Consider the following 144,179-nt stretch of genomic DNA (forward strand, 5'->3'; position numbering starts at 1 on the left):
CTTGGTTGATGCTTTCTGAATCCCCCTTCTGCTTTGGCATTTAAAGAAAACTTCTATAAAAGGGCTAAAAGTGCTCACCCTGAAGCAAAATCACCTAATTCATTCAGCTCTAAAGTGCTTTGTTCTAAACCGATTTGACCATTATGACTCATTATTCCAGAATAATAGCTGGATGTAGGAGAGCCAGACCTTTCAAAGGAGCAATAAATCTCCCTACTTAAAGGAAAATGCAGTTAGAAAAAGTAGATGGTGGCGAGGTTCACGTGGGAATGAATGCCATTCAGACGTGACATTTGGCTTGTTTTCGCTCCCTGTATGAGCATTTATTTTACAGCTTTATTTCCACTGAGATCCTCATTAGCTGTTGCCTCAGTGACCACTGTTCCTGCCATGAAGGATAAGAAACAGCTCTTTTCTATTATGTTTGCCAAACTATATCTGCATTTTCATTAGAGTTGCACTATCCAAATGTGTAAAACATTGTAATGAATCTGCAGTTATCCTTGGAAATGTGCTCGGATAATGAAATCCTATTTAATCCCTAATTTGATTGGAGCTATTGGGCAGTTTATCTTCTAAAAAGGCCTTGACAAAGATTTAAAGAAAGGCTTACCTTGAATATATATATATAGTAAAGAAAATGTAAACAATGGAGGCGTTTCAGGCAGGGAGGAGAGGAATTTTAGCCTTTGTAGTCCATTTACATGCACTAAAACCTATAGAACACACTACAGGAGAGGGAAAACCCCCCAAAACTTGCATAGCCTCTTTGACATTACCTTTCAATTTCATATTTTAGCTACACTTCTATCTGCACTGCCTTTGCTGTAACAATTTCATGGCGGTGAGACAAATAAAAATCCCCTTTATCAGATTTACTGACATTATGCCAGAGCCTTCAGACATTGAGCTCATTCTTATTTCTTCTCCAAAAGGTCTCCGCTCCGCCCTTTAATCAACAAATTATGTTTTAAGCCCCAGCGCACCGAGGGGAAGATGTTCATCAACAGCTTGAGTCAGGATTAGTGAAGCCCTCTCCGTCGAGCCCCGGATCACGACGAGATCTTCAAACCAGGTGAGAATCTCATTACATCAGCAGGTCGTAATCCTGAGGCTAAACCTGGTGTCGGCTGATTCATAACTTACATTGTGAAGGGAGGCTGCACATGTTCACTCTATGGAGCTGCTCCAAACACAACCCAGTGTGGAGAGAAGATGGATCAATAGCCTCAGCCGAGCATAATGAAAAGAAGGATGTATTTAATCAATCCTGCAAAGAAATCATTAACCAGAGAGTTCATGAGTTTTGATTAGAAGCTTATTAGGTTACACCTGAAATTGATTACCAGGCAGCAGATCTTGTATGAGGCGCTGACATGGAAAGATTGTAGAGAATCTGAGCTGAAATATGACATTTTAATTTGGTTAAAATATATTAACGGTGTGTGCATTGTGTGAAAATAGATGGAAAATGAAAAGGTTTTGCTGTTCAAATAATCAGAAATGTTCAGTTAAGAGTAAACGGTACATAGTTAGTGTCACATAATCCATTCACAATTAATAATAAGACTAATTGATTATTTTGCTAGCTATCAGAAAATGGTACGAAGTTGTTAGGTCAGTTAAAAGAAACAATGGGTAAGGTTATAAGTGATTGCTCCTAATTGACTAATGGTTAAATGGATGACAAAAGTAAGATATAGTTAGTCAAACAATGATGTCCTACAGCTAGCTAAGAGCTATGGTCTGAATGTTCAATCAAAGATAAATGAGAAAGTTTTCAAATTGATAGGAAAGAAGCAGAGAAATGGTTGAAATTGCTAACAGTCGATAAAGTGAGATCAAAAGTGTAAGGTAAAGAAGCTAGCGGTCGATTTAGTTCGCTAAAAATGGTTAGAATTGATGAAGAAAGTAACAGTGAAATAAATAGCTGACAGATGACGAGGTTAGGCAACAAAAAATGATGTATACATAATAAAAACTGCTAACACTTTGGGTTAAAAAAGCTAAAGATAATGGATAAATCGTTCAAATTAAAAGCTAGGTAGCTCAAAGTTGAAGTAGCTAATATTTGATGAAGTTAGAACAAAAATAACGTGTTATGGTTCAAATCGTTGAATAAAAGTAGAACATATGGTTAAAATAGAGTATACAGTCAAACAAGTTAGCTAAACTAGTGGTTTAATGGTTAAATTAGGTACATAGTTACATAGATAGCCAACAGCTAACCAGATTAGCAAAAGGATTACACATAAATCATGTTGGCTAAAAACGAGGTTCGAAATCATTTCTGCTAATCCAAGTACATTTTAATTTGACCAGCCAAACTAAACATGATGTTACAGTAGTACATCTTCAGATGAACACACTAACAATGAGACAGGATTCAAACCCGCTGGAGTAAAGACATGGCTAAGGATCCTTTAATACCCATACACTTCTTCTTAATCTTGTCTGGACACTCTTTTGGCTGCAGGACAGTCTCAGGCTCCAGAGGACAGAGGCTTGAAACATGTTGTGAACATAATCGCACGTTCAGCGGCTCGTTATTCACAGCCCAGTCACTTCAGAGGGAGGGAGGAAGAGGGGGAGCCGAGATGATGAAGTCAAAGTTTATTATTCACCCACATGGCTGATGCAGCATATTCGGAGCAAGGTAATTCATCACTGTCAGGCGCTTTGTGGAGTGTGGTAAATTGCAGAACTCATAGTTACTTATCTCTCAGACTGTAAACACATTGTGCTGAGGTTTTTTCCGTCGCCCCAGAGTACATAAGCTTTTAATATAATGGATGGAAACGTAAAATAGCTCCCTGACTCTGGATGTTTAAATTAAATATGATATTACACAACCACAAACTTGCATATTTATTTCATCAAGTGGCAGAAAACACCTTGAATAACACGGATTGGAGCGGGAGAAGTCCGGAGTTTCGCTCATGAAGGAGGTAAAACAAGGACGGCTGTAGTAACGTCTGTAATGCAGAATGATGTGCCGGGGAGAATCGTTTACCTTGATGTAATCTATAATGAACTGCAGAAACTAAAGTCTGAGATAAGCAAGAACAGAAAAAGGACTTTCCGAGTTCATAACTCCTCGAGGGGACGTCTGAAGGGTTTCTCTTTTTGGCTGACTGTGTCACTTTCCCAAACTCCATTAAAATGTCCTATTAACTCTCCCCAAATTTAAGCGATCTCTTACTGTCTAATCTTTATGGTGTTTTTCTCCCTGTAGAGTCATTTCGTTGGGGTTATTTGGATTAAAGCAAGGACATGTTCTGCTTACTCGCAGGTATACGGTGCACGTTTGTTCCTTCTTAGATGCATTCAAGGTCAAGACTAAGGGTCAAAGAAAAGTCCCCAACAAAGAATAACTGTGATTACTGATTTTATAGCTTTGCATTCTTAAGCTATTTAAATGTATTCATATTGCTTTCTATGTTCTGTTCATAAAGATCCCGCTCATAACACATTTACCTACTAAATAAATGTTCTCCATAGCAACGGTCTGTTCTCCATAGCAACGGTCTGTTCTCCTTAGCAACGGAGAACTAACAGCATTTGGAATGTCAAAATTGACCAATCAGAATCGAGTATTAGACTTAGCCGTGTAATAATTACATATAACTCATTCTTCCTCCTATGGATGTATAGTTGAACAACTTGAAAACAGATTTGCTGATTGAAATTCACAAGTTTTGCTGCTAGGCTCTCTCGGTTTGGTTTGGCCATCAGTGTAAGCCTATATGTTAACAAACTTTGGATATTGATAAAGATAAAGTTGCTTATTTTAAGCTAAAACCGAGATCATAAACTTAACTTAACCGAGTGGTTCTGTTGCCTAAACATCACCGTATGTTTTGTTTTAATTAACGTTCACCACATGTGTAAAACTGCTGCTATAATCAGAGGGAAGAGGTTTCCCATGAAATGCTTTTGGGAACACACTTACTTCATTACAGTAAATGTGTTCCATAGAGGTCAGGCTGGGAGTTTGGTGGATTGAATGAAGATATCCACAAAATGAATGTTACTTTAAGAGTGATTGAAAGTGTTTCTTCATTGTGTATTTGAACAGATTCTGTCTGAAAGAAGCCGTCAACACTAGTTTTCTACACAGAAAAATCCTCTTTTTTACAGAAAGGTCAGAAGACAAGCAGCACAGAACTGAGAGTGTTTTGCTCAAAGACTCTTCAGTATGACGAACGGTAATTTAACACTGTGTCATGCGGTTGACAGGTTATTTTGTACAAGCAACACACTGTCACTAAAAGAACCACATGTCCTTCGTTCTATTATGAAAAATGTTCCTTTTTCAAATCTGGCCTGAATCATTCTCTATGTCACCACACACAGCTTTCACCCTGAGCTGTTGGCGGGCGTTTAGCAAACCGTTTAGATATCCTGCAAATGGACAAGCATAGTGCCATCACCACTGTTTACTTTGGCATCAATCAGACTCCCGCAATTATTGCCTCTCTGCTGTCTCTCATTTCAAACACGCTCAGGTCAGCTGACGTCGTGTTGACAGAGCGGGCTGCAATTAAAGAGTTGGAGAGACAGGCTTTCAGCTGCAGAGCCACACCTACTGTATCTGAACCTCTGTAAACAGGAGGCCACAGTGTGAACGTTATTTACACTCTGCATGACCCAAAGTACTTCATCGTTCTTACAGTTATCTTTTCTGTTTGGGAATATGGGAGAACTTTGGTTATTTTGCCTCCTTAACAAATACTTTTTGTTCCCAATGTTGGATTAATAAAGCATGCAACACAAATTCTGTTAAACACCGTTGTATTTGACTTTATACTGAACTACAATATAATAATCCATATATATAATCCAATGTCATCATAACATTCTTTCAGACTAGAGGAAAGAAAAGAAATCACTTTCAACTCTGATTGTGTCTGCAGAGTTCTGCTAAATCCACCAATAATGTGCATTATGTAATATGCACACATTTTCAAAAACAGAAATCCACTGGATAAGTTTCATGTTGACATCTATTACTTTAAGATGTTTGCATCGATTAATATTCATATTTTCTCATACTCTAAGCTTCAGATATACAACACTTTCTAGATTAATTTCATCTTTTTCTATTTGGTGACTCGATAGGGACAGTGCAACTTGAGTCAAAGCCCTCTTATTGACATTTCTTATCACTTATATATTTGCATTGCGTTTGATATAAAGGCACACACACACACACACACACACACACACACACACACACACACACACACACACACACACACACACACACACACACACACACACACACACACGACACACACACACGGACACAAGGACACACACTCCCCTTGACGAAGGAGCAGTCGCGGTTTCAGACACGCAGTTTGGCGGAGCGAGACGCACCGAGGAGCGCGCGCACTGTTTCCGAACTCACCTGAAGAGAGAGAGAGAGAGAGCGGAGTGACCACCATCCAGCTGGAACCTGCTCTGACACACACACATACACACACACACACACACACACACACACACACACACACACACACACACACACACACACACACACACACACACACACACACACACACAGCGCTCAGCTACATCTGCCACGTCGCCTCTCATGGAGAGCAGTCTACCGGAGTGAGGATGTGGAGAAACATGTCTCCCTGTTTGGCTTCTCCTGTGGATCAAATCCTTCCTCTTCTTGCTCACATTTCATCCGTTTGAACTGCGACTTTAAGGACCCTTTCAAAAACTCCGTAAATCCAGCTTTACTTCTACTACAATGTCCCAAAACAGATGCGTGGAAAACTTGGAGGCATGCTGCAGGTTGAAGGCGGTGAAAGTGCGAGACAGCTGAACCAGATGGACACAAGCCTGACAGCACACTGGGTAAGGACCCCATTACTGCTTATTCTACCGCTAAGAAAGCCATGCATACTGTCTAATACGGTAACCCAGGACACATTAGAGTAATACATAAATCGAACACAGGTGTTTCCTTTATTATAGGAGACTTAATTCAAACTTATTCCCTGTAATATCCCAATGGTTTACTATAGAGGGTAGTAAAGCGTTAATAGAGCCATTCATATTGTCTGACACTTTAAGCCAGGACACATTTTAGCAATTCCATATTGGTCTTTATTATAACAGCAGCCGTGTCATTTCAGTTTATGTGACAAACTTATTCCCTGTAATATCCCAATGGTGCACTATAGAGGGTAGTAAAGGGGCTGCAGAGGCTAATGGTTCTTAATTAATGCTTTCCTCTTGCTATGTATAATAATAATACACATCCAATGTTTCTAAGAGTGTCCTATTTGTTTCATTACATCACTGCTTGTGTTGGCGTTAATAAAGACATATATTATCTGGTACGTAGCCAGCTCAGTTTGTCTTATTTTAGATGGCTATGTGACAAACTTATTCCCTGTAATATCCCATTAGTTTACTTTAGAGGGTAGTAAAGGGGCGACAGAGGCTAATGCTTCTCAATTAAAGCTTATTTAATGTCCTTTTTACCACTTTAACATGTGCAGATGGGACTCTTAGTGTCCTTATGGTTCTAAATGTACATTTTCCTATTTGTTTAATTACATTTCTGCTTGATTTAGCGTTAACAAAGCCATGCAGATTGTCTCATACGTTAAGCCAGGACACTTTAGAGCAATTCAATATTGTATAATAATATAAGCAGTGGATTTCCTCAGTGTTCCCCTGAGGCTAATAGTGCTCAATGAATGCTTTCCTCTCTGCATATATTTATCTATCACAATAATAATATAACAACGATCTTCCTTCATGGACTCTGGGTGTCCGTATGGATCTCACCCTGTTATTTCATTACACTATTTCATTGGAGGTAGCAGGAGGTCTGCTTGTTTTAGCGGTAATAAAGCCATGCATATTGTCTCATACGTTAAGCCGGGGCTCATTAGAGCAACTAAATACTGTTTAATTATATAAGCAGTGTTTTTCCTCAGTGTTCCTCAGACCTATTCCCTGTAATATCCCATTGGTTTACAATAGAGGCTAATGGTGCTCAATGACTGCTTTTCCAAATGTGTTTTGTATTACTATATCAATGTTGTGAGGTTCTTAAATGCACTTTCAGTGTCCTTGTGGTACTTAATGTATCTCTAGCTGTTATTTTAAGAGGTAACAAAGATTAGTCCTTGCATTCACACTGCCTGCAAATACAGTATATGATAAAAAAAAGTAATCAGATTACTGCTTGATTTAGCGTTGATAAAGCCACACACACTGTCTGAATGCATTGATCAAGGACCCATTAGAGCAATCAAACATTGTGTTGTGAAAAGCTGAGTAACAACCTTATTCCCATTAGTGTAGAATAGAGGCTGATGGGCTGCAGAGGCTAATGGATGTCAAGTAATGCTTTTCATAATGACATGTTTTCTGTTTTCTCACTACTATAATACACCTATGATGTTCCTAAAAGGACTCTGTATCTCTTCTTGTTATTTTATGGCACTTTTCCTGGTTTTTTCTATGATTTATGGGTGCATCCTGTCTCTACTTTGTACTCTCTCTACTTGAAATTTGATTAAATCTGCAGATGAAACACCTTTCTGGGAGCATTGGCTGTGGATAATTGCATTAGCTCTTCAGTGTTTGAGTAAAGGAGTTTTCTGTTAAGTAGATGAGGGGCTTTTAAAGCAACCCCTCCCCTGTTCCTCTCTGGTATGGATTGTCCATAAGTACATGTCACTGCCCCCACCCGTTTGGCAGGGATCATTAACCTGTTGGTGTGTGGAGAAGGAAGCATGTGTGCAGTATATTCTCACCGGATGAACTGATGAGAAAGGATTAATGAGGTTTGCTTTTTTCTTATTCCTCATTTCCTTATTTCACTTGTTAGTCCTTCTGTATCTACAGTTGAGCTTATGAGAAACCTGCCGAACCTTAAGATGCTTTTTGGTCTTGGCAAGCAAGAATACAAAGTGCACTACTTTTCTAATTTGACTCTAATATGACATTGATATACCTGAAAAACATACGTTAAAAAGACAGAATTGTCTACTATATCGAGTTGTGTACATATATATCTATTTAAATACTGTATATATGCTTATATCTATATCCTATATGTCCTAAAAAACCTCAATTTTACTAGTATTTTTTGATTTGTTGAGTGAAAATGAAACAACAACCTGGCTTTATTTATAAGAAATGTACACGATAATTCCCTATATCAGAACACAGATGATCTAATATCATAGTTAAATGAACGTTTTACTGATTACAAACCCTAAGTCTTGTATAATAAGCTGATATAATATCATAAGTTGTTGTGCGCTTCTTGTTTGGGCAAAGAGAGCTAATGAGAATAAAACAGACGTGCCACATGCTTCGGTCGACTGTTCTCCTCTGCTGTGAATTATAAACTCTCTGTCCTAATAACTTCCACACAGTCTCTACTTTTAAGGCTTCAATTAGCTCCCTTTTCCCTGCCAGCTATTTATTCAGCACATTATCTCCTTCTCTGTCTCACTCACTCTGTTAAATCCAGCTCTTTCAATCAGCTGTTTGTGGCTGGCTCCGAGCGCAGGTTTCAATTTCATTTAGAGAATGTCACGGTGCTTCTGAGCAGCGGTACTGAGGCTGAGCGACTGCCTGCTAAACACTGAAGTCTTAAGCGGGGGTCCAGGAAGGAAAGTGAGTCGGGCAACTTTAAACTGAAGACAAGGGAAAGGCTGGAGGTTCCTCTGTAAATAGAAACCAATTGATAGGCTAATGAATAACTAGACATGCCTTTAGAGATCAGCAGTCTGTTTGGGTTTATCACAATAAAAGAACATAACGAGACACTGAATTGAATAATGAGTAGTCTAACTTTCACAGGAGAACATAGGGAAGGTTGGTGGTTCCACGGCACATAGGAACCAATTGCAATCTGGGAACTTGATATATGTTGATTTGCATTAAAGAGGACTCATTTCCAGGAGTGTATTCGTATTTAGTGCCGCTACTCTGACATGTCTCCATGCTTTAATGTTCAAAAAGCTCTTCATTTTTCTGAAGCTGCAGCTCCTCTTTCCACCCTCTGTCTGAAACCAGAGCCCAGTCTGCTCCGAGGTCCAGATGCAGTTTTACAGACCCATTTACAACCCTATGATTTGGTCCTAGAATGGAACAAGCTGAATTGCCCATTTGGGGGCTCATTTACATAATGATGACGAGCTCTGCTCTGATTGGCTGGTTTACAAGGAGCAATCCATGGCTGCCTCAGAGCCCACAGAAGTAAGTGAAGTTCTCGAAACTGTGAGGATGAACCATGGAGGCTATTGTCATCCAACCTTACCTGTGTGAGTCTTTATCGGAGGAGGAAACCGAGGAATCTGAAGAACAGCCGGTTGGTCGGAGATTGCAGAGCAGCGTTACGGAGTGGTGACTGTTAGCGTTAGTGTTTCCAGCAGCTGGTGTACGCAAATGTTGGGGCTGGACTACCATGTGTGACGTCTCACACAGGGGTCGTTGTAATTCCCCCGTTTTCCCGCTGTGATATGCATATCATGAAGTGAGAATTGAATCTCTTTTTGTGACATAAAACCAACAAAATCCTGTCTTGCTGTGACTCAGAAACTAAAAGGAGCTCTCCGTCTCGGCCCCTCAGACTCCTAGGATCCTATAATCATGTATGAGAGACTCCTGCCATGATTATTACCGTTCAGGAGAGGCATTCTGCGTCATCATGAAATCATGTTCTCTCGGCTGATTGCTGTGCAGCAACCGGGCGCTGAGGAGTCTGATTCAGGAGCCAGTCAGGTGATGGTTCAGAGTCATTCAACACCTCTGTGTCCCAAAATACTCTTCTGCTTCAGGACTGCTATGAATATGAAGATGGAGGGGATGTGTGAGTGATGCATGAGTTGCAGATTTATACAAAGAGGCCTTTGAATTGTGTTTGCATGAGCAACTGCTGGTGCGAAAACACAGCAGAGTTGAAAAGTCCTCCACCTTTTAACACTCGGATGAAAGGAGGGATTAAGTATTTCTTTAAAGAAGCACCCCAGCTTTGATGAGAGGAGCAGATTATGGGAGGTTTTTAACTTTTACCACATCGATCAACATCTTAAACCGAAGCAAAGAGGCGTTCAGGGTCACAAATCTACAGCAAAGACCTTATCAGATAAAGATTAATTAAACTAATGAGGATTTAAAGTACCCAAGATGAAAGCAGTTTTTCACTCAACAGGTAAATTGTGCAGAACAATAACTAAAACAGTTACAGGCCAAACAAATCTTTAAGCATAATACGAAACACAGTAACTTACAGCTCAATCGTCTGTAGAAAGTTATGTATAAATATAATATAAAGCATTCCCGTGATTCATTAAGCCTTGTTTGACCCGCCGCCTCTCTGTGTCGCTCGTCCTATAGATATATATTCTCTCTGTGCTCCTTTAAACCCCCCTGGGTGCAAAGTCAATAAACCGCTGCTGTCAGAAGCATTTTGCTGCATCACTGTGGAGGTGCAGCTCTCTGAACCCCCCCCCCCCCCCCCCCCCCCATCCTTTGGAGAAATGATCAGCCACATAATAAGTGAGTCTGAGGATAGCTGCAGGGGTCCCGGTCTTAATTTGTTCTGACGATGCCCCCCCTGCCCTTGTTATCTGCATTGTGTATCTTAAATAAAATAAGAAGTGTGTCAGCTTGTTAAGGCAGCGTGTCTTCGGAAGAGTGTACAGTAATTGAATCTAAAGAGGGTTTCTTTTCCCAGAAGATGTGAAGAGAGTGAACCCAAACGGACATCTTTAGTATCTGATCAGTGAGTGATGAGTCAGCAAAACAGCAGGGGGTCCGACTTCGCTGTCAAATGAAATAAAAACTTTAAAAAGTATTTTTTTATCTTGATCTTTTTTATTCTGTCAGACATTTTATATCAATAAAATATAAAAAATATAATATATGATGTCTTATTATTATGGTTATATAATATCATTTGTATTTAATTGATCTTTTATTGGAAATTTTACTTAATATTTATGTTTGTTGTATTTTGTTATTCTTATTATTTTATTAATATTCGATCTATTTTCTTTTGATTATCTTAAATATATTTAAGTATTGCAGTGCTTTTGCAACGTGTGTTATAATCACTTCATTAAAAATCCATACAATTAATACACCTTAGGGATAAGGTGAGAAGTTCAGTCATCCGGGAGGGACTCGGAGTAGAACCGCTGCTCCTTCGTGTTGAAAGGAGCCAGTTGAGGTGGTTCGGGCACCTAGTGAGGATGCCACCTGGGCGCCTCCCTAGGGAGCTGTTCCAGGCACGTCCAGCTGGGAAGAGACCGAGGGGTAGACCTAGGACCAGGTGGAGGGATTATATCTCTTCGCTGGCCTGGGAGCGCCTTGGAATCCCCCAAGTCAGAGCTGGTTGATGTGGCCAGGGAAAGGAAAGTTTGGGGCTCTCTGCTGGAGCTGTTACCTCCACAACCCTGACGGATAAGCGGGAGAAGATGGATGGATGGACAATTAATACAATAAAAAATTGAGAGAGAGCCAGGTAACATGATGCAGAATACCAAGGTGAAATGAGAGGCATCAGCATTTCTCTGAGCTCTGCTTACAGTCAGGCAACCTTGACTTTTCCTCTCATTAGCTGCGGCTTTAATGCATATTTAACACAACGATTTAAATATGTATTACCTCTCTAGCGGCATCCTGTCCTCAACCCACTACAGAGTGTATTTGAATCATCTTAAAATCCCCCAAAACTAAACATTACAGAACTGAATTACAGGAAAAGTAAGATTTTGTCTATAAATGAAGGGATTTTAGCCTTTGCAGACCATTTACATGCACTGATACCACACTACAGGAGAGGGAAATCCCCCAAAAGCAGAATAGGGCCTCTTTAATGACCTTTTACATCCCCAGGTCTCTGAATCCATTACAATACATCACATTTAATCTGTTGATTTATATTTTATATTCATAATATGGACCTTTTACAGGGTGTTGGTAGAACAATGAAATAATGTAGAGTCGTAAAAAAGTACAATAGTTGTTTGGAAGTCAAATGGAAATGCTCAGTAGTACATTTGCCGTTCAAATAATTGCATCCATGGGCCAATCGTTTGAAGTTTCTCCTCTTTCTTCTCCACTTTTTTCATACTTTTCTTATAATTGGCATCACGTGACTGAGATGTTTTCACCTCTAACATCTACAGAAACATTCATAAATCCACTCCTTAACAATCAAACCTTTCTCCATCCTGATCCACATAAATAAACAATGCTCAATGCAAAGGCCTCCCTGTATCTAGCAGAGCCTCCAGTTGTTGTCCTTTTGATCCGTTCTCCTGTGGACAGAGAAGCCTGTTTTGAATAATGCCTTCAGAAGCTGTGTGTTCATATGAAAAGAAACATGAATAAACCACATCCACATACATTTAACATGTGTTTGCTGCCCATATGTTGTAGCTGTACATACTTTCTTTAGTCCTTGCTGCCTCATTGTGCCTCATTGTGTTGTTTTCTACAGTTAGTTACTCAATGCCTGCTGGTGCAGAACAGGGAAAAACAACATTATTAATGTTTACGCGTTCGGGTTCAGGCTGTAAAGTTGCTTTTGTTTGATCTTCCTTTGCAATTAGAGTGCAGAGAAGATCTGTATATACACGTACAGACAGTTTTTGGCTCGCGGGTTGTCTTGAACTTTGTTTATGTGTTCTTCTTTCAGTCAAACAATGTTGACAAGATGTGGTTAAAAACAAGGATTGTACAGTTTATAAAAATGTGTTTTCCTTTGTACTGTGTTTCGTTTCCCAGTCTGATAATTTCCAATTTAGGTGGAATAAAGTTACAGTTAAGTCCAGTATATACCATGGGCCGACGTGTCTTAAAGGTTTGATAGAATCGATATAATAAAGCCATGCAAAGACACTGAATGCATGCATATGTTGGCTATTCTTGATGTTCTGTGTTGCAGAACAAGCTTCAAGTCTCCTTAGAATACATGTGAAGCAGATGTTACTCAAGACCAAACATTTCCTTTAGAGGCTAACATTGTTGTCAGGCTGAAAGCGAATGCATCATCCATTGTGCTCAAAGGAACCTAGTTAATGTCTGTCTATGTGTGACCATTGTTGGCCACAAAGCTACGATAGCTTCTTCAATTCTGGTTTCTCAAGATGTACTTAGTTGGTCGGAAGTGGTACGAAACGTCAATGCAAATCTACTTAAACCTCCATGAGCAAATGCACAAATCAAGATGATTCAACAGGAATGACTTGCAAGAACTGAAATGCTTTGTGACCAGGCCTCAGCTATCCAACGAGTACTTAGTGTGAGACGGACTGACTCGCTTAAACCTTTCAAAAGACTGACGTATCTTGAATGTTTGATAGATGGATAGGTGTAATTAAACCATGCAATCCTTAACAGCCTGCAAAGAAACTGAATGAATGTAATGGTTGTCTCTTCCTTTCCGCCCTACAGAGACTCTCTGTGTTGCTGAATGGGTGACGAGATCCAGTCACCTCACCTGTGAATACCATCGCATCGTGCAGGAAAAGTGGCAGTGATGTACCAGGAGGTGGCCTTCCTGGCAGGTAGCTCCGAGCACCAGTTCACCACCTTCCACTTCAAACCCGTGGAGAACCCCAAGGAGGTTCTATCCAAAAAGGGTTTGTTCTACAAGCGGGCCCAGCTGCTGCTCCAGCCTCAGCCTCGCCAGCAGGATGCAGGGGAGATCGGCTTGGCTGACGGGGCGGCCATTATCAACGTCGGTGGGATCAAGTACCGGATCCCCTGGTCCACACTGGACGAGTTCCCCTTGACCCGGCTGGGGAAGCTGCGCAGCTGCAGCAACGAGGACGAGATCATGGACCTGTGCGACGACTACGACAGCAGCCGCAACGAGTACTTCTTCGACCGGAGTCCGTCGGCTTTCCGCACCATCGTGTCTTTCTTAGCGGCAGGGAAGCTGAGGCTGCTGAGGGAGATGTGCGCCCTTTCCTTCCAGGAGGAGCTGCTGTACTGGGGGGTGGAGGAGAATAACCTGGACTGGTGCTGCCTCAGGAAGCTTCGGCTTAGGCAGGAGGAGTACAAGGAGCAGCAGAGGCTGGAGGAGGAAGAGGAGGCCGCGCTAACGACGCCGCAGTCCTGCGAGGAGAGTCCGCAACCGCCTGAGATGGAGGCTCCAGAAGAGACTCAAACTGGGGGATGCATGAAGAGATTAAGGGACATGGTGGAGAACCCGCACTCCGGTCTGCCCGGGAAGATCTTCGCCTGCTTGTCGGTTATCTTTGTCGCCATCACCGCTGTGACGCTGTGTGTCAGCACCATGCCCGACCTCAGGGAGGAGGAGGAGAGGGTGAGTCTCTTTCAGTTTCAGTTATAACTTGTGCTTCCTTTTCACAGATTCAGCTATCCAAAAAACCCAAACCCATACCTTGTTTGCCCATCTTCAGTTTCTAAAATGAAGACCTGAGAAATATTAAATTGGAATGATTGAACCTGGCCTTCAGCATTATGAAATAATGTTCTGCCATGGACCAAGATTCAAAAGTGTTGCATCTCTGAATTTTGAAGGTAAAACTGGATCATGTAGAGACGTTTAAAGAGACAGTGATACATTGAAATATTCTCAGAGGTGGAAGAAGTACTCAGAGTGTTTACTTGAGCAAATGTAGTAATACTGCAGAGTACAAGTCCTGCATTATACTGCATTTCACTGAAGCTCAAGTAATAACTTAACCGGACCCAAAAGCAGAAGTACTTATTTGGATAATAACCCATTCAGATTTGATCTACAGAAAACAGTATATACACATACAGTACATATGCACATATAATAAAGATATAGACAATGTATTCATTATTTGGCTCTTCTAGTGACTAAAAATATAACTGAACTTATATTCAAAAGCACAGTGTAGTGGAGTAGAAGAATAAAGTAGCTTAAAATGCTCAAAAGAAATTGTTCTGAAGAAGAGTTTTTGAGTGCATTCACCCTCTAAATATTCTGTCTCCTGCAGAGTAAATACAGTGCTCTGTGTGCTGAAACCTTTGCATGCTCAACAGATTTTCACGACATATATAAACTTAAAGAACTCACAGGATTCGTGTTTCACTCCTAACAGCTGTAGGGATGAATGCGGTGCAGAGGCTGCCGGAGGATTCAGATTATGTTGATGCAGCGCCACATTCACAGCCTTCCTGCTCCATTGTAAATCACAGTGACAGAGACAGAGGGGTCAGGGACACCGAGGCTGACTCTCCTTTCACTTCAATACCATTAATGTGGTTCTCCTCGCACTGTTTCTGCAGCACAAATTGCTTCATAAAAATCCAACTGCCCCCCCCCGATGCATGCAGTAATTGAAAGTGCCTACACAACATCTTCTTTTTATCAGTTCTGTCTGCAGATCCCACACATCTTCTCCCCGTGCAGTTGGTTTTAATTGACCTGCTTCTAAAAATGAGTATGAAATAAGCTCATTATTGTTATATAACATGATGATTATGCAAATTGTAGGCATGAAGTCTTAATCCGTATACAGTAAAATGCTTGTTTACCCCCAAAAAAACACATCTACACACCAGCTGACCAGTAAACAAATTAGGAGAAAATAAATGGATTCATATTGTGCGTCATCTTGACTCTGAAGCTTCATTTGAACAGATGTATTTTAACTGAAGACTGGCTGATTACAGAGGCGTGTATTATTTAATCCACAGATGTCTGCACAAATATTTCACCATGAAAAACAAGAAGGGGAATTTCATAAATTAACATGTTGGTCAATGTGTGTATTCACTCTCTCTGAGCAACCTTGTCTAATTACAAATAGAGTACAGTCTCAGTTTTTAAACACTAGACTTAACCTGTTAATTAAAGCAAAACAAACACAAACGCAACACAACTACTTCAGGTTATAAAGTCATGTTTAGGGGCCCTAACATACTCATACTAGTCTCTACTGTCTCTCCTGGGACATGTCTCCATGCTTTAATGTTCAAAAAGCTCTTTATGTTTCTCATACTGCCTGTGCTGCAGCTCCTCTTTTCACCCTCTGTCTGAAACCAGAGTCCAGTCTGCTCCGATTGGTTAGCTGGCCGACTCTGTGGTCATTGGTCAACTGCTTAGAGATATCCCGCTCCTTAGCCTATCACGTACAATGTGCCGGAGCGCTGGCCTATCAAAGCATGAATGTTCCATAGTGATGTCACTGTTTCAGCAGTGAACAAAGGAGTCCAATGGAGGTGTTTTAGGCAGGGAGAGGGCGGAGTGTGTGGGAGAGAAACTCCCTCTGGAGGGAACACAGGGATTTTAGTAGTGAATAACAGGGCCTCTTTAAGACATCATTTGAGAAAGAAACCATTCTCATTTCCCAACACATTGAGCAATTCCTTTAATTAGAGCGAATAATCTGAAGACAATTATTGAAGCATCACATTACCGATTTGAAAAAAGGAATGTGGAATGATATGCTGAAGCTGGAGCCTGTTAGAAGGTAGAAACATCTAACTAAAAGGATGGTGCTCATTACTTACAGCCTCTGTTCTCTAACCAGGTCTGAAAGTGAGAGCAGAGTGTGTCCACTTGTTGCTGCGCTCAGCTTTCATCTTGCAGGAAGAAGAAATATATTTCGCACTCACTACACATGTTGCCACAGTCCGTGACAAGTGGAGCAAAAAGAAGCGAATTAATTCTGACAATGTCTCCGAGCCTTTCCATGGCCGCCTTTGCCTCCGAGACTTCAAAAGAAGCCTCGGAGATGTGGCTGCAGATCATCTTTTTATCGCTCCAATTTAACTCTTGAAAGACTTCAGTGTGATTAAAGAAGAGCTTTAGCGTTAGCATCCGTCAAAGATATGTCTCCATCAGGGAAAAGGGAGTGGGGGGGGGGGGGGGGGGGGGTGTTTGCATGACAGCTTCAAAGGGAAAATCAATCAGGAAAACAGAGTAGATGAAACCAGTTTAAACCTTGTCTCTTTTTATCTCCAATTAAGTGTCATCTGTCGTCACACGCCTGGTGAACCTGCAGCTTTAATTATTTGAATCAGAAGAGCAACAGGTGTGATGATGCTTCAGTTCTGGACAGCTGCAAACAGAGTCATAGCAGCACCAATTAACCACCTGCAAGTGGTGTTAGAAGTAAAAAGAAAATCGGGCGTCGGCGGTTCATTAGAAGTGAGAATCCAATCTGAACCTGCCCCAAAACGCAAAGGTTTGTGGGTAAAATGAGGAGGCTGTGTCATTGTTGGAAACCTAACCTAACCTTATTTTAAAGCCTCTTGTGAGTGATCCAATTCAAACGATTGTATCGCAAAATATAAGATTACATTATATTTACCTTTATTGTCAATGCACAGGTCGATGGAAGCAAGAACACATCTACACACTTTCTGATAAATGTATTTCAAAATGTAAAAGATATTTCAACTCTCAAGGTTAGGATTTAACATTCATGTACAAGGAATGAAAACTGAATACTGAAATGATAATATAAAGGAAAATAAATGTACTTATATAGTACAAAGTGTGGATTAACCAAACACCATGTAAGTCTTATCCTTTCATTCTAGAAAATACACATTATTGGTTAACTTAAGTAAGTTTCAGTAAGTAAAACCCCCCCCCCTAATTTTAAAGAGACACAGAAGCCGTGGAAACCTATAGATAACCCCACTTTTCCCAAACACATTTAAGGCGCCCACATCATTCTTATTTTCCAGCTAATGAAGTCATGAAGCTTTTAGACGTGTGTTTTCCCGCCTAAATTAATTTGCAGCGTGCATCAGGAGGCCAATGCAACCCAAACCCTGCAGGAAGCGTCCATCTTCGTGCACTTGGTCACTCGAGCCGGAGGAGAGAGTTCCTGCAGGAAAACGAGGGCCCCCTGCAGTGGGAAGCACTTAGTCTAGCTTTCTAATTTAATGTGGCTCTTAGAGAAGCATTTCTGTGGGTTTTTCTCAAACCATCTCTCTCAATAAAAAGGAGCTCTATTGCATTTCATATTTCATGGTCGCTCGTCGCACCCTCTGGATGAATAGGGGATTAAACATCTCAAGTGTTTTGTCGATTTCCTGCCCCAGAATTGCTTACTCTGTTCACATAAGCATCTTTGAAGCTTCCCATTCATCTCCCGGCTTGTGGAGATAACCTTTCGGTGACTCCGCTCATGTGTCCGAGCCCTATATATATGTATATACTGCATTGTGATGTAAATCCCCGTCACTTTAAAGTACACCCTCAGCACGGCCATATATCATCACAGGCGGGGGTGACGGGGGAGCTCAGAGGGTGTGGATGGGGGGGAAAGCAATGTGTGTGGGTGAAAAATAAAGGTTTTGTTGTTAAGAACAGGAGATGGAGATCACTCCTTCCTCCTGTTCATGCAATCCATCACGGCAGGCGATTTGTGATCCTCGGTCAGCGCTCGACGTATAATTTTCTGTCGAGTCGGACAGTGACTTCTTACCAAGCACTTAATTTAAATCCCCCACAGGAATATGGTCCAGTTTTATTTCTGAACTTCAGTAAACCACCTCTAAAGTAAGACAGATTAAGATAACATAAATAAAGTAAGATGAGTGAAAGGATGGGAAGCTCAAGAGGAATGGTAAGATTTACATTTGAACTTCAGTAAATCTTCCCTACAATAAGAAAGATTAAGATAATTAGAATAAAGATAATATCAAAATAATATAAAATGACCCATCCATCTTCTCCCGCTTATCCGTCAGGGTTGCGGAGGGAACAGCTCCAGCAGAGAGCCCCAAACTTTCCTTTCCCTGGCCACATCAACCAGCTCTGACTGGGGGATTCCAAGGCGCTCCCAGGCCAGCGAAGAGATATAGTCCCTCCACCTGGTCCTAGGTCTACCCCTCGGTCTCTTCCCAGCTGGACGTGCCTGGAACAGCTCCCTAGGGAGGCGCCCAGGTGGCATCCTCACTAGGTGCCCGAACCACCTCAACTGGCTCCTTTCAACGCGAAGGAGCAGCGGTTCTACTCCGAGTCCCTCCCGGATGACTGAACTTCTCACCCTTATTCCCTAAGGGAGATGCCAGCCACCCTGCGGAGAAATCCCATTTCGGCCGCTTGTATCCGCGATCTCGTTCTTTCGGTAATGACCCATCCTTTATGACCATAGATGAGGGTAGGAACAAAGATGGCCCGGTAGACAGAGAGCTTTGCCTTCTGGCTCAGCTCTCTTTTCGTCACAACGGTGCGGTAATGCAACTGCAGTACCGCTCCCGCTGCTCCGATTCTCCGGCCCATCTCACGCTCCATTGTTCCCTCACTCGAGAACAAGACCCCGAGATACTTGAACTCCTTTACTTGGGGTAAGGCCTCATTCCCTACCTGGAGTGGACAGTCCATCGGTTTCCTGCTGAGAACCATGGCCTCAGATTTGGAGGTGCTGATCCTCATCCCAGCCGCTTCACACTCGGCCGCGAACCGATCCAGTGAGTGCTGAAGGTCACAGACCGATGAAGCCATTAGGATCACATCATCTGCAAAAAGCAGAGGTGCAATCCTTAGCCCACCGAACTGCAAACCCCCTCCCCCACGACTACGCCTCGAAATCCTGTCCATGAATATCACAAACAGGATTGGTGACAAAGCGCAGCCCTGGCGGAGGCCAACCCTCACCGGAAATCGGTCCGACGTGCTGCCGAGGACCCGGACACAGCTCTCGCTTTGGGAGTACAGAGACTGTACTAATATTGATAATACTATTGTTTAATTAAGGGTCATAAAGTTGATTTTAAAATATGTTTCACAAGTTTTGTTACTTAAGCTTAAAACCATGAAATTGACCAACATTGTTTAAGGTTATTTTGTATAATATCGACACGCTGTATAAAAGTAAATTCAGTTTGTAAAATAAACACACTTAATTCCATTTACAATATTTGGTTCCAGGATTTTTTGAGAATCTTGAAAAACTGATACCATTTATTTTATTTCTCCAAGCCTTCGGTTACTTACTGCTAACAGAAAATGCTCCAGTGGCGCTCGCTGTAATTACTCCTCCCCGTGGAGCTGAACAGCCTCTCCACACGACGAGGGAACGCCATTGACTTTCACTCTCAGAAAATACTTTTCCTGCTACCATAACAGCTCTAGAAAGCTGGAGTAGTCTGTCTTCCATTAACTGAAACAATATCCTGTTATACACAACATTTAAAACATGCTTCTCCCAGTGTGACCACAGAGGAAGCACTCTGCTGCGGGGAACCGAAGACGGATATTGACTGATGTTTGTCTGGGAGTATGGGGGAACAGTGGTGCCGAAACATTTAAAGTCCCAGAAGACGGAGCTTTGAAGATGTGTCCAAATGTTTTACTCAAGTGAAATATGTATGTGTGTGTGTGTGTGTGTGTGTGTGTGTGTGTGTGTGTGTGTGTGTGTGTGTGTGTGTGTGTGTGTGTGTGTGTGTGTGTGTGTGTAGTGCACAAACCAAGTCAATAAAGAAACAGCATTTTTTTTTTTTTACTGATCTTTTCATCAGTCAGCGTTGTGTGTTTTATCACGGAGAGGGTGTGAGAGCGTTCACATCCATAGTACTTTAGATTAAATCAGAAGAAATGTAAGGACCCCCATGGGGAATATGGGTGGTCCACCGAGGAGAACAGGCTATAAATAACACAGTAAATACACAGTGGTCGCGTAGGCTGAAGGAGGTGGTCAGCCATTAGCAGAGGAAAGGCACATTTTGTACTTTTTACATTTGTTTTAAACATTAAACCAGTGGAAGGACTGTTTGAGGTACAAAGACACAGAATTGGACAATATATTACAAAGAGTTAGTAAAGAAAGCACTTTATGCATGTTGGTCAAGCCTTTTCAAAATAAAGCTCCAGTGTGTAGACATCAGTATTCCTTGCATGGTCATTTTTGTTTCTAATCAATGCAAATGCACCAAATCAAATTGCAGGTTAAAAGGAATAACTTTACTTTGTACAGAAATCTCCTGCTGTAAAGTTCTGCTGCAGACCGAGTGTCATAAATATTTATTGACAAGCAACAAAACAGCTTGGGTCGAGGCCAAAGCCCCCGCGTTTTTGAGTTATAGCCGGCTATTGAAGCATAAATAAATTACCTTAATGATTAAAAAATTGGATCAAGCTCAACGATGCATAAGAGCTCTTCGTCTTCTTGCCAAGGCCGATGTTTGCTAAGATTTTAAAAGTTATCGTGCTTATTTATTAGTGAATCTGGCCTCAGAATACCTTGATTCTGCAGCCTAATCACAGACATACTGGAGGAATGAGTGAGAATGAGAGGTTTTTTGGTAATTTTTAGAATGATTAGACACACAGCAGGTCACTGAGCTATTACCTCAGTGGGAACATCGAAGTAATTTGTTAAAATTGGTGGAAAATTGCTCAGATTTCTCCCTCAGGCAGGTTTCCCGTTAACTTGCAGTAATCTCACACTCTGGATGAAGATCATTTAAAAAATAATTAAGAAGAGGAAGGATAAATATGCTTGTCTGACGTCGTTTGGATGCAGCAGACCGGCCTGAGGGGCTCTGCAGACAGGGGCCGGTTACATAAGTGCTAATGGTTATTGAATATATTGTGGGGTGCATGAGCACACCCCAGCATGCACTGTGTGAGTGGCAGGCGGCCGACTGTCTTTGACAGCGCTATAAATAGACTGACTTATATTCAGTCTGGTTTTCATCGAATATGTTTCCACTTCCGAAAAACTTCAACCAGATCATAAGGGACATTTCTGCATGTCAGAGCAACCAGGTCTTCTTTCATTATTTTTTTGCTGTGCACAATTATCGCCTTCATACCAAATAAATAAAGACTGAAAGTGTTAAGTGCTCCGGTCCCAGCTGTGTGCGTCACTTTGTAGTGTCCCCTGGTTTCCATTGTCTTTGCAGTGTATCATTTATGCAGCTTTTAGTAAACGCTGCACATGTTTCCTCAAGTTGGTGAAGATGTTTCTTCACGTGTAGGTGTTTTGGCACATGCACATCTGAAGCTACATTGGTTCCTTTTAATGGGAGAGTCCTTGGCACCTGACGGCCACCGTGCCTCTCCACTCTGTTGTTTGGTTTCCATGCTTCAGGTGTGACGGGTCAGAGTCCCCTGATCGCTGAGGATGGATAATTGTGTGCTTTTTAATTCGATTTCTCAGTGTTAGCGGGAAATGCACTCAGCCAGAAAAGCCTCTGACAGAGAACAACACAAACACGCCGGTCGAATTCAGGGGAAAACTGCCAGACTCCCATGTGAGGAGCCGAATGAAAGAGGAGATGTGAAGCATACTGGTTAGCATGTGAGCTCCTTAAGGATTTGGACAGTAGCACATTTATTGGTTTTGGCTGCATGCTTCTATTACTTTGGATGTGAAATGACAGCATGTGGTTAGAGGGAGGATTTCAGCTCACATTTTGCTGCAGTGCTTTAATGTAGCCTCATTTTAGGAAAACTGGCAAATATACTTTGCATGAGGAGTCGAAGGGGGATTCATAACACAGACATTAGGCGTTTAATGGGTCATAGAGGGAAACAGAAAATATGAAACTTGCCTCTGTAAACTGTCCAAGTGTTTTTAGCATTCAGAAAAGAAACAAATGGGAATAAAGACTGTTTTCTTTTTTTAATCTCTTACATTTTTGGATTGATTCGGCTTAAAACCCCCTCAAAGGAAGCTGACAATCTGTTCTCCTAACCTCCTAAAAGATACTTTAGTATTTCACGTTTCAAATTAAGTGTATGAAGGCTGCTGCTTATGCTTCCTGTCGTCTTTCCTTTCCATGTTGGTTTTTGTGCATGTAAATGGTCTGCAAAGGTTAAAATCCCTGTGTTCCCTCAAGAGGGAGTTTCTCTCCTACATACTGATACACACCTGAACATCAGCAGGAGAGGACTCTTTAAAGTACAGATGCTACATACTGATATACACCTGAACATCAGCAGGAGAGGACTCTTTAAAGTAGAGACACTACATACTGATATACACCTGGACATCAGCAGGAGAGGACTCTTTAAAGTAGAGACACTACATACTGATATACACCTGAACATCAGCAGGAGAGGACTCTTTAAAGTAGAGACGCTACATACTGATATACACCTGAACATCAGCAGGAGAGGACTCTTTAAAGTAGAGACACTACATACTGATATACACCTGAACATCAGCAGGAGAGGACTCTTTAAAGTAGAGATGCTACATACTGATATACACCTGAACATCAGCAGGAGAGGACTCTTTAAAGTAGAGACACTACATACTGATATACACCTGAACATCAGCAGGAGAGGACTCTTTAAAGTAGAGACACTACATACTGATATACACCTGGACATCAGCAGGAGAGGGACTCTTTAAAGTAGAGACACTACATACTGATATACACCTGAACATCAGCAGGAGAGGACTCTTTAAAGTAGAGACGCTACATACTGATATACACCTGAACATCAGCAGGAGAGGACTCTTTAAAGTAGAGACACTACATACTGATATACACCTGAACATCAGCAGGAGAGGACTCTTTACAGTAGAGACTCTACATACTGATATACACCTGAACATCAGCAGGAGAGGACTCTTTAAAGTAGAGACTCTACATACTGATATACACCTGAACATCAGCAGGAGAGGACTCTTTACAGTAGAGACTCTACATACTGATATACACCTGAACATCAGCAGGAGAGGACTCTTTAAAGTAGAGACTCTACATACTGATATACACCTGAACATCAGCAGGAGAGGACTCTTTAAAGTAGAGACACTACATACTGATATACACCTGAACATCAGCAGGAGAGGACTCTTTAAAGTAGAGACGCTACATACTGATATACACCTGAACATCAGCAGGAGAGGACTCTTTAAAGTAGAGACTCTACATACTGATATACACCTGAACATCAGCAGGAGAGGACTCTTTAAAGTAGAGACTCTACATACTGATATACACCTGAACATCAGCAGGAGAGGACTCTTTAAAGTAGAGACTCTACATACTGATATACACCTGAACATCAGCAGGAGAGGACTCTTTAAAGTAGAGACACTACATACTGATATACACCTGAACATCAGCAGGAGAGGACTCTTTAAAGTAGAGACGCTACATACTGATATACACCTGAACATCAGCAGGAGAGGACTCTTTAAAGTAGAGACTCTACATACTGATATACACCTGAACATCAGCAGGAGAGGACTCTTTAAAGTAGAGACTCTACATACTGATATACACCTGAACATCAGCAGGAGAGGACTCTTTACAGTAGAGACACTACATACTGATATACACCTGAACATCAGCAGGAGAGGACTCTTTAAAGTAGAGACACTACATACTGATATACACCTGAACATCAGCAGGAGAGGACTCTTTAAAGTAGAGACTCTACATACTGATATACACCTGAACATCAGCAGGAGAGGACTCTTTAAAGTAGAGACACTACATACTGATATACACCTGAACATCAGCAGGAGAGGACTCTTTAAAGTAGAGACTCTACATACTGATATACACCTGAACATCAGCAGGAGAGGACTCTTTGAAGTAGAGACGCTACATACTGATATACACCTGAACATCAGCAGGAGAGGACTCTTTAAAGTAGAGACGCTACATACTGATATACACCTGAACATCAGCAGGAGAGGACTCTTTAAAGTAGAGACACTACATACTGATATACACCTGAACATCAGCAGGAGAGGACTCTTTAAAGGAGAGACTCTACATACTGATATACACCTGAACATCAGCAGGAGAGGACTCTTTAAAGTAGAGACGCTACATACTGATATACACCTGAACATCAGCAGGAGAGGACTCTTTAAAGTAGAGACACTACATACTGATATACACCTGAACATCAGCAGGAGATGACTCTTTAAAGTAGAGACACTACATACTGATATACACCTGAACATCAGCAGGAGAGGACTCTTTAAAGTAGAGACCTACATACTGATATATACCTGAACATCAGCAGGAGAGGACTCTTTAAAGTAGACACTACATACTGATATACACCTGAACATCAGCAGGAGAGGACTCTTTAAAGTAGAGACTCTACATACTGATATACACCTGAACATCAGCAGGAGAGGACTCTTTAAAGTAGAGACACTACATACTGATATACACCTGAACATCAGCAGGAGAGGACTCTTTAAAGTAGAGATACTACATGCAAATATCAACCTGAAAAAGAACATTATAGGGTCCCTTAAAAGCTTTTTCTCCAGGTGTGAATCTGTGCAAGTGTGAATACATATAAAAACAAACATTGGCTTTATTATTTACTCAGTCAACAGCTGTGCCAGCACAGAGAAGTCATTCCAAGCGCCTGCCCTCTCGGAAATGATGTCCTCCTCTCAGATTGAGCTTCATGCATTTTTCAGAGTGTAAACTTATATTGCATATAGCATTTTTTGCCCTAGAGACCATATTTTGCAAAATCCATTAAGGGCTGTGTAAATCACTGAGGGTTGCAGTTTTTCACACCGCGGCAGCAGTCGCAATAAACTGCAATATGGAAAGAAGTCAACATGAGGAAAATGTGGTATAGATCTGCAGGGCGATTTATGGGTTGTGTGGTGGCAAAGTTTAACTTATTTTCAGATCAAACTGTTCCAAAATCTATGTCAATGTGCTATGAAGTAACAAAAGACCAACACCTTATGATTATAAATTCTAAGTTTGAAAGTCTAGGTGTGAGCAATGTGTTTAGTCATTTTCAGGTGTATATCAGTATGTAGTGTCTCTACTTTAAAGAGTCCTCTCCTGCTGATGTTCAGGTGTATATCAGTATGTAGCGTCTCTACTTTAAAGAGTCCTCTCCTGCTGATGTTCAGGTGTATATCAGTATGTAGTGTCTCTACTTTAAAGAGTCCTCTCCTGCTGATGTTCAGGTGTATATCAGTATGTAGTGTCTCTACTTTAAAGAGTCCTCTCCTGCTGATGTTCAGGTGTATATCAGTATGTAGTGTCTCTACTTTAAAGAGTCCTCTCCTGCTGATGTTCAGGTGTATATCAGTATGTAGTGTCTCTACTTTAAAGAGTCCTCTCCTGCTGATGTTCAGGTGTATATCAGTATGTAGTGTCTCTACTTTAAAGAGTCCCCTCCTGCTGATGTTCAGGTGTATATCAGTATGTAGAGTCTCTACTTTAAAGAGTCCTCTCCTGCTGATGTTCAGGTGTATATCAGTATGTAGAGTCTCTACTTTAAAGAGTCCTCTCCTGCTGATGTTCAGGTGTATATCAGTATGTAGTGTCTCTACTTTAAAGAGTCCTCTCCTGCTGATGTTCAGGTGTATATCAGTATGTAGTGTCTCTACTTTAAAGAGTCCTCTCCTGCTGATGTTCAGGTGTATATCAGTATGTAGTGTCTCTACTTTAAAGAGTCCTCTCCTGCTGATGTTCAGGTGTATATCAGTATGTAGTGTCTCTACTTTAAAGAGTCCTCTCCTGCTGATGTTCAGGTGTATATCAGTATGTAGTGTCTCTACTTTAAAGAGTCCTCTCCTGCTGATGTTCAGGTGTATATCAGTATGTAGAGTCTCTACTTTAAAGAGTCCTCTCCTGCTGATGTTCAGGTGTATATCAGTATGTAGTGTCTCTACTTTAAAGAGTCCTCTCCTGCTGATGTTCAGGTGTATATCAGTATGTAGAGTCTCTACTTTAAAGAGTCCTCTCCTGCTGATGTTCAGGTGTATATCAGTATGTAGAGTCTCTACTTTAAAGAGTCCTCTCCTGCTGATGTTCAGGTGTATATCAGTATGTAGTGTCTCTACTTTAAAGGAGTCCTCTCCTGCTGATGTTCAGGGTGTATATCAGTATGTAGAGTCTCTACTTTAAAGAGTCCCTCCTTCCTGCTGAGTTCAGTGTATATAAGTATTAGAGTCTCTCTGGACATGTCCCTACTTTGATGTTCAAAAACATATTTATGTTAGAGTCTCTACTGCCTTGCTGACACCTCTTTCACACTGTTGAAAACAAGGCACGGCAGATCCAGGATATATTAGGTCAGTACTGTTAAATGTGTTTTATGTGATAGATCAGGTAATATATGAGTGATGTAAGTGTAAAACTTGCAATATTCCTCCAAATTATAGTAGTAGAAGTTTAAGTGAATTTAATGTGTAAAGTGAAAATATGTCAAAAACTCTTTCCACCAATGCAATTTAACACACTTGTCAGTCGTACAAGACATACTAAAGAAGGAAGATTTCAAAGTTTTATAAGCAACCAAAAAAGCTCTTAATTGCTTCAAATCCTAATTAATCCAATGATAATTATCTGAAGAAAAAGTGAAGCAAAGAAAAAAAAATGGTGCAGTTAATAACACTTAAGTGCAGAAAACTGAAAAGCACACACAACTTTTTGCAAGTCTCCTCCAGGGGTGACTTTGCTTTAATAACCAAGTAATCAGTAGCATAATTATATTTTGCATAATTTATGAACGCTATTTCAGCCAGTCATGGAAAAGTAGATGAGCTTTTAAAAGGGAAGATATTTCAGCCGTGGCTTCTTTAAAGTACACACAGTGCAGGCGTGTCTGTGAACGACACTGACAGTTCATTATCGGCGTAACTTCAGATTTCCCCTCTCGATCGCTCCGGATTGACGTGTGAGTCGGTGGGGTTTGCTAAATGAGATAAGAAAAGACTTTTGTTTTCCACTTCATGAATCTTTCAGCAGCTTCCTGTTTGTGTTTACTTCACCTTTTTGTTGTTGTGAGATCAAAACCTCTGTCAGTGACGAAGCCATGAGTCAAACAGCAGGCTTTGCAATTGATTTTTAATTACTGACTATATCTGAGCCCTTTTCCACTGAAATGAGTCCTGTTTTTTGTCCATGAATCTGTTTTTTTGTTCAGTTTTAATTGACGTAAGTAGATAATTGTATATTCTTAAGTTTCTGTTGTGTTAAATGGATGATTTTAGCCTATCCGCCAAAGCCTGTTGGACTTATAAACTACAAACTAAATGGTAGATGTTACATTTGATGACGCTTAGTTTAGTTTCATTTAGTTCTTGTTAGAAACTCTTGTCTTCTTTGTACACATAGAAGCTACGCTAGTGGAATTTACTGAAAATCTCTTCAGCTTGTTTCAGGCATCTCACAGAAATCCCATTAAAAAAAACCACTGACTTTAAGTTGAGGTAACCAGAAGAGACAAAATGCTAACTCATATCCAGGTTTTAGGACTCAATCCTGCCCCACTCTACTGGAGCCCTGGCACACTCAAGAGTATTGCTGCTGTTTGTGTAATGTAATAAAACCATTAACGTCTCTCTGTATGTGCTTTTATCCTTCTCAGGGTGAGTGCTCCCAGAGGTGCTACAACATCTTCGTGCTGGAGACGGTGTGTGTCGCCTGGTTCTCCCTGGAGTTCCTTCTGCGTTTCATCCAGACGCAGAGCAAGTGGACGTTTCTGCGCACGCCTCTGAACCTAATCGACGTGCTGGCCATCCTCCCCTACTACATCACCCTCATCGTGGACTCTCTGTCGGTAGGGGGGAAATCAACGGGCTCAGGGAACAACTACCTGGAGAAGGTGGGGTTAGTCCTCCGAGTGCTGCGAGCCCTACGGATCTTTTACGTGATGCGCTTGGCCCGGCACTCCTTAGGCCTGCAGACACTCGGACTCACGGTGAGGAGGTGCACGCGAGAGTTCGGACTTTTGCTGCTGTTCCTTTGCGTAGCCATGGCTCTTTTCTCCCCGCTGGTGTTCCTGGCTGAGAGCGAGTTGGGTGCCAAGCAGGAGTTCACGAGCATCCCCGGGAGCTACTGGTGGGCTGTGATCTCCATGACCACGGTGGGATACGGCGACATGGTTCCCAGGAGCATCCCCGGACAAGTGGTGGCGCTCAGCAGCATCTTGAGCGGCATCCTCCTCATGGCGTTCCCCGTCACGTCCATCTTTCACACGTTCTCGCGCTCCTACGTGGAGCTCAAAGAGGAGCAGAACCGGGCGTCGAGGCAAAAACCGGACTCGCAGGACAGCACCAAATCTCAGAACAGCGAGGACTCTCAGGAGACCGACAGCTACCACGGCATTACGGAGGCGGCAGCCACATCCCTGCAGCGGAGGAAGTCCATGGCTGCACAGAGGGCGGCTGAGTTAAGAGCGATGAAAACTTAGCTGCTCTGTTTGTGTTTCATGTGGCAGCGCTGGGACTCCTAAATTGACAAGCTGCAGGATTGTGAGAGTTTTTCTTCTCGAGAGATTGAGGTCTCGGCTTTGATCGTGTGAAGCGCTTGTGCCCCCGAGTGTATCTGAGTTTCTTAAGTTTTACAGAGGAGCTGCAAAGCACAAATGTAACTTGTAAAGATTGCAAACACAGTGTCAGACTCATGAATAAACAACCAGTCAAATGAGATCTCAAAAAATGACAGTTCTGACTGACTGTGATTCAGATAAGTCTGGAGACCCAAATCATCCCACGTTGTTCTTCAGACCTCAGACTTATCATTTATGTTCCTCACGTAGCTGCTTTTGAGAGGATCGTCTGAAATAAAGGTGTTTGCTGAGACTTCAGACATGCAGTTCATTATTGATGTGCCATCATCTCCGTTTACTCTGTATTGTATTTGCTCCAAACCTGGGGGCTCTGTTAGATAAGGTTTCACACACACGTTCATGTTGATGTCAGCACATTTATTTGCAATGATGCAAAGCTAATTAATCTCCAGCATGATTACACAAGAGCCATTTATCTTTCAAAGGGCTATGCAGTCGGTTTGGGACGTCTTGTTCATTGTGGGATGACAAGAGGATGTTTCTACACTCTCTCCATTAGGAAGCTCTGGCTGGTGGATTGAAATAAAAGACAGCTTGTTCACTTTTATCCAAGATTCAACAAAGTTTAAGGACGCCTTGCCAACATCCAGTTAACCTACCATCTATTTGGGTAAAATGACCAGTGGAACAAATATTAAAAGTATTTATTTGATGTAAAACAAGAGGTGTGTGACATCATCATGCAGGCAGTAAAACCCACAGACCTTTTAATGCCTAAAAACTTTTAAGATAATTAATATCTTTTATAATAATGTACCCAGTCCTACACGATTTCCTCTAATTGCTTATGCAGCACTTCATTTTATTTGACTTGATTGCCTTGCACAAAACCCAAAACATTTCTCCAAATTATAACTCGTCAACGGAGCAGAGTAAGTGCTCGAGAGTGCAAATGAAGTATTTTGATTGTTATGTTTAATCTACCAACTCACTGAATCATTAGAAAGCATGGAAATATTGCACAGAATACAAATATATCCACCATATGCCAGATTTAAGAAGTTAGAAGTATTGTTTTGATGAGCGGATGGTGACATCATTTGAATGAAAAACGTTGAATGGATCTGTGCTCTGCGTCATGAATCAGCAGCCTCTTCTGGAAAAATAGACTATGAGGAAAAAGGTCCCCAAGTGGAGAGAGGCTTTGATTCAACGGTTAAATTATACACAAGGACGCTCTCACATTTGCAAGAGTGCGTGCTGCACTTCTGCAATTATGACACCCTGAATTGGTCCGTCTGCGGCTTGAGTCGTGTTTTCTTTTCCACATCCGTTATTAATAATGTAGGCTTCCTGGAGCGGTGTTGGCACAATGCACTGTAAATCTGATCAATACTGACAGCACTTTGAGCCTGTGAAAGTTGTAGCTCTAGCTCTTGATTATGATGCCAACAGGAATAATAGACCCGGAGCTGAATGCACCTTATGGCCGTGACCTCCAGCAGGTCATTTTATACACTCATCTTTAAAGTACGTTATTAAAAGGCTTGTGAATCATAAGTAGGTGAGAGGGATTTTTTTTCAAAGACAGGAGAGACTATTCTGGTTTAAGGATGTGTGTTGAGGCCTTTAGACAGCTAGTGTTGTACATGCTAACATCACAAAGCAACACACTTAATGTCAGCAGCGAAATAACAACAGAGGTGCCTCAATTCGGTGTTGCAAAATAACATAAAAAGTCTCTTCATTCCACAGGGAAAACCCTCCTGGAGCAGGCTGTAAAGGCCTTTAGCATCAGCGTACACGCTAACAGTTGCTAATATACTCATCAAGCAAACACAGAGCATAATTAGCATTTATTGGAGTGCTCCACTGAAGTGAAAGCATTCGGAGCGGTAGTTGACACTGTCAGACACACAGGGCCCCCCTCCTCCCTCATGGACGCTTCTGATAGCCCTCCCGAATCCACCGCCACTGCTCCTCCAAGTCTCCCCATCATCCCCATCCGCTCAGTTACAGCTCTGCAGAATTGGGAGCAGCCTCGATGGCTTGCATAGCTTTAACTGTCTTTGAGTGACTTCATTCAACAGTGTAAGTACTTAAATACTCTCAATGTATTCCACATATGTAAAATTTCACATCCTTAAATCTCTATTGTTGTTATTGTAAATATTCTTCTCTCTTTTTGCACTATTTTATTTATCTTATTCGCACCATGTATGTTGAGTTGTTGGAGGAGCCTGGGATATAAGATTTTCATTGCCAACATATATGTTGTATATGCTGTGCATATGACCAATAAAACCTTGAAACCTAGAAACCTGAAACCTTGAAATCTTGAAACCTTGAAACTCCCTTGCAGATCGGATGCAGGGCGATCGGACAACAACGAAATTCAGTGCCAACCAGTCAGTGCATCCATTACACCAACAGGCTATATTATATTATACAAAATGAACTGAATGTGTTAAAAAACACAAACAAAAATGGCGGTACCAAACTGTCTAAAATTGTGTCTTAATAGGAGAATATCGGAATAGAGGGTATGTCGGAATAGAGGGTATGTCGTTATAGGGGCATGTCGGAATAGGGGGATGTCGGAATTGGGGATGTCGTTATAGGGGCATGTCATTATAGGGGGATGCGGAATAGGGGGATGTCGGAATAGGGGGATGTCGTTATAGGGGCATGTTGGAATAGGGGGATGTCGGAATAGGGGGATGTTGGAATAGGGGGATGTCGGAATTGGGGATGTCGTTATAGGGGCATGTCATTATAGGGGGATGCGGAATAGGGGGATGTCGGAATAGGGGGATGTCGTTATAGGGGCATGTTGGAATAGGGGTATGTCAGAATAGGGGCATGTCGGAATAGGGGCATGTCGGAATAGGGGCATGTCGTTATAGGGGCATGTTGGAATAGGGGCATGTCGGAATAGGGGGATGTCGGAATAGGGGGATGTCGGAATAGGGGTATGTCAGAATAGGGGCATGTCGTTATAGGGGGATGTCGGAATAGGGGCATGTCGGAATAGGGGTTGCGCCCCTTGTTTATCGACTCATAAAAATATATTAGCTTGGAAAAGAGCACCATCACTTCTACATTTTCAAAAGTCAGTAGCAGCCGTTTTTTTAAAGTATTTATCGCTCAGGGACACACCACTCAAATTCTTCAGGCATAATTTTATTCGAGTGTTGTGTTTTTACAACCTTCAAGCTTAAAGTCCATGTGTTTGCAGCTTCTTTGTTCCATTATCTTGCAATTTTCTCAAGCAAATTGATAATCTTACATCAACAATAGATGCTAAACCAATGCACATATCTTATTTAACCCTAATCCATGGAGGGTCAGACCATCTTGGTTAAAGGCACTTATAAATGTGGATCTGCTTTTAAAAAAGGTCCTTTCAAATCCCTCCTTTGACCTCTTCCAGGCTGGCACATTTTATCTGTCTCCTCGGCTAAATTAATGTGCTTAATATTTAGATTGCATATGCCCAGAGACGGGCCTCGGCTTATTCTTCCTTTGACAACTGATGTCTGCCAGAGCTGCATCGCTGATGGGAGCAATGATGGATGTCTGCACAACTGACACAAACATCTCCCAACAAAACTCTCTCTCTCCTTGTCCTCTTTATTGAGCGCCAACGCCATACAAGTTACTGGGATGGAAAATTGGCAATTTAAAAGAAAGAAACAGAAATGTAACATAGTAAAACATGGCTCAACATATATGCTGGTAACCTTTTTGTTTTGGTACATAAACAATTTATAGTGGGTTGCACTCATAGGACAATGCACAACATGGCAGTTTGTATGGGAAAAAATACTTTCACGTGACAAAATCAAAATACAAGATGAAATGAAATGAAACAACAAACCATTCAATGCCATCACCCTCACCACTGTAAATACACAACAGTCATACACTAGATTTATATTTAAAAAGGGACAACAAAATAAATAGGATGACTAAAAGGGTGTAAAGAAAACTAAGATGTGACCTTTTTTGGGGACATTTTAAGAGTGGGGAAAGACAGATCCTAAAAAAACCTCCTGCCACATCCGTCTGGAACAAGAAGGGAAGTTTCCATGTCTCGAGGCTTAGCAGAGGAGGACAGATTTGGGTCTGCTCGGGTACACAGTTCACCGAAGAGCTGACAGTCCTGACACCTCCTAGTTTAGCACTTCTCACCTCCCCAAAGAAAGATTACGAAACAACAATAATAAAAAAAGAAAACCCTTCCTCGCGTTATGTCTCTTCTTCTCCTCCTCCTCCGACCGAACAGGAAATGAAAGTCCTGTGATAAAATGGCGATGTTATTGGATTTGTAATAAAGTCACAGCTGATTGGAAGTGATGTTTCTGGACATATTCAGAAGTAGCATGGTATAAAAAGGTTTTCTAAAAGAGGAATTTGGCTGTAATTACAATTGGCAAGTTATAATCTAATTTCTTTCTCCTTTTATCTTCATGAAGTGGATTAAAAACCTACGGGATAATCCGGATTTAGCTCAAAAGCACGCGTTTATTAGCACGTTCTTGCAAACTTGCTTTGTTCAGTCTTAATGCACCTCAACTCCTCCTGGGATTTTGTGTAATGAAAAATGTCCTCCATGGCTTCAGGACAACTAATCCTGGGTTTGGCTTTTCGACAACCTGTGCAACCTGTTCATGATTCTGATGATTTATCCAGCTTTAGACAAAAAATTGCCCTCATGTCTTCTAAAAAGCAGACATGCTCTATTACCACCAAGGCCTCTTATGTTTATAACCATTGTTTAGGTTCAAAAAGCAAATGCATTGCATCTTCAACCCTTTTTTTGGTAAAAGTTTGATTGCCTCTACTTTCCTACAATCCCATTTATCCCACAAGATGGAGCGTGTTCGTCACAGCACGTGGCAAACAGCTGTCCAACGAGTGATAGACTGACCAGCATTTCTCCACCGTGTTGGGAGATCATTTCGTACATTCAGATTTGTTTTGGATTCATTCATTCAGTTGAAGTGCTGGTAAATGCAGCATGTGTGGATGTGTGTTTTAAGGCAGAGGGTCCATGCAACAATCACCAGCTGATGTGGCTGCTCCACGTTTCGCTGTGCACAGATTTCAGTGCATACATCTGCAGGTATTGTGAACCTTATATTGTCTCTACATGCACAAAGATAAACTCTGCATTCCAAGACACACACATCATGTCCTGTTTGAAAACAAGTCAGTAGGATAAATAAAAAGGAGTTTGTTTGTAACAAGTGTCCTTCGGGTATCGCTGCAAACACAGCCAATTGTCTGTGTATGTTCATGCCTTATTTATGGGTGTGTGTGTGTGTGTGAGTGAGTGTGTGTGTCTGTATGTATACTTGAGGGAGCAGCCTGCATTGTCTCAAGATGCTTTGGTACTCCTGGGTGTTTATACTGGTTCACAGCACCTCTTTAAGTGCTTCCTCAGTCACTGGAGTCTTTTCTGAGTGTCTTCAGAAGGGCTTTTCAGAGGGCTTTGGCACTGGTGGTGTGGGAGGCGGTGTGGGATACTGGTTTCTGTGGGAAGCGGCTGTAGTAGTACACCTGGAACAGGATGGTGAAGTCCACCAAGACCTGCAGAAGGCCACAGGTCCAGAACTGAACCGGAGCCTGGGTGAGCAGGAAGTAGCCCGTCTTAAAGGTGTCGCCGCTGGTCCACATCAGCACCATCTTGATACTGGGGGAAAGAGACAGAAGGGAAGATGAAATGTTTGACTTATTATTAATAAATGGATTTTCATCGTTCTTAATTTTATGACAGTTTACATTTTTTAAGATATTTAATATATTTTTATTTCAAATTTATCCTTTTAAATGTTTATTTAAGAGTTGATTTTCTGTTATATCTTTTACACATTTTAGAATGAGATATATATTTGAAATCATTTCAATTTATTTTATTTATGTTTTTATAGTAAAATTAACTCCAACTATTAAACTCAATAAATCCAGTTTCCATATTTTTCTAATAAAATTTGGCGTTCCAACAATTTAACACAGTTCCAACCCTAACCCTAAACAAACCGTTTTTATTACAATACTGATGAAATGTATTCTTGGAGTACAGACATTTCTAATAATTGTAATTATTCCACTCATTATTTATATATTGAACCTTTTTTTTTTTCGTGTTTCCGTCTATTTCTACTTGGCTTTAACATCTTCTCTTGTAACCAGACCTGTAATGCATCTAAAATACATTTCCACCTTGTTCTCTATATTTTTTTCTATGTATATATTCAATTTGTTGTTAATAACTGCAGGAAAAGAGGACGGAAATATGCAATATCAGTTTAGTCAAGAAGGGAACCCTACATTTTCCAGAATAACAACCAGGGCAATTTGAATAATGAATCTTCTCAGGGCGCAGGTTTCTCATCAGCTCTACATCCTGTGGCTTGTTTCCAACTATTACCTTCATAAGAGTGTTCCCTCTGAGCCAGCTGTTCTTAAGATGAAATGTTGTTTGAGGAAAGCGTCATGTGATTTAAAAAGGGGAAGAGTTCTTTAGCACCTGAGCTTCTTCGTCTTCTTGGAATTTGGAAGAGCTCAACTAATGAGATCGAAAAGGGGAAGTCTAACAAGGGGAGCAGAAACATAGGATAAAGCCCTGGGGTCCAAGTAAACAACTTTCTGTACAGGTCAGACTTAAAAATAGACAAAAGACCGCATACACAACTGAAAGAATGAGGGTACATCTCCTCTGAACGTACAGCGAGACCCCTCTAAGGGTTCCAGGTGGTTCTGCAGAGTCCTTTTTTATTTTTCATCAACTATTCCATGATTGAGGCAGGAATAAATATGTTGGCAGAGAAAGGACTGAGCCAGCTCTGTGTCTACAATGCACCAGTGTGCAAAATCACACACACACACACACACACACACACCCTCAGATGTGCTTTTGTGAAAGTACCTGCCTGCAACAATGCAAAAACCCATGCTGAGACATTTGAAGTCCTTTCACTCGAGCGTATCCGTGTGGTTAGTCAGCACTATTTGAATAAGCCTCGCAGGAGAGTCCCTGAATAGGTGCTATTCAAATTCAAAGGGTTTGTTTAGGGATAGCCATGCATAATAGTTTGGGTTTTAATTGTCCAGATTGGGAGATTTTCTGCCAGAATCTAATGCATTTTGAATAGCAGATGTTCTATATAAACGTCAACATCTGGGTCCTGAATCGGGATCCAATATCTCTGCAATGGACAGACAAATCTCTGGGAACAACTGTGCCTGAAAGACGTCGTTACCTCCAACAAACCCGTGTTGTTTTCTTCTTTTGTCAAAAGATTACAGACAAAAAAGTACCGTTAGATTTTCATGAAACTTGGTGGAAAGGGCCAAGAAAGAACCATTACTCTGCAGTCAAATGGGTTGCTGTGTGAATAAGCTTTGCAGGAGATGTGTGACTCCCGGAGTAAGTGCCATTAAAATTGGATTAGGGTTAGGGTTAGGCATGCAACATATTTTGGGTTTTCTTTGTCCAGATTGATGTGAATCTAATGCATATTGATTAGCAGAGGTAGTCTATAGTCAACAATCTTATTATCTTAAATTGATCAGGATCCGATTACTCTGCAATGGAAAAGCAATTTCTCTGGGAGCAAATGTGCCGGAAACTTGGTGGAAATGGGTTAAATTGGGCTAAGAAAGAACCATTACATCTTGGATCAGAGTCAAATTAGTTGCTATTTCATGCCTGGATGTGAATCTAATGCATGTTGATTAGCAGAGGTAGTCAAAAGACAACAACCTTGAATTAAGATCCAGTTATTCTGCAATGGAAAAGCAATTCATCTGGGACTAACTGTGCTAGACATACATTATGAACCCCAACAGCAAGGTTATGTTTTGTTTGTTTGTCAAAAGATTACAGGTTAGATTTTCTAGAAACTTTGGTGGAAAAGGGGTTAAAATGGACAAAGGATCCAAATCAGATGGTATTGTTTTTTAGAGCGTGTCGGCTTGGTTGGTCAGCAATATTTGAATACGCTTTGCAGGAGACGTTTTACTCCCTGAGTAAATGCTTTTAAAATTGGTTAAGGGTTGCCATGCAAAACAGTGTGGGCTTTCTTTGTCCAGATTGGAGTATTTCCTTACGTATTTTATGTGGTAGAACAAAACTCTAAAGCTTTTTAACCACAGAGAGTATTTCAGGCATCTAATCACAAACATTGGGGTAAAATCCTGACTCATTTCCAGGTTTAAAGACTCATTCCTGGACCACTCTACGTAACCAAGCTTTGACTCCTGCAGCAGGTTAACAAGGTATTACGATAATGCTAGCAGGGGTATTTATGTTAGCAGATTCCCCGCCTTTCTGTAAGCCTCTCAAAAGATGTCAAACATGGATGAGAGGTAATCTTGTAGCAAAAACCTCCCCCACTGCGAAGCCAAGTGTAACCCCAAATATCTGTCTGTCTATCTGTCTGTCTTTCTGCCTCGCCGGGTCAAAGCTGTGCAGCCAAATCTCCTCTTGCATTATTCATGCCTCCAGCTTCACCTGAGCCCTTTCCGTGTGTGAGGCCAAGTTGTGGAAACCTTGCTATTTTTCCTCATACTTTCCCACACAACCTCTGAATGTCTAGCTTCAATTTCCACACACGCTCTCCACAGCAAATTATATTCCTCACTGTCCACTCATCTTCCCACCCTCCCCTCGCCCTCGATAGCTCTTTGCATTCCCTCCCAACCGTCCTCACACTTGTCTTCTTCAGTAAGGAGCTTGTTAGCGTCGTGGAAAGAGAAACCCTCCCCCCGTCAGTGGCTGCTGTCTTGAGTTGTGATGATGTGTATCTGCAGGTAATGATGAGAGACGCAGGAGTCGCGGTTTGATCAATTCCTCCTATGGTTCCCTAACGCGGAGGAAGGGCGGAGGAACAGGCTGGAACATGTCCTGATACTAATCTGTCACCTTCTCCGACACATTTATGGAGGCAGGAAGAGAGAAAGCACACTGGGATCTGGGCTGATAGGATGATGGTGGAGTAAAGATGCCCCGGATAAGACAATTTGTACAATGGTCTGCAGAAGCACCGACTAACAATAGCTTTGTTTGTATTTCTGCGAGTACATAACTATATTCTGAAGGTATATGTTAACAGTTAAACCACAGAATGTTTTTTAGGCTGGGCAAAGATGGAGGCATTTGCAAAGAACTATGCTTTCAGGGTAGGAATATGACTGGCTCAATCTTTTATGAAAATAGATGCATCGATTGCAATTTCTCTTCCTGCCCGAGAACTGTAATTGGTAGCAAACATTACAAACCACGTCAGAGTTGTTTGTGTTGATTTGTATTGGAAAAAGTTTTAGGTAACAAGGTGTGAAACGTTACTGTCAATCCTTTGTAAATAGGGGTATTACTTGATTTTGTTCACCAGTGTTTACAGGATAACTTTTTTGGGAGATAGTTTTCATAAAGTTCAGAATGAGCGGGAAATATTTCTGATGCTAACTTTGCTAATGTTTATCGCTCATTGGCCTGGCATTTAGTTGAGTTTGTTTGAGTAGGCAACTTATCAATTAAAGTACCTTTCCTTCCACTCATTTAAAAGCAGCATTTGTCAGATCTTAAGATAACAGAACTGTTGCACATTGCTTAGTTTAGCCAATAACAACAGCGCTGAGGAGCATTTACGCTCATTTTCAGGTTCATATTTGTATTTTCTGCCTCTGCTGTCTCCATGCTTTAATGTTCCATATTTATGAAAGCCAAACATATGCGATGTATTAATGCATAATTTTAAATATATAATCATCTGACTGCTAAACAGACCCAGTGAAGTCTGCAGTCTGTGCAATTATTACATTTCTTATCGTCTCTCTCCAGCTTCTTCTCTGCCAGCTTCCAAACAGCACATGATGGAGGTTAAAGCAAAGCACATCACTAACCTAAGCACCAATTAATAACTTAAAAACTGAGGAGCTGCAGGGACGCTCAGAAGGAAATCGTATTGTAAGGAATAAGAAGAACAAAGCCTTGTATCACAAAATGTTTTTATACAAAATGTGCTTTCTGTGATTCAAAGCACACGAAAGGGGATTTGAAAACACTGTAAAGCCTGAAGATACCCACTTAATGTGTGTAACTCAGACTCCTGATGTTTTAAATTCAACTGAATAAAAAAAGGATGTTTTCTGATGTGAAGATCTCTCTGTAGCCAAGTTTTCAAGAACTGTAGTACATGTTTTCAGTGAATTTTCACAAAATAAGCACCAAGAAATGCTTTCATCTGCAACAATTAGGAGTTTTATCAATGGTATAAAGTTGTTTCATTTAAAAAAACATGATGTCTAGTCAGGTGCAAAAATACAGTGTGGAAAGGTGTCAATTAACCAAGAGCTGTTCTTGAGCGAAGCATAAAACCCCCAACTGGCCCCAGGCGCCGAATCATGGCAACTTATTCGCTCCTCCACCCCTCCACATGTATAGATCATGTGTGTGCATGTGTTTGTGCACTTCCTGGCAACGCATAACCAACAAGATGTTCTACCCTGAAGAAACATCAACATATTGATTCATGTTCATGTTTCCTGACAGATGATCTGAAGGTTCAGCTGCTGCAGGGAACCAGAGCCGCAGCATCGACTGTCAATACAGCTCAATACCAGCATGTGTGTGTGTGTGTGTGTGTGTGTGTGTGTGTGTGTGTGTGTGTGTGTGTGTGTGTGTGTGTGTGTGTGTGTGTGTGTGTGTGTGTGTGTGTGTGTGTGTGTCTAAATAAGGCCCTGGCACTCTTATCTAGCACACTGGGATGCAGCTCTAATCCACAAGCCTTCCTTATAAAGGCAGCAGCTGGACGTCCCATCTCCCTGTTTTGTGTTTGTGTGTGTGTGTGTGTGTGTGTGTGTGTGTGTGTGTGTGTGTGTGTGTGTGTGTGTGTGTGTGTGTGTGTGTGTGTGTGTGTGTGTGTGTGTGTGTGTGTGTGTGTTGTGCTTTATTTGTTTTATGGCAGGCTGCTCAGTATCAGCACATACCTCTGGCTCTCCAAGCTGGGGACCATCTCTAATAATAGCTGCAGCCTGAAAACCATTAACACAAAACACACTGTCACCCCCCTCACACACTGCACACACCCACACAGACAGACACCTTCCATCTGGCAGAATGTCCCGCATAAAACATCTGTCTTCCTGTATTTACAGAAGCACTGGCTGAGGAAGTTTCCATTGATTCCAAAGTTTCAAATATTATTGACTCCTATTTATATAATGGTGCTACTTATCTCCACCATGGCTGTGTACTTCTAGAATTTATTACACATGTGCTTGCCTCTATGCTTGCTATATTACACATTTTCAGGTTCCTATCAGTATTGTGTGCCTCTACTCTGTGCTTTAATGCTCAAAGAGCTCTTTATTCTCCTCACACTGCCTGTGCTGCAGCACCTCTTTTCACCCTCTGTCTGAAACTAGGAAGCAGACGTAGATTTGAGTGGTTGCAACTTGTGGAAGGAGTAGATGCTGTAAACTAAAACATGGTTATTATGAGCCAAAGAGGAAACAAAAAAACAAGACTGCGGATTTACAACATCCTCATTAAATATGTACACTTTGAAAAAGGATACCGGTCGTTTTGACAAGGATGTAATTTGCCAAACACTGAGGTATTGTATTGTTTTACAGTGTCCTCTAAATCTCTCCCCCACGCACAATTCTCCTGTCCATCTTTGGATTTCTCCACATGCCTAAGTGGTTTGCACTGGCCTGTATGAAAGGCAGCTCACTACCTGAACAGTGGACTTTTTTTGAAGCCTTTTATAAAAAGAAAAACCCAGGAGTACAAGCGCAGAAAGCGGATTGAACAGTGTGGTTCTCCGCTTTACCGTGGGTTGCAAACGTTAAGGCCCTTACAGAGGAATAACATCTGTATTTGTTCATAATTGTCATAATATTTTTTAGTGCAACAGTTCTCATTTCAGTCAAATTGGCGGCACTTGTTCGAAATTAGACGCCAGCTTGTGCGAAATGTTTCATAAAATTAACAAACTAAATGGCAATTTCGTCCCTGTTGTTGTTGAAGGATGTTAAATGGACAAAAAGAGGAGATGAGGGTCAAAGAAAAATAGAGTGTAGGACAGGACACGGGACACCACATCCAAAATGTATGAGAGGCATTAACGCACATCTCCAAGGACCCATTATGGACGGTGTCAAACAGCATCAGTGAGGTTAACAGAGGACGTTGGGGTCAATAAACATCAGAAACAAAACCTTCAGCTGTTTCGTCATGGGACTCATCACCCAACCCAACTCCATCCATTTATTACTATTAAAAACTGCGCTGCTGCTGCCGGTCTGACAGCGGGTCATGGTGCTGGTAATGACAACATGACGTATTTTTTGGAGGGCTCCCTGAACAAAGCAATGGGATTTTTCTATTGGATTTGCTTTTACTTCCTAAATAATGACCTTTATTATTATTATTATTATTAAAAAATATATAAATACCACTCTTCTTAAACAATGATACATAATTATATACAAAACAATAATAAAATACAATTCATAAACTGCAATGAAAAGAATAGTAATTAATGTCAATAAAAACGTTTAAGAGAGAAATACATAATTTAATAATTTATGTATTTCTTTTTTTATTGTATTATAATGAATAGTTCTTTTTTTAAACACCATTAAAAAACAAAATCTAAAGTGAAATGTTCAGAAAGCTCTTTATGTTTCTCATACTGCCTGTGCTGCAGCACCTCTTTTCACCCTCTGTCTGAAACCAGAGCCCAGTCTGCTCTGATTGGTTAGCTGGCCGGCTCTGCTGTGATTGGTCAACCTGCTTAGAGACGTCCCGCCCCCTTAGCCTATCACGTACAATGTGTTGGAGCCTCTAAGAAAGACTTTATTTCAGGCATCTAACCAAAGATAGGTGAAAAAAAACTATGACTTTTCCTGCACCACTCTATACAGTATGACTCATTCTACTGGCAAATTCTGACCGTGGCTCCAGCTCTGGAAGTAGTTTGACACTTATTACAAATGTGTCTCTAGTCGAAGCGCCGGCTTTAACTGGGAGGATGTTTGTCCCCTCGGACATTCATTGGGATCCTATCACTCCTTTCTCTCTTCCACCAACTTACCGGAAAGGACACTGTTTACTTCTCCTGTCTGTCTGTTTGTTGTTGTTGTTGTTGTTGTTGTTGTTGTTGTTGTGTCTGTACTTATTAATTCAGACTTTCAGTAATCCCCTAGCCCTTCCTTCAGGGTGTATAAACACACCCCAATTATTGGTGATTTGAGTAATTTGTTTGTGCTTTTAAAAATAGGACATTGAAAGAAAAACATCCTTACTTTATGGAATCTTGCTTTCTCTCCCTGCACACACTCACACACACTTCATACACACACAGAGAAACCTTGAACGGAGTGGTGAGGTCTATGTAACCTAGCAACAGCCTGCCAGACTCAACAGGTTGTGCAGCGAGAGAAGAGGACACAAACAATAACAGGACTGGAAATTACAATATCATCCGACTACTATGGAGGCCTTGTCTGCAGAATATATTTTACCTACAGTTTAAAAATCACCACGGCTAAAGGCGGCTAATGTTGGGCTATAAAGGAACTACAGCACGGTCACATGACTTCACGTCACCACCGCTAAGCTAAAGGCGGCTAATGTTGGGCTATAAAGGAACTACAGCACGGTCACATGACTTCACGTCACCGCCGCTAAGCTAAAGGTGGCTAATGTTGGGCTATAAAGGAACTACAGCACGGTCACATGACTTCACGTCACCACCGCTAAGCTAAAGGCGGCTAATGTTGGGCTATAAAGGAACTACAGCACGGTCACATGACTTCACGTCACCACCGCTAAGCTAAAGGAGGCTAATGTTGGGCTATAAAGGAACTACAGCACGGTCACATGACTTCACGTCTCCACCGCTAAGCTAAAGGAGGCTAATGTTGGGCTATAAAGGAACTACAGCACGGTCACATGACTTCACGTCACCACCGCTAAGCTAAAGGCGGCTAATGTTGGGCTATAAAGGAACTACAGCACGGTCACATGACTTCACGTCTCCACAGCTAAGCTAAAGGAGGCTAATGTTGGGCTATAAAGGAACTACAGCACGGTCACATGACTTCACGTCACCACCGCTAAGCTAAAGGCGGCTAATGTTGGGCTATAAAGGAACTACAGCACGGTCACATGACTTCACGTCACCACCGCTAAGCTAAAGGCGGCTAATGTTGGGCTATAAAGGAACTACAGCACGGTCACATGACTTCACGTCACCACCGCTAAGCTAAAGGCGGCTAATGTTGGGCTATAAAGGAACTACAGCACGGTCACATGACTTCACGTCACCACCGCTAAGCTAAAAAGGCAGCTAATGATGAGCTTGACACATTCAAAAGAGCAGCCAGCCTGTCTGTGAGCATCTTTACAACCTCTGTCCCAGGGGTTTCTTGCAATGCACTCTGGGAAACTATACAGGCATGGAAAGTCGAAAGCCCACGACAACAAATCATGAGATTTTCCACGATACAGGAGTGAGTGAGGGTGGATTCCTCTTGTAAGAACACCCTGTAGACAGCTCTGTAAACAATGAGGGTGGCTGATAGAGGGTAAGGAGAACACACAAAATAAATAAACAACAAACAAGCCATGGGAGAGAGAGGGTATGGAAAGCCCAGCGTGGGAGCTGTCATGGCCGGTGAAGTCGATAGGCCGCCCTGCTGGAGCTTTGTTATCTGTCTGCAGCAGGAAGCAACCAGGGTGGGGGGGCGGTTTCTTAACAGTGTGTTAAATTGCATACTTGCATTACTTTTGACGTGTACATTCACCGTTCCAATATCTTTCAAGACATTCCTCTTTATCATATTTCTTATCGGCTTGAAATCTGTTCTTTGTCAAAGTCATTCATTGCTTTCCACTGACTGTTTCTAAAATGGACTGGAAAGAAGTACGTGCAGATTATTTTAAAAACAGACTTAATGCACATGAGGCTATTTGTGTTGGGTTAGCATCTGCAGAATCATAAACTGAGTAAATATAGCGAATATCTAAAGACCTCTGAACGCTTTATGACAAGACATAAGGCTCACAGTCAAAATATTGATATGGGTGCTAAAAAGTAAAGGGTCAGGTGAATTTTTTTCCAGATCTGACCAAAGTTGATCAGAATTTTGACTTTTTAAGACAGATGTTAGAATTCTGAAAAAAAAGTTTTTAAAAGTTTGAATTTTGAGGAAAAAAAGTTTGAATTTTGAGGGAAAAAATATCTCAGAATTCTGACTTTCCTAAAATAAAACAAATAAAACAAAAACACTTTTGGTCAGATCTGAAACAAAAATGACGTTAATCCTCTAAGGTTTTATTTTACATCCAACAGCAAATATTTGAGAACATGTACATGAAATTGGAAAATGAGCCCCTTTAAAAATCGGTATTTTTACAGCTCGGAAGGATAGCCGTAAATATTTCTAAACTGTACAAGCTTTAGAAAAATCTATGGTACATCAATGCCTCTAATTACAGCCTGAGACGTGAAGCATATCAACCCTAATGAGCCCATATGGCACACAAAACAGAATACCTCATTAGCATATTGATTTTCAGAGCGACTTCAGAGGGTTAAATGTCATGTCAGCATAATAATTAGTTGTGAGGAGCTGCCCCCCCCCCCCCGACCCCGTCTTTATTTCCTGTTCGACAGGTGCCAGAAATACTTAATAAGCATGTGTCAGTGTTAATGATCGTATGTAAAACAATATAATCTGCAGCCATCACTGACAAGTGTGTGAGAGGAACACACACCCCTCAGAGCTGCTTGTGGCTCTCATCAATACAACAGCACTCATCAGGATGAAGACGTGATTATCAATCAACGCTGCAACGAGCTTTGTTTTGATTCTCATCTGTCTGATTGTAAATTATACTGACGATGGGGTAATGTAATGCTGAGATTACGCTGGATTTAAGCTCTTTTTGCTGGTTTTTATTAACTAATAGATGTTTTTTTAAAGCTTTTGAATTCGGTATTAGTATGTTTCACTGCAGGCAGGATGTTCAGAGTTTGATCTGTATTACATTGACCATATTCATGGAAATGCACAGGACCCTCTCTTTGGAACAACCTCCATCACTACAATCAATATCTACATTATCGTTATTTAAACAAACATCCAGAAACATTTGGATGTTATAGTAATTCCTCTAAACCTTTAAAGAAACGTTAGTGTTTGGGTCACTGCTGAGTCTTGAGACTTTGATCAAGTACGCAATTTGTGTTTTCGTATTATACACACATTTAAATGTCATTTGTTTTTAGGGTGACTTTTTGTCCTTTTTATTTTCTTTTCAAACTTCAATTTCTTTCTCGAATTTCCGACAATTTCTTCAAAATTATCACTTTTTTCAAATTTCTGACTTTTTTTCTAAATTTCGACTTTTAAAAATGTCCCTCTATTTTCTGACTATTCTAACTCCTTATTCATGTGGCCCTAATCATCTTCTTTTAAAAATGCACACTTTCAGTCCCGACATTTTTGTCCTTTCTATTTCATTTTCAAACTTTTTTGAAAATAAAACTTTTTTCATTAAGTTTTATTTTTTCAAAATTTCGAGAAAATAAATCTGCATTTCTTTCAAATGTCTGACTTTGTTGATATTTATGTGTATATGTGCAAATAATGACAAATAAAAACACAAACATACCTCATGCCTTCTGTGGATTTGTTCTGGTAGTTGCAGTAGAGCTGCGGGGTTCCTAGCATCGCCTCGGTGAAGACGGCCAGGAAGCCGAGGGTCTCCACGAACAGCGCAGACTCCAGGAAGAGGTAGGTGACGTAGGCCGCCATCAGGGTGAAGGCCAGCACGCACTGCATGTAGTCCACAAAGCGGCTCCACAACCAGAAGTAGCTCCAGTCGAAGTCTGAAAGGTGCACGACATACGGAAATAAGTCTGAGAAAACAACTAGCAGCTCAAAGGCGCACAACCAGCTGGCTAATTTGTGCAAAGTTCTTGTAGAAATAAAAGAGAGTGAAGCAACAAAAAAGACGAGACATGCAGTATTGTTGTTCCTGGTTGAGACAGCAAAGTGGTTTTTACACACATCACAAAGGAAGTTTTATTCCAATAAGACTTTTGGAGAAAAACAACCAGAGAATGCAACATATATGACGTCCAAAAATTACAAAGTGTTGTAAAAAAACAAACATCTAGGTGATGAGCTTTTCCTTAAAGGGGGCAGTCCATTTATTAAACACATAAAGGTGAGTAACAGCGTCAGTTCTATGATGTTACCTGGAAATGATGCCCATGAATAGCAGCCATGGAAAATGCAGGAGGGTTTTGGATGCTCGATAACCAGAAGCTCCTCTTCTCTTGTCTCACATTAGAAGTCAATGTTAGCTAAATACGTTTAGATCCAACACCAATTTCAAAAGATCAGTCCAATGAATGTCCGTTTTCAGCTGTCATCATTCCCATTATACCCATACAAAAAGGGAATCTATTGCATGTTGGGAAACCAGTTGGAAACAAGACTCCTTGGTTAGGCTTCGACTGAAGGTACATCGAGTACCTAAATTAAACGTGGACATTTTTCCTCAGCTGTGAAGCTCTTCTATACTCTTGCATTTAATCAAAATGTCCACACTTCTTCGGGAATGGAAAAGAATCACATCTGTTCTTTTTCGGGGCTGTAACAAGTTCAGAAAGGGAAGCAGAAACTGCATTATTGTGAGTTTAACTAACTTCACACCGGAGCCGAGACTTTTCACACGACTCCTACACTCGAAATACAATATGTCAACTCTAGAAATAGCCCGTCTGATCTGCGTACAACTCGGTCTCATTCAGATTGTTTTAAAACAGAAGCTTTTAAATAGTTTATAGTATTTTCCCTATCACCACTAATTGGCTGAGTGGGATTCTGGACACTGAGGCACAATTTAAACCCCGTTGTATGCCCTTACACCTCTCCTGTGTGCTCCTTTTTTACAGGAAATGACTAGATAAAGATTCCAAGCACAACCCCTCCGTCATCCTGTAATGAGCAAGACGTATCGTGGTGCGGAATATCTCAAATCTACAGAGCGTGAGGTACTGAGCTCACGAAGGAACAGGTACAATAAGAGACATCTTTACCTCCAACTTCCTCTCTGGTTAATCTTTAGGGTATGAAGGTTTGATGTGTGATCAGAAAACATTGAAAGAGTTTATTGTGAAAATGTAATCATGGTTGAGAGCCAAAGAGGTTTCTTCCCAACTATAGATCATAAATAAGACTTTTACAAGCTCCAAATGCAATAAAGATGATTCATTTAATCATGTTTTAATGAGGCTCTCTTGAACTAACAAGCACATCCAAACACTTTAAGGGAGCCTTATAGCAAAAGCTCTCCAGAAGTACACATACTGAAAAAAGTACAACAAAAATAAAGGAAATACTAAACGTCATGACTAATTACGCTGCCTAAATCAAACAAACCTGCAATCCATCGTGACTTGAAAGAGTCAGAAGTGAAAGACTAGAATCGCTTATGACATTTCGGCTGCCCATTTAATGAAGTATTACTTAATTAGAGAATAAACAGGGACTGATTCTGACATTTAGTTGGCATTTCAACAGGAAAAACGAATTGGCAGGCACCTTTGCTCGAGGTTGCAATACTGGGCGAATCCAATTGTTCCATTTCCTGACGGACTGGTTAAATAAATGTAACCGAGTAAAACTCAAAGAGCATTTCAGACCAGGTCACAGCCTTCTGTCTACCCACCACACACTCTACACACAAGATGTACCATGCAAAGACGTTGCAGCACAATGGAAACAAAAGCAAAATGTACCAAAAAGCTAGAACAAGGAATGCATTTCTGTTTGGGGTTTAATTAACACTTAGATAATCCTTTGAGGGCTGTTTTGCATACTGTATATCTGTGTTTATTCTGTAGGTGTTGTAGCTGCAGATGCCTGTTGTGGCTGTGGAGCCCTGCTGGCAGCGGAGGACTGTGAATCTGGGCCAACTAGCACCAGGCTGACGCCGCCTGATAACAGCCAAGCAGAGAGGGAAGCAATCAGGGGCAATAGAGCGGCGTTCAACACCAAGCTGCTGCTAAAGCCATGCACAGCTTGAGCACGATACATGTAATGTATTGCTCAGAGTGATGATACAACTGCCCCCTCAAGCCTGAGAGAATAAAAGAGCGAAACAAAAGCAGGGATGCTGGTTTGGGAGAAGAGGGATATTTACAGGATTTTGCTTTCCTAGCCCGCTAGCAAGTAGCAAGCTAATGTAGTTTCACCATTGCAGATTTAGCAGTAAATGAGAAACCAAGGCTAAAGCTTAACGTAAAATGTAAAGCGATCTCAAAGAAGAAAGAGTACTGCAATTGTCAGGGCAAAAACAACAGCTAATGCTAATGCTAACCAGAAGTGGAGAATCCCCCCACCACTGTTAGCCTGTTACTTCTGCCCCCTGAAAAGGCAATTAATTCATAAAGAAGAAGCTACTAGACTTATATTTATCAGGCTAATAACAACACTGCATGAATGCTGGTCAGTTGCAGCACAATATTTGAAAAGGCTTAGTTTGCTAAGCTAAGCTAAGTTAGCCGCAAAAGCTACTGTTTGTCTGTTAGCTCACTTAAGCCCCTGACAAGCTAACAAATGCAGGTCAAGTCCCTAAAAACAAAACAAGGAAGAGCTAGTACTGGACTTATCAGGCCAATGTTGGCTTGTTGGTCAACGATGGTCAGCGCCTGCTGAAAGTATGAATGAGGTTTGATAGCATGTTTGCTACACAAACACCACTGTCTGTAAGCTTGTTACTTGTAACTACAAGTGGCTTTCTGCAGCTAAAGCCCCTAAAACCACAAAGGAAGAGCTGAAATAAGAGCTAGTACTGGACCTATTTGTTATTAATAACAACACTGAACTTGGTCCATGCCAACTGATGTTGTTAATAAGCTAAGTATGCTAACATGTTAGCCAAGAAAGAACCTGGCTGTGTGTCTGTTAGCTTGTTTCTTCTGTCCACATGTGGCTAAAAACATGCTACTTAAGTTAGCAGCATCCTAAAGGTTCAAAACATAAATAATAGTTGAGTATTATGTTGATATTTTTCTTTAGGGGTGCAGAATTAAGTCTAAACAGGGTCCTACACTTTGTAAATAGGTAATATTTTAACTAATATCAAACCTCAAACATCTGAAGAACTTTTAACTCATTTAAATCAAAGCTAACTTTCTCTAATCTCAAAGCTTGGGGATCATAATTGCAAAGACTGCATATGCATGAGCAACTCTTTATCTACAAGATATCCTTTTTGAGTTTTTAAAATAACCCAGTCTCTGCTGTCATGATGTGGGAGGTGGAGGAGGAAAGAAACTGCATAATATTCCCTGAAATTAAAGATATATATTTTTTCCATTTAGCAAATTCATTTTGTGTCTGGGGGATTCTGCAGAGGAACCTTTTTCTACAAGCACTTTTGGCTCGAACAAAAAAGGGCAACATTGTGATTATGGCATGTCTTTGAATTATTTGTGCAGTCCTCGTCTCCTGGCTCATGTTTTAGTGATTACTCTGCGTTGTGCTGTGCTGTCAACATGCCTTAAAACTGTGTGTGCAGACTGTGAAGATGCACAAAAACCCTACCTCCATTCTCAATATTTTGCATTCAAAACTGGACAATAAGGGAAGTTTATCCCTGTGCTACCTCAGCCATACACCCCCTGTTTTGCTGGGCCAAAGCAAAACATAAAAGCCTTTTAACGCCCCGAAAATAAAGCTCAAAGAGAGTAAGTGTAAAATGACTATTGAATGAATGCTAACACTTAGCCACATTTGAGTGAAGACGGCTATCTTTATATATTTATTTATGTAGTGTATTGTGGTACCATATTTTGGACGGTGAGAAAAGGCATTTCGGTCTCCCTGATTGTACCACACACAGAGAAATTGATAATAAAGTTGACTTTGACTTATGTAGATACATTGCTGGTTTTGTAAATAAGTTTGCTAACACATTTCCCATCCGAACGCCACCATTTGTCTGTGTGGGAACAGGCTGTAAAAGGCAAACAATGGACTCCCTGTGGTGGAAAAAACGTCTTGAGCAGCACGGCTCGTTTACGCTCCCACGGAGTTGTGGTGCGTGTTGTGTAGGAAGACACAGGTCAGGCGTTTCAATCGCTTGTTTACTCGCTGCGAGCTCGGGTACGCCCCAAAAAGTCTGCAGGTGTAGTTGAAAAAATGGCTCACTGTCACTCAAAAAACACCTGTGGGAGAAGCATCTGTCGAAGAGTTCTTTTCAAAGTACTGCGGCTGGTTTATAAAGCACTGTATGGTTTATGGCCAAAACACATTTCTGATCTCCTGCTAAATTATGAACCATCAGGTCTGCTCTTGTCCCGATTCAGAACTAAACATGGAAAGGCAGCGTTCAGATGTAATGCTCCAAATATCTGGAACAAACTCCAAGAATCCTGCAGGTCTGCTGCAAGTCTGACTGCCTTTAAATCCAGGCTGAAGACTGCACTGTAACTTTTACTCATGCATTTTATACCTGTGTTCTACCTTCTATAATGCACTTTTTCTTAATGCTTTTTCATTTTAGTAAAGCACTTTGAAAGGTGCTATATAAATAAACTTGCCTCTTGTGATCTCTAACAGTGGGAGAAAGTGGACCTTTAGATTTCAACTGGCTTTATTTCCTGGAATTTTCGACGGGGAGCTTTTTCACGATGACTAATGGGATGTCGTTGCAAAGCCGAAGCACAGCAGCTTTCCTGCAGCGCCACCACGACTTAAGTCTCTTTAGGGGCCAAGTTAGGCCTCCATCCGTCCTGAGGGAGGGCCACCGCAGACTCAGTGATTTATTCTCAGCTGACAAACCCAACAAAGCTGTGGGTACAAAGCCCCCAGAGGACCTGAATGAGCAATGAGCCAGAACAATAGAAAGAAATGGAAATCTGTTGTAGTGCTGCCTCGGTGATGTCGTTAGGCGGACATGTGTTCAGTCATCGTGACAATTTCACTGTAAATTAAAGTCAATTCAAAGTTGTATTTATTTACTTCCCAATTCGTTGATTTATGTTTTTATGACTATATGTTTAAAGACATCTTAGGGTGATTCCCAATTACTGAAACCCTGTTGTATTTACTGCTTACTGCTTCTCTTAACCGGCCTGTAGAGTCTTCAAATGATCAAAAACAGCTTCAGTAGCAAGAGGCATTTTTAGGTGTTTGGCTAAGGCTTAAACAAATCCTAAGTTTTTTGCCATATTTTGGCTTTTAAATCTGACAAACATGGAAAAATGTCAAGTCATCTGCAGTGAAGCACGAAACAAGAGAATAAATCCTTTCTTTATTCTCCCTTTACCTCTATTTGGACTTGTAAGGGTGCCAGGGAGGGACAATTGAAGGAACTGAGCCAGTTTTCCTATTTGCTTTGCTGGTTTAGAATCACTTCTATATGTCGGTGAATTTGCTCGGGATCAAGTAGGACTAAAGCAAATGAAATAAGGACAGAAATGCATAAAATAATTGGGAAATTGAGCAATTTGTGTGCTAAGTAATTTAAAAGTTTTTCAAGGTAGAGCATGAGTAGACGCTCCTATGGAAGAAATATGTTCTTATCAGCAGGTAGATGAGCCAACTGGAAAAAATGCAAACTTTTCATCCTCTCCCGGAAAAGGAAGAAAGAGGATGTGGTAGGGACAGACCGAGCTGGGAATAGTGATTTCTTCCAGTTTGAAACCCCAAAGTTTGCCATTTATCTGTGAATATTACCAGAGTGTTAACCATTTAGCTAAGGTTTAGTGGACTTGTATAGAAATAATAATCACAATTATGGGAAAGAATGTTTTTTCTCTTTGAATTACTTTTTGTTTTGGAATATTAGCAAATGTATAGCCATTTATCTAAGATTTAGTGGCTTAATATCATGGAAAAAACAACATTTTGCAGGAAAAAAAATTACATTTCTCTCAAATTTAGAAATGAAATCTCTAAATAAAATCGAATAATCTTAAAATATTCTCAAGATTTTGTCCATGAATTCTACACACCTCTGTAAAGAATATTTCCCCACGCTGACCCTTTAATGCTGTTGTACATTAGCACTGATGGTGGGAAATGTACCATGCATTGAACGCATCACAGCTTAATATTTCAGACTCTTTAGAGCTGGAAGAAGAGGAAAGATGATGTGGGAGTGACAGACCGAGATTTGAAACCGCAAAGTTTGCACAGAGGATTTTCCACTCCCGGAGCAGAGTCCCGTCTGATGGCTCCCTCGTGGACAGGAAATAATTGAAATGCAGCTGGAGAAAAATCCAATCTGAGTTTAATTTTACCAGGTCTTCAAGTCTGGCACACATGAAACCTCCCCCTCTGTCGCTGTCAGAACTCTTTTACCTCCACCTGCAAGCACTTCTGATCCTGTATCAGCCAGAGAACGACAACGACCCATCTACAACAAGAACACCACAGGGATCCACCGAACCCCCCTTACATGACACAGTATAAAAAGCACCACGTCTCTCCACCCTGTGCCAGATCTACGTTAAAAAAATAATAATTAAAAGAAAGCCACGACAGGAAGTTCTATTTAAAGTCCGCAGCACTTTGTTTGCCTTCCCGCGTGCAGACGTCCCGCGGCTTGAATGAAGTGCATGTGGCGATAATGATGCGGTGCTGCTATGAGAACAAATATGTGCTGTGATCGAGAGAACATAAAAGGGAACTGGCTGAACAATAAGAGAAACGTACAGGTTGAGAATGACGAAGTTACACTCTGGTGAGTCACTGCAGAGAGGGGCTCTGTGGCTATACTGTCAGCTCCCTTTAAAGAGGTCAAATCCTGCCTGTTTATGACATGTCTCCATGCTTTACTGTTCAGAAAGCTCTTTATTTTTCTCATACTGCCTGTGCTGCAGCATCCCTTTTCACCCTCTGTCTGAAACCAGAGTCTGCTCTGATTGGTTAGCCCTTGATTTGACCATTAGCAAATCAATAAGAGCCTGACAGGGCTGCACGATTTTAACGTGATTGATTTTGCAACTGCGGTCATGCATCATCTTTCTAACCCTCATTATGATGTGATGTGTCCCAAAGAAGTCTATCGAATAGAAATTGAAGGCAAAGAGTTGAAGAAATATTGTGCATGCTGCAGTTTGAGTGTTGCACCAGTCTGTATTGCTGTTTAAATACATATGTAGAGTAATTGTGCTGCCCTTGCAGAGCTGAAAAGTGTTTACTAATCGATAATCATTCATAAAAGTGCTGCAAAAACAGGCGCAACTGTGGACTAAAGAAAAGGCAATATCCTGCTCTTCCTCTCAGGGTGAAGCACTGACTTTTTTGGTAAAAACAAATTCTACTTTCCTGCAGATGATGCAACAGAAAGGAACAAAATATGAATCCAGTACCAGGAAATCGAGAGCGCATTAGTGAGTCCGAGAGGAGAGTTTGTGATGTGCTATAACCTGCTGAGCGTCCTCCCATCACAGGTTCATACTGCCACCTAGTGTCCAGAACAGGAACTACATCTCCTTTATTCACCAATACTGTGTCCTGATAAACATCCGCATCCCTTATGTCAATTAAACTTAAACTAAAAGGCGAAGTGTTTCTGTATTTTTGCAGTTGTGCATTGCATTGTGGGATATTAGGATTAGCAGCATTGGTGCGTTGAGTTTTCTTTCAATGAAGTCTTTCTGTTTTGGATAATCCTGGTCATGTGATGTCTAATATGTGTAAAACAGGGCAGAGAATTTCAATCGTTTCCCTAGAAAACTTTGAAAATATTAATAATCCAAGGAGTTAAACAGGATCATTCTTACAAAACCATCACATTACTGGTGGATTTAACTCCTGTTTAAACTGCGACTGTGGCAGCTTTGTACACGCAGCAGGATTTACTGACATATCCATAATATAGAAAGGGCATTGTGTTGAAACCTAGTGTAGTTCAAAGAACATGTTTAAGAAGCTGGTTAGAAAACAACATCAATTTGCACAAATCAGCCGTTAAAGAGAAGCTTTACATTCACATTTCAAGACAGGGTTGATTAAAATAAGCATGCACCAGTGGATTAAATGCTCTACAGCTACTATCAATTATTCCAATCTGCAAAAACTAAAGCATAGCGTTAGAAAAACTACAACATGTTATTCCAATGCTTCAAACTGTCTTGTAAACGGGTTAGTTTAAGTCAAATGCATGACAATTTCATATAAATGACAGATCTATGCACAAACAACACGTGCAAAAATGAAGTTCACACATGTTTTCAATGAAGGCTGACCTTTCATTTTATACCGTGCTATATTTCGGCCATTGTGGGTCAAAAACTATATGTACTTGTGGAGACGCTCAAGAAAAAAACCAGGATATTCTGTCAGATAAAAGAAGCAAAATCTACTCGAAACATGGTGATATAATAAGGAGAAAAATGTTGGTTTTTCTCTCAAATTTACACATTTATCCTCTAAACATTTCTATCTGTGATGATTACCAAATGTATAACCATTCATCTAAAGTTTAGTGGAGTTGTATAGAAAAATAAACAAATGATGGAAAAAAATTTCTCTAACAACATTTTAAAAAGTGTTCTCTTAAATTAAGTTTCAATCTCTGAATATTACCAACTTTATAACCAATATCTAAGATTTAGTGGCCAAACATTGGGGGAAAACACCATTTTGAGAGAACATTGCATTTCTTTCAAATTTAGAAATGAAATCTCTTCATTTCTCTTAATTTTCCCAGAATTTTTCTCCAGAAATGTAAAAGAAACTCTAATATTCTTGAAAAATGGTTGTCCTTTTATTATTTCCCCACAATGGCCCTTTAATGCTTTGAACATTAGCACTCATGGTGTGAAATGTGACATGCACTGAAAGCATCGCAGCTTAATGGACGTACATTACATGAATATCAGTGAGGGAAACACGGGGGCAGCAGCAGGACTACATGCGTGTGGAATGGAATCATGCTTCATCAGACAGAGGTGAGAATAATGGAGTTAGTCGTCATGTTAATGCTCATCATGCTAATGCTCATCATGCTAATGCTCATCATGCTAATGCTCATCATGCATGTTGGACACACAGATGGAGGGAAATGAACTACGACTGATGTTTCACGGCAGACACAGAAGGATCTGTACGTACCCACAAACAGCCTCTTAGGGATTCTGATCTCCTCGTCCTTACTGTCTGACGCTACAGACACAAAGTAAAGGAAATAAAACAGAAACAGGGAAAGAGAAAGAAGAGCCGTCTTCATTTTGTCAGCACAGCCAGAGGCGACCCGAGATGCAATATGTGAATAAATTAAGATGATTACATATCAATTATGAGGGATTGATCATGTGTGCATCTCTAGCTTTGATCAATATATTAAAATGACCCTGCTGTGAAGAGGATCTGTATCAAATATGTTTTTTAAAGTCTGTAAGTGAGAAATATGATGTCAGGGCAGGACAGAGAAGCTCTTCAGCAGTAAGGACCAATACACAATGCTTTAAATAGTCAATAAAAACACTTTAACTTTCTTGAATCATTCGATCATCTGCTTTCAGATGGATGAGGTTATTTGAAACAGCTAAAAAAACAAGAGGGTTATTTCAAGTGTTGAGATGCAGAACACTTATCCAAAACTTGGAATTTGGGGAACTTCTGCATATTTGGAGCTGGTTAAACTTACTAATATAGTGGAAAAACTGAGACTTTCCCTCATAGATTCGTACTCTTAGCTAAGTAATCGTTTTTGACGCGCTATGGTAGTAAACACTAAAAAGGGAACAGCAGAAGACAGGAAGTAAACACTAACTGTTGACTCATTTATTTTAAGTTTTAGCAACAAGAACAGTTTTTTTGAAGTGCTATCATTTTATTATTTATCAGGTTTAAAAAAGAGTTGTTAAGACTTTTTTTTGGGGAGAAAAAGCAGCTTTAAGATCAAGAAGTACACATCTGACAACTTCTAAACCCTTGTTTTTGTGAACACTTCCTGGTCTGATTGTGAGTTGGTTCTCCCTCCTCTCACAACAAACACTCACAGGGCGACAATCCTCTGTGTCGCTGAGGCAGGTTGAACTGGATTGCTCAAACAGAACATTTTTGAGGAGTGGCCCACTGGTCACTCACAATGGAAGGAGGGGAGATTGTTACCACCATGTTCACACACACTATCACTTACACACACACCTTCCTACACACATTCACTGATACCTTTTCACTCTTTCCAACAATCTCATGTCTATCACACGGATAAAATGCTTTGAGCCGGCCAATGTTGAGGTAACTTTTGTGAAACTGGCCGTCTCGCTCAGGGCCGGTTCTGGAGGGGTAGCAACGGGAGCAATTGCACTCGTGCCGGTCTGGAGGGGGGCCCTCTCTCTGATCCTGCATTGAGTGTATCACCGAGTGTGTCGGTGATACACACTCGGTGACACCCCATTTCCACATTTGTTCACAGTGCAGTTACGGGGGGGGGGGAGTGTGGTGCGCGATGTTGCTCCCGGGCCCAGAATAGCACAGGACCGGCCCTGGTCCCGCTGCTTATTATCCCTTACTTCTTTCACCCTTCGCTCACACACACACACACTCTCTCTTTCATGCCTATATCATTTGAACATCACTTTGAAGCACACACACACACTTCCTCACACAGATAACTGGGCTTTATCTTGTCTGCAAAGAGGCCCCGCAGAGAGGGTTCCTGACCTATGAAGGAGCGCCTCTTGGTGTTGAGTTCAGTGGCCGTGCGGACGCTGGTGCACAGGTTCAGCATGATGAGCATGGTGGCGATCATGATGATGCTCTGCCACAGCAGCAGCGTCTCGAAGTAACGGCCAAATCTGATGGAGAAAGACCAAATAACACGTGAATTAATTATGGAACATGAAGCAGCATTTATCATGTATTTACACCCCACAGAACACATGTCAACTTCCTGTCATATAGTGTTTGCCCACCTTGTAAGTACTTCCAATAATGTATGAAATAAATCAATTTAATACGGTTTTATAAATAATTACAAACCATAATTCCATTCAGCATGCATTCAATCCACCATCTGCCGATAATTAGTTAATTCTGTACTGATTTATGCTAGAGGTTCATCTGTTTTACATCATTTCTGTCCACTTCTCTAGTTGCTGCCATGCAATGAAAGCTTATGGGATGTTATATTTTCAGCAGAATTATAGAGAATAGCCCACTGATTCTTAAAACATCCCACTGATTGTTGTATGTTTTGTATAATTGCACTTATTGGCAAGAAAGTGTTAAATTGGCCGATTTTTGGATGAACATTTGCAGCCAAAACTACAACAGCTTTTACGCAGTGACATAAGTGAGGATATGTGTGAGTTGTTATTTGTCTTCCTCTTTAGTATGTAGCAGAAACACAATGGAAGCTCTTAAGACCATCTATATCAAGCTGAATTATAGAAAAACATCCCAACTCTTGTTCCATTAATTATGCATGTTGGCTTTTAAGCTAAAAGGTACTGAATAGGCAGATGTGTTAATGGACTGTTGCATCCTATTTACACAACAGCTGTGCAACGTAAACAAAGCTTGTAAGACCATCTTTTTCCAGCCGAATTATACTAAATATCCCACTGACATTTAAAACATCCCAACTTCTGTTACAATAAGTATATCTTTCAACTTATAAAACAAAACACGTAATTATCAGATTTTCCAATGGAGTTTGGTCACCACCATTCAGACAAGGGAAAGGGGGAATTGTGCATTACCTGAAGAGTATCCTGAGGATGTTGGCCACCAGCAAGACCAGGCACACATATGTGGAGAAGCCCTCGGCATTCTGGGTCCGGCGAATGTCTCTGTACTGCGGGATGTAGGGCACCACCCCCCCGAACACCATGGCACCAGCAGCCACCCAGGTCACCAGGCTGTGAAACACGGCCACAATCTGCTCAAACATCTCATCCTCCATCTTCACCTGGGTCCCAGAAGGTGTGGAGTGACGTCACCCGGTTCAGTTGACACTATAACAATGTGTTTATGGAGCAAGGTTTCAAGGTTTCAAGGTTTTATTTGTCATATGCACAGCAGATCAAGAAGAGGCAAAATCAACAAGCAGCCCGGGGCTAAAAAAACACGTGAAATGCTATCAACAAAAAATTTAAACTGCATTGCAAAGAGATAAAGCAATAAAATCACGTGGTTTTTGAGCAGATCATTCTCCAATGTCTCTAATTCAACACTGTGGGCAGCTAGATGCGTGTTTGATGCAGCTGCACAACTCCGAGTAATAGACTCCGAAGGTTGTCTTGATAATGTCATGGAAAAATATTCCTTATTTGAATCCTTATAATCTTTCTCACTATTCAGTGATTTCCTTTTAATAGAAGCAACCGCTCCTGAAAACACATGCGTTGGTCAAGATGTTGACTAAGTCAAATGTTGCGCCCAACAAAAGTTCCTACAGGGTCATAAAGGCGTTTTAATTTTGAATTAACACACTTTTGCGATGCAAGTTTACATTTGTTTAGGAATTATGACTAAATATCCCGAATAAAATCCCAAGTTTTTCAAAAGTATCATTAACTTAAAATAATATGTAGTAACATCCGTGTTCTTCGTGCATAGTCACATGCACAGACAAAGAGGCTGCAGCGTTTACTGCCACGACATCACAAGCCGAGCAGAGAATCAGAAAAGCAGCCCGGGGCTAAAACACGTGAAATGATATCACAAATATGTGTTAAACTGCAGTGCAAAGAGAAAAACAATAAAAGCAGCGCTGGTTTTTGCAGCAGATCATCTCCAATGTCTCTAATTCAACACTTGTGGGCAGCTAGATTGCGTTGTTTTGATGCAGCTGCACCAAACTCCGAAGAATAGACTCCGAAGGTTCTTGATAATGTCATGAAAAAATATCCTTTTCTGCACAAGAGGGTCCTTATTGCAAGTCTTTCCTCACTGACTGGTCCAGTGTGTTTCTTTTTATCAGAGCCCACACTTCCTGAAACGTCATGCGTTTGGTCAAAGATGTTGGACTACGTCAAGATAGTTATCGCCGTAATCATAAACGGTTTTTCACAGGGACAAAAAGGCTCGTTTAATTTTGAATTAACACACTTTTTTCGATGCTAGTTTACATTGTGTTGATATTGATGCACTAAACTCCGAAGTATAAATCACCAAGGTTTTTCAAAATGTCATTAAACTTAAAATAATATGTAATTGTATTCCTGACAGGAATTGTTTCCCCACACTTCCGGAGACGTCACATGTTTAGACAAAGATGTGCAACTCAACCAAGATAATTCACATCCTACTAGAAACGCTGCGACGTAGCGCCTTAAAACAACATTATTGCGAGTTTCTGAAACCGTCGTTAAACTTGAAATAAAGTAAAACATAATTATCCAGAACGCTCTTATTGCAATGGGTTTCTCTGGCCAAGAGTATTTTTTTTATATTAAAGCCCACACTTTTGTAAACGAAGCGCGTCATGCTTGCCGACGAAGATGTTCAACCGAATCAAGAGCGTTCACATCCTACCGGAAACGCTGTGTTGGACCTTTTAAAGATGATGTTTTTTTGTTTCTTAAAATTGTAATGAAAGTAGAAATAAAATATTTTCTTCTTTAAAAGGTCTTTGTTGTAATTGTTTCCTCACTGAACGGCTCAAAGTATTTATTTTTATTAGACCCCACACTTCCAGAAAAGTTGACAACGGCTACGACGAAGATGTTCAACTAAATCCAGATAGATCACTCCCTTCCAGAAACGCTGCGTTGTACCGCCTGAAACACAATCATGTGGGTTCTTGAAATTGTCATGAAACCTGTATTATAATATAAAGTGTCCCTGTTAAAATACTCTCCTCACTGACTGACCCAGAGTGTTTCTTTGTATTATTTATTAGAGCCTACATTGCTGGAAACGTAAGACGCCAAGGGTTAAGACAAAGATGTTCGACTGAATCAAGATGGTTCACATCCTACTAGAAAAGCTGTGTTTTATCTCTTGGAATACAATTATTTGGGGTTCTTGAACTTTCCTTGAAAACTATTATTAAATTATAATTTTTTCTCTCCAAAGGATCCTTATTGCAACTGTTTCCAAACTGACTGGCCTAATGTGTTTTTTTAGAGCCCACACTTTCTGAAGCGTAATACGTCAAGTGTTTGGTCAAAGATATTGGACTGCGTCAAGATAGTTCACGCATTGATCGCGAAGGATTTTCAGTGACAAAAATACTTTTTTAATACTGGAGTTAGTATATATTTAAAAAACAAGTAAAACAACATTCCTAAATTTATACAGAACATACGATACCAAATGATCTAATATGTTATGCTAAAGTCCTCCTGTAGCTAGCTTTTCTGTCAGCATTTTTCTCAACCCATTGTTATTTTTTTCCTCTGGCGCTGCCGTAGTTAAACTTGCCCAACTGCATTTCATTTAAATTGTACCAAAGAGTCTATGCAAAAGTGTCCTAAGAGAGAACAATCCCTTTCTGCCCCTGTTTTAGACAATCTCTTTTATAAAATCCCTGAAATTAATTAGTAACCCCAGTTTCGAAACCCCCGCTGTAGTTATTAACCCATTGTTCTGATGCCGTAACACACTGTGCTGCGCTGAGGGGGCCACAAGAGGGCGCCATGCCTTCAGAGTAAAAGGAGAAGCACGGGCTCAAACACATCCTGTATTCTGGCTATGAATTATTTAAGTAGTTTTAATGCAAAAACACCAGTAAATGCAGTTTTTAGCCTTTCCCATATACAGATTTCATGCTGTTTTCAATTTAATATAATTTAAACCGAATATTGTTGGTTTTGACGACCCCGACAAGACATTTAAAGAAATCAACCGGGAGTTATTGCTCTTGAAAGTAAGATCCTTTCACAATAAGAGCTGAAGAAAACACTTGGTCAGGAAATAATAGCAAATATGTTGACTGACAAACACTAACAATGAATCATTTGAGGAATTGTATATGCAAAAAAACATTCAAATAAAAAGATTTCTTGCTTTTCTCTCCCTTTAATATCATAATAAAGTGAATACTGTTGGGTCTAAATGGACAAAACAAGTAGTTTTTAAAGCAGAAATTGCCAGAAAAGGATGTTTTCAGCCCCTCCAACGTGGACATTTCCTGCTTTCTCTGTCAACATGACCTTAAACTGAATATTAATTGGAGTTGTACTGACAAAAGCAATTCATTATATCACATTGGACTCAACACTTTCATAGTTTTCTGCCCTTTTAAAAACCAAGATTATTATTCAATGAATCTAGAACTTAACCTGCATATCAATTGATAATAAAAACACTTTAAAGTTGCAGCCATGAACACAATATCACATCAAATCTGGAGAAAATATTTAAACAGAGCGAAAAATAAAGGATATCTGTATGCATGACAGCGTCTCTCCTGTAAATATGAGCATGCAAACATCAGGGAGAGACGTCGATCGATGCACAGATGGAAAACATGACTGTGCATTGAATAAGCATCAGAGTCGTGTGTGTGTGTGTGTGTGTGTGTGTGTGTGTGTGTGTGTGTGTGTGTGTGTGTGCTTTAATCCTGCTGGGTGCGAGGGGGGAATATAAATAAATCCACAGCAAACGTCTTACGAAGATTTAATGTACATTTATTCTTAACACGTGGAACATATAGTATAAAGATTTCATACTGAATAAATGATATTCATTAAGCCAAAAAAAAGGGAAGAAAAGGAGGAATTTACATCAAGTTTTAGCTACATCATCTGAAATACAAATATGCAGAATCCGCATCACTGGAGAAACAAATTAAAAATAAAAAAATAAACAAAATTAAAAATGGTTTCTTCATCAAGGTCGTCATTTTATGGGAGGAGGAGCTCGAATGGATCATGATTTCTGTTATATCTCTGTCGAGGAGGAGGAGGAGGAGGAGGAGAAGGAGGACTAGGGGGTGGACAGCAGCTAAAAAAAACGGCCCCCTTAGCAACGAAGAAGAGGAGAAGGAGGAGGAGGAGGAAGTCAAGTAATCACATGACTTGATGCAAAGAGGACGAGGAGGGGAGGAGGAGGGGGAAACTCGTCAAAGATTAAAAACGGTGAAGAGCAACAGAAGAAGATAAAGTGTATTATACAACATCATATTTACACTGCAGCTCGGACTGCATCGAGCGTCGAGTCCTAAAGAGGTGACTTTCTCAATATAAGGGTCAAGTCATACAATCAAGGGACAAAGAGAAAGAGGTCGGGGTGTTGTAGGTTCACCAAACTTTGGGGGGAAAGCCGTTTGTTGTTCTCTCTTTATTAACTAAAACTGTCTGTTAAAAACTACAGTTTGCTGCCAGGCGGCGTCTCTCAGTGTGACACAGGATCATTACAGTATGCTCTTAAAGGTACAGTACAGAAAACAGTCCTACAATCTACTGCACAGGCCCCCCCCTGACAGCCCATAGTGTGGTCTCTCCTGTGGAGTAAATATAGCATCCAGAGTTTTACAGCAACACCACAGTCCATAATATCGGTTAGTCCGTGCACTCTCCACCCCCCTCCCTCCCTCCCTCCCCCCTCATCCCCCAAACTCACTGTAAACGAGACAGCAACTTTGGTTACAGTTTTTTTTTTCTGGAGTTTTTTTTTATATCTTTTCATTAAAAAACAAAGTCCTTTATCCCACCCCCCGCCAGCGTCCTATATGTCCCGATCTGCTCTGTTTCAGAAAATCCACAGCTACTTCATGATATTCCTTCCTTTTTAGTGAGAAGCAGGAGGAAGAGGAGGGGGGAGGGGGGAAGGTGAAAGGGGGGAGAACAGACAGTGGAATCCGAGGTGATTTTGCATAAATAAAAAAAACAAAAAAACAAAAAAAGTCAGTTTTGCTCTTTTTCACTCGCAACAGACACACAAAACAAAAAGGGGGTGTTGTTGTTGGAGGAGGAGGAGGAGGGCGTCGAGGGGGAGGAGCGAGAGGCAGAACGGAAACCTCCCCACGGCTGTCATGACTGTCCGATCAGGAAAAGTACGTCACAGATCACCTGGGAGACCGAGGAGTTCATGAGGGGGGAGACGGAGACGTCCAGTAGCCGCGACTCGTACAGCGTGAACTCCGAGTGGTTCTCCTCCACCTTGGCGAGGGCGTGCAGCGCTCGGGCCGCCCGCCGCATCATGTCCACGCTGGTGGGTTCGAACTGGTGCCCAGTCTGCATCTGCAGCAGGGAGCCCTGGCTCTGCTGGTACTGCGTGGCGGCCAGGCTGTCCTCCAGGAAGCCCAGCAGGTTCCCCACGCTCGCTTTCTGCACTGCGATGGCCCGCGCCGCCAAGCTGTCGCCCCGCGCCAGGTTAGCCAGCAGCACCACGGCCATCTCCCGGCACACGGCCACCTTCCGCTCGCCCACCAACCGAACAAGCGAGCCGTACAGCTTCTCCAGGCGGCTGAAGGGTGGCGTGGCCAGGATGAGGTCCACGTTGTTGTCCTGGATGCTGAGCTTGCTGAGGGTCTCCAGGACGAGTCTCTGCGGGGACAGGGAGCCGTGGGGCCCCAGCGTCGGGAAGGGGTCGAGGGCCTCTGCTGACGGACACACCGCCCAGTGGAGTAGGCCATCCAGCAGCGGCAGGCAGATGCTCTCCGGGTAGACGGACAGGTCCAGCTGGCCGGAGATGTTGGCGAGCGTCACCAGGCAGTTCTCGCGCAGAACCTGAGGAGAGAAAACAGATTAGACCTTCTCCCCCGGGTCCTCTCCTCGCTAACAGGAAGTAATGTATTCTACGAACCTCCAGGCAGTCCCACCACCACTCGTCCCGCTCGCAGCTCACGCCCTCGTCCTCCTCCTCCTCCTTCTCGTAGGTGACGGGCGCCTGCTTCCTCTCGGGGTGCCGGTGGTGCAGCAGCACGAGGCGGCCCAGCAGCAGCAGGAGGCCCGGGTGCTTCGACATCTCCAGGTCGTTGCCGGGCACAAAGGAGAGGCTCCGCACGATGTTGGAGACGCAGACGCAGCGGCGGGACAGCGAGTCCTGCCAGTCGGACAGCGAGCTGAGCGGCGTCTCGTCCTTGCTGTGCGGCTCGTCCTCCAGGATCTTGATGTTGCGCCGGCTCTGCAAGTCCGGGTTGATGCTGAACAGGTACTTCCCGTTCTCCTTCTGCTCCTCGGCGCCGCCTCGGACCACCTCCTCCGTGACGGAGCCGGGTCGGGCGGAGAGGACGTCGTCGATGGTGGCCGTGACGGGAGCGCTGATGGGAAGAGGAGGTGGGGTCTTCTCCTCGCCGTTGGTCCCGGGTCTCTCTGTGTTCTCGCCCGTCGGGACCTTCTTGCGGCTCTCGCTGTTCGCCGGCTTGCGTTTCCGCTGCTTCAGGAGGTCCGCTCGGCTCTCGAAGTGCGTCTGGATGTGCTCTGTGGTGTCACCGCCGCCGATGCTCCAGTGCGTCAGCCCGCTGTCGAAGCTCTGCCGCTGCAGGGAGGCCGGGTTCAGCAGGAAGGGGTTCTTCTTGCGCACCACTTTGAGCGGGAGTTTGTCAAACTTGCTCGCCTGCTTCGGCTTCTCTGAGTCCGAGGTTTGCGAGGGGACGGGCTCTTTCACAGACTTCTCCTCCTCCTCATCCTCTGAAGAAGGCTCCTTCTCCTCCTGCTTCACCTGGAGCAGCGACGAGGACACCACGTCCTCCGCTGCGCCTCCTCCTCCTCCTCCTCCTCCTCGTCTTCTTCATCCACGTCCATGTCCTCCGTGACGGGGATTTCATCCACGGGGTCCTCGGCGGCGTTGGGATCTATGAGGGTTCGCTGGCCCGGGTCGCCCACCTCGTACTCCTTCAGGATACCAAAGATCTCGATGAGGCAGCGCCTGAAGTACTCCACCACAAGCTCCAGGAAGCCCGGCAGCTGAGGAGCAGAGAGGAGCCAGAATAATGAACCCACTGCACACTGTGTGTGTGTGTGTGTGTGTGTGTGTGTGTGTGTGTGTGTGTGTGTGTGTGTGTGTGTGTGTGTGTGTGTGTGTGTGTGTGTGTGTGTGTGTGTGTGTGTGTGTGTGTGTGTGTTGGGGGGGGGGGGGTGGCATACCTGGCACAGGTTGAAGGTAGTGATGCTGTTGTCGTCGTACAGCAGGATGTTGATGGTGTCCAGCGCCCAGGTGCTCTCGGCCAGGAGTCCTGACTTCAGAGACATCATCACTCTCCAGGCCTCGGGAGTTCCTGCAGGAGAGAAGAAGGAGTCAGAGCTGGAGACGTTTGAAAAGTCATCTATTTAAAGCCTGGTCTTATTATTGTTGATATTATTACTAATAATGATGAGTTAGATGTAAATTCAATCTCAGTACCGATGTCCTTCACGGTGAGTCTCCGGCGGGGCTTCAGGTGGGGCTGCGAGGCCTCCACGGAGCCGGGGGGGAAGGCCACGTCTCTCCGGATCATGGGCTGCTGCACGGGGGCCTGTCCGATGTGGGAGGCGGGCACCGGGGGCCCGGCCTTCTGCACCTTGATGCCCGCGTGCATGTAGGGGGACTTGCTGGGCGACGTCCGGCTCTCCAGGGGCCGCGCCATTGGCGTGGGGCTGGACCCCTGAGGGATGTGGTTCTGGGAGGTCTGGTAGGTGGACGGCAGGGGCCGGGTCATGGGGGGTCCGGAGCCCCCGGGACCAAACGGCGGCTGCCTCTGGTGACCGGGCCACTGGCCCTCATGGTTCATGCGTTGGTCCCCCGGCATCATGTCCTCGGAGCGGGTCATGCCGTGGTACCCGGGGCCCTGACCAGGTCCGGGGGGGCCCTGCCGGTTGGGGTAGTTGTAGCCCATCTCGTTGCGGCCCTGCCACATGGGACCCTGGGGGCCGTCGGGGCCCGATGGCATGGAGCTCGCTATCATCTGCGGAGGCATCGGCGACTGGGAGTTGGGCCCCGCAGACGAGGGGACTCTGTCCCGACCAAAAGGGAAGGGGAACTGGTTCTGGGGGCCCGGGGGTCTGCGCTCCCCTCCAGGATACGCGTTGTACTGGTTATACATGTCCTGCTGGCCCTGAGGGCCGGAGGCCTGGGGGCCCGGCTGCTGCTGCCCGCTGTAGGGGACGTTGTACATTTCTCCCTCGTGGCGCTTAGCAGGGGGCCCGTAACCCCCGTCCACCGGACGCTTGTAGTTCTGAGAGAAGAAACAAAACAGTCAACAATAAATAATGTTTCACGTTAAATTTAGCGAAACCTTCCATGATGTCATTCATTTATTGAACCTTTCTGGACCCCCCCCCCCGGAAACCAGATGGCACAATCTCAAGGTTTTATTCCAAATAAAACATTTCTCTGGGCTCTCTACTCAGTAAAAGATCTACGGCCTCGTCTGCCAGCAGGACACAAACAGCTCCGAGTAAATTAAACACATAAATATTTAAATCTGAGAGGAAATAATCAGGAATCGGAGCGCTGGACAAAATGTTCTCACCGGCTGCTGCTGTGGATACATTCCTGGCTGCTGATTCGGGTAGGGGCCACCAGGGGGGGCTCCTTGGCCGGGGTACTGATTTGTGTAGGACTCGTGCCTGGAGAAAAACAATAACAAACATTAGATTTCACACTTCGTAGTCACAGTGATGATACAGTCGTTCAAAATACACATTTCTCCTAAAAAGTAGCACAAGATGGAAATACTCCGTTTGGAAGTGCAGGACTAGAGTAAATGCACTGACCGTTGCTGTTGGGGGGGGCGGCTGGGCGAGTACATCCCTGTGTCGGCTCCTGAAGGCATCATGTTGGGCTGAGGGGCTCCGGGGCCCATGCTGCCATCAGGGCCCATCCCCGGCTCCTGTCTGCAAACACAAATACAAACACTATACAGTAAACAAACGTAGCAAGGGAAATGTGGACATATACTATTATTGTATTTGTTATACTTATTTGTGTTTATATTTATTATATACATTTCATTCACTTCTCATTTATTTTAAGTGTATTTGAAATGTATTTATTTTAAGTTTCTTATTTATTTAAGTGTATTTGAAATGTATCCTTCCTGCCTCACTACTTAAAGAACATAAATAAATAAGAGATTTTTTCCTCCGTTAATTTCACTGAACTGTTGCTGGGCTTTTTCTAAATGTGACCCTAAAGTAACATCACATTTCATTCAAAGCGACAATAAATCAAACTCAATAAAAGCAAGAATCCTAGAAGTACTACTCTTAGTGCAACTTGCAGAAGTTTGGACACCCCTGGTTTAGAGGGTGATAATACTATATGACAGTCTGCCAAACATCCAGCTAAGCAGAATTATCAGCTGACAAATATTAGAAAAGGTGGAATATTTTCCAGCCTGTACTCAATCCTTGAGTTTAGTGATTTTTTTTTGTGCAAGACTTTAACGAGGTGCGTATCTTCAAGCTCTTTTCTCTTCTTACATGCACTTCAACCAGATAATGCAAACTGTAAATATTGTTTCTCCCCAGTCAAACACCTGAGAAGTGCAGGAGCGGCATCAAATCTTATATACATCTTCATTTCTTGCATGCATTCAAACAACATCTGCCTTCTTAATCTGCAGGACTTTTACCTTCTGTCATATCCGTAAGGGTACTGTTGTCTCTGGCCCATCTGCATGTTTCCCATAGGGCCTGGGGGACCCCTGGTATACTGCTCTCCCATCCCACTGTTGGGCCCCGGCTGCATGAACTGCTCTCCAGCTAAGACAATGTAACAAAAAACACAGATGAGTTTCAGCTGAGACAGAATCTTTACAGAGCACTTCATTTGTTCTTCAGGTGTCGCTCACCTTTCCTCATACCACCGAAGGGGTCCTGTTTGGCCTCGTAGGGGCCCATCCGAACGATCATCTCAGGGCCCCCCATGCTGGGCTGGTAGCCCTGCGAGTTGGGGGTCAGGGCGTTTCTCCTGGAGAAGGCGGGGTCTCCTCCGTCAGCGAAGGGGTCCAGCAGATTAACGCTACTCCTACAGGAGGACGGGGAATGTTAGTGGAATACAGAAGAGATTTACTCTAAATTCTTTATTATTTATATTATTTATTTTAAAAAAAGGTGCAGCTGTCTAGTAATTATTCTTTGGCACCCAAAACCCATTATTTGTATCAAACACATAAATATCAAGCCTATTTCAAGCGTTTCCATAGATTTAGAGGCACTTAATCCTATGTGGGGAATATTTACTGTATTATTCTACAGTATTTTTAAGGAAAAATTCACATTACTGCAATTAATATTCCATATAGTGTTTCACTGGAGTCATTTCAGCCTCAAATACTTAATTTAAACATGTTTTTTATTATTATTATTCTGGACAATATTACTACTTTTGTATATTATTTTATTCATAATAATTATTATTTTTATTTATTATTTATTTATTTATTATTTATTTCATTTCCCAATAATTTCATTTTAAATGTATTTTATTTCTAATTGATTTATTTTTTGAAGACTGCTCTTGTGTATCAAGGGCAATACCATGTGTTGTTATCTTCAAATCTGCCTCACTACTTAAAAAAGATAAATAAACAATAGATTCTTTTCCTCTTTCTTGATTATTTCTCTGAATTGTAACAAGTATTAACACGCTGTCTAGTTGTGTGTGTATTCTAACACCTCTCCACTACTCTGTGTGTTGTATTTTATTTCCCGCAGCACGGATCGCTTTCATTTCATCCTGATAACTCACGATGTCCCAGAAACACGAGACACGGCTAACAACGTACCTGGCGTTAGAGGGCATCTGTGTGTGGGGGGTGGAGGCGGGGGTGGGAGGCTTCAGGTCTCCCCCCTCTGCCATGGAGCTACTGGTGGACTGAGGAGTCTGGGGGCCCTGAAGGGATCCAGAACCAGCTGCAGAACAAGGGAACACACACAGTTAGAGCTTATCATTTAGATCAAGACAGGAAATAGATGCATTTATTATTTACATTCCATAACACACATAGACCTGAATACACATCTGTAGTCAGTGGGGGGTGTGGTGCTTTGGGTTAGGGTTATTCGACACTCTACTTGGTCCGATCTGGACTTGAACCCGACAGAGTCCCTACAGATTTAGCTGCTTCCTCTTGTAAAAAAGGACAGAAATCTTGGTGGTTGGAGTTATTCTGCAGGATTCAGGGAACATCCTTTAACTCCAGGCACAACAGGCAAGGGTTGCTGGTGGATTGTGGGTAAACCGAGGCCTGCTGTGGGGCTTTCAGGGAACACACGCTGCTTTCGGCAATCCTAAATCCCATTAAGGTGTTTCTGAGCGCGGCGCGGAGGAAACACAGGTTTGTGTCAAGCTGACTGGAAGTGCAAAGACAGCGATACATAGTGTTGAGTCTCACAGCTCCATCACAGCACGACAAAGACCCCCGCTTCCCCCTTTGAGCAACCAGGAAACAATGAACCAAACTATGGGTTTCAAAATGAGTCCCTGCATCAGGAGTCGTCCAGAGAAGTCCAGAAGTGACAGATTTGTCAGACTTCATTCTGAAAATTCAGAAATCCCGTCACAAAGAATAAAACCCTCTGATTTCTCGTACCATTCCTTCACTACAACACCACACCTATATCTGTCTCATCTCCACCAGAAATATCTAAGTAAATACTACTATTCCAAACTTGTGAGGAATCATAACAAGTTAAAAAAAGATGGCTGCCTGACCTGTAGAGACAGCCAGCGTGTGTGTGTGTGTGTGTGTGTGTGTGTGTGTGTGGGTGTGTTATTGTTCGTGTGTGTCACATCTCATCCTTTACTTTCCGCTCTCACTATTAGCACGCCAGTCTGATGACTCACAGGTTCCCATTCATTAAACAGCCCACACACACACACACACACACACACACACACACACACACACACACACACACACACACACACACACACACACACACACACACACACACACACACACACACACACACACACACACACACACACACACACACACACACACACACACACACACACACACACACACACACACACACACACACACAAAGTGGGGTCAGTGGCAGGTCACATTTATTCACATTTTCTCACATCACTCTCACACACACATTACACCGACTCCTCCTCCTCCCCTCCTCCCCCTGGGTAGGGATTTCCCTCCACTAAAGATGAAGGGGGAGGAGGAGGGGGAGGGGGATCTCGTGAGGATGGAAAAAAAAGAGTCAGAGAGAGAGGGAGAGAGAGAGAGTGACTTTTACACACACACACACACACACACACACACACACACACACACACACAACCCCCATTCATCATTTCTGGCTCAGCACTAATCTCCAGGGAGCTCTGCAGCCCTGGGCCAGGCACCACTGACGGGGAGGGGGGCATCGCTATCGCCAAATCACCTCTTTTTCACCCCCCCTCTCTCTTCCTCCCTCCTCTGTGCTAACTGCAGGGCTGATGCCAGCTGACGGGGCCCCTGAAGTCTCCTGTATCGGCAACCCGGTGCTGACTCAGGGTCTGACTGCAGCACATGGTTCCTGCTGGAAGCTAAAGAAATCCAGTCCCTCCAAAACAAACAGACCCCCCCCCCATCCCCCTTAACCTCTGATTGACTGCCAGTTCACACTAACTGACTTTTAGTATCCGACATTCTTTGACGGATTTGGCGTGCTGCAGGAATCACTGATGAGATTAAAGGGGACATTTGATATAGTTATTTTATAGTGTGTAGCGTCTCTACTTTAAAGAGTCCTCTCCTGCTGATGTTCAGGTGTATATCAGTATGTAGCGTCTCTACTTTAAAGAGTCCTCTCCTGCTGATGTTCAGGTGTATATCAGTATGTAGAGTCTCTCCTTTAAAGAGTCCTCTCCTGCTGATGTTCAGGTGTATATCAGTATGTAGGATCTCTACTTTAAAGAGTCCTCTCCTGCTGATGTTCAGGTGTATATCAGTATGTAGCGTCTCTACTTTAAAGAGTCCTCTCCTGCTGATGTTCAGGTGTATATCAGTATGTAGCGTCTCTACTTTAAAGAGTCCTCTCCTGCTGTTATTCAGGTGTATATCAGTATGTAGAGTCTCTACTTTAAAGAGTCCTCTCCTGCTGATGTTCAGGTGTATATCAGTATGTAGAGTCTCTACTTTAAAGAGTCCTCTCCTGCTGATGTTCAGGTGTATATCAGTATGTAGCGTCTCTACTTTAAAGAGTCCTCTCCTGCTGATGTTCAGGTGTATATCAGTATGTAGTGTCTCTACTTTAAAGAGTCCTCTCCTGCTGATGTTCAGGTGTATATCAGTATGTAGAGTCTCTACTTTAAAGAGTCCTCTCCTGCTGATGTTCAGGTGTATATCAGTATGTAGAGTCTCTACTTTAAAGAGTCCTCTCCTGCTGATGTTCAGGTGTATATCAGTATGTAGTGTCTCTACTTTAAAGAGTCCTCTCCTGCTGATGTTCAGGTGTATATCAGTATCTAGAGTCTCTACTTTAAAGAGTCCTCTCCTGCTGATGTTCAGGTGTATATCAGTATCTAGCGTCTCTGTGCTGCAGCACCTCTTTTCACCCTCTGTCTGAAACCAGAGCCCAGTCTGCTCTAATTGGTTAGCTCTGTTGTGATTGGTCAACTGCTTAGAGATGTCCCGCCCCTTAGCCTATCAGGTACAACCTTTTTTAAAATTTTTTTATAAAAGCGAAAGTGTTACATAGTGATGTCACTATGTGCCTGAAGTAAACAAAGGAGTCCAGTTGATGAATCTCATTGGGAAACACTCACTGCTGGGGCAGATTTTGGGGGATTCTCACCTGGGCTGGGGGGCTGGACCTTGGGCTGGTTCTTTTTGGTGTCGGTGTTGAAGAAGTCGGCGGGCGGGTCTTCGCCGCGCTCGATCTTGCACTCGAAGGCGTACAAACACTGGATGTACTGTTTCTTGAGCGAGCTGGCGGCGCTGCTCGACGTGCCCACGTTCAGGTTGGTGGCCAGCTCCCTCCACTTCTTGTTCTTGTTCACCTGGTGGGCGAGAGACAGAGAGGGAGACGCGAGTAATTGTCTGTTATTAAATCATATTCAGATCTGTTCAGAATATCACAACAGAAAACACAATCTGCTCCCTCCCTGTTCTTTCCCCTGCTATGGAACTAACTAAGTGACTCCTGATCCTGATTTAAGTACCTGTGTGAGGCCACCGATCTCTTTGACGGACACGTAGAGTCTGAAGAGGTCCAGAGGCTTGCGTCCCACGGCGGGGAGGTTGTTCATGCCCATGGCCTTCTCCTCGGCGAAGGCCAGGAACCTATCCACCCACATCTTCCTCTCAGGCTCCGGGCCCAGCTCGTACAGCCGGGTGATCTTCTCGTTAGTGATGGTGGAAGAACTTGACTTCTGCAGGGGGGATCGTGAGGAAACGCGTCAATAAACATGTTTGAAACATTATTTAATTGATATTTATTAAACAAGGAGTTTCATACTGAGATAATTTCATCTCTACCTTTTTTTTGGGAATTTCTACCTTTTTGGTTTCGGGCTTGGGAGTCCCCTCCACCTTGTTGTTGAGCTTCTGAGCAGGGTTCATTTTCTCCATGGCAAACTCTGTACTGGGAGCCATTCCTGGGTTTAAAAAAAAAAAAAATATTACCAATCTATCCCAGCCTTGTGGTACAGGAATGAGTCCTAAAACCCGGAAATGAGTTAGCCTTAACACAAGCTGAAGAGATATTTGTTTTACGACATAAAATAAGGTCCTGTTTTCTGAAATGGGAAATCTTTCTGCTAATCTTTCTGTCTAGGGAACCGATGAGATGGCTACCTTCAGGGTCGGCTGCACCACTCTACATTTCTAACATGCTTCTACTCACCAGGAGTGTTGTTAGGCATGTTTGCTCCCATTGGATACGGCCCAGGCCCTCCCTGGTTCATCATCCCGTGCATGCTGTTCATGCCCTGCCCGTACGGAGATCCTGTTCCCATCATGCCTTGGGACATGTTAGGATATCCAGGAGGCCTAAAGAACAGAAAGATTGTTTATAAACTCAGAAATCAAAAGCGTTTCTGCAACAAACCTATCCATTTTCCTCATTTTCTCCTTGCTAGGTTTAGCTTTTTCCTGCAGGAACCATCACTTTACGTCATATGACTCGAGCACTCGCCAAACCCACGAGTGTTTCTCTCTGTGGGCCGCGCTGGCATCCTCACAGGGGAAATATGTGATTCACTGATCTCAGAAAAACCATCTCCTTCTTTTCACACTCTCTCCACTTTTCCATTTTCTCTCACAGATAAGTGTTTGGTCTGCTGCCATCCAGTCTGCGGCAAACTCCAACACACAGCGGACCGGCTTGCACGTGGGAAGAAGCTCACATTTTTCATGGTAACACACAAAAACCAGCATATTAAAGCAAGGACACACACACACACACACACACACACAGGGCTGCTGACTCTCAATGCAAAGAGTCATACTGACCCTCGACTGCTTCACACCGTCTCACTGAGAGAGTAGAGCTACATCCACAGTTATAAGTCTATGCATGGCAACCAGACCCTTAAAATAGAGATCTTCTAAACACATCTAATCCGATTCTGGTTTGAAAACTCCAAGGTTGCATTTTAAATCTGCCAGAAAAGAAAAAGAGACTTCTGAAAAATGTTTTTGCTGAAACTGATGTCCTGTTCTTTTCTACACCACCACATTTTCTTATATCCATGTCCTTTTCATTTCTGTTGCCCCCACCTGTTGTGTATGGAGTTTGTGGGGCCGTGGTGCATCGAGGGGCCCCCATCCTTCCGGTTCATGCCTGGAGGGGGACACATCCCGGACGCCACCTGAGGAGGCATGCCGGCCATGTTCGCCGGCATCCCGGGACCGAAAGGCCGGGCGCCCATCTGCCCGGGGCCTAACCTGCCCGGAGGGATGCCTCCGTAAGGGGCCCCGCCGCCCTGACCCGGCATGGGGTTCATGGAGCCGCTCATCCCGGGGCCCGTGGGGTAGTTGGCGTTGGGCATGCCTGTGTAGCCGGGCTGCCTGGGGTAACCTGGAGGGGTCACAGGGACACAGACATGCAGATTTAGCCAAAAGATTCATCAGATAGGTTTCCATTTCCTCCGGTTCTGAAACTGTGTCCCCTCTTCCTCGCTGAGGAGCTGCAGACGTCCGGCTCTAAGTGTTCCTCTGCAGCCGGATGAGTTTCTGACACACAGAAACCATCGGAGACTTCAAAGTGCAGCGATGTGATTTCATACATAAATGGAAGTGAGAGGGAACTTCAAAGCTGTTTTTTCCAATATATAAAATCTGGGCCATCTACGCAAGATGATAGCAGAGCGACAACTCATTCAGAATACTTTGTGCGAGTTGCAGAAGGAGCACATTGCATTTCCTGCGAACACTGTCAAATATAAGTCACTTCTGCCAGGTAAATAACTGAAGCAGTAAGAAGAAGCTGCAGCTGAACGAAATATCTGGGTGGCCACTTGAAATAGTAGTAGGTGTAAGTATTTCAATATTTGTGTACCAATGTCTCATAGGGTCATTTCCCTTTGCATATTCCATCTATATGCATATTGAAGATCACACAACATTACCCATTCACAGTAATATTTACGAGCTGCACAGAGAACACATTGCACATGCATTTTCTAGGAACACTAAGTAATTTAAGTCCCTTCTGCCAGATACATAATTTTGATGTCAGTTTGCAGCTGCAGGAAAAATACATTTTGCAATAGCAGTAACTTCTTATATATTTGCAGTTTTAACAAATAAAGCGTTGCAGTATTTCTCTTAATGTTCTGCATGCTCATCGCCCTTTTTTGCATGTAGGTCACTTCTGCAGCCATTTGAAATACACAGTTTTTATCAGCAGTAGTGTCTTTCTTAAAACTGCAAATATATAAGTATTGCAACACTTTTATAAATGGCTCTAATTAGCCATTATCATATCTCAATAATCGTGATGATTGCAGGACGAAAACTCATTCATAAAATCTTGAGTATTTGAAAAAAGAACCCTGACTAACTGACACTGTCCTCTCCTACGTTTTTTTGTCCACCACTGAAGAGGGCCTTTAAAGCTTCTGACCCCCCCCCGAGGCCTCACCTTGCGGACCGTACTGGCCCCCCTGAGGCCCGTAGTTTCCCATGGAGTTGTTCTGGGGATATGGTCCCATCCCAGCATGCATCTGGCCTCCCGAAGACTGGCGTGGAGATAAGGCGGAGCCAGGCTGTCCCGGGGACCCGTACGGAGGCATCTGAGGGTTACGCATGTACACTGGAGAGGATCGTGAGAGAACGTCATTCAGGGTTCTGCAGCTTAAGGCGCTTTAGATTGAAGACTTGCTTTAAATACCCCTCGGAATTCAAGTTAGGACACAATTTCTGCACCATTTTATGCAATTTGGACAAGTGCGTGATATCAATGAGAGGAGCGTTTTTTAGACACCAGAAAAATGCCACTACTAAAAAATAACAATTCAAATGAACACTTTTTTAAAATTGCCTCTCAATTTGAATCGAAGACGTATGAGTCACGTAAACAAGAGAGAGGTTTAGTACTTAACTTTTGAAAAAGACGTAAGAAAAAGCTGTTTATATTACCCACAAATTCCTACTGTTCAAAGAGACTTATTTTAATGCCCCATGGAATTAAATCCCAAGCAAAGTTCAGGCACGTTTTATTTGCTATTTGCGTGTGGTAAATGCTGGATTTGCATGACGTTAATAAGACAGGTGTCTGGTTAAATCATTTAGAATATAGACGGAAAGAAGTGATTCCTTTTTATTTTTTAAAACCTTTGGAAAATGTAATTAACATTTTTTTAATACCAATTAAGTCATTTTTCATCAATAAATTCAAGGCCTTTAAGACTTTTTTAAAGCCACTTTAAGAAAGAAATGTAGGGACAATTTTTTACGATATACAGACTTGCATGACGTTAATGCGAGAGGCATTATTTGAAAAGAATACCTCAGAAAAAAGCTGTACGTAACCAAAAGAATCCTATTGTAATTTGACTTTTTGGAGTGATCAATTCAAGGCCTTTTAAGACTTTGAGGTTTTGCATAGGATACAAAGTTCTTAAAACACCTCACCACACATCGTGCCTCAGTGTGAAGAACCTCCGTCTTCATTTCCTCACAAAAATAGTGTGTGTGTCTGCCGTTACCCTTGGTTGACCTGGCAAGTAGACTACAAGCACTTTTCTATTTAAAGATTCAGCCTCAGGAAGTGTTTAAAAATGCAAAACGATCACACCTCCGAGCTGCTGAGGACCGAGCACTGTTGCTCTTCTTTAATACACACGTTGTTAGCTTGATTGGAACCTGTGCTGTGCAGAAAAACACTCTATACAGGACGTCTAACACTCACCCCTGTCCGGGCCCATGGCTGACTGGTTCATGGAAGAGTGCATGATGCCGTCTGACTGAACGCTGGGCGGCCGGGGAGGCATCTGATTACCTGCAGGAGAGCAAACACACAGAGGTAAACAACATTAAGAGGATTTCTGATTGAAAATGATCGTCTCTGGGGCGGCGAAGTGTGAAAAATGTCCGGAAGAAATGGAACAGCTAGACAACTACTTTTATTTTGACTGTTCGCACACTTGTTGATCATAGAATTATGGAAAAAGGCTTCACTTTATGCTGCTGCCCCTTGGTATTCTGGGAGCTGTAGTTTTATGACCAGCAGTAAATGAGGTGTTGCCAAATGACTAAAATCGTACGGATTTCCACTTCAATCATTTGAAATATTGGCCATCAAAGGAGCATAAGCTGATCAAATAAAAATAAAAACAGAGGCTCTGACAGCGTCCTGTTAAACGGCTCTCCACAATGAGATGTCGGCGCCGTCGTAACTTCTGAGTCTCCGCCGTCTGGAGGCTTTACTGGCACCACGTTGGGAGAAAACGCTCCCATCTGGCACGGCACTTCATGAATTACAAATGTGATCTGTTGTGTATTTGTGAGGGGAATTAAAATCTCTAGATCTGTCTGCTGTTAGTTTACTCGATGTTTCACACAGCGTCCAACTCCATATATGACAGACAACGCTCTAAGCAGGTGTGATATTTACCTGGAGCTCCCTTCAGCGGGATAACCTGTACTATTGCACACTAGGCTGCTCAATTAATTAACATTTTATTGAGTATAATATGCAATCGCATTCAGGTAAGTCGTGCTGAAGTAGTCCTTTAAAATCTCTTTCTGAGTAAAATGTATCTGACTCGGAGGACAAGGGCAGTCTGTACATTCGCTCAGAATTCGGATGACTTTTCAATTATACTGAAGTTATTCAGTATAACGACATAGAATTAATCTTAACCCGAAGGAATGAAGGTCAGAGTGCAGAGAAAAGACAGCACTACTTTAGTGTGATTGCATATTGTGCCTCTGATTCTGCTGTGAAATACTGATCATTTAACTCCCCAACATAATGCCGTGAAGAGGCAGGGTAAATCATTTAAATACCGTGGAGGAACATCACAGTAGGAATGTGATCACTAATAATAAAGGTGATACCAGATCTCAAGTCACAATTCTTTTATTTCCCAATATTGTCATTTATTTATTTTTATTATAATGTATTTTACATAGATTTTTGTGGCAAAATATTATCTTTAAAATCTTATTTTTGTATTTATTTTTATAATTTGTACTTATTTTTTACAACTATTATTGTTGGAAAATATTTAATCTTTAGATTTTCTTTTCATCAATAACATTTTCTTATTCCGTCCGTAAACAAATCTGAAACACCAGTATTGCGGCCTTACCTGGCACAGCAGCGGGGGACAGGGGGCCGGTGCGGGACGGGGTGACGCTGGCGGGGGAGGCCACGGGTGAGGGCGAGGGCGAGGGTCCGCGGATGCCCGGCAGGTGGGGCGAGGTGTGCGGAGAGAAAGGTGACTGGGCCGGGTTGCTCTGCTCGCCCTGGCTGCTAGAGACCCCCGAGGTGCTGACCCCCGGACTCAGGGCGCCCTCGGTGCCGGTGGGGAGGTCGTCAATGGAGCCCGACAGATCCTGGAAGAAGAGGAGGGAAATGGTAAATATGGTTTTCACTCTACTCTGAAATGCATTTCATTCGGACTGTACTTTAATTAGCAAATGTAATATATGGTTCAGGACAATGTGCATAAAGCTCACTTTCATGAGACAAAAACAATCACTCATCACTTTTAATCACTAATGGTTATTTTGTCCAAATTGTGCAACAACATATCTTTATTTAAAACACCTCATTTACCGTGTATAACCACCTGTAAATATAATACAGGCTGTAGTAATTGTATAAGCCTTCTATCCGCACTGTCCTCCCTGTTTAAACTACATACGTGTCCCCACTGTGGGACCAATAAAGGCTTCTGATCCGGAGTAAAAATACTTCACATCACTCCCATAATGATCCATCCTGGCACTGGGAACTCTGTGTGGTTCCAAAGAGAGAGGGGGGGGAGGGTAAAATAAATAAATATGTGAAGCAAATGACATCGGGAGGCGGTGGAAGTAATGGTTGCCGGGCAGGACTCCGGTGCCATGTGGTGTCGTTATAGAGGGAGAAAGAGATGATTGTGTTTGTGGGAAGGTGAATGGTTACACACACAGACACAGACACACACAGACACAGACACACACGGCTCAGAAATGCAAGCTCATCTGCCAGTCACATCAGTGGAGGAGGGAGGGGGAGAAAAACACCAGCGAGGAGGAGGGAGGGGAAAAAAAAGCTCTCATTGGAAGGTGGCCAAACTATTCCCATAGAAATCTCACACTCGCAGGCTGGCTGCAGCCCCGAAGTCGGCGGTTTTGCACTTGAAACGTCGCCCGATGCTATTTTTGGGACGTGACCTGATGGAGGAACCCCAGAGGGAGTGACGGGAGGAGAACGCTGATTCAGAATCCTCCCCCACCCTTCTCTCTCTCTCTCTTTCTCTCTCACAAACATAGGCCTTTCTGACCCGCTACTAAACCGTGCAACCCCAAACTGAGGGCTTTATGGATGAGAGTTGAATTGGTGGATATCCAATAATGTTTGAACTCCAGCTCGGCGAGTTGAACACATAATCAAATATCAGGATTTCTTTAGATTTTTATGGATATTTTTAAGTTGATATTGTAAGTTTGACCATTGATGCTAATTCCAATTCTCTATCTCTCTGGTGAATGCACAAACGTAGGGCTTTCTGACTCGCTAAAAAACCACGCTAACCCCAGCACGAATCTCACGGCTCCTACTGTAAACCTTGCACATTCATCTGTGGGTTTCGCACATTTTGGTCCTGAGCAGCACGTCAACTTCTTTGATGCTTTGATTCGTAAATAAGTCTGCCTACTAAAACACACATTCAAGCCTCTTTTCAGCGAGCTCTTGTAAAGCCTGCTATTTCTTATTATAAAATAGTATTACCCTTTATCCACGACTCAAATTATGTCATTTTTGGTCCTTGAATGTATTGGAATTGGGCCTCAATCATGTTTAAAAAGTGTTTTAATCTGAAGGTATGTGAACCTTGAATGTTATTGTTCCATCTTTCAATTGGGAGTAGCGTGCTTTCCATGTAATTCATCCCTCTACTTTCTGTATTTATGCACATCATCTGCCCAATAAAGTACTGTGTATTATCTCTTTTAATGCATATCTCAAATCTATAAAGTACCAATATATCTCTCAGCCCTAGCTCACACATCTTAAAGCTCTGGAGTTAAAGAGCAGAGATCAAATAGCATCACATTCATGCTTAAACAATCATGGCGGGATTCTTTTTTCCCGGAGCCAGCCTCGTCAGATGACCTACATCCCACCCACTCCCCTTCATCACCCCCCCCCCCCCCCGATCAGACATCACAAGACCGGTCATCTGACGGCTCGGTCTCCACGCTGACCGCCTCAGCAGCTGCCATTCATCAGAGATCTAAACACCCGAGTGGTGTCTCTTAGACAGAACAACGCTTTCTACTCCTCCAACCCGTGGCTGACCCAGACCACGGGGCTACAGAGGCTAAGGGTCAATTCCTGGGGTTGAGCCCGGGGGTCGTATGAGTCAGCAGGAGGAGACGCTGACCGGCTGCACAAGATATATACAGACACAACACAGACAGACAGAGGGACCGAGGGAATTAACAAGGCAGGGTCCTTCATTTGTAGAAGCAACCTTTAAAAGTGGGATTCAGAGGAGGAGTACAAATATACCGAAATAAGCCAAATCAGAGAAGCAAAGTCTTCTCCTATTACCTCATAAATAGTGTGGAGACTATGTTTAGTACTACATGTTTTTGGCCACTGTAAAATATTATAAAATTGGTATTTTAAACATTCTCGCAGTTTGTTTGTCCTTTGACAAAATAGCTTCTGATTTAAACCATTTTGCCAATGTCCTATTAGTATTCTGTGCCCCTGTTACATGCTACAATTTTCGAAGAGAGAGAAACTCCCTTTAGGACTTAAGCATTTGCAGACCATTGACATGCACAGAAACCTATGACACACTACAGGAAAAGGAAAACCCCAAAAAGCACAGTAGGACCTCTTTAACTGTAAAATGCGTTGAGCGGTTTGTAAGAAAGTGTGTTCATATTCCTCCCAGTCAGTGCCCGGTTACATAAACAACCTTATGTAATAAACTCAAGGTTGTGATTTATGCAAAACTGTTCCTTAACCTTAAGGGATTCATTGAGGAGCACTGCATAAAACCATAAAGCTGTCTCATAACACAGCATATGGATCTTCAGTTACCAGGGATCGGCTTCACTAATATTATTCTTTAATATATGGAAAGAGAAAGAACCTTATTTAGACTGACACTGAAGATGTACATCTCTAATAGCACTCCTCCTCTTAAACCGTCATATATTCAAGTTATTTCACTCTTTAAGAGACTGCTTTGAGTTGTAACTGAGGCTCAGTAGCAACACATAAGGGAATAGTTAAGTAGCTGCGGGCAAACACTTACAGATTAAAGGCTTTTTCTTTTAAAAGACCTTAAAAGATCCTTAGAGGGATTTCATGCAACTACATCTTAAAGGGCAACCTTAAAGGGCAACCTTAGCCAATAATTAACCGGTATTAAAAAATATAGCTTCGTTGTTACTCAAATCAAGAAAAAGTTAATGTCCGTAAAATGAGATTTCTGTGGATTGAGTGTCATGAAAATGTGTATTTCTTCAGATGCATTGAAAAAATCAAATGAAAATCCACCAAAAACACTGATATTAAGCACAGAGGACAGCCTCTTTACCATTCTGCAAATATCTGACAGCTCTGATCCCTCAGTGTGATAGGCAGAAGCTCTACTCCCACTCTGCAGTCATTGATTTTTCCCAGCTCAATACTGCACAGCACCAGCCTGTTCTGCTGACTGCACAAGCCGGACAGCGAATGAAGGGGGGAGGAGAAGAAGAGAGGAAGAGGGGGAGGTGGGTGATACTGATGCTGCGAGACTCAGCTTCTCGACACACTCATTACGAGAAACCAAATGATGAAGAGGAGCGTGGATCAGGAGGAGTTGAGGGTGAAGTTGTGTGATCTCACTGAGAGAGCAGCTTTTTACACGAGAATTAGAGCCGCTTAATATGACTAAATATCTACATGCAAGTTAAAAAAGACAGAATGGGGGGAGATATGCAGAGCTGTGTTGTGCAGAGAGCTGCAGTTCTGTCTGTGGAGCTCCTCTCTATGGCAGCCATTTTGTGCCTGTTTCCAAGCACAGCACTATCATGGAACCAACTGCAGAACAGCGAGGGCAAAAATACAGCAAAGTGGATTTTAAAAAATGCAATCTAACGCAATTATTGTTGGTGAACGTGGGGGAAAGTCTTTTAGTATTATTCCCATATCCTCCTCTCTGAGTCATCTGCTCTCTCCTCCACTAATGTATTCCATTTGCAGATTACTTCACTGAATCAATCAAGCCGAGCCATTAGTCCGCTGATGTCTTTCCCTTTTTCCTCCTTATGAGGAACAGAAAGCAGGAGGAAGGCGGGGAGATAATGAATCGGATGTGGAATGTGTGACCCTGGTCTGTAGTGTAACTAGATCTGGTGGTGGAGGTGGTGTGTGTGTGTGTTTGTGTGCAGAGTTCATCCCTCAGTCACACACTCTCTCTGACCCACTCTTCTGTCACTCTCAGACCTCAGGGTTGCTCTGGTTGGCCGACTTCCCATTTACTCGGGCCTCCAGATGCTCAACACAATGGAGGAGAAACAAAGAAATGACTCCCGAAAATGAAACTGAAAAATGAGTCAGCACTTTAGCGTTTATTTATATTATACTACGAATAACTCTGCACGCTACTACCGCTTACTGCATTTTGCCGTCTCAGTACTTACAATAAAGTTGCATCTAATCTAGGACTTCTGCTTTACTCATCAAAAACGGTGGTTGCTAACAAGAGGATAAATGAGACTCAAACGTCTCAAACCTGCCAAACATTAGCCGCCTTTAGCTTAGCGGTGGGGACGTGAAGTTATGTGACCGTGCTGTAGTTCCTTTATAGCCCAACGTTAGCTTTCTACTCCTGAAGATTGTATTTAGGCTTCAACAATCATTAAAGTGATGTTGATAAGTGGAGATCATCCTGCCCGAGTCCTAGGCCAAAGCATGAACCAACTCCTCTAACACGAGCATACATTTCCTGTTCACTGTTGTGTGCATTAAATACTTTTCCTGCAACTAATCATTGTCATTACTGGCTGCTACTTCAACAGTCTTTCTTTATAATGATGCTGGTTAGGGCTTCCCATAGATGTGCACATCTTTGGTTTTATCTTAATAAGGTGGGCTGCCTTTTTATTTATTGTGTTTATTTTTCCCTACAGATTTTTTCAGAAAAATAAAGCTTACAAAACAGATCAATTGCCTCTAACATTTCAAATCAAGTTGCACTTGCGAAATCTGTCAGAAATAATAGAATTTCTTTCCAAAGGAGTTAGTAAGAATGCAAAAGGGGGAGATAGAAATGGAGAAAAAAAATGGCTGCATCTGAAGGGATGCCATGGTTACTGTGATCCACGTGGTTGACACATTAGAGTCGACACACACTCCCCCCCTCCCCCTCGTATCTCTCTCTCTCCGTCTCTCGCTCTCTCTGTCTCTCAGGGTCACGGTGCAGTCAGCTACTACAAAAGAAGGAGCCGTCATTGTTACAGGAAACGCAGACGTACTGTGTCCCCAGCCTCCCCCCCCTCTGCTCCACCACCTCCACCACATGCGCTTTAATTACACACTGCAGGCTCTTCTGCACTGGGAGACCCACAGCTAACTTCAGTCCTGATGTTTTCATGTTTACACTCTCCACTCGCTGACAGCAACGTGGGCTTTAGGGTTTCCTGAACAAGGTCATGGGAAAAGTCATCGCTTCCCTTATAAAGCGCTCAAGATCTGACGAGGAGGGTTCTTCTACTTATTTTTTCTGAGAGTACTACTCATTTCTTTAGGCGATTCTGATCCCTCCTTGTGGTTCAGCTTCTGAATAAGTCTGAACTAGAAGGCCTTATCTGATCAATCTGCATCAGAAACGCTCCTGGAAATCACCAATTAGGCTGCCTTGAAACCACCTGTGCTGACTTCCTGCTGCAGCATCAAGACATGACAGCATTTAATGTACACCTGGGGGTCCGACCTGCATCTATGTGCCTCGCTGAACCCCCAGGAGCTTCTGGGAAGTCCTTGGGAAACTTAGAGAGAGGAAGCTCCAGCCCCAGATCCAGGTTTGCAGGGCTGAGCTCAACCATAAGGGGGCACTCCCATCCCACGATGAGGGAAGAAGTGGAGAAAAGGAGGAGAAGCAAGGCAGGCCTCATACAGCAGCAGCAGCAGCCATTACAGGCTTCCCATGCTGCACTCGAGGAGAAACTCTCCAGAAACTCAGCCTATAGCTTCATCCTTACCATGATATGGATGTGAGCAATGAGCAGATGGCTGGAAAACTCCTCAAAAACACGTCTGTTGTGTTATTTCTCCGAGACGAAGGAAAACCACAACCGTTATTCGACAAATCAGTGATTCAGACGACAGGAAAACAGAATAATTTATTCAAAAAATGGCAGGAAATGCTGTTTCCAGTCTTCCATAAAAAGTGATATTGTTCTTTTGAGGATGTGTGATTAATATTAACCACTACTTTGTGACATTTTATAGAACATTTATCGAGAATATAGCCTGCAAATTAACTGAAAATGCAAAGAAACTCCGAATAAAGCTGCAGAAAACGCTATTTCCAGCCTTCAAAAGGGGGCGGGTATCCTGTTTTTCTCCGTTAAATATGATATTAAAGTGAATATCTGTGGTTTTTGGATTGACAAAACAAACATTTAAAGACAATTAAAGGAACTGCGATGAATATTTACCACATTTTATCGAGGATATAACCTACAAATTAACTGACAATGAGAATAATAGTGTTGTGTTTCAGTCCTGAACGTCACTAGCCACTGGCGTTTGTGTATCAGAGCCACAGACACAATGTTTACTATCTCTCCAGAGATCAGCGTTACACTGCGACTTCATCACCAGCAGCCACGTGGGAAGGACAATAACAACAGAGATGAAAAGATGAAAGAGTGAAGCAGAAAAATTCAGGGAAACAGTGCTTTAAATATACTGCTACTTCTGTTTTACTTGTGGTGTGTTTATGACCAATAACGTGCCTACTTTGCTATAAAATACACATTTAATTGTATATATTTCATTAACCTTTATACATATCTTTATACAGGCACATTCACCTTTTCAGAGTTTAACTTGTGCATTTGTTGTCATACTTTCTACAAGTTTATTCTTATTGCATTGTATTCTTATTATCCCATGTGTGTTATCTGTGTTTCTGTCTTATTGTGTTGCTCCTATGAGACCTGAGTTTTTATTTGCATGTCTAGTGTCTTTACTTTATCAGCACTTTACTTCTGCTGTAATAATTATGTAAATTTCCCTGACAATTAAAGGAATTCTGATCTGATTCTCTGTGAGGGTAACACACACACACACACACATACAAACACTGCAGTGTGTGTGGAGCTAACAGGGAATAGTGAGGGGGGGGGGGGGGTAATGGGTGAGGAGAAGGGGGGGGGGGGGGGTGTGATTGCTGTGAATAATGGGGAGATGGTGTGTGCGTGGGGGGCCTTTTGTAGAGATCACAATAGTAGCAGGGAGTCCCAGGGCGGCGCACAGATGCCCGGGTGAGGCAGGCAGCTGCCCGGCCCGGGGTGAGGGCTGCTGGGATACGGGAGGGTGAGGTAGAGGGGGTGGAGGATGGGGGAGTCTCAACACACACTGTCTGATTTCCAGAGCAGCCCCTCTTAGTGTCACACAGGCTCGGGGAGTAATGGATTATAAGTAACGAGATTACGTTACCAGGACACAAAAAGCATTTTTGATTTGAATTATATTTCAATAATAACAGAACGTTCTTTAAATTGTACAAATATTGATGTTTATTGTGTCTATTTAAATGTGCTGTAAATACTTTATTAAAGAAATACATTTTCTTTTATAAAACGTTATATTTTTGACCTTCACTAACTATTGTTTTCCTTATGTTAGCACCAACATACACCAAAGTAAATTCCCTGGCTTTAAACCGGATACTGATCAGAAAATGGAGATTACTAACAGGATTTCTTTTTCAAACAAAGATCCATATATCATTACTGAATTATTTTTCTGTATGGTTTATATTTAGTTCTTCTTTATTTTACATACGTTTATTTTTTAATGCAGTATGTGGACACCTGAGCTTAAACAGCACGAGTAAACTATTACTGCTTCTACATTTCTGAAACATCTTCCTGTTTTTGGTTTTATTGGCATTGCATTTGATATCGACGGTTATCCAAAAGTAACAGAAAGAAATCAGATTGCTGTTGGATTAAAAAAGAGAATAGAGAACACTAACAGGAGCACAGAGTTACAATGCATTTTGAATCTACATTTTTTGACAAACAACTAGTTATTGTAAGGGATTGCATTTTCAAAGTAACCCTCCCCTCTTACAGTCACAGACATACAGAGGGCGCTACAAAAGCAGGAGAATAATGTAGGGGAGAGAAACGTGTTTTTATTATTTTATTATTCATGTATTAAATGAATTCATTATCCTGCACAATAATCAATAACTCATCCCAACTTTTTCTGTTGTTTTAATTCTCTAGTTTAAAATATATAGTTTTTCTTGTAAATGAAACGTGCTTTTCTTCGTTATTTTAAATCAGAATGTTTACCTATAGATTTGGGCAAAACTGTATGTCATTATGGTCATGCCAATAAAGCTATTTGAATTGAATTGAACGAGGGGAGATGGGGGGAGGGAGATGGGGGGTAATATAGAGGTTATTTCATAGAGTGAGAGTTAATTTCATTGTGAGGCTGCTTTCATCCATCCAGCGAGAGAAAGCAGAGAGGACGAACAGTGCTGCAGTCAGCCTCAGTCTTTGTGCTGCAAAACTAGCTCAGCCCAGCAGAAATGGAAGCAGAGGGGAGGGGCATGGGAGAGTATGTGTGTGTGTGTGTGTGTGTGTGTGTGTGTGTGTGTGTGTGTGTGTGTGTGTGTGTGTGTGTGAGTGAGCAAAGTGTTCTCTGTGAGCAAAACAGGGCTCAGGGTTTTTTTTTTCTTTTAGCACGCTGGGAAACAATTCAACTGAATGCAAAACAACACACTCTGTCAGCAGATTGAATTTTCTCAAGTACATTAATTAAAAATCACATAAAGGAGAAAGAAAGGAAGGGGGTGAGAGAGAGAGAGAGAGAGAGAGAGAGAGAGAGAGAGAGAGAGAGAGAGAGAGAGAGAGAGAAACAGACGAGGTAGGGTTGGGAGGAGGGGTGAGAGTGAGCGAGCGAAAAAGAGAGGCGCCCTGGAACCTGAATAAAGACGAGCGCTGAACACAGGAAGCAAACGGCCCCCAGAATAGCAACAGGAAACCGGCCCCGGAATCTGAGTAACGTCAAAACAAGGCTGCGCTGCTCGGCGTTATGAAAGCTGATTTACTGAGAGAGAAGAGAGGGAAGGGGGAGGGGGGGAGGCAGCAAGGGAGGGAAAGAGAAAACAAGAACGAGAGGCAGAGAGTGGAATATATATTTATATATTTATTTATAAAAACAGAAAGAAATGCAGCAGAAAAACAGAGTTATATTGAGAGAGGGAGCAGGCAGAGGGGGGAGGGTTGGGAGAGAGAAAGTGGGCCGGGCCTCCGTCAGGCTGATTGCTCCAGAGCTATGTCGCAAAAACAAGCTTAGCTGCAGCAGCAGAGAGGGCTGGGCTGAGCGGGGGAGCAAGCTGGGGGAGGAAGGGGGGGAGGAGGTGGAGTTGATCAGCATTGAAACTGGAAGATCCCTCGGTTCCAGATCAGGAGGCTCGGCTCATAACATTAAAGGTCATTAAGGAGGGAGGGGGGGGGGGGGGGTGTTGTGATGTGGGTGGTCCCTGAGCTTTAAAAATGCACCGGGTAAAACTGAGTGTATGAATAAGGGAGGGGGGGAGATAGGGAGGGATATTTTAAAAGGTGAGAAAACTCGGACGAATCTAGGATTTTTTGCTAATTAAGGAAATAAAAGTCGACTTCAGATCACGTCTATATTCTGTACTTTTTTGGTGAGCATTTTCAAGCACTTCTAACGAACATGTATTTCACTTTGTAGTCTGCAGTATTCCTTTAAGCCAGAAGCAACCAGTGCTCTTCAGCTCATCTTAAATCTCTGAATGCTATGGTTGATTTACGTGAGTTATTGTGTAGCTAAAACACCAGATCATGTTTTGGGAGGATCATCGTTCTAACTCTAAAACTGAAAGCATGAAAAATGGAGGAAGGGGGAATGGGGGCGATGAAGGGAGGTGAGATAACTCGGATCAAATTAGAATTACAGCTAATTAGGTAAACAAATCAACCAATAGGAAAGCAAGAAGGAATGCCCTTAATCATTAACAATACATGTAATCAAAGCATCTTCTCTACAACAAATGATATATTTTACTTATTTAATATAAAAGCTCGTTAAACTTTGACGCACATTAACCAAAAATGGTCAGACTCTCGAAGGCTTTCTTAAAATGTATTTGCAAAAAATTAAGTTTACAGTGCTCCTTTTACGCAGAGCAATCAATGTACTTCAATTCATTTGAATTACTTAAATATGGTTGGTTTTCCTGAGCTATTGTGTAGCCAAAACACCAGATAAGCTTTTAGAAAATCAGGCATTTCTCAAAGGATATCACGGGATTCAAGCTCAAATATAATAATGACTATAATTGTGAAAAATGAAGTTTATACAGTTATTTTAGAGCAACAGCAATAAATGTTTAAGACGACTGGATGTTTTGATCATGATATTTGAATGTTAAGCTAGCACTGTGTCTGGGGACGCCAAAAAACAAGCTAACAGGATCGTTTTATTTCTAATATAGAAAGATATTTGGTTTGGCATGAGCTTTTGTGTAGTTAAAACACCAGATAGTGTTGAGATTTAGCCAAATACAAATCTGATTCAAGTATATTTCTAGCCTTGATCATAACGGCTAAACTGAAGCATTTTCCCAACCCTGCAAAAGTGTTAAATTAAAGTAGGCTACGTAACAAAGACACCGCTCCATCACAGCGTTTTCCACAAATAAAGTAGACTAAACCCCCGGCCCTTCCTTCAAGATAAAGCCCCTCCAGATGAAGGAGTTTGGAGGTATGCAAAAAACGTAGGCGTGTGTGTGTGTGTGTGACCAACATGTGACCCTCCTCTCGAGTCTGGAGCACATTCAGTCACATCAGAAAAGACGAGCATCGCAACCGGTGGGCGTCCCTGAGTGGGATTAGCCTCCACGCTGGAGAAAGGAGGTACAAAAGACTTGGGAAAAGGACAAGGAGGAGATTTGGGAAGCTGGTGGTGGTCCGGTGCTTATTCCCATGGGTGGACACGGAGAGGAAGTGTCATTTCCAGAGGGAATGAAAGCAGGAAAGTGACAGCGAAGAGGCAGCAAGGAGCTTTCATACCAAAAAGGGGTATTATTATTCCTTTCCCTACTCGATAACCCAGAGCTATAAGTATCCTGAGCCCACAATGGTGTTGCTAACATAAAAATGGGTTTAAAAAGGAATGTTTTCTTCACCATAAATACACAATTTCTCATAGCCAGAATCTGTAAAAGCTTAAATATTTGCCAGATTTTCCCGTTTCCAAATACCTTTGAATGAACCATCTATCACAAGCGCTTCCATTTTGGAAAAACAGTCAAACCTTAAAAAAGTTCATCCAAAATCGCTTAAATCCACGCGTGTAATTTAAAATGCTTCCAAAACACAAACAGTTCACACTAACTGGATTGTGTAAAAACTATTTACATGTTCCACTCCCAGGCACAACTATGAAAACAATGAATGACTGGGCTGAGACCAACAGTCACATGACAAAAAGTCAGGGAAATTTAAAATGATAGGAGAGTAGGAGAGGAACTAAGTAGAGGTGGTTAAAATGATAATGAATAAATCTGTATAGCACGTGGCAACCCCCATTCTTCACTTGGGGAAAAGGAAGGTATAGATAGCACTAACTCAATTTCTTCCCAACATGTTTGTTAAATTATCTTTTGTTTTTAATGATTTCTGACATAACTGCGTTTTTATCTGCACAAAGGAATATTTGAGTATGTTTCCAAAGATGTACAGGACTCTGTACAACACAATATCCATCCCAATACTGAACTTACAAAGATGACACCATGCATTCATTATAAAGTCCATAATATGGTGCATTATTTAAAAAAATAAGTCTTAATTAAGTGCTTGATTAATTTCCTTTCCCTAAAAAAATTCTATTTGTTATAAGGTTATAATTGTCAGAGCACAAAGACTTGTACTTTGTATTTAGGGCTGCACAACAAATCAAAAGTGTATTCAAATAACACAGTATGGAATCTGAAAAGATGCTAGCCTGCCAATCAATTCATGTTTTGCTACAGATCCTCATCATGATGCAGAAATAAACAATCCCTCTAATATTGTTAATCATATCTCAATTTTAAAATCAAAAATAATCCTGATTAGCTATTTTTTTCTCCAAATCGTGCCTGCTAAGCTGCAGTGGCTTGTTGTGCTGTACTCACTGTGAGCTGTTTTAGATGAGCATCATGGCTACTAAGAGAAAGATGTTTCCATGTAGCAGCAACAGCAGCTCCGGGGAAGCGTCAGCGCAGTAAATACTCAACAGTTAAACTGTGCGTTTGTGTCCTGGAGCAGGAACCAGCTCAACCTGCTCAGCTAGTTCCTCTACGGCTGCCTTTTACTCGCCCCCCCCCCGCCACAAACCACTCCTCCTCCACCTTTTATCCACAGCCTTCTCTCAATCTGACTGTTGCTTCCTCTACCTGCTTTTCCAGCCGGCGCTGAGCCTCCTGTCCTCCTTTTATTCCCACCTCAACAGACGCTGGGTTTTTAGCACCTGGCTCCAACAGACCCATCTGTGCAGTGGATGTCTGGCTCTGAGTGTGAAGCTACTAAAGAAGCTAAATGGCTGCTTACTTACCTCTCTGGATCGGGATTTTAAACGTGTTCCAAGGCAGATTAAAATACAAATGTCTCTGTGCAAATCACTGCAGGTGCTTTCAAAATAAACACCTTTTCCCATGTTAAATAAAACCTGGAGATGTGTGACACACACATCCCGGAAGGTGTGTTTCTCTTGACTTAGGGTGATGCAAGTTAGTTAATTAAAGATTTAACTACCGAACACTTCCTTTACTTAACCTGCATAGCTATTAACTGCAGTTATTATGTTCATTAATCCTTCATTTAAAGAGAAACTATTACAGGTAAGATCGAAAATACGGTACAAAGTGTTTTTGTAATGATCATGCCCGAAGAAGAGACAAGCAGAAACAAGCATGTTGGCTAGCTTAGAAAAGGGCTGGATGCTCAAGGTGCCAAAACAACATTTAATAGTCAGAATTTCAAGGCCATATTTTCTTTAACAACATTTAGATATGTATTTTAATTTGACTGAATATATATGTTTTATAATAAAAGAACGGCCTGCAACACTTTTGTGTAAAAATACAGTCTATAGTATTCAATATTTGTGATGTTTTTATACTTAAAACTTGTTCAAAAATGTTCCACAACATCCTTAGTCACTCCCCTTTTCGGGTCCAATAGAGTTTGGGCTGCAAAATATATCGAAATTGCAATTTGGACTAGAGCAATATCTAAATCAGTGTGAGCACAACATCTGTACACATATATTTATAAAGTGTTGAGGAGCTGCAGAGAAAGCATGGCCTTACACAATGTGTTTTAGAGACTAAAAAGGTAAATCATAGTTTGGTTCAGATCCTCTTTATTCCAAATTGTGCAGCTCTAGTCAAGCCAAGTGTGTACTGGATGGAGTAATGCCATCTTGCATCATTAGGAATTTCCCAGCACAACAGACACTCCTGGCATCGCCTCCTGACACCTGCAGGAGTCAGCTGTCAGGAGGAGGAAGAGTAGGAGGAGGGATATTTACCTTAACCAGATTAATGTCTCTCACAGCCAATCACGAGGCGCCAATGGGGAATCCCCGAGAAGTCGGAGTGAGATAAATAAAAATAGCCCTGGCCCGGCCCGCTCGGCCAATGGCTGAGCCGCAGAGAGATGTATAAATAAATAAGAGAAATAAATAAAAGAGGAGGGAAACACATCCTGAGGGCATCCCCTGCTGGCAAAGACAGCGCTGCCTCCCCCCCACTCCCTCACCCCCCCCACTCCCTCCCTCCTTTTGCAGCATCTCCCACTACAACCAATCACTCACACTATTTCAAGTTATTTGCCTGCACTCCCTCAACTCCACCCCCACCCCCCACACCCCCCACCGCCGACTCTCACTTTCATTCTCTCTCATTAATGATCTCATTCCTCACTCTCCCTCCCCGAGGCCCAGAATGAGGTTAGCTCCGCAGTCTGACCTATAAACGGAGCCATGAAAACGGCAACGTGTTACAGCGAGACACCTCTTTAATGCTGGATGCTGGGGGGGGGTGTCTCTCTCAGTCTTATCAAAGCCAGGGGGCTATCAGACGCCACTTCACTTCCAACAATCCTTTTTTAAGCAGAAATGTGGGTTTCTTTTTCAGAAATAACACATTTTATTTCCCCTAACAAGTCAATAGAAACCTGGACTGCTGGAACACACTCGGTCTTAAAGAGACCCTTCTGAGCTTTTTGGAGTTTTCCTCTTTCCTGCAACTTATGCAGAATTCAGTAACCGGTCACTGATTCAGCCGACATGTCAACAGAAACGGTAAACAGAGCTGGGAATACACCAGTCCAAAGTGCTGAATGCTGACCTTTCTCTACTAAAGCAACACTCACAGCAGGTACCGCTGTAAAAGGCAGCATGTGTCCGAAGCCTCGCTCTGAATACGTTGTGAAGCTTAATTGGAACGTTTGGTAGTCAATTGATTTCACAAAAGTCCAATATTTATCCTACATTTCTTCACACTTTCTTCACTATTGGTGAAAACATTGGGTTTTGATCAGACCGTGGACTTTTGCTATAAGATTTAATATAAATAATACCGTTTATATTATTCCCCACAAAAACATTATTTCTATTGTACTTATAAACATTTGTCTCAGATACATTTGGCCTAGTAAAACAGGTGAACATTTCTGACATGTGCTTTGTAACACATAAGCTAGATTTCCATTTTGAGCGCTACACCTGTGTATTTTAGGGATGCATGGCTTAGTCAACTCAATAACGGTGTCTGCCGATATACTCCTTGTTGACTGTCACTGGTCCTTTGCCAGATATCTCAGCATGACATTGACCCGTGTCAGCGGCCGATGTTGATCTGCGGTGTTGTGTCTATTTCCTGCTGTTGTTTCAGATATTTGCTCTCTGACCAGGGACGGAGCTGAAATACTCAGCTGCTGCTTCAGACACGACTCTGGCGTGATGTAAGAGGGCAACAGGTGTCGAGAACACGTGTGTGATTTGTTTTCTTTTTTGTGTCCAGTGAGCAGCTGTTCAGAGAAACACTGAGCTGCAGAGAGGCAGCGATGTTTGTCTTTGTTAGGAAAACATGCATCTGACCTGACATCAGTAATATTTGGAAGATGAGGCACATTTATGTTTTGTTCTCTAAATGTGGGCCTAACTGAAACACAACAACATGGTTTTCTATGGTAAACCCCACCCCCCTCCTTCTAGTAGGTAGTTGTTTGTAAGCTAGAAAGTTTTTTTCTTATTTATAATTAATGTGAAAGAAGGGGATATTAAAGGTTGTTTGACTTGAATGATTTGTGGATATTTAAGTGCAATGAAGGGCTGTTTTTGTCCAAATACAAGAGCGTTTTTTCTACATATTTAGCAAAATCAACAGATTATTAAACTTAAGTGATCAAGAAAACAACTGAACGAGATCGGCTCCAAAATCCTTTCTAGTAGACATTCAGAAGTACTTAGAAAGAGCATATTTTAGTGCCATTTGGCATTGTCTGAAGGGCAAACTATGGAGGTGTTTGAAACCCAGCTGAAAGGGTCTTACCGGCAGACTGGAGGGCCGGCCCTGCATGCTGTCCTCCTGGCTGCTCTTGTTAGAAGCCATGGGCTGGTTGGAAGGAGGAGCGCTGGACTGAGAGCTGAACGAGTCCTGGGAAAGCTCCTGTTATGAGGACGAGAAGGAGATAATGTAATGTAAACTATAGACAAAACAAAACCTAAGTCAAGCGTCTTCAATGGACGTTTCTCACCAGTAACCAAATCAAATAGCAATGCCTCTCTGCCATGTAATGCAGGAGTACTTCCTTGTAAATCCATCTATTAATTTAACCGTCTTACAGATATTTACACCATTTTCCGACCAGTTCAAAATAACGACGTGCATTTTGATGGTCACTGTCTTTTGCACATTAAAGTCAGATACAAGTCGAACCTAACTCCGGGAACATTGGCGTTGTATATAATCCACAATTGCGATTCACTTTCCCTGAGTCAAACTTCCCTGGCTCTTCTTCAGTTTTGTACAGAATGCAGCAGCGAGGCTCTCAACAATCACTGTCCACTCAGCCCCCTTTCTTTGGCTGCCAGTGGAGTTCAGGATTGATTTCAGGATTCTTTTAATCACTTATAAACCTCTACATGGAAAGGCTCCTGGCTACCTTTCCCAGCTTTTGGTTCCACTGAGCAGCCACTCTGCTGTAAATCGTGCCAGTCTGAGAACACAAAGACTTTTTTTTTTAAAGAAGTAGTTTCTCTTTATATAATATCTATAGAATAAAATGGAATTCCTTTAGTCATTGCACCGAGTTCAACTACATAAAATAGCAATCCTCTCAGTGAATTAACAAGACTACTGAACAAGAATAAAAATAGAAAGCATATGAATGGAAAAGGTTGTATCTTATCTTGGGGGAACAAAGTCAATAAAAAGAAATTGTTGAAAAAATAAAAGGAAATTAAAAAGTTAATTGGGAAAAATAAACATTGAGGGAAAAAAACCTATAAAACAATAAGTGAAAATAGAGTGAAAAATGAATAATAAAATACAATTGTGGGAAAAAAAGGGAAACTTTTAATCTATACATTTTATATTAATGTTTCTATAAGTTCAAGGGTTGGTCTGGGTGTTCAACAGAGCTTTATGCTTCCTATCTGACTGCGGCTTTCTTACGTCTGTTGATTGATTTTCTTGCGCTCTGCCCTCGGTACTTGAAGTGAACCCCTTTGTGACGTTGGTTAAAAAGGTGCATCATAAATGAAGCAGCCAAGTGAGGTGTATTACCTGAGGAGGGGGGGGGAACCTCTGATATGGAGACTGTTGCTGCTGCTGAGGCGGCTGCTGCAGTGGGGGGGTCTGGGAGTAAGGGGATGGTTGCCCCTGCTGCCCGTGACCTGGGGGCTGCTGGGCTTGAGACGGTGGCCCTCCTGGTTGCTGTTGTTGTTGTTGTTGTTGTTGTTGTTGTTGCTGCTGTTGCTGCTGCTGCTGTTGTTGTTGTTGTTGTTGTGGGGGCCCTTGCTGCTGCTGTTGTTGTTGTTGTTGTTGTTGTTGTTGTTGTTGTTGCTGGGGGGTCTGTGGGGTCTGCTGCTGCTGCGGGGGCTGCCCTGGTCCAGGAGGCTGTTGGTAGCCGGGTTGACCCTGGGGGCCCTGCTGACTTTGGGGTCCTGGTCCCTGTTGAGGCTGCTGCTGCTGCTGCTGGGGAGGGACGTAGGGTGGCTGTCCAGGCTGAGACTGGGGGGGCTGGTTGTATGGAGGCTGGCCCTGAGGCGGGCCATGGGGACCTTGAGATTGTTGGTAGGGGGCTCCGGGCTGCTGCCCGTGTTGCCCGGCGGGCTGCGATGGATGGCCCTGCTGAGGGTACGGGGCTCCGGAGCCGCCCTGGGGTTGGCCGGCGTATGGAGGCTGCTGCTGCTGCTGCTGCTGCTGCTGCTGGCCCGGGTGAGGGGGGGCGCCGTGCTGACCGTAGTAACCCTGACTCTGCTGGCTGTAGCCCCCAGGACCCTGCTGCCCATACGCCGACATCTGTAAAACACAAAGAGTGGTGTATGAGAAGGACGATATGCATCACTGGGATTATCCCTTTTTAATATTTGCTGGCGGAAATAATCTAAATTTGCAGCAAAGTTGTAGGAATTATGGCGATATGAATTATAACATCTATCAAAAATATTTTGAGCAAAATAGCCCGTTGATAGTGCATGATTGAATCTTGTTGCCATCAATAAACAAATTACACATTTTTATAAACAATCATCAGGAATGAGGAAACAATGAGTCAGTGGGAGAAGACGGGGACACAGAACAGTAAATGACATCACTTTGCTTTAATGCAGCCTTTAAAACAAGAGGAAGACTTAACACTTATACCATATAAGGTCAATAAGCATCACAATATTGGTCCCTAAAACGTTAAATAAGGTTATCATAAATCGTAGCTCGCCACTGCCAAAATAAACAACACTAAAGCAGCAACACTCAGAGACGGTGTCTTTCTTATATGATAAGGTCTGTATTTTTAAATTAGGCTCTATTTTTCACTCTTCTACCATGATGGCAAACAAACATTTAAAAATGTTGCTCGTCAAAGTGTCTGAGAAGATTTGTATGTACCTAATTTCTACGTCCTTTCCATCATCTTTAGGCCCACATACTGTCTCATAAAATAAAACTGAACAACAACTATTCGTAAAACAACTCAGAATACTGTACATGCAGGCTTGCCTAACTCACACTTTATTCAAGTGTTTTTATACCCAGATTTGTTTGGGTCAAATAGCGCTAATTCACAAAGATCTGTGATGGAAAAAGTCCTTCAGTGTCCCACTCCTAGTTAGGATCAAAGGTAGATCAGCTTATAAGGATGAGAACAGACAGGCGAGTAAATATAACCCAGCAGAGTTTAATTGCCTCCAACATAAACTGATTTTTTCTCTTACTACAGGTTTACTATCCCGAGCCTCTCCGTAGACTATGCATCTCTACCTTATCGCTGACAGGATGCCGTCTGAAGCTGAGAAAATATGTAAAAATAACCGAAATCCAAAGTCACCTCTTTGATTCTGCATATTCTCGGTGGAGTAATAAGAGCATCTCTTCATCTTACTCACAGATTAAAAAGGGGGAAGACAACTGAGAGAGAAGGAGAGTGTGTTCCTCGCTATAAACTGATCAGTCAAATCACACGAGGACAAAAAAAAGTGTCACACTGAATCTGCGTATCGCTTTAAATTACATCTGTGGGAATAAAAATTGAGTTTGACTTCATCTCCTTGAACTTTCAACATGAGCCCTTTTCATATTCCTTCCCGATGCAGCGAGCAGAAAGCCTTTCAATACAGCGAATTCGTTTCATTACCCTGAAGGAGCACGGGAAGATAAAGGGCTGACCTTGTAAAGGAAACACAGTAATGTAAAAATGCAGAGGAGGGACATAAAAAAAAAAGGAGAGGAAGCCACGTGTTGTTTTGGGAGCAGCTACTTGAGAATTCATGATAGTAAAGAATCGGCACACGTTTTAAAACAACGTGAAGTGGCTGTATTGTATCGGTCCGACAAAGGGAGGGAAGTCTTTTTCTTCTCCGCAGGGCACTTATCGAGTCCACGGTCAGACACCAGGCAGGCCAGTATGAGATAATCACACCACACAATGGGCACAAGACCACAGACAGCGGACGGGAGAGAAAGGACTTCAATCTACGGGATTCCCTGCATGCATTTGTCTGTTAAGACCGACTGCCTGCCGGAGGGTTTAACAAAGGTGTTACGCCGGGATATGAGTAAGTGGCTACGGCAAACTGGATGTTTTTAAATTGGACTGTCAGGAAGTGTTGCCCACTGTGCCGGTACAAACAACCTGAATTTTTCCCACAACTTTCCAAGCATGGAAGTGAATCAGTCGGGGGAGAAATTGATGGTTTCTCGCTTTGGGTCTTTTCTCCTTCAGTCAAGTTTCGGTAGCAGGTGGAAAATAAGCTTCCATTTGGTTTTGTTAGGCTCTCCAATGATTTAGTTTGGATATTTGAGGATCAATAACAGGAATAACTTTGCTTTAGTTACAGCTACATCCATTAGCTCCAACTTACGTAAAATCAAAGTATGAAGTAGCTTTAGGGAAACAACCCTCTTTTTTTAAAGAGGACCAATTACACCTCAACGAATTGAGCGCCTCCAAACTTCTCGTTACCTGACGTCCAATGTGTCCGCTTTATGATTTGTAATTGGCCCTCTCAAGACTTTATCTGCAGCATACTTCGACTATTTCTACCACTAGTCATGGACAAAGTGAATGCTCCACTGCCTCAACAAAAACTGATTAACTTGTGGTCCTTTTGGAATGGACAAACAAATCAGAATCACCCCAACAGTAGCTATAAACCAATCTGATTTAACATCCTCATCACAAAAGGTAGCCACTTAACATTTGGTGATCTTAACACTAATGTTGAGACCTTCAGAACATGACATGTTTTAAGCTTTGGGTGAAAGTGTTTCTGGATCAGGACAAAACCCTGATCACTTGCTGCACATGTTATATTAGCACAAATCAACAGTCAATCTTTACAAAGATGTCAATTGAGTTTTGGCTTAAAACTTCATCAGTTTTCTAATTATCTTATCGTTGAAGCTCTTCTTCTTTCTTCAGAGAGAAGTTGTGCAGGGTTTCGATGCACATGCAAAGACGTTAATCCAAATGAATAGTCACTGACCTGTTGTCCATACTGCATGCCGCCCATAGCACCAGGCGTTCGGTTCTGCATCCCCATTGGATACCTCTGAGGGCCCGGAGGTCCGTATCCTTGCCCCGGATAGGAGCCTCCTTGCTGGGGTCCAGGCCCTGCAGGAGGCCCTTGCTGCTGCTGGGAGTACGGGTTGGGTCCGACGTATGGCTGACCACGCATTTTCCCGACCTGCTCCATTGGACTCGGAGGCTGGAGGACACGGAGAGAGAGAGCAGTGTTTAAATCAGCTGGAAAGGTGGATGGAAACGCTTTGATTTGAGAGGTAACGGTCTGTCAGTGGATTTAGTGGTTGATGGTTATGTTGTGTGTATTGCTTTGATTGGACGGTGCAGCCAAACGCTCTGACAGGCTATAAGGAGCTCCATAATGATGCAACTGATAGGATACTGTTCAGAATCCAGTAATGTGACAGGAGAACGCAAGAAGGCTTATTTTGGATCCTTTTAAGTGGGGTTTCTTTCCTGGAAAAAAAGCATTACTCAGCAATTAACACAAACGAGAACCATTGTGTCGTGCAAGCATCATCTCATAAACCAGTCACAGCATAATCAAAGCATGGAACAAAAAGCAGAGGGGGAGGTAAAAAAAATAAAAAATAACAGCAGTGGATTTACTTTCCCGACTAGCAAGGGAAAAAATTGGCCATGAATGAATGAATGAATGAGCCCACTATATCCGCCAGGAGCGTTTCCCTGCCCGGCGGATCATCGTGCCAGTGGGTGGATACTGTTATGGCGGAGACGTCGTAGTCGGGGAGGGTTTCTATGAAAATAAGCTAAAGGAAGTGGACGTGTCTGCGGTGTCAGGGTTTGTTGTTGGCGGGCGGGTGACCTTGGCCCTGTTTGGACTCGGGGAGATCCACATGGCCTTTTTTTTTTTTGGCTGCAGAGCAAGGGAGGGAAACTGAGAGTAGAGGAAGAGGAGGAGGAGGTGGGGTGGGGGGGTGGGGGTTGTAATGAGGTAGCTTCGCCTGTCAACAGCTGGAGCCAAGGTCATAAAGTGTGTGTGAGTGTGTACATAAGAGACGAGGCTGGTGGAATCCCAACACCCCTCGAGCGTAACGAAAATAAACACAATCCAGAGCCGCTGTAGAGTGGTGCAGGAATGAGTCCTGAAACGGGGGAATGAGTCAGCATTTTGGCACTTCTGGGTTCTCAAAGTCAAAGCTGTTTAATGTGTTTAGTAAAATAAGATAAAAATAAGGTATGTGGTTAACAAGACATTTTCACATTGTGATCTACGACAGGAAATACCCCACTGTTAGCCGCCGTTAGCTTAGCAGTGGTGACATGAAGTCCTGTGAGCGTGAAGTGGTTTCTTTATAGTCTAACGTTCGCTTTTTTCCACCAAGACAAAATCCTACATCTCCCACAATGCACCTGTAAAGCATGTTTGAATGAACCGTTCCTGCCTCCTAAATTCTCAGATGAAAAAGAACAAGCTCCTCTTTGAAGGCGTTTTGGCTGCTCGATTACTTTAAACTTTATCATTCCAGTAAAAAAAGAAGTGTGAAATGTAACAGGTGTGTCCAACGCATTCCATGTTGATGTGTGCAGTGTGTTCTGGATATGAACACAAGTATCATAAACATTTGTTTGCCACAGGATCAGATTTTTTTTGCAATATACCAAAATCCAGTGGGAAAATCCCATTGGCTTTCAGCTGGTTGCTAACTTCAGGTCGGCCTAAGAAAATGCGTTATCGCTGCACCGCTCAATGAAATGTTGCTCCACTGGAAATCAGAAACAAAGCTCAAGCCAGGGATGTCTGACTGGTTGGCGCAATCTTATGCCATCCTCTCATCACACCGCTGGCAGCCAGTGTTTTCCCATCAACCCCGGCGGTGCAGTCAGCGGCGTCTGAAAGTATGCACCACAATGAAGGTCTTTGAAGTAGCAACACCTCCTGGCCCGCTGACCTCAGGCAGCAGACACAAAGCTTTCATTGCTTCCCACGGTTATTAATCTGCGTGTGTGTGTGTGTGAGTGTGTGTGTTTTTCCTCCCACAAAAACCTCTTTTCCTTGGTTAAGGGAGACAACCACCGGGTGCTATTTATAGCCAGCGAGACGGAGAGAGGGCAGTCTGCCGAAAATGTAACAGGTCCCAGCTGCACTGCTGTTTGAACCCGGGCCAGGCCCCGCTCTTCCTGGGCTTTAATAAAGCAGCGGGCTCTGGCACTCTATGAATGACAGCGCTGCAACGAGAGGAGACCAGGTCGGGTGTAAAAGGGGGGAGGGTGGGTGGAGGGTGGCTCAGCAGGAGAGTGGTGTGTGAAAATATATTTGTGTGTGTGTGTGGGGGGGGAATCAACAGGCTGCAGGGCGGTCACTATCCAAGATAACATATTCCACTCCAGGTTTTCCCTGCAGCCTCCCCCAGGCCACACTCCTGAGCTCCTCCAGGTTCAGGAGAGTCAGTGTGTGTGTGTGTGTGTGTGTGTGTGTGTGTGTGTGTGTGTGTGTAAGAAGGAGAGGGGGGGTGTCATTACATTCTCCAGGGTCATTACAGACCGCACCGTAGGGGGGGGGGGGGGGGGGGGAGTAGTAACAGGTCCCGGTAGGCACTCTCCTGTGACCTCCAATGCACTTTTAACCCCTGCCTGAGGAAGGACACCATACCTTCCCCCTCCCCCTCCCCCTCCTCCCACCTGACTTCATGCCATGACGGGAGTCTGAACTGCATAAGACACCACCATGTTGCTGGTTTTCAATCCATTTCAGACAGGTGTATGCATGTAAATTAAGGATGCGCTGAAGGAAAACTTCTCAGCCGATGTCGAAGCTTTTCTGTTCAATTTTTCAAACAAATGCATCTTAATTATATATTTTTTTAAATCAAATTAAGTTTGTTTTTGGAGCAAAGTACATGTATGGACAAACTCATTTTATTTATTAAAAAAGTAAATACATTAAACATAAAGTCAGGTGTTTTTGTCCATTTGAGGCAAAAAAACACTGAGAATTTCTCCCAACAAACTGAAGCTTGAGCCACTTCTCTCGATAAAGATGCACTATTACTCTTTTTCTAATGAGCTGCTTAAAGCTTTTAGACGGAGCCTCCTGTGTCATCCGTAAAGTTATCCGCGGAGGCCTGGATCACCCGCTAACGTTCTCCAATCCACATGAAAAATGACTCGCGAGTTAACAAACAACAGACCAGCAACACTAAAGGTAAAATCTATTTCTCATTTAGACAAAATCTCCCAGCAATGACCGGGCCATAAAACAATCAACCTTCTTTTTTCCTCCTTTCCCCTCGCCCGATCTGAGGTCGATATTTTGGGCTGGCGGAGAGAATATTTCTGTGTTCCTGCTTTTCCATTAAGGAGGCTGACAGCTCGGGACAGGGCGCTGCGGGGAAAGAGCCGGAAAGAAGAACAGCTCGAAACTACAGCTACAAACGGGCTTGCAGCTCCTCGAGACAACAGCAGGATCGACGCTGAAGCTCCTTAAAAAACACCTGTCTTACTTTACAACCAACATCTGGAGATAGTGGACATTTGGAGCTAAAATATACACATTTTCTTCTTAAAAATTCAACTAATGATGAGAAAGAAATGTATATAGTAGAAGAGAATGAAAACAAATGTAATGTATGCTCCAAATAAGCGTACTGAATTGAATATATTTCACTTTATTATTATTATTAGAATTCAGCTGGTTTAATTTTATTTATTCTTATTGTGATTTATTATCATCATCAAGTGCGTTCTGGTTTACTTTTATTTATTTATTTTAAAGCATTTTGGGCTGCATTTCTTGTACGAAAGATACTCTAAAATAATATTATATTTAACTATATTATTATTATTTTTCTATCTGGACCAAATTCAAGACCAATATTCCAAATATTAGCATTTTTATTCATTATTTTCTATATAAAAAGGGTGATTCCATTCCAAAAAATTCCATTTCATGCACATTTATTTAAATATAGAGCTGAAGATATTTGCTAATAACATAAATGAAATAGTATTATGTTCACAGCAAATTAGGTAATCTAAACGACAACCATTAATTGTATATAAAATGTCCGAAAATAGTGCAAAATATCCAATCATCATGTATGACTACAAAGGTCTTCCAGTCAGTCGAAAAACCCAAATATATATTCACGTTAGTATGACATAGAACAAAGAAAAGCTGTAAAAAAAACACCACATTTGCTCATTCAAAACAATATTTCCTGACATTTTTGCATTAACAATTACTTAAATAATCATCAATATGCTGCTTTTTTTCCTGTGAACCAGGATATTAAATCTGCTCGAGATATCTCGTTGTGTTTCCCCTCCACGGCCTCTCCTTTGATGCTGTTAACACATCTGTGAACAGCAGCTGGGGTATAGCTGTGGCCAGTCTCATTGATCTGTTTACCAGCACTTTCCTCCCAATGCTTAAGTTGTTCACATCTGACACACCATCACACATCCTCTAAGAGAACCTCTGTGTGTTGTGTGTGTGTGTGTGTGTGTGTGTGTGTGTGTGTGTGTGTGTGTGTGTGTGTGTGTCAGGGTCTGCTATTGAAGCCTATGTTCCTCTTTCTCTGTAGTTACAGAATGAGTGGCTCTTCACCGCTGCTGTTGAGGAAAGACCTTGAGCTTCTGAATGCATTTCCCTACGTAGTAGCACGAGTGAGAACTTATAACTAATGAAACTTAGATAAGAAGGCCTTTAAATACTGCAGGTACGAGACTTAGGAAGAAAAACAGTGTACTAGGGCTGCAGGATGTAACAGTTGTTCAATGATTTCCCAGTAATCAGAACAACACATGAAGACAGCGTCGACCTGCAGTGCACTAGTATGCAGTCAAAGGTCAAAACATGTACTGTGTCATGCCATTAAAAACCAAACATGGTACAAAATGTTGACTATTTTACTGGAAAAAGTGAAAAAAATAGTTTGATTTTCATGATTTTGCGAAAGAAAGTCTGGTCTTCGATGAATAAAACAAGCAACTCTGCTTTATATAATACATTTCTAGTAACAATAATGTCTGAGTGCTGCCAAGAATCAAGCGATAAGATATTCAGGGGTTACGATATATTCATATATTGTAAAGAATTCGGTATTTGTAGACATGTAATCCTAGGAAACTTGAAATTGCATAAAGAGTAGATTGTCCTTTGTATAACACTTCAACCACGTTGGTCAATATCCATTTAAAAAGCCATATTAAAGGTTGTTTTGTAAAGATTTCCAGCACTTTTTTAAAGTCTGTGATAAAGAATAATGTGTATTTAGCCTATTGTGAATAACTAGGATAATTATAAATGAGAAAGATGATTAACTACTTGGTTTTTCCTCAAGAACTTTCAATTATGAGGAATATTTCACACCTTTTTTAGACAAAACACTGCACTATAAACATAATTACCATCGTCTCTCATCAGTAAGAATTTGAGGATCTTTTGCATGAATCAGAGTTTTACTAAAATGAAAAAACACTTTCAGTTTTATGACTAACTAACTCCACATGCAGCTACAAGTCTGATATATTCACAAGGGCGGCACATCGCTGCACGCTCTGTTTTTTCTGCTCCGTCATCTAATCAATTTCTGAAGGAAACTCTTCCCCTCCCTTTTTCTTCTTCCTCTCTTCCACAAAATAAATAAATATCCACAATTAGCACGTGGCTAATCTGCATAGAGGAAAGCTCTCTTGGCAGAAGAGGTTGCAGCGAGTATATTGTGTCATGACTGGGCGGCTGGTGGATATTGCAACTATTTAAAACTGTGTGTGTGTGTGTGTCATGGGGATAGAGATTTACATTGGGAGGGATGAGGGAGGAAGGGGGGCAGTGTTTGGAGCAGTGCCTGAGAGCAGCGTCTACGAGGCCGAGTGCAGCAGATGGACCGGGGGGGGGGGGGGGTTGGGGGGGCAGACGATAAACAACTGCTGCTAATTTAATCCGCCACACGGCCACATGGCCTCGGCTCGGCGCACACACACCATTGTTCTGCGCTAAAGCCCTTTGACACGCAACACACCGACCAACAGCACCGAGAGATCAGGGTGAGCTCGCAGGGAGGCAAACATCACAACAGGAGATTCTACCTTTACTCCGTTTCATACACTTTAGTGGCGAATTCAGGTGAATTTAGACACTTTAACTCATGTTGGCAAGTCCTATCACAGTGGGAGAGGAGCAGAAGGACCAGTATTGTAGGGGATAAGCACTTTGATCCTGAGCAGAAGTGTCCTATCAATACTTTCTCCACTCATGGAGTCATGCTTTAGACTTTAATCCCAATGCAAGCTGAATATTCCTCAGATATCACAAACCTTAATACTTAGAATTTCCCATAAAAGTTTGGGAAACGTACAAATACTTTGTCCATCCAGCAGACCAACAAGACAATAAAAAGCCCATTAAATTGGTGATTTAAAATCAGTACTAGAGGCTATATTGTTTAAGGTTTCTACCGATAGTTTAATGTTCTATACTTTTATCCTGAGGGTTAATTGGATGTTTATTACTAATTTCGATCCAATTTTAAGGAGAAAGTGGGGCTTAAAATACACACACTTTCAAAAATGCATATCTAAATATATATTTAGAGGAAAGCTGTAGGATTTCGCAAGGTCTTATGAACGAAACACACGTTTTTCAGTTACGTTGTCCAGCAGTGGCTCAGTCAGTAGGGGCTTGGACTGGGAATCGTAGGGTCGCCGGTTCAAGTCCCCGAACAGACTTGAAATATGGAAAGTGGACTGCTACTTGGAGAGGCCCAGTTCACCTCCTGGGCCCTGCTGTGGTGCCCTTGAGCAAGGCACCAGACACCTCCAATCCCCATTTCTCCCCAGGCGCTGAACAATAGCTGCTCCTAGTACTAGGATGGGTTAAATGCAGAGGACAAATTTCACTGTGTGTGCTCTGCTGTGTGCATGTGTGTGACTAATAAAGAGGGTTTCATCTTCCGATTCAAATTTTACATTGATTTCATGAAGAAAATCCATTATATAACAAAAAGGAGGTCTTGGTGAGCTGGTTCAATATTAGGTAAACATGCATTCTAGCACCAACAGCAGTGAGGCTCTTCCTGAAGCCGTAAAGCATGAAAAGAAGCGAGACCGCTTGATGAATAGAGATTTAAAGTATCCAACTAGAGCATCTGGGCAGAGATCCGTACCTGAGGGCTAAAGTAAACAATCCACTCCAGGAAAAAAAAATAACCACAAACGTCATGTTCTCAATTAAGCAATTACTCTGCTTTCCCACCGCATCAACCTGAGGAGCTGAGCGCTGCCTGACTACGGATAAAAGCACGGAGGGTCCAGGTTTGGTAAATATGTCGGTGCGGGTGCTTCCTTCCACACCGAGCAGAGGCACCCTGCACACACAGATGTTCACCCAGCTGCTGCAAGGTATTCAAAGATGTTCAGGGGAGGAGAGGAGGAACGTGAGCATGTAGTCTGCGTCACATCTCTGAGAGGTGAGGCACAAGAACAAGGCTTTCTGAGGTTAATAAGTACCACAGAAACAACACAAGTTACGCCGCTGCCTCTGCATCTTATCCCCAAAGACTAGCAGCTAAAAATGTGGTTGTCAACTTTTATAGATATATTTTAAGATCTGTTCGGATTTAATTTGACAGCGGAGAGGAATTGGAAAAAATGTTTTTAAGGTTTGTTTTATATCTTCCCTTTTCCACTGACTTTCAATCAATCATACAGGCAGACATAAGCCAGCATACACACCAACATACACACAAAACTCACATGGTGGATGAGGAGGCAGTGTGGTTTGACAAAAAAAATAAGCAGTCAAAAGCAACAAAGAACCAGATCCAATCGAATATTTCCATAGGTAAATCCAAAGATTATTTCCTTGATAAATCACTACTTTTTGGAAATAGGTGAAAAATATTCATCCTAGTTTCTTAAAATCCAAAGTTATGTCTTTAAATGTCTTGTATAGTCTGACTCGCACCTCAAGATATTCACTTTAATATGATAGTAGACAAAGAAAAGCAGAAAATCGCCGCATTTGAGAAGCTAAAGACACTTTTTTGCATTAATATTACTCTGCCATTGCAGCTCTCATCCAAGCAATCATACTGGTTGCAGAATTCTTGCTAGCATGTTTCACTACTCATGAACTCATTCCAAAAATTGGGAATGAATAGCCTTGAACAAATGTGATATTGTCATTTCTAATGGGAATAAAGTAACAAACCACTTCAAGGAAAGAAATCTGTATTTTTGACCCTTTCACTGCCGGCAACTCTCAGAAAACATTCCTTCAGTGAGAAGAACTTCCATTGATTAGTGACGGAGGTGATTAGCACAGGTGAGTGAGTGTTTACAGCTGAACAACAACATAGCCTGCAGTGTTAACAGGTTCACAGCACTGTATACTAACAGGCATGGTGTGCACAGTGGATCCAAATCTCCCGTTGGGAAGATCAGAGGAGTTATAGCTGATAGAAAAAATAAATAAAAAGGGGGCTGCCTGCTGCTGCCTGGCTGTCGGTGGGATGTTCAAGTTGGAGGTAAAATAGAGGGAACATCCAGTTAACCTGTCAGGAAAAGCTCATATTTTTCCAGGTGACAGTGGCTGATTCCCAGGAGAGAGATGAGGCTGGGGGGGGGGGGGGGGGGGTAAGGACAGCAGCGAGAACAAACCACATGTTCATCTTGTAACATAGGGTTAATAGTAAACTCTGAAGGGTGTGTCCGTTTCATCGCAGCTCATTTCTTCCACTAGGCATCCATCTGGGAGTAAACATCCAGGTGCACCGAAATGCTTAAACAGATCATTGTTAAAATGCAACGGGTGTTTACGGTCACGGTCCACTGGCATCCCATAATAAGCAGCAGTGGTTTTATTTAAGGCCAAAGAGCGAGTACAGGTTAAGTAAAGCAGCAGCGCTCAAGTTACACCCGAGCCCTTCACCGGCACTGAGGAAAAAAAGGAAACTCTGCTGTCCTTTCCTGCTCAGAGACTCGATGTTTTAAGCGAGTCCTCTGTCAGCGTTGGGAAAAACGAGACAGTGATCGGTTACATCACGTTACCGAGGCTGCAGAGAAGGATGCTTATTCAGGCTGACCACTGGCACCCTGGACGACCCATTACGATAAGTGTGTCACTCACTACGATGCCAAAAATACCCTGGCCAGTGAGCGGGAGGCGAAGCCACTTAAGGACCTGGCTGGGTCACTGCCTGCCTCATGGTTACAGTCACAACACACACACACACACACACACACACACACACACACACACACACACACACACACACACACACACACACACACACACACACACACACACACACACACACACACACACACACACACACACACACACACACACACACACACACACACACACACACACACACACACACACACACACACACACACACACACACACACACACACACACACACACACACACACACACACACACACACACACACACACACACACACACACACACACACACACCTTTCAATGTAAGTGGTGCAGAGTAGGCGAGTAAACCAATGGGTTCTTTCCATTCGATTTCGCAACATTGCATAAAATAATCTCTGTGGCAAAAACAACCTTATGATACTATCATGTTATGTTTAGCGAGATAATGTCAACATATAAACACCACTTTAGAAAATGCAATCACCAGAAGTAAAAATCTAATGTTGGGCTATAAAGGAACTACAGCACGGTCACATGACTTCACGTCACCACCGCTAAGCTAAAGGCGGCTAATGTTGGGCTATAAAGGAACTACAGCACGGTCACATGACTTCACGTCACCACCACTAAGCTAAAGGAGGCTAATGTTGGGCTATAAAGGAACTACAGCACGGTCACATGACTTCACGTCACCACCACTAAGCTAAAGGAGGCTAATGTTGGGCTATAAAGGAACTACAGCACGGTCACATGACTTCACGTCACCACCACTAAGCTAAAGGAGGCTAATGTTGGGCTATAAAGGAACTACAGCACGGTCACATGACTTCACGTCACCACCGCTAAGCTAAAGGAGGCTAATGTTGGGCTATAAAGGAACTACAGCACGGTCACATGACTTCACGTCACCACCGCTAAGCTAAAGGAGGCTAATGTTGGGCTATAAAGGAACTACAGAACGGTCACATGACTTCACGTCTCCACCGCTAAGCTAAAGGCGGCTAATGTTGGGCTATAAAGGAACTACAGCACGGTCACATGACTTCATGTCACCACCGCTAAGCTAAAGGAGGCTAATGTTGGGCTATAAAGGAACTACAGCACGGTCACATGACTTCACGTCTCCACCGCTAAGCTAAAGGAGGCTAATGTTGGGCTATAAAGGAACTACAGCACGGTCACATGACTTCATGTCACCACCGCTAAGCTAAAGGCGGCTAATGTTAGGGGTGATAATGTTTTGTAGTCTCTTTAAGACCCTTAGCAACAGCCTTTTTTGAGACACGTTATTGGTATTAATTGATGTATTTTATGTTGTAGAACAAAGCGTTTAAGTCTTGTTAACCACAGACCTTATTTAGGCAGTAATCCAATTCTTAAAACCATTGAATGCAGACAAGGGAACCAAAAGTGCTAAAATGCTACCTCGTTCATGGGTTGTGCCGCTGTTTAATTCCAAAGGCAGCATGGAGAGGAAATGGTGTGTGGAGGCCATACTTAAAAGCAAATGAGCGAGTGCACTGGAGAGACCGTTGTTGAATGCTCTCTCTGGCACGGCCATGCAAATATTCAGGTTCGAGAGGAAAACTGTGCCAGAAACAGTTACTGCCTTTTCTAATAGCATAGCCTAGAGTTGGGCGCTGTGAAGGAACATCAAATATCCTAATATTACAGGCCAAATACCTTCATATTTGGGTTATATTTTAGGGTTTACCATTGATGCTTTCACAAAGTATTTACACAATGAGATATAGGATAAATAATCATCAGTAAGAGGGTAAAGGCAAACAATTGCAGAGCTACAAGTCTGGTAAATTCAGAAATTACAAACTAACTTACTGTAATGCAGTCTCAAAATATTCTAAATCTGACATGATATCTAGCCTTATATCACAATATTAAAACAATGCCCAACTCTACAACCATTCAACGTTCAAGTATCACAACAAGGGTCCAGAGTTAGCATTAGCCAGGCAGCTCATACTGTTTGAATGTGTAAATAATCGTCTTTTGCCACAACACAAGACAAACTAAATATCTCTTCTGCTGTTGCTTTTGTCCGTGGCCCTGCTGACATACCTCTGCTCTTTATTAACCACTAGCCAAAACAAAACAAAACAATGGCTCATATCAAACAAGTTGCTGATGTCAACTGATACACCGCTGTACAGAATGATGTGCCATTTAAACTTGTGTCCCTGCCCATGTTCAAAAAGCACCTCACAACATTTCTCTGCACTAAGTCCTTTGATCCCTAACCCCCACTCCCCTTTTTTGTAAAGCGACCTTGGGTACCATGAAAGGCGCTATATAAATGTAAGTTATTATTATTATAAATGTACCTTAATAATCCAGGACGGTTGAAATAAGAACTGGCACGTGTACTTTAGGACTTAGTGCTCAGAAGTTATATTTTGACTACAGTTCAGAGAGAAAACTGTTTATGCTCGGTGTTTTTTTAGGAACATCATGTGAAAGTATTGCTATGACTGCGACCTATCATTATGTAAGTTTTCAAACAAGATTATGTTTTACTCAAGGAAGTCTTAGAAAATTGTAGAAAGAAAACTGAACCCTAAAAAGTTCAAGGCCAAGAGGACAAAACCAAAAGAGAATTGAATTTAGGGCAAGAATAAATGATTCATTTACACTTTAATTAACTTTTAGGAAATAGTGGAACTTCAATGTCAAATTTCATTTTTTTAAGGGGAACATTTGGTTGCAAATTAACCAAATATTACATTTCATATTGGCTGCACGAATCTAGGGCTAGCACTGATTATAGATTGGCCCATAAATGGAATAAAATAGCAAAATTAAATTACAAAAGTCCAATATCACATTTAAAATACATTGTTTTGTTCATCAAGAAACGATGCCGTTACCTTTTTTCAATTAAAAAAAGGCACAATTGAGGAGATGAACTTTGGCATTTATGTTGAAAAAAAGGATTAAACCAATTAAAACATTTACTGAGTTAATCTGTATCAACTTCCCTACCCATCAGATTATTAGTGAGTATTCATTAATCACAAAATATATTCAACAACTATCTGTATTGTTTCTTCTCTATCCATCACCTTACTAAGGATTTCTGCTCTTCTATTCTGCTGGTATAAAGCTCAACATGAGGCTCACACTGGGTATTGATCCACCGTTGCTCTGCAAAGATGAAATCTGTCTGCACACTTTTTACCAGCCTCTGCTTACCTTAAATGCACTCCACATCTTCGGTTTTATTAGCCTTGAAAATAAATCTTAAACAGTGTATATACTACATGAGGCAAAACAGAAAGCAAGGCCATGACTAGAGGGAGCAATCCACACAAACAGAACATCATGATCGAGTTCCTCAAAAGACACGAAGAGAGAAAGCATCTGTTCCTCTTTCCACTTTATACTCTATATGAGGCATGCCATTTTTATTCTGTAGAGAGCAAAGGTGAGAGCTACATGAGGAGGCAGGAAGCATCAGTCTCTACCTTCTACGATCAACAACTGCCGCCAATGTAAAAGGTTAACCACTTTATTCTATAAAAGCACACACACGCCATGCGTCATGTAAATTAAGTCTGTAGTCTGACGCTCGGAGGACGACATTACTATGCTAATACGGAGCATTTTAGAAAGGTAAATGTCAAAAGAAATGAATTACCTTTATATTGCGCCGTGCCCTGATGCAATAGCCCAAGTTTGACATTTTGTCCATGGAGGAACTTGTTTTTAATGTGCAACGCTCGCTCGGCGTACAGTTATTCAGATTCATAATTATCCGGGGATGTATGAAACCGAGGATCTTAATCAAATAACGGATGCATGCAGTAACTTGCTGTCGTTTGTGGAAGTCAATAAACCCGGTCAATGCTTAATTTTCTTCTGATGTATCTCAAAAACTCACAGGGATGATAAGAGTGCTGTAGGCCTACGTATAGGTTGAGCTGGCCAGATAACCAATCAGAGCAGACTGGGCTCTGGTTTCAGACAGAGGGTGAAAAGAGGAGCTGCAGCACAGGCAGTATGAGAACAATAAAGAGCTTTTTCAACATTAAAGCATGGAGACATGTCCCAGGAGAGGCAGAAAATACAAATGAGAACCTGAAAATGTAGAGAATTTAAAAGGAGGAAAATGCAACACTGTCTTTAGCTGTCAGCGGGACAACAAAAAAAAGAATAAGGGTGACGTTACGGAAGAAACACAGACTGCTGGTGACACGTGGAGGTCAGACCTGAGGCAGCGCGACACACACACACACACACACACACACACACACACACACACACACACACACAGAGTAACTGGCGCACTTTATACACAAATACACACAGCTGTCAGGGGCAGACGAAGATCATTCACAAAACACCCAACCCCTCCTTCCCCTGGGTATCACTGACACCGTTTCTCCCTCACACACACACATCATCTAGTTTCTCTCACACACACACACACACACACACACACACACACACACACAGTTGCCGGGAGGCAGCATGCTGTCCATGTGGCCTGTGGAGAATCATTACTCAGCAAAGCAGACTGAAAGAGCCGAGAGTGAACTTCCTCTACGAAAGCTCGGGCTTCCTCTCTCCCCCCCCGTCCCGCTCAACAGTCGGGGGAATTTATTGTTCTGAGTGTTTTCTTGGAAACATGCGTTGTGTTTAGAAGGAAAGAAGAGCATTTCACTTTCTAGGTTTTGTGTACAGGATGATACTCGGGTCCATTGACGCAACTCTTATCCATGAACTAATCATTTTAACTACAAAAAGGAAGAGACCAGCAATTATATCTATGACGGATCCCAAACTACTTACTTTTTAGGTTATGAAGTCAATGAAAAGTGCAGTTAATTTTTTTACTTCTTTGAAGCCATGAGGACATTTTTAAATTGATTGATTTGTCTGAAAAAAAGGTTCATATTTCCAACTAAATCACGTGGTTAAAGCAGCATATTCTCTAACCATGGAAGCAGCAGATGTTAGCTGTTCGCCTTAAAGTTATGTCAAAATGATAACTTAAATACTGACCAATTGTTTGGTTTAGACAATGTCGATACACAGCTAAAATGTCTTCTGCAAGTACGGCTGCACTTCATTAGCGACTCATTTGCAGAATATATTCTGGGTTCATCGTTCAATCTGTGAAATGTGAAGATATTAGAATAAAATATGACAAGGAAAAGCATCAAATCTGCATGTTTCAGAAGCTGCACCCAGCAGATGTGCAGGGGGCTGAAATGATTAGTCAGTTAATTAAAAAGACAAAATATATTCCATCAATCATTTTGAGTTTATTTATCCAAAAACAAAACAAATACGTAGTTCCAGATTTGTTTATAAGTTGTGTGATAGCTAAGTATCTTTGGACCTTTTCAGACGTCACCTTGAGCCTTGGGATATTGTGATTGTCAGAAACCTGGATTATTATTATTTTACATAAGACCAAATTATTTATCTGTCAACTATGAAAAATAAGCTAAATTAATTGATAATAAAAATATGTCTGCTGCTCTAACTTTGCTATTATTTTTGTGCTAATATTCAAACACATTTTGATCACTTTCAAGTCCAAAAGAAAAAATAATAATCCTGTTTCAGTGTGAAGGACTCTGTTTTGAGTATACTTCAATATCCAGGCTGATCTCATATAAAACTTCCAATAAACCCTGAAATAAATTACACTTAGCTCAGCTCTGGCGTGCTAAATATGAGCATCCTGGTCTGTTTAAAGCTCTAATTAGTTTACTTTTGAATAACAATGCCGACACAGGCGAGATGTGTTGCGCTGTTGTATATTAAATATATTCCATCTTCATTACCAGTGAGACTTTTTGACACCATAAAGCTGTCATGAGTCTGTTTGTTTGTGTGCTACTTTCCAATTTGCGGTGGGGCTTCCCTTGTACATTAGCAGCAGAGCCATTAGCATCTGTCAATTTAACACCCTCGCTTTGGTGTTTTTCATTATGTTTCTCCAAAAGAAATATTTCCAAAGTGTCTTCGATTATGATTTAATTCAAATTCAATTTGTGGAGTCAGCCTTGCAGAGCTGAAGGGGGATTCTCCCCGACTCCCATGTGTGCGGAAGAGGGAAACACCTGGCGTTGAAACCCATCAGAAAACAACCCCGCCAAAACACACTTGTGAGTATTTGTTTGTGTGTAATGAAAACCCATAATATTAGCCGTTTACACACACCACTCAATTAGCACATTACTCCTCTTCAGCAGGTGGCCCAAGGCAGGTGAACGGCTTTATAAAAACCATCCATCGAATCATTACCAGCGATATATCCGCCAGTTAAAAGGCCAACAGTGGCGGCGATAATGGAGGGAGAGTTAAAGCATTTAATAAAATGTGCTTAAATACAGCCGACAGCAACCATCATGGACAGAGGATAGTCTGTGAGACACTCTTCATGTGCTATGATTGGACAACACTTTGAACCCGTCCCACACAGACCCCTTTGTGTCCTGCAAAAATACATTTCCTACCATCTTCAAGTGTACTTAAACAAAGTTTCCATTTACCAGACCCTCTTTTTCTACTTGCATCAGAACAATGAGCTTAGGCTTCTTGATCAAACTCTTCAAAATAAGAATATCTAGTCGTTAAAAAGCACTAGAAGTGTTAGGATATGAATCAGTCTTTCTCCTTAGACATTGAAGGGTCAGGTTGAAAGGATCCAAGCACAAACAAAGATTACTGCAAACTACTTTCTCTGGCAGATGTTATTCCAAGTTCATAACTTTAATTTGACGACTGAAATATGAAGAAAATGTTGTTTTGTACACAATTCAATGAAATATAGAGATTAACCCAAGAAATAATTCAGTGAAAGGAGTGTTACAGAAGCTAGTCATCAAGAACTGACTAGAACTGAAATAAACCTTAGATTATACGACTTCTGATTGTATTGCACCATAGAAAATAACTTAAAACATAGGTAGAAATGATTAATTAAAGAAAATACAAAACACGATTAGACCACATATCCTTGTCTGGTGGAACATAATTTAACCTGATTTAAAGCTTCTTGGAATAATGGTCATGCACAACGACCAAACAAGCTCAATCGTTGTTGCTCCATTCGTCAAACGACCAAAGCAGAACACACTAGTTATCGACCTAAACCTGAAGATGAGGAGCAAAGGCCTGCTAAAAGAAACACAACTTCAGCAACATGGAAATAACATGTTTGAAAATGAATGCTGAGCAGTGTCAATGTGTCAAATTAAAACAAAAAGGGAAATCCAACTTATTTCAAATAAGCAGCATTACAGAATCACTAAGGACTAAGACTCATCAGCATCACACTTCTTATTCCTTATTTTCTGAAGATTAAACGATCAGCCAGGTTGAAAATGACCATGCTGCCTTAATATCTGGTCATATAGATTAAAACATCTTGAATCAAAACCTTTTGCTGACATTAAAAACAATCACAGGGTGGAAATAATAACATATATTGAACTATGAATAGCAGCCTAAAGTTTAAAGGCAACATGTGTGGTATCATCTTCTATGAACTGAGTATCCCTGTGCAAGAAATAATGCAGCAAAGCATGTCTACGTTCCTGCAGGAAAAGCAACACACAAACAGCACTACTTCAGCAGAAGATGCCTCAAAAAAATATGTGAAGATGCAACAACAACATGTATTAGATATTAAGAAATTGCGAACAAAATCTCGTCTTTAGGATAAGTGAACCCTCTCTGAGTGAAATAGAAAGCAGATTTATTCCCTAAAAAGGAATCACATGCCTTATTATTTGTGACGAGGCTACACACCGGCGCCATCCTTCACGTGTTTATCTAGATGACAAAAATAGTCTTTCATCGTACTGTACACACTCCACTGATGCTGCCTTTGACACATAATTGCAGAGTGAAAACACTGCACATGTGGCTGTTATCACTGGAGAGAGAGGAGGGAGAGAAAGCACTGTTGACACACTCCCTCTATCTCTCTCTATCTCTCTCTCTCTCTCTCTCTCTCTCTCTGCATGTGGAGGCGAATTAAGCTATTGTATCCTGCTGGAAGAAGCAAAAAAAAAAAGAAAAAGCTGTGACACTCTGCTGACACCTTGGCTGCTTGTAAACAAAACTGCAGCCAGTACAACCCTCTCACATGGCCCAGGAGATAAAGTGACTTCAAACTGATCTGGAAACAGTGGGAAATGCACTTGTACAACGGTGCTACATGACCACACCTACTCTATGTGCTGAACCAGAGTCAGCCAGATAGAAAGGAGTAATGCACAATGTACTAAACAGCAAAAATATAAGGATAAAACACTTCAGGAGCGAGTGTGAGGTCAACGTAACAGGATAAAAGTGACCTGTGCATGACATCCACTCACAGATAAAGAAATAACAGTGGATCTGTGAGTACAGTCATCATGCAAATTACTGCAGTGGGAGGAACTGTGTTCTATAAAATGCTTTAAATAGAAGCAACCAATGAGTAAATAATACCCTGGAATAATAGTGCTGTTTCTGTTGCAATGGGAGAACATTAAGGTGCATTTTTATGTTCATACAAATGCATAATTTAATCAAAATGCATGCATTAATGTTATAAAAATGAATGCAGAAAAGAAGCATGATGTCTTGCCACGGTGCAGGAATATATCCGTGCAGAGGGGGCTGTTTTTCTGCAGCCTTTTCCATTAGATGCAATTATAAATGGCCGAGAGCAGAGGGAAAGGGGGAGCCAATCAGATCTCTGCTCGCATGTCAACCTAAGACCAACTGTCTCCTGGCTCTGACAGCAGGATTTTACCTCCATAATTCAAATCCCAAAGCAAAGGCAATCTGCACTTTGCCAACTCTAAAAGCTCCGTGTTTACAAGGCGGCACATGGAGCACAGAGGCGAAGGAGGGGAGGGGGAAAAAGGCGAAAACCGAGCCACAAATGAATGAAAACCCCTCCGTTTCCGTCAGGATGAATCAATCTTGGCCACAATCACACTTTGATCCGAGTAAACACTTAGTAGCATGCAATTGTTGCCATGCACAGGACTGAGAGACACAAACCCCACCTAGCCTTCTTAAACCCCATACAGTGGTCTTTTTTTCACCCTAATGATTATGCAAATCTGATTTAACTGTCATTTGCATGTTGTTTATTACCCGTGACAGCCGTTGACACACTTTTGATAACACTGGAGGGGAGCACAACATGCGAAAAGAGGCTAGATTCTCACAGAAATAACTTAAAATCCTACAATGAGGCGAGGAGAAGAAGCACTGCGCCTTATCTCCCTCTCTACACACACACACACACACACACACACACGCACACACACTTTCTCCTGACAAACTCTGGCTCTACTTAGTCAAACTCTTTGCCCTGTACCCAGCAGGGACACACTACTAATCCCTCCACAACTCTGGAAGTTGTTTCCAACACACTATGTGGCTTCTTTCTCGGTGTAAAACACTCTTGCATGGGGCTGGTGTTGTGGAGAAAAGAGAGAGGCAGCCATTTTAAGAGCTCTTGCTACATAGACAATGGCTGAGTCCAATGCAATATGCAACTCTTAACAGTGCTGTTGGTGCGGGTTAACTCAGTCAAAGTGTGCCTGTGCAGTGAGTGGAGTTTACCTGGTTTCTGTTGGGAGGTTGTCCAGTGTTTCCCGGGCTCATGGGAGGCTGATGGTGGCTCCTTTGTTGCCAACCCGGATGGACCCCACCACCACCACCACCACCACCATACTGACTGCCCATATCTCCTGGCCCCTTGCTGGCCCCTTCCTGATTGTTATAGTCTCCTTGGGGGTAATTTGGGTAGCTCCGTGCAGAACTAGGGGTTGTCAAAAGCTGATTTAAAGTTGGCGTGGATGTAGGTTGTTGGTTTCCCATGTTATACCTCTGATTATTGTACGAGGCAGCAGCCATGGCTGTGGTTCCTCCTGCTGGCTGCTGCTTGCCTGGCTGCCCCCCGGTCGCCGGAGACTGGGTGTTATTACGCGGGGAATTCATGGCCCCGTAGCCCTGGTAGGACGAGGAAGAAGACGAAGAAGTCCTGTTCTGGAAAGGGCTGTAGTTGTTGTAATGGTTGGGGTTGGGGTATTCGTGTGAGTTAGCCGGGTAAGGGTCCATCATGCCCGGCCCCGATGCAGCTGCCATGCCAGGGCTTTGTTGTCCGCCATGTTGATGAAAAGGGGCCCGGCTGTAGTGCTGGTTGTAACCGTAAGGAGGTGGAGGGAAGGGGCCCTGGTGGTGGTGTCCCATTCCGGGATGGTTATTCCCCTCGCCTGAATCATTATTATTATTATTATTATTTACCCGGGGCACATTCCCGTTCTTCATATCGGGATCCCCTCCTCCTCCTCCATCGCTCCCGTCCTCCTTCTGACCCGGAGATCCGCCGTCGGTTCCCGGCTCCTTATTTTCCTGCTGTTTCTCCCCCGGTACCACCGACTCCTCCTGCGGGTCCCGATCCGGCTTCTTGAGTTCGGATGGCGGGCTGGTGTTGAGAGAGGCGACGCTGGCGACCTGAGCGGCCATGATCTCTCTCTCTCTCTCCTCTCGTTCTCTGCCTCTCTCTCAGCACCGAGACTCACTCACAGTCAAACTCCCTAAAAACACCATTGAATATAAATACGGTTATATTTATACCAACGTACCCGACGTCCCGGTTCATTCCCCCCCCCCAGATTTAGCCCCTCCGCCCCGGTATCCGGTTAATCCACCGCGACTCCGTTTCAAGTAAAAACGGAGAGGGGAAAAAGTTTTCAAAAAATATAATAAATACAGAGGAGCCAGGCACAAAATGAATTTCACCGACACTAGTGAGTATGTGTGTGTGAGTGTGTGTGTGGGGGGGGCTTCTGTTACAGAACGAGAGCGCGAGCTAGAAATCAACCAAACCAGCACGAGGCTCCGCGAGACACACAGCCATCTTACCGAGCGGGCGTGAGGGATCGAAAACCCGGAGTGGAGTGCTGAGAGAGAAACTGGATCCGGAGCCAACAACAACACTGTTTATACCAGAGCGCATGATGATTTAAATAAATAATAATAATACATTTAATACCAAAAATGTAATCTAAATTATAATAATTATAATAATACAAAAATATGAATAATACAAAAATAATCTATATAGTCTAATAACAATAACACGTTAATTCAAATAGCATGAAATAATAATCATTATAAACATTTAATTTATATAGGATAATAATAGTATGCATTACAAAGAAAATCATATTATATATAAATATATTTGATATAGCATAATAATAATAATAGGTTTTTTTTAAATGTCTAAAAATACTAACACGTTTATTTAAATGTAATAATTATTACAATAATAAAAATATATATTTATACAATTTATAATAATTATGTAATGTATTGGCCATTTTCTAAGTACTTTAAGACACCTTACAAAAACATATCATGCAAGCATACAACAAACATTTTAAGGCTTTATTTGTCATATGCACCATAGCTACAGTGTAGTTTAGGAAATGCAACAAACAATATACCTAAGACAGAAGATCAAATTAAAATAGTGCATAAAGAAATTGAAGAAAAATACTTCTAGTCAAAGTGCAAGTCACAAAATGTAACAGTCATATGGTCCTAAGGGATCAAGTTAAACATTGTTGTAGGTTTATTGAGCTTAAAACTGAGCTTGTGCACTAAAATGTTCATGTAGTAATTTAGTGTTGCAAGTAAGGGAAAAAGCTTATGAAAATGCAAATCAATGGGCTATCTGACACACTAAGTGAGATTTTGAGAATCAGAATATGGTAGTAGTAGCAGTCAATACAGTAATATTAACTCAAATCTAAGAAGCTAATATAGAAATAGTAACTATTATAACAACCAAAATGTGTACAATAAACATTAATATACAAACAGCATTAGATACAACTAATATATATTTCATTTATTCATGCAATCTGCTAATATACATCCATAATAAACATATTTGCAGTGACACATTGAACTTTATTTACATTTTTCAGCCACATGCATGTTACAGACACTGTGTCTACAGTTTAATGGCATTAAACAACTCAAAGGTTCCCTTTTATTCATTGACCATACTGCTCTGCGTGGAAGTCAGCCATAGCTACTCAACCATCCTGATTACTACAATTGCTTCATGCATGAGCTGTGTGTTACATTTCATCTGTGCACTTTTATCTTATTAGCTCGTTAAAGGAGTGGAGGAATAGTAAAATAGGCTTAAATGTCATCTTGTGTTGGAGTGGGGCTAATGGTTGGAAGTGACTGCTTCCATGTGTCCACAGATAGAGCAGGAGGAAAGTGGAGGAAAGCATGAAATCACAACCTGTGCATGTCTGTGCAGAAAGAGAGGGGAGAGGGGGGGGAGGAAGAATGGGGGATGGACTGAGCCAGAGCAGGAAGTGAAAAAGAGAAACAGTGGTGCAAAAGTGACAGTGGAAAGGCCTCTTGAATTCAACATATGGTACTATACAATCTTCAAATTTCATCAAATCTCACGTCAAAACACGAGAAGAGATTTGGAGCAAAAGCGTAATTTGCAATTAATAGGAAAAGACACCTTGTTTCTCTCCCCCACCACTCTACTCAGTCTCCCTCTCCCCACCCCCTTTCTTCGTGCTCTCTGCCTCGCGCTCTCCTAGCAGCAGCAGCAGCAGCAGCAGCCTTCATGCTGCCTTCATGGTGTGTCGGATATTTCACCATCACGCCCTGAGTCAGGCACGAATGACTCATGCAATGTAAAATTGAAGCAATAGCTGTGCAATAAAAGTCGGGAATTATCTCCAAAATCATGCATTAGTTGCTGATTTCATGTTTTAGAGATGTTGCGATGTGTAAAAGCTGTGTAATATATGCATCAGACAAAGTGACCTAAACGGTATGAATAAGAGAATAAAGAATGCATATTACAATAGAAACACACGGATTATCATATAATAAAGTAAAACTGTGCTATAGTCATCCATCGTACATTACATTAGGCAAAGTGAGGTAGGATAACCTTTAATGCTTTCACTATGCACACTTTTGACCTAATATCAAACATCCATGGGTTAAATAAGACAATATATAGAAAGTAGATTACAATAAACACACATGGGTTATTGTGGAAATGGGCCAAAAAGTCCCATTAATAAACAACATATACAAGACATCAGATATAGTGATGTATAATAACCTTTAATGTTACCAGAAAATACTGATTTAGCACCTAAAAAGTGAACAAAAATAGATAAATAAGATTATTAAGAAAGTGGATTGCATATGGATTATAGTGGAGATTAGTAAAAAAATCAAAAATAAAAACACCATGACCAGAGCTGACTTTATTTCTTTAGTATGTTCAATTCAAGATCATGTGAAAATATAGAATAATGAAGATAAATATACATGTTTCTGTGAAAATAAGCTTTATGAACTGGATGTGTAGCCAGTTCTTGATAAATAAAGGATGTGTGTGTGTGTGTGTGTGTGTGTGTGTGTGTGTGTGTGTGTGTGTGTGTGTGTGTGTGTGTGTGTGTGTGTGTGTGTGTGTGTGTGTGTGTGTATACTTGATGAAAAGATAGTGTTCTATTTGCAAAAACACTCTTGTATCATGTCTTTATTTTGTAGGAAAACACATATTCTGCTTTTCGTAACATAAAGTAAATCTGAGATACACAAAGCATGAGGCTGAGGAAACAAACCCCCACAAAAGTGAATTTCTGAGCAGAAAAAACATGAGAACGCTGCGACACTGTGCATTCACGGGTTTCTGTTGGAGCACTTGAACGCACCACCGCCGCTTGCAAAAGCAGCAGAACTTTGCTATGTGAATGTGGGGGATGGGAAGCTCTCTCTGCTCAGCCCTTTCTCTCTACAATGCGGGGCTTTCTGCACACATTGCTCAGAAAAAGAGAGATCCTTCTTCCACTTTAACTTTACACCAACAAAAATACCCACATGTATGACAAAGCTGCAGGGACAGTGTGTGTCTGTTTGTGTGTGTGTGTGTGTTTAATAAAGGAGAGTGTGCGGGGTGGAGGGGGTCAACTCAGCTGCTGTCTGCTTATATAGGCTAAGGGAGGTGTGTGTGTGTGTGTGTGTGTGTGTGTGTGTGTGTGTGTGTGTGTGTGTGTGTGTGTGTGTGTGTGTGTGTGTGTGTGTGTGTGTGTGTGTGTGTGTGTGTGTGTGTGTGTGTGTGTGTGTGAGCAGAGGCAGTAAGGGAGGAGGGGGTAGGGAGCTTCTTTTTCTTTTAGCATAAACTTGCTGTTTATTATCAAGGGGTGCAGCCTCTCTTCTTCCCTCTTTCATATTTGTCTCTTTTTAAATAAGCACCACAATCTTCTTTTGTTTTTCCCTGTTCCTATTTTAGACATGGCTTCAAAATATGCTGTGTTGTTTTTTTAAAAGATCACCTTGAAAAATATGTATCTGTTGTTACCCCACCTCTTCTCCTGTGCGTACGACACTTTGAAGATGGCTGCTTTTATTGCTCGTAACTGGTCTATTGTTTTCTTCATGGCTGTTATTATTTTACTCTTATTTATTTGTCTCTTTTTATTTGTATTTATACTTATTTAGCTGTGTGATTTTTGTATGTTATTAATAAATGTACTGCTCTATACAGCACTGGTCTGGAGGTTTGAAAGTGCTTTGAAATTAAAGCTGTATTGTTTCATCTGTGCCTGTGCAGCTGCAAAGTGACTAAAGCACACAGAGATCATGTGCTATGGTAAATCTCTGTGGGAGAGCATCAACATGATGCCTTTAAGGACCTCCTGTGCAGCTAAAGGGTGTCATGCATTTATTTATGTGATTCTTGTTTTACAAGGATATGGTGTTCCTGCACGTCCACACAAGCTCAACAAGCAGGCATGAGGACGTCCTCATGACAGAATAAAAAATGAGACTATGATTCTTGTCATCGATACAATTTGGAAAGCAGAGGCTTTTACTTGAAAAACTGGAGCAGGATCAGAAAACAGGCAACTACAAGCATGGTGTCAGCAAATAGTGTTTGAATAACCGTCAACTTCTAAACTCATCTCATGAACTCAAACTTTTCCTTTACAAAAACAATATTTCTGTTTAATTTATGACATAAGAAGGGTTTAAACTGCGTACATATGTGACGGTTTACATTGTCTACCTAACTTCAGTCTGGTATTACATTTACTTACATTATTTATAACTCAAACCATGATTTTTAGCCTCATTACTCCAAGTATTTGAGTTTGAATTCACAATGTTAACGCCATGTTTAAAACTGCAATTGTGTGTTTATATGTGACTGATCACGCTGACGAAAAAAGCGTTTTGTTTTTTTGATCTGAAATCATTATCTTTATCTCAACAAAACCAATAACTTTTGCTTGAATTCAAGACACCGTGTAACACTTCCATACATCGCTTTTGTAACAAACGGACAGATAACCGTGATCTTTTTCAAAAATGTTTCCATTATTTGAACCCAGGCCAGACCACAACCTTTTCTGTAACATAACCAAGTTTGGACATTAACCAAGGGTCTGAAACTGCAAACATTTGATCATATCTGATATTTTATGTTGATGACTCTAACATAACGTAACATTCAGACCATGATCTTTGTATTTATCTGAATTAGAATCTGCAACATTAACCCGAAAACGACGACAGCTTGTTTAAAATGGTTGGTTTACGTTAACTGTTTCACTTCAATATGTTCCTTTATATATGAAACAAACGTGCTTTATTTGAACTAAAAACCACCAGAATCAGACAGGTTTTTTGCCAAGTAGGTTAACACATACATAAATATACATACATAAAAATAAAACAATGATAAAAAACACGGCCTTTTTCAAAACATATCCAAGTATTTTGAATTCACTAAATTAGCCACGTGTTTAGATGTGCGACAATGCATTCTGATGTCACGACTTCTGCTTCCAGATGAACTTAAATACGTCACTTAATTGACATAAAAACCTGCCATTTCTGGACAAACAACAACTTTATTTCTCACTGAAATGAGAAGTTGTCTTGCTTATCATTTCAAAATGTTAACTTCTTGCTTAGAATTGCTAGTATATTTGGAGCTTAAAATGAGTAGATATGCTGCGTGAAATATCCTTTAAAAAGTTGCTGTTTATACTCCTTTCCATGAGATCACGTCCCCCCTGCAGTAGTTTATGGTCATCTTAGAATTGTTGTTCAAACATTAACCCTGTACTCTAACTGTTACCACCCCCCAGTCACACAATGACTGAATGAAAACCTCTTTGCTTGACATAATCCTACAACGGACTCCCACATGGCCTCGCAGTGTTGTGCATGTTAACATGTTGTCTAGATGAGAGTCCTGCAAACAACAGAAAACATTCAGAGGTTATTTTTTCAATTGTTGCACCAAATGCTCTAAAGTCTCTCACATTTGGCTCTTTGCTGTGACAGTTGACAGTGTGTGTTGAGGGTGAGGGTGAGGCAGAGAGAGAGAGAGAGAGAAAGAGAGAGAGAAAGAGGAAGGGGGATCAAGTGACACCCCCCCATCTGTCCCAGGATGATGATTTAAGAGTGTTTACTTTCTGCCTCCCTGCGAGGATGACCATGATGCATCACCTTCGGCCCGATGCCGCGGCTTCCCCCGGCTGTCACCAAGGCAGCGGCTTGGACTTCATCCAGTGGACGGTTTCTCCTGTAATCATTATTAAATTGATTTTAGAGGTTGATTAGAGGAAAGAGCAATGAAGATCACAATTGGGTTTACCGCCAAGTACAAACAAGGAATTTGCATTCGTGTATAATGGTGCATAAATTCAGATGGAGGCGTTAGGTGGTAAAAAAAATGGAGCAAATATGGAAATAATTTGAAAAATACAATCACATTTTAAGAAATGTTCACAATAAATAAAAAATACAAAAAGGAAAGTAAGAATATAACAAGTACCCTAAAGTTCAAATGTGTGCAGTAACTCTACATTTGAAAGTGGAGGAGCCGTGCAGTTCTAAATAGGTTTCATTGTACAACTGTTTTTTAAATGGCGTTTTTAAATAATTGTTTTAATTTTGTGAATTTAGGGATTAGATAAAATGTATATAAATATTCAAAAATAAGTAGGGACAATGCAAAATGAGAAACTTCTCAGGATATCAGAATTTAAATGTGTGTATTGAGTTCTTTGTGCATGTAAATGGTCTCCAAAGGCTCCCTGTGTTCCCTTCAGTGGGAGTTTATCTCCTCCCCAGCCTGAAACGCCTCCATTGGACTCCTTTGTTTACTTTTGGAACATAGTGACATCACTTTGTAACACTCACGCTCCTATTGGCTAGCGCTCCAACACATTGTACGTGATCGGCTAAGGGCCGGGACATCTGTAAGCGGTTGACCAATCACAACAGAGCCGGCCAGCTAATTAGCTATTACACCGAGCGAACTAAGTATTATGGATTTTAATCTATGCATGCACCATCATACACCAAAGCATATTCCTTGGATGTGTAAACCGACAAAAAGCCTGTTTCTGATTCTCAAATGTTCATTTAAAGACTATATTTCTTAAGTTGTCGATACTAAATATTAATACACATTTCCGTGGACAGGCTATAGAGCCATACATATTTCACTGTGTTATCCAAGCCAAAATAATCCTCTTCTGTTCATTTATGTCTGCCTTTGATATTCTTAAATATGCATTTTTAATGCAGCAACTTTCTTCAATTAGTTCTCAGCTTTGAACAGTAAGAGTGTCGCTCTCGGTGAGTTAACTGATGACTGATCACTCAGGACTTTTTTTTTTTATCCCTCGGGATCCAGTCTGGGAAAGAAGCCATACAATCACTACGACAACCCAATAATGTGGCGTGGAATTTCCTAACAAGAGTGGAGTTCAGACACACACACGGTTTTACACACACCCACGTGGGCAACAGCCAAGCACAGCTCATACCTGACAATAATGCACAGAGTGAGAATTTATGGCCGTAAAGAGTCCGTCATTAACGCATACTTGCTCCACACATCAGTGGCAATCCCACAGTGACGTTGTACTGGGCCACACACACATGCACATGCACATGCACACACACACACACACACACACACACACATAAAACAATCACAACAATTGGGTCCTGTCCAGATGGTTGCCAGGCTGCAGTTCAACGCATAGTGTGGAGTGTGTAGAGGAAGGAAGTGCCACTTTGCGAAATGCATCCGGCTTTTTCCCAGACGTGTGTGTGTGTGTGTGTGTGTGTGTGTGTGTGTGTGTGTGTGTGGAACCTGCCGCTTAAACTTACACCCGACAAACACACTTTGTAAACAGTGAGGGGATAAGGAATGTGCAATAAAATAAAAGGAACACATGGTTTCCTCGGGGGTTCCTTAATAAATGTCATGCTTTATATTGGCTTTAAAAAAAGAAAACACATGTAATCCAAACATACAGCTTGCATAGATGAAAGGATATTAAAAAGCACTTGTGGAATTATTCCGCAGCCTTATAAGGTCATATTTCAGATTAATCTTTCAGGCTTTGTTCTTACCTGATCTGATCAAATGGGATCAAACTTCTTTTCTTTTTTTAACAGCCACACAGCTCCCCCTGAACTGCTTAGCAGACATTCAATCAGTTGCTCCTCTCACCTTGTATTATTCCCTCCCCTGCAGAGAAATCCTCACTGCTCCTCAGGTGAAAATAGTCTGGGGGACCTCAATGCCACGCGACAGGCTTTCAAATCAAAGCAGATATAGGACACATTCAGGTTACACTGGAGCACTTTTATCTACCTTTGTGTGTGAGGTAATATTTTACTAGGGGGATTCTTTCTTTCTTTTTTTAAAGATCTCTGAATTCATGACGGGCACCGGCAGTATTTTCTCGCAGTGTGTTCAAGTGAAGTGTACGGAAAGACCCCTGATCTCAACAAAGCAAGGCAAGGTTAAGAGCAGTCAAAAATGATGGTGTCCACCCTGCAAGGACAGAATAGTGCTTGCTGGCTTTTCAGCAGAGATGAAAGAAACTGTGCTGGGAATCATTTCTGCAGCGAGGGAGTTCATCACTGTGAGGATACTGGAACTGATGCATTGTGGGTCACAGAGCCCAGTGTGTGAGATTCTCCTTGATGCACAAACAGTCCCATCCCTGCAAATCACACAGAGCATCTGGTCAGAACTACAGCTGCAATCAAAGGACAAAATAACTACTACAACAACTATTTTTGACATTAGATTTACATCTTTAAATAAATTGTTATCATTAGTTTAAAAATATTTTAGGCCAAAAAAGATGGAAAGTCTTCCGCACATCTATGAAAACAGGTGTTGCTAGCTGGCAGGCGAAAGGCTAACATGTCTGCAACATTTTGCAGCAAAATGAATGCAATGAGAACAATTGTAGCTTACAGTTAGCAAGCTAGCTAGCTCAAAGAGGTTTCCCTACTCTTCAATGTCTGGTGACCGACCAAAGCTAGCACGTTCAGCATAGCTAGCTTAAGTCTAAAACACTGGCTAGCTCTGAACATGATAGCACTTGTCATTCACTAGAAAATGAGGATACGGAATAGCTCTCTGAGATAGCTAGCTTGCTAACGGTCAGCTAGGTAGTTTGTTCGCCATTCAGGATTGTGGTTAATGCAATGATTTGTCTGCAAAATGCTGTTGTCTTTAGCTTTGCAAAGTTATAAGGCTGGGATTCAAATCTAGCAAATTATTAAATGAATGTTAATTTGAGTTAATATGAATACAGAGAAAATGCTATATTTTATGTGGACAGTAAAACAACTGCATTTTGAAATAGAAGCATTGGAAAAAGGACATTGTAAAATAAAAATGGATGAAATTAACATCAATATGACCAGCAATAGCATGTTATTGTAGATAAGTCTTGAAAGGTGTTGGAAAATGTCAATAAAGGCGTGTTTTTTCATGTCTTATCTATTTATTTAATTTTCAACACTTTTACCCTATGTACACTTTTTTTGCCCACAAACGATGCAAATGTCAGGAATTTTTCAGTCTCAAAATGCTTATCTATACTCATTAGATTATTTCTTCAGAATGAGAAGTCAGAAATAAAAGACAGATCTGTATTTTGGTGTTTAGAGTGCTGTTGATTTTACACTAGATTCTGCTCATGCAGTCAAGAAAGAAAAATAGACTAGGCCTATGAATATTTAAAACTATAATTGAACCAAATATATATGTGTGCATGTGTGTGCGTGTGCGTGCGCGCGTGTGTGTGTGTGTGAATCAGAAGCCATAGGTTTGCAATCAATGGTGGCAGTCTGGGGACCTGGGTTTGTTGTGAAGTGAAATAGCTAACTGTAATGTAGACATGATGAACAACAGTTCGCTCGCAGAGAGATGGACCAAATTGACATGTTGAAGACGGAGTGATTAAGTAACCTGTTAGAGAACAGCCCCTGAGCATATATCAATATGAACTGTGGCAGCCTGAGAAGATGAATTGGACGTGAATAAATGGATGTGAAAAAAGAAATAGCGAGCAGTACTGTACTTATCCAGGAAAGGTAAATATATAGTCCGTGTATAAACCAAAGGAGCATTATATAGAGAAAACAATTTACTGTGTGTAATATCCGTGTGTTGATACAAGGCATTATATTGAAAAAGGGCTGATGTAATTCACTCCCTCGGCCCCTCTGAAATACTCGAGACCAATCTTCCCATATATTGAAATTGGATGTATTTCAGCTGCTACCACTAGGATCATTTTCTTGTCCCACTCTTTTAGCCGGTTGTTTACAGATGCACCTTTTCTGTTGTGCCTCCCTCTTATGGAGGCTGATGTCGAAGCTGTTTCAAGCATGAGTGCCTTAACTTACAAAAGGGCGAGGATGAAGAGAAATTGGAAAACATTAGCATGGCAGTTTCATATGATGTAGGAGGTGGAGTCACTGCTGAAACAGCAAGAGAGTTGTGTTTGGAGGAGGATAAATAAGCATCAACATCAAAACACAACGTAGGGTTGCACAACGTATACATTTATACTGTTTCATTGTGCTGCTGGAATGAGGCTTAAAGCCTAGAAGTGTGTTAGCATTTTAGCATTCTGGTCCCCTCGTTGCAAATTCATTGGGGTTTTTGAAAGGGGTTTTTGGTTAGACTACTTAAATAAGGTCTAAATTTTGTCCTATTACTTATATATTGTCATTAATTATATCCAATTTGTGAATTTCTGAAGCTTCCATGTGCCTTGAAATGTTGTTTTTGCCAAGAATGTGCTAAATTTAGACGTCATCACTAGTTTGCCTTTTTAGTGGTGGTGACGTGAAGTCATGTGACCGTCATATCATTTGCTTATAGCCTTTTACTCTATCCCCCCCCCCCCCCCGGATATACAGGGGGTAAAATAAGGATTGAACACTTCAACATTTTTCTCAGTAAATATATTTCTAAAGGTGCTACCCATGCAATCCACACATGCAAAGAACTCCAACCACAGATGTCCATAAATTAAGTTATGTGTATTAAAATGGAATGACACAGGGAAAAAGTTTTGAACACATGAAGAAAGGGAGGTGCAAAAAGGCATGGAAAGCCAAGACACCAGCTGAAATCTATCAGTAATTAGAAAGCAATCCTGCCCCTTGTCACACAAAAAAGATCTCATGCTGGGTAAAAGCAAAGAGCTCTCTCAAGACCTTCGCAACCTTACTGTTGCAAAACACACTGATGGCATTACAGAAGGATTTCTAAACTTCTGAATGTTCCAGTGAGCACTGTTGGGGCCATAATCCGGAAGTGGAAAGAACATCATTTCACCATAAACCAGCCACGACCAGGTGCTCCTCGCAAGATTTCTGACAGAAGAGTGAAAAGAATGATCAGAACAGTTGTCCAAGAGCCAAAGACCACTTGTGGAGACCGTCAGAAAGACCTGGAATTAGCAGGTACAAGTGTTTCAAAGAAAACAAGTAATGCACTCAGCCGCCACGGCCTGTGCACGCTCACCACGCAAGACTCCATCGCTGAAGAAGAAGCATGTTGAAGCTCGTTTAAAGTTTGCTGCTCAACATTTAGACAAGCCTGTGAAATACTGGGAGAATATAGCCAGATCAGATGAGTGCAAAATGAAACTCTTTGGATACCATAATACACAGCATGTTTGGAGGTCAAATGGCACTGCACATCACCCCAGAAACACCATACCAACAGTGAAGTTTGGAGGTGGGAACATCAGGGTGTGGGGCTGTGTGAAAATAAAGCTGCTAGAATGGCCCAGCCAATCACCGGACTTGAATCCAACAGAAAATCTATGGAAAGAACTAAAGATCAGAGTTCATAGAAGAGGCCCACGGAACCTTCAAGACTTGAAGACCGTTTGGGTGGAAGAATGGGCCAAAATCACACCTGAGCATGCGACTAGTTTCTCCATACAGGAGGCGTCTTGAAGCTGTCATTACCAACAAAGGCTTTTGTACGAAGTATTAAATACATTGCACTAAAAATCCTTTTCATGTTGTAACTTATCTCCCTTAAATCTAAGAACATGCAACCCTAGTTTCCAGCTCTATTTTCAGAAAAGGTCTCAAAGTAAAGGCCCCTATACGGCCATGATGACGACCCTATTGTCCCTGGATGGGGCGGCACACTTAAGGAATGACCTTTTGCATCTATGCAGGTGGTGGGCTGACGGGGGTCCCGCAAAACCCACCAGTCAACTGAGAAAACAAACCTATATCTAGCCTCTGTGGGGAGCCTGCAAGATAGGGGGCTGCGAGGCTTGATAGAAAGCTATTCTCTGGCGCTGATTATCGGCCCGAGGGGTTAAAGATAGGGGTGGTGCTGGGCTGGGGGGTGGGATCTCCAATTTTTGCATTGAAATGCTGATGAAAGAGCGAGGACATTCAGCTGTAATTACCCTCTTTTGCTTTGGGTGACACTACTCCAGAGCAACAGAAAACAAACCCTGAATGCCGCGGCTCTGCAGCAGCTGCTACCTTCTCTCTCCGTGTGTAGACGCACGAGGATGCTGAGATTAACCAACGAAATCCACCATAATGTGCGACAATAAAGTAGAACGAGCCCGTGCATATGACTTTCCAGTTTTTCTCCATCTGTTGCCAGTCGAGTTGATAAAACATAATCCACGGTTTTCCTCTGAATATGATATGAGAGCTTACAATTTGGAACGCATCATTTGGATCGTTTAAGGATTTGGATCAGGTTCACATTTGAAGAGGGTATTTGAACCAGAACCTTAAGAGACACTGCTGGGCACCGTCCTTGCCAAATAGGGCATTTATAAAAGGTTGGCACGGAGCTCTGCAGAGTGAAGGCTGGCGGAGGCATGATGCCCACATGATAGTGCCAACCAAGGGTTTTTTTGTTTGGCATGTGTCTCTGTAGTATGGCTCTTCTCCTCCAGACAACTGGCCCCAACACAACTTAGCATTAGGTTACAGAAGCATTACAAAACCGAAAGTGATTCATTAGAAAAAGCTCTTTGCGCGAGACGGAGGAGAATCAATTAAAAAGAAAGCATACTGGAAAGGTGCAAAATATTGTGGACGTATGCCATGTATGTTGTCGCTTGCCTAATCCTCAGCTGTCTGCTTGGAGTGAAAACAAAAAAATCAATAAGGAATGACAGCTTTAATCACGTGGACTCACACGGAAATAACCTCAGTAGAAAAACGTAATTAAAGACGCAAAATCTCTCAATTATTAAACTAAATGTTCCATTCTTGTACTTTGTGTCTCTCCTGGGACATGTCTCCATGCTTTAATGTTCAAAAAGCTCTTTATGTTTCTCATACTGCCTGTGCTGCAGCACCTCTTTTCACCCTCCGTCTGAAACCAGAGCCCAGTCTGCTCTGATTGGTTAGGTGGCCGGCTCTGTTGTGATGTTCCGCCCCTTAGTACGATTTGTTGGAGTGCTAGCCAATAGGAGCGCGAGTGCTACATGGTAATGTCACTAGGAAATAAACAAAGGAGTTCAATGTAACACACTACAGGAAAGGCAAACCCTGACAAAGCATAATAGGGCCTCTTTAAAACACTTAAAGAAACATGAGTCTGCATTGAGGTGAAATTGAAATGCATAGAAGACAATTGTAGGTGCACTTTCAATCGATAAAAGCCACTCTTACCATTCTGCATCATCAAGAGACACCATTTCTGTTGCTGCTGGGATGAATGTGATGCAGCCTGTAGCCAAAAAAATAAGTTTTTGTTTATATTATTCCATAAATTGCATTGATATAATGTAATCCTACCTATGTTCCAATTTACCTCAAATATTTTTACCGAAACATTTGGCTGAAAGAGATTTTGATATCCCTGGTTTGATAGCAGCAGGCACCACATCCTGCTATAATTTAAAAAAAGCCTGTAGGAACATAGGGAGGGACATCAGCTAATTCCAGGCACCAAGGAGAGCAATTTCTGTACAAATCAAGACGGTGTTGGGGGAAAAAAGAGCAAAATATAGTTAAAGTAATTTATTCTGCCTCATTTGAACCTGCCACTGAGGCCTATTTTAAGAGAGTATAAAAAAGGGAGGGAGGAGGTGCTGGAAACAATGCATTTTAAAAGAGGCTCTGCCCCCAGTGTGCCTTTATCTGTCAGTCAAGTCCGGCAACGTAAACACACATTAAGGGGGGAGACAGAGGGGTTTCCATAGCCACAGTTTTTAAATGGCACCGTCGTGCAGTACACAGTGAGCCCCCACCCCCTTCTTTTTTTCTGTCATGCTGTTTATTTGCTGTTGTGTTGGGAGAATTCAGGGAGATAGAGAGACTGTTTCCACTGCGAGAGAAACAGGGGGAGAGAGACGGGAGAGAGGGCCCAGCAGACTGCGAGAGGAAAAAAAACATACAAGGCCGGTTATGCAGAAACACAGATTTAATGTAAGGCTTGGCTCTCCGTTATAAGCAGCGGAGAGAGGAAAAAACTGGTGTGGACTAACAGGAAGAGGAAGAGGAGAGGAAGAGGAGAGGAGGAAGCAGAGGAGAGGAGGAAGAGGAGAGGTGGAAGCATAGGAAGAGGAAAAGGAGAGGTGGAGGAGAGGAGGAAGCAGAAGCAGAGGAAGAGGAGAGGTGGACGACGAAGAGGAGAGGTGGAAGCATAGGAAGAGGAGAGGTGGAAGGGAGGAAGAAGCAGACGAAGAGGAAGATGAGAGTTGGAGGAGGAAGAGGAAGCATAGGAACAGGTAGAGGAGAGGTGGAGAAAGCAGAGGAAGAGGAGAGGTGGAGGAGGAAGAGGAGAGGTGGAGAAAGCAGAGGAAGAGGAGAGGTGGAGGAGGAAAAGGAGAGGTGGAAAAAGCAGAGGAAGAGGAGAGGTGGAGGAGGAAGAGGAAGCATAGGAACAGGTAGAGGAGAGGTGGAGGAAGCAGAGGAGAGGTAGGGGAGAGGTACAGGAGGAAGAGGAGAGTTAGAGGAGGAAGAGGAAGCATAGGAACAGGTAGAGGAGAGGTGGAGAAAGCAGAGGAAGAGGAGAGGTGGAGGAGGAAGAGGAGAGGTGGAAAAAGCAGAGGAAGAGGAGAGGTGGAGGAGGAAGAGGAAGCATAGGAACAGGTAGAGGAGAGGTGGAGAAAGCAGAGGAAGAGGAGAGGTGAAGGAGGAAGAGGAAGAGGAGAGGTGGAGGAGGAAAAGGAGAGGTGGAAAAAGCAGAGGAAGAGGAGAGGTGGAGGAGGAAGAGGAAGCATAGGAACAGGTAGAGGAGAGGTGGAGAAAGCAGAGGAAGATGAGAGTTGGAGGAGGAAGAGGAAGCATAGGAACAGGTAGAGGAGAGGTGGAGAAAGCAGAGGAAGAGGAGAGGTGGAGGAGGAAGAGGAGAGGTGGAAAAAGCAGAGGAAGAGGAGAGGTGGAGGAGGAAGAGGAAGCATAGGAACAGGTAGAGGAGAGGTGGAGAAAGCAGAGGAAGATGAGAGTTGGAGGAGGAAGAGGAAGCATAGGAACAGGTAGAGGAGAGGTGGAGAAAGCAGAGGAAGAGGAGAGGTGAAGGAGGAAGAGGAAGAGGAGAGGTGGAGGAGGAAAAGGAGAGGTGGAAAAAGCAGAGGAAGAGGAGAGGTGGAGGAGGAAGAGGAAGCATAGGAACAGGTAGAGGAGAGGTGGAGGAAGCAGAGGAGAGGTAGGGGAGAGGTACAGGAGGAAGAGGAGAGTTAGAGGAGGAAGAGGAAGCAGAAGAAGAGGCCTATGGTATGCCTCACTGGCATTATTATTGTACAGTGCATTTAAAAACGTTCAGCATTGAAGGCGTTATAGATGTTGCTGTATGTATTGTATTGCTCGTATATATTGTGCACACTTTGACGTCTCTGGGTTTGTTATTTCATTCTATGAAGCAAATTTTATAAAATGATTTCACATTTCAAAAACAACTACGTATATTGAGCTGATTTTCCCAAACATGACTTGTTTGAGGACAGTACTCAAAGAAAATTAAATCATTTCAAATATTAAAGTGAGAAAATGCTCCAAAAATGTATCTAATTTCCCCCCAAAAAAATTGCTTAAATAAAAATGATTCACTTTTTGAAAATGTTCTTTAAGAATGACCTCATTTATAATTTCGCAGAAAGGATTTAATTTTTAAGAAATGACCACATTTTTTAATTGGCTATTTTGATCCACGGTAAATTCTAACAGATGGCGTTTGTTTTCGACGCATCACAAATACGTTCTGTTGTTTGTATCTTCCTAAAAAACTTAATGAATTTACTTCAATTATGTTTGTAACATAAATACCCTCGTACACATTAAATTAAAAACAACACATTTTTCCTGAAGATTTTTGTTGCCTCATTTTTTTTGCCAACATTTAGATCTAACCAAAAAGTTTTGTCGGAATTTTATTACATTTTTGTTGCGTTCACTTATTTAAAGTTCAGCTGGTAATTTAAATACCTACTTCACTATCTATAGACAAACCATGTGTAACTAAACCAGAATCAGTCGTTTTTCTAACTGGTTTTGTTTCTCTAGATCTACATTACCCACGTGTAACTGTAGTCCAAACGAGGGGCTTTAGTCCTGCAGAAATCTCCGCACCCTCTCTCTGTTGCCCCCCTTTTAGAGCAGCTCCTGCCCCCTCTTTGGATAAACAGTGCTATGATACACTGAATTAACAACAAGAGCCCTGGGGAAATCAGGTCTCTCTACAATAAATTGGCCCCCCTACACCCGTATACCCTCACCCACCACCAACTATCCATGATTTTTATGGTTTCACGCTCGTTGATTATTAAATCATGTTTACTGGAATCACGTGCACGTCCTTGACTTGGCTTGGGGGTTGTGATTTCCAACGTGCTTATTTTACCTCACTTTTTCAAAAATAACACATTTTTAAATAATGATGTATTCAAAAAGCATCAAAACATTTAGAAAATTAACCCAATTTGTAAAAAAAAACAACTAAAAAAATCCACATTTAAAAAAAAAAAAAATCATTTTTGAAAGAAAATGAATTAATTTGAAAACAGACTTAATAAAAACAAAAACCACATTTTAAAAAACTGACAAATAAATAAATTAGATATATATACTGTATATATATATAATATATATATTTTATATATATATCTATATATAATAAAGTATATATATATCTTTGTATTTATAAACAAAGTATTCTGATTCTGATTAGCAAGAAACTGTTAATCAACACAATGAAAATGGGACATGAATCTCTGCATTAAAGATTGTATAAACCCCTGACTCAGTTTTTTCTTGTCTCTGCAGGACAGCAGGTAGGAACCCCTCAACTGAGGCTCCTCACCCGCTGCTTAATCTTACCCACAATCACCCTCAGTGACAGGCACACAAAGCCGTCCGGCGAGCCCAACAAGCCTCCGCTATTATGTAACCGCTGACAGCTGGGCTTTTAAGGGACGGTGAACCCCCATCCGAGTGGCAGCACTTTGTGTCAGGCAGACGTGACAGAAAGGGTATTATCAGGCCAGGCAGCCCCCCAATAGCAAACGCACTGTCAGTGATGGAGTCCAAATCAAAACAGCAGCGACATTTCCTCCAGATCCTTTATCAAATGTCATGTAACATGCTGTAACTGTGGGACACTCAATAAAAGGTGCCGGGACATCAGTAGCCTGCGGTACAGAATGCTAAAATGATTCCAACAGAACTAAAGTGCATGGGCCACAAAGGCAGGAGGCTGGGGTTTGTGTCTTGTTTTAAACCAAAATTCACCTTTGACTTATTTTAAATCCCCTTAAATAACACAGCAAACATACTTATATTAAGTCAAACTAAAGAGATTTGTGGCAAAAATGTAGTTTATTCCATGTTTTCTAATGCTAACCCTAGAACGAACCAAGTGGTTTTGTTGCCAAAAGATTTATTCCGCCTTACATTTTCTCACACTAACCATGAACTGAAACCTAACCAAGTAGTTTGTTTTGCCTAAACATATATAACATATATCGAGTAGTATTCTAAAAAAAGCTTATTTTGGCTACATGCGGCATCACATACACCCAGGGGGAAGCAGAAATGATGTCTCCGTCTATGATGCAAAAATGGATGAGAGGATTTTGATTCTTTAAAGTGCACCCAAAAATGTTCTTGGTTGCATTTCAATTGCACCTCAATGCAGATTCCTGTGTGACATGTGCATGGGTTTGAAGTCTCCTCGCTCCAAAAGGTGGTGATTTCTCCCCATGGTTTTTCTTAATGTGTCATGTCTTTGAGACGCTGGCACATGACACAGTCACACGAATGTTTGATTAAACTGTGCATCGCCTCCCTTCAGGCCGACATCTCCGGCGGGTCTCTGATCCTCCGACAACACACAGTGGAGCCAAAAGGACCCAGAATAGCAGGGGGATAATCGACAGACGGTGTGTTGATTTTGCCACCCTTTCCAAATAATTCCCTGTTGTTCCAGAGAAGAATCGCCCTTTATGGCGGCATTCCAGGGTCGGCTGACTGGAGAGATTGTGAAGGACCAACGTGGAGATACGGAGGATCTAAACATGGTCACATAGACCTGGAGCTTCAACCCGCTGTTCAGACAAACTAGCTCTGGTTTTGCACAACACTTAACTCAGCAGCTCGTTTGTATGCATAAAGTTGTTTAGACCCTGCAGATTGAATGACTTACACATGAGTTTTTCCAAAAGATCCTTGAAATGAAGGTAGACTGGCAAGGCAAAGATCCTTTAAAGAAACACAGCATTGAACAATCAAATAAGTTAGGGTATTCATCGGGCTGCGACCGTTTAGTAGACTAAATGGTCATTTTGGTAAGATTCTTTAATTCAAATACTGATTTCTTTATGCCTTTTTCATGCTAAATGCCTTACTTTTAAGAAACATATGACCATGTCTCAAGTAAACACGAGATTTAAAGTAATACTTTTGGGAGGGACTCAGTTTTACAGATCTGTCTGTTATATCAAATAATCAAGTGTTAGTCAACTTATAGTTTCTTGATACAGATTTAGGTCTAATAAAGTTCTTGCATCACAGCAGCTCCATTAACAAAGACAAGCACTCAAGAATCAACAGATACAGTTAAGATAATATTAGCAAGTTTAACAACTAGATATACTATACCAATGTTTTTGCAAATCTACCAAACACTATTTATCTTTTTCCAGAGCAGTTAACCGGGACAAAGCACAGGACTGCATGCATCTAAAGAGATACATAATCTGTGGGCCATTACAATAAACTAACAAGTAGATATCTGGTGTTAGGATTATTCCCTTTAGAAAGAAACCAGGCTTCAAGTGTACATGCTGCAAGGAGGCTAACATCATGCTAACTAACCACCAACATGTCTGCCATGCTGCAGAGCCTGCAGAGAGATATGGGTGATTCAGACCTGAGCCTCCACATTTTCTTTCTGTAGATCATTTTCTGGACTGCCTACTGAGTTTAGCGGGTTTCTAGACACGTGGATGTCCCAGTTTACCACCACCAGTACAACCAGTCCCTGTGTAGCTGGTGTCTGGGCTCTTATATTTAAGTCTCCAGATAGAGGTCATAGTACAGCAACCGCTCCCTCTAATACAGAGGCAGCTCATTAGCAAACAGAGGCTCAAAACCACCCAAAATGTAATAAAATATGAAGGTGTTTACCGTCACAATTTAGTGTAACATATTCATGAGGAGGTGTAAAACACTATCATATTTACTTGTTGTATTTTTCCACTTTTAAAACGTGTTTTTGCGTAAGATTACCATCAAAGTCCAGTCCGGGTTTTCCCCGCATCCGCAGCCTCAATTTACTGTGTGTGCTTTCAGCGCCGCAGCACTCACTGGCAACCTTAAGGATTCCTCCGCGGCTCACTTGTGTATGTGTGCGTGTATGTGAGTCTTGTTTTACAGCACAAAACGACACGTAACCTCACACTTAACGTCACTTAAAACGAACAATTATATTTAATTCTGACTGTATTTTCACGGGTAGGTTAATATAACGTGTTTTGACATCCAAAGGCCCGTTTTAGGGAACTTGGCGCACTATTTCGCCCCATCTGTCCTGTCTTTCTAACGCATACAATACATTCCTGTGTCGCTCCGCGGTGTGATAAGGCCCTTGCCTGCCTGCTGTTCCTGTAAACTCCCGCCTTGACTCAATGAGAGAGAGACATAGAGGAGACATAGAAGCAAAATAAAAAGAGAGAGAGAGAGAGAGAGAGTGGAAAAGCCCTATAAAACCAGCATACATCACCACACTGGAGTTCATATTGCATTTTAAAACACGCTTCAAGTTTGCTGGGCACAATAACAATAATGACTCACAGTAATTGGAGTGGACAAATCTCAACTACTAAACAAATTGACCTACATAACAAATTATTCAGTGCTCATTGTCCACTACATTAACAGACAACACATGAATACTGTATATATTGAAGCAAAAATGCCCCTTTATGAACATATATAACATTTAAAAGCCATATTGAGAAAATATTAGATAAGCTAATACTTTATTTGTCTCAGAAGGGATAAATGTGTATAGCTAAAAAGGGACATTGCAACAAGAGGAAGTACAAAAGGAAAGCTCTAAAACTAATGTAGGGAATATAATATTGGACAGGATTTGACTTAAAGACGAGATAGTATAACTATAGTGTTCAAGGATAAGATATAAAGCATTACAATGGAAATCCAAAATAATATATTGTTTAATTTCCATTAAACTAGCGTTCAAATGAATTGAAGACATTAAATTTAGCTATTCAGTGTTTAAATCTTTACATTTCCGACTAATTTGGGGGACTATAACCTGAATATAGTAGAAAGACTATCATAAATAAGCCTCCCACATAAAAAGACACTCTATTACATTCCTACGATAGTCCTGTAGGGTCTTTAAAGTACATCTGTGTCTTAAATTTTAACCACTTATGCCACTGAGACATTCCCATAAAATTGGAGTTCTGAATTAGTTACAGCCCTACACTTGTGTTTCCCTCCTCGGAGCATCCCCTTATCGGCTTTGCATCTTAACCACCAATTAATTTCTGACCAGGTTGTGAGCGGTGTATGATGATGATGATGGTGATGGTGATGGTGATGGTGATGATGATGACAAATGCTCCCGTTGTCAGATTGCGTGCAAAACCAGATTCCAGCGGCCCTAAGTGACAGTTTATGGTCTTTGATTTGGTTTGGCTGGAGATTGCCAGGCAACAAAACTACCCCGAGTCCTGAATGAAACAGCCATCTGTTCCACGACCCCTGTGAAACTGAATTAATTTCACACAGGGGCTAATCTTGGAATTCAGCTGTAGATTGATTCATTTTTTCAGACAAAAATGATCCAATATAATAAACTAGGTTAATTCAAAGATCATAGTGATGTGGAGATTTCTTGGTCACATCTTCCCGGTTGTAAAAAAACTCAATTGGACATAAGTGGGATGCGTTACACTTTGAAATAACAATTGAAAAACAAAGGAGATGGTATTGTTTGTGCTGTAAAGCAGGTCATTGCATACTAATCCCCTTGTCTCATCTGATGCTGGTGTATTCTTTAGTTTGACCTTTAACAACATTTATGAGACTTGAGTGACATGGCTTGGACTCGAGACACACATTTGACTTTATTCTCAAGTAGACAGAAGCAAAAAAGACTTGCAAATCAACTTTAACAGCAGTGCCTTCATTTGGACTTGAGGTTTTTGACTTGAAGAGTACTTGATAACTTCCCCTTAAACCCAAAGATTAAAACATGTGCCACAATAGTTTAATTTCATGAGTCTACAAACGTTTACCCTTTCAATTTACAGCAAGTCAACACTTAATTCCTGACAGTAAATTCATTATATGAGCCAATCCAGTGGTGGAACAGAACCATTGACAATTGATGTAATGCTACTGAGCTCCAGTTTGAAAAGATATACAATAAAAACTGATTTGCATTTTAGAAAAACCTGCAGGACGAAAATGGTACAATATTTGACTGGGAACTCAATGTTTAGGACTTGGTACTTGAATCCAAAGACTTAAGTTTGACACCAAATTTCAGAAGTGCGGTCAGTTCTCCTATTCTTCAGCCAACAGATTCCAAATCAGTGTCTTGGACCAGAACCAGAAAGCTTTATAGAGCTGAGATGGAGAAACAAGAACCAATGCTTAAAGCTGCTCACGTGACCATAGCCTGAGGTTCATTCAGGTGCTTCAACCCACTTCCTGTCTGCACGTCTGTGACCTCCCCCCCTCCCCTCAGATTACCCTGCTGCCCTTGACCCGCCCTTTGGCTCGGACGACGTCCTCTTTCTTCCCGAGTCGCCCAGCTTTTATCCGTCCTGCTTCATGCCTGTTAAACCTATATGGATTGTTTTTACCCTCCGATCCGAGGGGCCCTCACAATGCCCATTGAGAACGAGGGGTCAGAGGCTCAGTGCTGCGACCCGAGAGTCGGGGGCTTTTTGTAAGGAGCCCTGCTTGTATCCCATTCTCCACCCCGGCTCAAATCATGTAGCACGAGCACAAGACACACTTCTGGGCTCACACTAAATCAGCTTCATAAAGGGTGCCACCACAAAGGAAGCAGAGCTGATCTCCTGTGGTTCAGGAGGTAGAGTACACCAGCTGGAGGGTTGCTGGTTCAACAATCAAGGTTTCTTTTGGGGGTAAAAAGAACACAGTTGTTTGCTATGATGACTCCAAAATGGTAGAACTGCTTTCTTATTGGTATCGGGACATCAGAAAGTCTACACATCTTCCTATGCAAGCTGAAAACCAATGCCAATGCTCTTTGGGCAAAAAACACTTCTCACTGTGTATTTCTTTGGCTCATTTGATGCCAATGCACTTAAAATGGTTTCTCCCATCCAAAGCTAAAGCACCTGCAGGATTCTTAAGTTCTTATCGTTATTGATTGCACTTATATCAAGTCTATTTGGATAATAGTGTTACCTTAAGATACTGAACCTCGTCCAACAGCTTGGCCTTCATTGTATAAGTGTGTGTGTGTGTGTGTGTGTGATTTATTACCACTGATGAGCACCTTAGCCTCTTCCTCCATATGAATGTGAGGTTGGAAACACTATGAAAGTGTAGAAGTCCATTCACCATTTGCTGTGAATCATCTGCATAAAAGGCTCCATTTGTTTATGTTGCACTGTATATATTCACACGTCCATAAGCAGTAAAACACCCCTAAACAAAAGTAATGATCACTATCTAAAGGAAAAGTAGTAACAAGATCGCCAACAATGGGGTTTATGATGATGTTCCAAAGTATACGGACACCCACTGGTGGAAAGTACTTCACTTAAATACCATTTTAAAGTATTTTCCTTCAGTATTTCCATTTTATGCTACATTATACCTCTACCCCACTACTTTAAGTTGATGTACAATGATGGATAAATGAAGCTAGGCGTATAAAAGTCATGAAATGTAGCTCAACCTTGATAATAATGATTTATACATTGCTGGAAGTTGTATTTTGTCGAAAAAAGGGTCATTCCACATGATGAGTACTTTAAGTTTGGTTCTTGATTATATCTTGATGCTTGTACTTTTGTATATTTACCTAAGAGACATTAAGAATGCAGGACTTTTACTTGTAATAGAATATTTCTACTCTGTGGTATCACTACTTTATCTATAGTAAAAGATCTGATTTCATTACACATGGAATTCCTGCACAGTTGTAAATGCATCACACTGTTTCTCCTCCGTGATATTAAAGCTGACACTGACGGATCCTCTAATACTGGCCCCGGTGTCAGACACACTTCCAGGCTATCTCCCTCCGTCCCAGCCAGGGGAAAGTGTGTGATAACCTGCATGCCCTCTTTCGTCTCGGATGTTGTCTGCAGCTCTGCGGGTCAAACACAGTGAAGCGGCAGCAGCAAGGCGGGCGATGACACTGATTAGCACACCTTTAGTTTACCTGCAAAATTAATAACTAGTGCGTCTCCTGGAGTGGTTTCTGTGGGCTGATCGAGGGCAGAGATATGTTTGGGCTCCTTTCGTTCTTCTTTATTAGATCACTTTGAAGGGAAAGTGGCATAGAAGATCTGCATTCAGGGAATATTTTCTGACTTTTATCCAAAGCAACTTACAAGAAGTGCATAAACTGTAGAGATACAAACTTAGAACAGCAGGAAACATGCAGGTACATTTACTTCATATAAGAAACCATTGTAAGTGCTGGGGCATTTACTGCTTTCAGTTCTGTTTAAGTTTAATCAAATGAGGGATATACCTATATTCTTGATTTGGGGAACATCTCTGACATTGGGAAACACGTCTTTGAGCAAAATTATGAAAGGAAAAGCATATAGATTATTGTTTACTCGACAAAAATACAAAAAGTCTTCAAGTATTCAGGTTTTTTTTAAAGAAGTTATTCTTTATTTAAAGGGATTTGCACCATCTTTACACACAGCGATCACTTTGACCTGTGTCCTGGCACTCTGGAGTCTTTGAATATTACCCTGTAGATGTCAATTCAAGCTTAAGAGATATAACATTTAAAACAAACAGCTCATGCAACACTTGGAGCATGGATGGTTACATTAAAATACAGTATATCCATGTTGCTAACATTTCTATTTTCTGCAAGACTGAAGAGATGAATCTGTTTTATGGTTGCCAATTCGATTTTAGAAAGACTATATTGTGCAAAACAACAGTGTGCATCTCAGTCAGAGGAATGGTGGTGGTGTGTGAGGGCAGAACACAACACAGCTCCCTCTTTCATGGCAGTAATTAAAGCAGCAGTGGGTGGAAGAGTGTGGGAAAGAAGAGCTGTGTGAGAGGCCTGGTTCAGGTCTGCCACCTAGTGGGGTCACATGCATAGTGCAGGATAAGAAGTGCATTGTTTTATACCTTTTTGGGTGTTGAAGAATGCAGGTTGCAATGATTTTGTGCACTATCAGTCACCTTTCAAGATGTGTAATGGTGGTCAAAGACTGGAAAAGCATCGTTTAAGTCCCGTCCAAAAGATTCATTTATTTATGCTGCATTGTGTGTTTTCACACACTATCATAATGTTGTTAAAAGTCTATTACCGGAAGTATTCGTGGACTCCCAGGGTGGAAAGTCAAGTACTACACTGAAGTACACTTTTGAAGTACTTGTACTTTCCTTGAGTATTTCCATTTAGGCAACTTTCTACTCAAACTCCATTAGTTTTATTTGAAAAGGTGAGTTACTTCCTATGATCAAGGTTTGCAGGTTGCAGTGGTTTTGTGCACCCCCTCACCTTTCCTGAACCCAGTGCTTGATTTTTACCTGAACTGTGTTGCAGGATCTATTGTGTCCTTGTCCTGTGAATGGCAAAGAAATGATAATTGAATAGGATGACCCACACTTGGAAGCTGAAGAGGAGGATGGATTCTGATCCCTGTAATAAAGTAGAGGCTCAGTAAGCGCTACAGGAACCAGCGGCAGCAGAAAGACCGGGTCAGATTAAGGTTGAGGAGTTTAATTATGAACAAGGAAATGAAGTCCTCCACATCTCTGGCTCATGGGATAATTTTAGCCCAGAGACGGCAGCCGGTGTCTGGGGTTTCGTCTCTCCTTCTTCTACTGAAGCATCTTCTGCCACTTCACAATCAGAAAGCCTCCTGAGGGAAGAAGAGGAGGAGGAGGAGGAGGAGGGAGGCAGAGGGGGGAGTGTAGAAGAAGAAGGAGACGAGGATGAAGTGCCACTTAGGATATTGCTTCAAGGACTGCTCTTCTTGTTAAACTCATTGCTGAGGGCATAAATATAGCCGGGCGTCAGATGATTTATTGACACGCGCTGCCTCTCCTCCTGCTTCCTGCCTAACAAGCCTGTGGACAAATGAATTGTCGAAGTGGAGGAATTTTTGCCTTGATTTACACTCTGTTCCCAGTGCCTGTGGGATATCGTAAGGGAAGGGGCTGAGTGTGTGTGTGTGTGTGTGTGTGTGTGTGTGTGTGTGTGTGTGTGTGTGTGTGTGTGTGTGTGTGTGTGTGTGTGTGTGTGTGTGAGTGTGTGTGTGTGTGTGAGTGAGAGTGTGTGAATGTGATGAACACAGTAGCAGAGTGATGGAAGTTTAGAGTGTATGGTGTATTTTCTTCACCAGAATCCCAAAACATCACACTTCTTTAAGGGTTCCCTCGATAAAAATGCGATTCTTTCATAAAAAGTTTGCAAGGGTTACTGCTCCAACTTTACAAGCTTTATGTGTCCTGTGATTTGCATGTAGGACAAACTGTAATGTCAGGACGATATCACAAGCATCACAGTAAGCCTGCTCTCTTTTCTGGGCGTTTCAAAGCTGAATTGGTCAATGATGATGTGTGAAGTGAGGAAGCCCACTGAGAGATCATCCAACTGGAAGCGTTTTAGCCTCTTTAAGCAACTGGTTTTGAGTTTTGGGT

The 144,179-nt window shown here is 42.0% G+C and overlaps 3 protein-coding genes across 4 annotated transcripts; 1 reads left to right on the forward strand and 2 right to left on the reverse strand.

Annotated features, from left to right (window-relative positions):
- The first annotated feature begins 5,620 nt into the window (after nucleotides 1–5,620).
- Nucleotides 5,621–29,515, forward strand: kcng2 (potassium voltage-gated channel, subfamily G, member 2). The gene is made up of 3 exons (XM_063899535.1): nucleotides 5,621–5,871; nucleotides 13,453–14,329; nucleotides 28,295–29,515. Exons 2-3 carry the CDS (start codon nucleotides 13,538–13,540, stop codon nucleotides 29,117–29,119), a joined length of 1,617 nt encoding a protein of 538 aa, XP_063755605.1. The 5' UTR covers nucleotides 5,621–5,871; nucleotides 13,453–13,537; the 3' UTR covers nucleotides 29,120–29,515.
- Nucleotides 29,516–32,833: 3,318 nt separating this feature from the next.
- Nucleotides 32,834–58,290, reverse strand: LOC134875396 (solute carrier family 66 member 2). 2 transcript variants are annotated; one of them, XM_063899963.1, is made up of 5 exons: nucleotides 57,985–58,290; nucleotides 56,945–57,078; nucleotides 55,388–55,438; nucleotides 45,918–46,134; nucleotides 32,834–34,916 (listed from the first exon to the last, which is right to left on the reverse strand). In XM_063899963.1, the coding sequence occupies exons 1-5, from the start codon at nucleotides 58,185–58,187 to the stop codon at nucleotides 34,706–34,708; spliced, it is 816 nt and encodes a 271-aa protein (XP_063756033.1). In that variant the 5' UTR covers nucleotides 58,188–58,290; the 3' UTR covers nucleotides 32,834–34,705. The 2 variants fall into 2 exon arrangements, with proteins under 2 accessions (XP_063756033.1, XP_063756032.1); XM_063899962.1 differs by lacking the exon at nucleotides 55,388–55,438 and having other exon boundaries at nucleotides 57,985–58,289.
- Nucleotides 58,291–61,844: 3,554 nt separating this feature from the next.
- On the reverse strand, nucleotides 61,845–118,335 carry arid1ab (AT-rich interactive domain 1Ab). Its single transcript, XM_063898722.1, is given in 22 exon segments — nucleotides 61,845–63,903; nucleotides 63,980–64,867; nucleotides 64,870–65,082; nucleotides 65,263–65,393; nucleotides 65,519–66,329; nucleotides 66,627–66,723; nucleotides 66,871–66,990; nucleotides 67,731–67,860; nucleotides 67,950–68,125; nucleotides 68,886–69,012; nucleotides 71,902–72,106; nucleotides 72,269–72,478; nucleotides 72,606–72,703; nucleotides 72,952–73,097; nucleotides 73,827–74,127; nucleotides 75,193–75,363; nucleotides 76,462–76,551; nucleotides 77,867–78,113; nucleotides 93,593–93,709; nucleotides 94,829–95,566; nucleotides 98,251–98,472; nucleotides 117,030–118,335. Coding segments are annotated over 22 exon segments (6,843 nt in total). The 5' UTR covers nucleotides 117,936–118,335; the 3' UTR covers nucleotides 61,845–63,204.
- Nucleotides 118,336–144,179: the final 25,844 nt, after the last annotated feature.

This window comes from Eleginops maclovinus, chromosome 13 (assembly GCF_036324505.1).
Source record: "Eleginops maclovinus isolate JMC-PN-2008 ecotype Puerto Natales chromosome 13, JC_Emac_rtc_rv5, whole genome shotgun sequence".
NCBI lineage: Eukaryota > Metazoa > Chordata > Actinopteri > Perciformes > Eleginopidae > Eleginops > Eleginops maclovinus.

Coding starts and splice junctions, on each gene's coding strand:
- LOC134875396 (XM_063899963.1), bottom strand. CDS start 58,187: ATGGAGGATGAGATGTTTGAGCAGATTGTGGCCGTGTTTCACAGCCTG. Junction 55,439..56,944: donor CAAGAGGCGCTCCTTCATAG/GTCAGGAACCCT, acceptor TTGTGTCTGTAG/CGTCAGACAGTAAGGACGAG. Junction 34,917..45,917: donor AAATCCACAGAAGGCATGAG/GTATGTTTGTGT, acceptor TCTTTCCCCCAG/TATCAAGATGGTGCTGATGT.
- kcng2 (XM_063899535.1), top strand. CDS start 13,538: ATGTACCAGGAGGTGGCCTTCCTGGCAGGTAGCTCCGAGCACCAGTTC. Junction 14,330..28,294: donor TCAGGGAGGAGGAGGAGAGG/GTGAGTCTCTTT, acceptor TATCCTTCTCAG/GGTGAGTGCTCCCAGAGGTG.